At 40.4% G+C, this 113,245-nt stretch overlaps 2 protein-coding genes across 19 annotated transcripts in view; both read right to left on the minus strand.

Moving 5' to 3' along the window:
• The window catches only part of CFAP298 (cilia and flagella associated protein 298), a 16,064-nt gene extending 3,062 nt beyond the window's left edge, over positions 1-13,002 (minus strand). For 2 of the 5 annotated variants that reach the window (XM_049710670.1, XM_049710672.1), the window contains exons 1-4: positions 12,716-13,002; positions 10,272-10,439; positions 5,671-5,738; positions 237-395 (exon numbers count right to left, since the gene is read on the minus strand). In XM_049710670.1, the coding sequence (XP_049566627.1) occupies positions 237-395; positions 5,671-5,738; positions 10,272-10,439; positions 12,716-12,854 (534 nt within the window). In that variant the 5' untranslated portion in view covers positions 12,855-13,002. Of the gene's footprint in view, positions 1-236; positions 396-5,670; positions 5,739-10,271; positions 10,440-12,190; positions 12,525-12,715 lie in introns of those variants that run through there. The other 3 variants (XM_049710671.1, XM_033418205.2, XM_033418207.2) reach the window with 3 other exon arrangements.
• A 4,995-nt stretch (positions 13,003-17,997) lies between these two features.
• Positions 17,998-106,910, minus strand: SYNJ1 (synaptojanin 1). Of its 14 annotated transcripts, none has more exons than XM_049710667.1 (33): positions 106,764-106,910; positions 105,562-105,707; positions 83,285-83,371; positions 81,155-81,422; positions 77,927-78,152; positions 77,067-77,150; positions 72,207-72,268; positions 70,969-71,065; positions 69,432-69,601; positions 66,990-67,071; positions 64,398-64,550; positions 61,225-61,381; positions 58,941-58,964; positions 56,273-56,464; positions 54,282-54,366; positions 50,004-50,144; positions 48,328-48,520; positions 47,923-48,081; positions 46,674-46,830; positions 45,951-46,068; positions 45,636-45,851; positions 42,695-42,773; positions 38,255-38,417; positions 34,419-34,628; positions 32,992-33,099; positions 32,402-32,440; positions 30,638-30,685; positions 29,295-29,333; positions 29,094-29,164; positions 27,335-27,443; positions 26,882-27,075; positions 23,488-23,511; positions 20,895-21,031 (listed from the first exon to the last, which is right to left on the minus strand). In XM_049710667.1, exons 1-32 carry the CDS (start codon positions 106,871-106,873, stop codon positions 23,491-23,493), a joined length of 4,008 nt encoding a protein of 1,335 aa, XP_049566624.1. In that variant the 5' UTR covers positions 106,874-106,910; the 3' UTR covers positions 20,895-21,031; positions 23,488-23,490. The 14 variants fall into 14 exon arrangements, with proteins under 14 accessions (XP_004264562.1, XP_049566615.1, XP_049566618.1 ...); XM_049710666.1 differs by having other exon boundaries at positions 23,488-23,508; positions 61,225-61,390; XM_049710665.1 differs by having other exon boundaries at positions 61,225-61,390.
• Positions 106,911-113,245: the final 6,335 nt, after the last annotated feature.

A 113,245-nucleotide genomic window follows, 5' to 3' on the forward strand; every position in this document is an offset into this window, starting at 1 on the left:
CCCTTGTCTCTTGCCACCCCTATGTGTGGGGGCCAAGCCCTCAGGCAGGAGCACGTCCTCGGGGTCCTCCCCTGAATTCACAACTCTGCTCTGAAGCCTAGTCTAGCAAAATGGAAAGCTGTGTATGAAGCAACAAACTACATCAGCAGAGAAAGGTCAAATCGGAGGGGCTGCTGCTCTTTGGGGGCTGGGGGAGGGAAGGAACTCACCTGGAAGAAACCCCAAGAGCCACATACCTGACTCCCCGACAGATCTTCTTTATTTTCAAATTCCATCCGGATAGGATCGTATGGCGGCAACCCCATGGGATAAACAATCATCACTGCACCTCGAAGCTGGTCCAAGGCGTCTTTCACCATCTCCATGGTAACGCAGACATTGGCTTCCACGTGTTTCTGAAAGTGATTACAGGCATCGTTATCTATGATGCAGCTGATCAACTCAACAAACCTCAATCAAGTTCTTGTACAAGACCCGCGCCAGATGCTGCCAGAGCGACAGAAGAATCAGACGGCGCTCGCTACCAAAGGGACTACGGTCTATTTCTGGGGCTGAGCCATGGCCACCACGACCTAGGTTATAAGGCAGGATACGAGCGGCACCAAGAGGGGTTAAGTGCAGAGGACACTCTGAGGGGAGGAACCCCAGTCCAGCAGTACAGATGCGAGAGGGCATCAGGAAACAGGGCAGAGGGGACGGCATCTCAGGGAACAGAGTGCTTCAGGACAAGCAACAGCAAAGAAAAGCAGGTAACAGCTAGCAGCCCACGCAGCTCGGGGAAGGGAAGGCACTGCTGGCCGGCCACGCTGGAGCCTGTTTTGGGATGGCCGTGAACGCCAGGCTGAGGAGTTAGCATTGACAGTGAGGCGATGGGTAGCGAGTGGCTTCTCTGGGAAGAAGTGGTGACGCTGTGAGACTCATCTTGCAGTGGTTGTAGAATGGACCCGGGCGGGGGCAGACCACGTAGCAGGCTCTGAAGAGTGCAGAGAAAGGTGTGACGTAATCGAGAGTGTATCTGGTCTTTGCCCCCTGTTCCTGGCGCAGAGCTTCAAAAACCCTTGGCATTTCCTGAGTGATAGGGTTGTCATTATTCCTAACCAGCCCCCTCTGACCAGACCTGGGTTCATGCTGACGAGGTGATCCATGTGAACCCCTGGATAGTTTGGGGAGGGGTGGCCCCCCCAAGAAGCCCAAGCTGGGACTAGCAGGTTGGCGCTTTCAGAAACCCTCCCCGCACCCCCATCATCACCACCTCTGGAGAAGGGGATTGGAGAGGAGCTCAGTCATGTGGCCACTGATTTAACCAATCAGGTCCACACAATGGAACCCTGATAAAAATTCTGGACACTGAAGCTCAGTGGAGCTCCTGGATGGAGAGCACACTGAAGGTGTGCAGCCGGGGTCCACGGAGGAGGAGAGGCCACGGAGGTTCTGCACCCCCTGCCCCTGGCTCTAACTGTGCTCTATGGGTCTCTCCCATCCGGCGGTTTCTGAGTTGTATGCTTTATAACAAAACTTTACAACAAAATAGGAACTACAGCACTTGCAGCGTGTTCGGTGCGTCATTCCAGCAAATCACTGAACCTGAAGGAGGGTGGTGGGAACTCCAAACCTGCGGCCAAACCAGACAGAGTGCAGGTCACCTGGTGCCGGAAGTCGGGCGAGTCTGGCTGAGGAACTCACCCTTTAGCTTGTGGGGTCCGTGCCAGCCCTGGGTAGTTAGTGTCAGAGCTGAGTTACAGGCCCCCCAGCTGGTATCTGAACACAAAGGCTATCAGGGGAGCTTCCCTGGCGGCGCAGTGGTTGGGAGTCCGCCTGCTGATGCGGGGGATGCGGGTTCATGCCCCGGTCCGGGAGGATCCCACATGCTACGCAGCAGCTGGGCCCGTGAGCCATGGCCGCTGAGCCTGCGCGTCTGGAGCCTGTGCTCCGCAACGGGAGAGGCCACAGCAGTGAGAGGCCCACGTACCGGAAAAAAAAAAAAAAAAGGCTATCAGGGGAGCCTTAAATAAAGTGGTGACCGTGGAAATGAAACGAGGGGTTGGATTTAAGATGCATCTTAAATCCATGGGAGTGGACGGTACAGGACCAGACTTAAGGCATACGAGTGACAGAGAGGAAGTGACGAAGGTGACACTGAGCCTGGATAACCGAGACAGCAGTGGCTCTTAGTAGAAATGGAAAGTCTGCAGGAAGTGCTTCCTCTTGGGTAAAGAACACAGGGCAGAGGAATCAATGAGTTCAGGTCTAGAAAACTTGAGTTTGAAGTGCTGGTTGGACTTTCAGGTAGAACCTTCTAGAAACCAGCTGGAAACTCAGGTTGCAAGTAAAGGAAGATGCTGGGGTAGAGGACAGAGATTTGAGAGTTATTGTGGAGAGTGGAATCTGTATTTGGCAGAGAAGATAAAATGCCGAGGAAGAAAGAGCAGAAAGAAAAGAGAAGAGATTCAGGATAAAGTACTTTGAGAAACACCAAATTTAAGAGGCAAGAGCCAGAGAAAACAGCAACCAGGAAGCCGGGAGGGAACCAGGATAGAGGAGGCTCATGTATGTGGTCGAAAGACAGAGAGGGGTCCAGGAGTCAGACGGGAAAAGCCCCTGGATTTGCAGGAGGGGGGTCACTGTTGGCCCTGAGGCGGCCATTTCTGTGGCGGAAGAAAACAGAGGCCAGGTTCTGAGAAACCCGGGAGCATCTGGTCCGAGGATCTGGGGGCCTCTCCTTCGGGAAAGCTGCTGGGGGTGGGAAGATGGGGGAGGCGAGTGTTGGGGGGGCAGGTGGAAGGTTAAGCTGCAGAGGATTGATTTCAGGCTAAGGTAGGAGGCCCGAGTGTGCTTACAGGGTAGATGCTGCCATAGGACAGGAGAGCCTAAAGGCATTATTCCTCCTGGGTTTCTAGAAGGGCGGATGCAGACCAGCTGGAGTGGGGGCAGCAGCGGAAGTGGGAGGGCCCAGGGGCAGGAGACACTGGTCGGTTTCGAGGGAAGAACGAGAGAGATGCAGGAAGAGACGGTTTGCAGGGGGGACAGAAAACCGAGGGCTTATGCCAGACGGCCTCGACCTCACTGCCAAAGCAGGAGGCAGATATGCCACGGAGAAGGTGAGAGGGCAGGAGCCCAAGGAGAGGAAGGGTCTGAGACAGGCTGGGGGGAGGGCCAGCGGGCCCGCAGTCCCCATGAGGTCAGAGCTTGCTCAGCAAAGGAGGTCAGGCCAGGAGCACGGGCCACGCAGAGACCCGGAGCCAGGAAGAGGCCACCTGGGGCCCCGCTGGGCTGGGAGGCAAGGTAGGGGAGAGGGGTTATCGGGAACCCTCGGCACGCTGACAAGGGGCTGGGGAGCAAGGGCGGGGGCAGGGAAGGATGGAGGATCCTGCACTACGAGGGCGACATCAGGGCCCACATCTGAGACGGAACCGCTCTGAGTAACTGTGAGTTATAACCTGACCGAGCTGTAGGCAAGTGACACGGAAGGGAGATGAAAATCCTTGCTTCCGAGGAAATGCAGGAGTCCCGTGACCTGGTACAACACGGATCATCAGCGTGGATGCCCAAGTCCCGGGGGGACCGGGGACCAGGCAGCACCCGTGGCCTGAAGCTGATGCACCCCAGGGAAGGCAGAATGCCCTGGAGGCCCAGATTTAAACTCTCTAAACCTACGTTCTCATCTGTAAGACGGAGGTAATATTCCTGCCTTACCTACTCCCAGTGCGGCTTATGAAATTGTTTCCAAGTCATAAATCCTCATAAATCAGGCCTTCCCATGAGGGGCACATGCCGTAGCGACGGTGTGAAGATCTCCCGGATCCGGGGTCACCGGAGGGAAGCTGTCCCACTCAGAGGGCTCCACCCCCCACTACCAATATATGCAGAAAGGGGGCACCACGGGGTCATTTTCTACAAAAACTCCACCAATGTCAAGGGCGGTGATTCCCCACCAGATGCCATGGTTGGGTGACAGAGAAACTCACGGTGCAGCCTCAGGACGACAGAGATTCCCCGCTGTCCTGGTCTCCCACTCACAGCAGAGGGTGGGTCCCAGGACGAGAGGCGGCATGGACACCATCGTCCCACCCCAAGGAGCCCCAGTTTCGATATTCCACCGTCTTCCACTCTCCCCCTGAGGAACCTGAGCAATGGAGGTGGAGTCCCAGGCCCAGGGCCAAGGGACTGGTCACAGTGGGGCTGCTGGGACCTGAACTCTTCCTTCCCTGCTCGCCCAGTGCATTCTGACCCACAGGGCTAAGTGCCCCCCGCAGGGCAGGGTCTAGGGAGGCAAGAGCGACGCCGGCTGCATTTGGGAAGCAGCGTGGAAGCCCCGGGTGAGAAGTGAGGCCTGGCCACCCAGGAGCTCTGCAACTTTGGGAAAATCGCTGCAGCAAAGCGACCGGAGCCCCTGGGAAACCTCTCTCTCTCAACTATGACATGACTATGTAAAAAGACACACAGGCAAAGGGAAGAAGTGATACAAATGAATAGGAAGGATACCCACAGAAGCAAGAGTGGGGAGTGAAGGGGGCGGAGCAGGGTCCAGGCCACTGTTCTAACGTGCTCTGAGATGTGCCCATTTGACTAGATGTTACTAGCTATTATCCTTTTAAAAAAAGGTTCTGCAGTCAAATGCATTTTGCAAACATTGGATCGAACCGAAGCCTTCCTTGTCGGCTTTCCCAGAGTCTTTCCTATATTAACAGGCAGAAGGGCAGCCTTTCCTGAAGCACTTAAAGGATTAGTTAAGAGCTTGAAGAATTTGGGAAATGTTGGTTTAGAAATGACAGTTATGCCCAGTGCGTTGAGAGGAACAGAAGAAAAAGCAGTTATCAAGTGAGAAGGCCTGCAGTGGCGGGTGGGATCAACCAGTACCAGCAACACATAAACAAAAGCGACTGATAAAAACATTCAATTCTTGAAAAATCCTTAAATTATTCTCCTCCAGACTCACAGTATATGCACGTCAATGGTATGTTTCTCCTTCAATGAAACACTTTTTGTGTAAATACTTAAGACAATTACAAAAAGCTAATTCGTAATAAACACATGCTGTGCCACTCAGGTATCTGTAGATCCAGCCTGTGGTTACAACGTTCGCGTCTCCCCGTTCCACTTGCATTAGTTCTTAAGGGTTACAAACTACAACACATAAAACGGACAAGCAGTAAGGGTTTACTGTGTAGCACAGGAACTTACATTTAATATCTTGTAATAACCTAAAATAGAATATAATCAGGAAAAACCACAACTGAATCACCATGCGGTGCACCTGACACTGACACAATATTGTAAATCAACTATACTTCAACTAAAAAAAAAAAAAAGTTACGGAAACAAAATCATATATGCAGCAATTCATATGTGAACCACATTTACACAAGCCGATACCCATTTCTGTCAGACCTGAAAGAACTGGGAGGATTGAGGACAATTATGAAAAGGAAAAGCTAGGGCCCACCCCGAACATGCTTGTTTCCCTTGCCTCTGGAAGGAGGAAGGAGGGAAGGAGGGAGGGGGAGAGAAAGAGAGAGAGAGAAAGAAAGAGAGAGAAAGGAAGAAAAGAAAGAAAGAAAGAAAAAGGAAGAAAGAAGGAAAGAGAAAATGAAAGAGAGAGAGGGAGAGGGAGGGAAGGAGGGAGGGAGGGAGGAAAGGAAAGGAAAGAAAGGCTTCATTTAAAAAGCTAACCTTCGATATTATTGCTTTGGCTTCTTCTATAGTCTTCTTTAAAACTTGCTTCATCTTTTCATTTGGAGCTATGAAAATAAAAAAGGGAAGGGGGAGAGAGACAGCCATCTTTAAAACTCTTCTTAAACACCTTAATCCCTTCTGTCTGCGTCAGGGAGGAAGTGAGATGAGAGAAAGTACAAGAATGGAATTCAGATGAGGGATACAGGAAAGCTGGCTGTGAGAAATTAGGTAAAAATCTTTCAAACTTCATATGCTGAATAAATAACATAGCCATTGAAAATACTAGAAATATAAAACTGTATTAAAATAAAAGTGATTAAGACAATCTTGGTTAAAGATGAAGAATGAACTGGTAAAAATAAACCGTTAACTCTTCTTATGAGTACCATTAGTTTTTTCATTGATGCAATTCCTCCTAAAAAGCAAAAGATCTCTCCAAATTGAGAATGGGTTTAGGTATGAAAAGATGTGGAAGACAACCAACTATTTTCTAGGTTGAAGTTCAAAAGAAATAATACTAGAAATTTCTATTATCTTCAATACTAAAAAAAAAATTTCTGAGCATGCAAAGGCCTTATAGGGACACTTTATTTCTTTCGCTCCTAATAGTGTTTTAAGGGCATAGTAGATACTTAGGTGTTTGTTAACTGATCCATTATAGTCTTTTATTTTATTTTTTTTTAAAGAATCCATGATAAACTTTCTTCATTTATTTATTTGGCTGCATTGGGTCTTCGTTGCTGCGCGCAGGCTTTCTCTAGTTGCAGCGAGTTCGGCCTACTCTTCATTGTGGTGCGCGGGCTTCTCATTGCAGTGGCTTCTCTTGTTGCAGAGCACGGGCTCTAGGCACACGGGCTTCAGTAGTTGTGGCACATGGGCTCAGTAGTTGTGGCTCGCGGGCTGTAGAGCACAGGCTCAGTAGTTGTGGTGCACGGGCTTAGTTGCTCCGCGGCATGTGGGATCTTCCCGGACCAGGACTCGAACCTGTGTCCCCTGCATTGGCAGGCGGATTCTTAACCACTGCGTCACCAGGGAAGTCCCAATTATAGTCTTTTTTGTTGATGTTGTTGTTTTTGTGTTTTTTGCCGTACGCGGGCCTCTCACTGTTGTGGCCTCTCCCGTTGCGGAGCACAGGCTCCGGACGTGCAGGCTCAGCGGCCATGGCTCACGAACCTAGCCGCTCCGCGGCATGTGTGATCTTCCCGGACCGGGGCACGAACCCGTGTTCCCTGCATCGCAGGCGGACTCTCAACCACTGCGCCACCAGGGAAGCCCCTATAGTCTTTTAAATGGAGTTTTTTATGCAGGTTAAAAGGGATAAGAAGCTATCAAAATGGGTTATCCCTTTTTCCTTCCAATTCCACACAAACAACCATATACTAAAACAAGAGGCATTTCTTCAGTGTGCTGGTGTGTTCTCAGCTGCTTTGTACAAGAGAGAGACATGTCCTCAATTCGAGTGGAGACTGTTGGGCTGACATTTATTTCCTCCTTCCACACAGAATCTCTAAATAAACCCTGACCTAAAAACTGTAACAAAACACACCCTTCAATACATTATCAATGATTATCCCCTCAAACGATTAGGTCCAACCACATGAAAATGCCAATTTTCAATCACTTGTTGCCTACAAAAATGGTAATTTCTTTTTTTACATCTTTATTGTAGTATAATTGCTTTACAACGGTGTGTTAGTTTCTGCTTTATAACAAAGTGAATCAGTTATACATATACATATGTTCCCATATCTCTTCCCTCTTGCATCTCCCTCCCTCCCACCCTCCCTACCCCACCCCTCCAGGCAGTCACCAAGCACCGAGCTGATCTCCCTGTGCTATGCGGCTGCTTCCCACTAGCTATCTACCTTACATTTGGTAGTGTATATGTCCATGCCTCTCCCTCGCTTTGTCACAGCTTACCCTTCCCCCTCCCCATATCCTCAAGTCCATTCTCTAGTAGGTCTGTGTCTTTATTCCTGTCTTACCCCTAGGTTCTTCATGACATTTTTTTTTTCTTAAATTCCATATATATGTGTTAGCATATGGTATTTGTCTTTCTCTTTCTGACTTACTTCACTCTGTATGACAGACTCTAGGTCTATCCACCTCATTGCAAATAGCTCAATTTCGTTTCTTCTTATGGCTGAGTAATATTCCATTGTATATATGTGCCACATCTTCTTTATCCATTCATCCGATGATGGACACTTAGGTTGTTTCCATCTCTGGGCTATTGTAAATAGAGCTGCAATGAACATTTTGGTACATGACTCTTTTTGAACCATGGTTTTCCCAGGGTACATGCCCAGCAGTGGGATTGCTGGGTCATATGGTAGTTCTATTTGTAGTTTTTTAAGGAACCTCCATACTGTTCTCCATAGGGGCTGTACCAATTCACATTCCCACCAGCAGTGCAAGAGTGTTCCCTTTTCTCCACACCCTCTCCAGCATTTATTGTTTCTAGATTTTTTGATGATGGCCATTCTGACTAGTGTGAGATGATATCTCATTGTAGTTTTGATTTGCATGTCTCTGATGATTAATGATGTTGAGCATTCTTTCATGTGTTTGTTGGCAGTCTGTATATCTTCTTTGGAGAAATGTCTGTTTTAGGTCTTCTGCCCATTTTTGGACTGGGTTGTTTGTTTTTTTGTTACTGAGCTGCGTGAGCTGCTTGTAAACTTTGGAGATTAATCCTTTGTCAGTTGCTTCATTTGCAAATATTTTCTCCCATTCTGAGGGTTGTCTTTTGGTCTTGTTTATGGTTTCCTTTGCTGTGCAAAAGCTTTTAAGTTCATTAGGTCCCATTTGTTTATTTTTGTTTTTATTTCCATTTCTCTAGAAGGTGGGTCAAAAAGGATCTTGCTGTGATTTATGTCATAGAGTGTTCTCCCTATGTTTTCCTCTAAGAGTTTGATAGTTTCTGGCCTTACATTTAGGTCTTTAATCCATTTTGAGCTTATTTTTGTGTATGGTGTTAGGGAGTAATCTAATCTCATACTTTTACATGTACCTGTCCAGTTTTCCCAGCACCACTTATTGAAGAGGCTGACCTTTCTCCACTGTACATTCCTGTCTCCTTTATCAAAGATAAGGTGACCATATGTGCGTGGGTTTATCTCTGGGCTTTCTATCCTGTTCCATTGATCTAACTTTCTACTCTACCCAGCAAGGATCTCATTATTTGATGGAGAAATTAAAACCTTTACAGACAAGCAAAAGCTGAGAGAGTTCAGTACCACCAAACCAGCTTTACAACAAATGCTAAAGGAACTTCTCTAGGCAAGAAACACAAGACAAGGAAAAGACCTACAATAACAAACCCAAAACAATTAAGAAAATGGGAATAGGAACATACATATCAATAATTACCTTAAATGTAAATGGACTAAATGCTCCCACCAAAAGACACAGATTGGCTGAATGGATACAAAAACAAGACCCATATATATGCTGTCTACAAGAGACCCACTTCAGACCTAGAGACACATACAGACTGAAAGTAAGGGGAAGGAAAAAGATATTCCATGCAAATGGAAACCAAAAGAAAGCTGGAGTAGCAATTCTCATATCAGACAAAATAGACTTTAAAATAAAGACTATTAGAAGAGACAAAGAAGGACACTACGTAATGATCAAGGGATCGATCCAAGAAGAAGTTATAACAATTGTAAATATTTATGCACCCAACATAGGAGCACCTCAATACATAAGGCAAATACTAACAGCCATAAAAGGGGAAATCAACAGTAACACATTCATAGTAGGGGACTTTAACACCCCACTTTCACCAATGGACAGATCATCCAAAATGAAAATAAATAAGGAAACACAAGCTTTAAATGATACATTTAACAAGATGGACTTAATTGATATTTATAGGACATTCCATCCAAAAACAACAGAATATACTTTCTTCTCAAGTGCTCATGGAACATTCTCCAGGATAGATCATATCTTGGGCCACAAATCAAGCCTTGGTAAATTTAAGAAAACTGAAATTGTATCAGGTATCTTTTCCGACCACAACGCTATGAGACTAGATATCAATTACAGGAAAAGATCTGTAAAAAATACAAACACATGGAGGCTAAACAATACACTACTTAATAACTTAATAACCAAGTGGTCACTGAAGAAATCAAAGAGGAAATAAAAAAATACCTAGAAACAAATGACAATGGAGACACGATGACCCAAAATCTATGGGATGCAGCAAAAGCAGTTCTAAGAGGGAAGTTTATAGCAATACAATCCCACCTTAAGAAACAGGAAACATCTCAAATAAACAACCTAACCTTGCACCTAAAGCAATTAGAGAAAGAAGAACAAAAAATGGTAATTTCTTATGGTTCATCTATCACATTTAAAAGCTAGCTGCAACTTACAGCAAGAAGACAGATGCCTTCTTTTCCACCTAATTCATTCTGGATTAGTGTTTTACAAGTAGTTATATGGTGCAGTATTTTATAAGTTTGTATTTATAAGTATTTTATAAGTTTGTATTTATAAGTATTTTATAATTTTTAACTTAAAGAACTGCTTTCGTACTTATCGCTATACTCAGGCATGCAGAGAGAAGAAAAATGCTGAATTACCTTGTCCATTCCTTCGTCCAATATCATCCTTTTTAAATACTGAACCTGCACTGGGGACACACTTTTCACCCCATTCATCCTTTAATTTCAAATCTTCAATCTGGTCATCAGTCAGTCCTTGCATATTGGGAGGGAGAAATACGCCATGTTCTGCTAATTCTTCCATTTCTTAAAAACAAGAGAAAGTTAGACAATATGTATGGTAGTCATCATCATAAAACCTTACACCTCATTGGAATGTAAGCTCCCTAGTGGTCGGGGGTCTTGCCCATTGGCTATTTTATTTAACAAACACTCTGATGCCACTTGCTATGTGCCAGATCTGTCCTTGCCCTCTGACAAATGCTCACCAATTTGTCCTAGGTCAACCGATGCAGAGAGTCTGGGTGTTTACCCACCGTTCACAGGCTACAGGTTCTGTGCTCTAACCCACTGTGCTATGTTATACTTCCCGGCACTCAGGAAGCACAAATTCAAATTCATTGACAGTCTGAATACACATCCACATAGGGAGTTATGGTTTTCCAAGTGCGTTCACATAGCTTATCTCATTTAATTTAACCTTGAGAGGTAGGCCAGACCGTTATCAACATCCTCATCTTCCCTAATTGCAGCTGTATCACCTGAGGCTTGCTCTGGTCACACTTCAACTACTGTATATAAAACTTTATATAAATACTTTATAAAGGATTTATGTACATCTGATCATTGGGGAGGATATAAGGCAGCTCATGCCCTTCCACAGTGGCAGAGACAAGATCTTGATTTTCTAGTATCATGTTCACTATTCAGATGCATACTTTATATTTTTCCTGTTCCATATATATTCACCCCAAAACGAATCCACATTTCAACCTTGCAAAACTGTCTTTCTTTCTTTCTTCTCTTTCCTTCTCTCTCTCTCTCTCTCTCTCTCTCTCCCTTCTTTCTTTCACATGAAGGAAGTAGGTGGAGCTAAGTCTTCCCATAGCACTTTGTGAAGACACTAGATGGCCTGTAATAATACAGTACTATGGAACAAATGGTGGAACTTAATGGGCTATTTATGGGATACATATTATCTCTCTCCCCACCAGACTGTAAGTATCTGGGGGTCAAGGAGCTGGTCTCATTCATCCCTGTCTTCAGTGGGCATAGCACTGGGGCCTGCCTGAATCACGGCTGATAACAAGGACTGTAGACTAAATGAATGGGCTGGGTTTTTTTTTTGGTCACGTCGCATGGCATGTAGGATCTTAGTTCCCCCACCAGGGATCGAACCCGCGCCCCCTGCAGTGGAAGCGCAGAGTCTTAACCACTGGACCACCATGGAAGTCCCAAATGAATGGGTTTTAAGTTCACTAACATGCCTGAACAATCAGCACCACATTTCAATGGATAATTTCATAGAAAAAGAAGTTGGGGCCCTTTTCTCCCCAAATGCTCTCATTTTAAAATAACACTTAATCAAGCTTGTTTTGGAGTCAGTAAATTTTACTAAGAAACTATACATATGACCCATAAAGGTAGAAACCATGACGCTTAAGGAGTTCTCCATGGCACAAAAATCACGTGGTATAATTATAGACACAATCACACCCCAGAGCACACCTGGAGTAGCATCCTGTCAAGTACTGCGCTGCCTAATGTGGCAGTTACTAGCTGCACGTGGCTACTTGGATTTAAGTTGAAATGCAATGAAATAAAAAACGCAGTTTCTTGGTGGTGCTCAACGGCCCCCTGTGCTTAGTGGATACCTTACTGGACAGCACAACCTGGGAACATTTTCCATCGCGGTGGAAAGCTCCCTTGGACGGCACTGCTCCAGAGTGTCGAGAGGACAGTGACCAAAACACTGTACAGGAGAATCAGGCTTTGCTTCCTGGAGAAGGGGACACCAAGAGAGGCAAGAACACCGAGGCGCTCTCACTGTTTCTCACCTCTGAAGGCCATCCCAAAGGTGGGGGGCTCACCACCGGAAACTGCTCTACCTCCAAAGTCTCAAAATTAGAAATTCACTTGTAAAAAACGGCCCAGTGGTCGTGCCACCTCTCACACTTGTTGAAATCCACTACACCGGCTCTTGGGCCCAAGCTTCCGGCTCCCTCCTGTGCCTCTTGCCTCCTCTGTACAGGGTCTATTTCGGTTTGCTCACAGCGCCCCAATCCCGGCTCCCAGACCCTGGGGTGCGCCCTCCCCGCCGGCTCCGGGAGCCTCTCCTCGCGGTCCACCAGCTCTTGAAGCATCTCTGGCGAACCCCGCTGTCCCATTTCAAGCCCGGCTGCCGCATATCTTTGCAAATCTTCACAAACTTGACCCTCGGCCCCAGCCTGCCCGAAAAAGCCTCGCTGGTCCCGCCCAACTTCGTCCCAGATGGCCCAGTTTCTTCTTCCCTTCCGGGGCCCTCGCGGTGCGGGCCCCCACCCCAACCCAGCCGGCAAACTCGCCGCGCCGCCGGGCCGCACCTGAGCAGACGCGCTGCACCTTGAGCCGCCCGTTGTAGACCCGGGCCACCTGCACCGTGAGCTCCTCCAGCTCCGTGCTCCCCGGCGCCTGCAGCAGGAACTGGCTCTCGTCGCCCCGCTTCACGTGCAGCAGAACCATGGTGGCTCCGGAGGTCCCGCCAAGGAGGCGAGAAGGCCCAGGATGAGCCGCGAACAGCGACGACCGACCGACTAACTGCCGCTGGGAGGCGGGAACCCGGGGCTCCGGGGCTCGCGTTGCTGGGGGAACTGCACTCGCTCCCGGAAGTGGCTGTTGCCAGGAGCAACAAAGAAACAGTCTGAGGGCCGCCGCTCAAGGTCACACCCCGAGGCTGGGGCGGAGACCTCGCCCTCCACTCCCGGGAGCAGGTGCTGGCGAGCAACGATCCACACAGTCCGGGAAGGCCTCCGGGGCCCGCCCGCACCCGGCGAGCCGGATTCGCCGAGCCCTGCTCCCGGAAGTGGGTGTCGTCAGGGCAACCCTCAAACGGACCAGCCGGCTGAGTGGAGCGCTGGCCGCCCAGTCGGCTCGCCTGGGGCCCAAGATTCCACCCAGGGAGGTGGGTGGGTGGGAAAGAGGTTGCTAGGTCGGGGATGGGTGGGGTGGTGGGAACCCACAGGTGCCCAGCCCCGCAGCAGTCTCCCCACGGCAGCTCCGAGCCTCGGTAGCATTTCCGCCGCCCCCAGTCTCCACTTCCGGAATTGCCTCCCGCTGCTTCGGGTCTGGAACGCACAGAAGAGGCTGTCTCAGATCGCGGATCCCCGGTGTCTGCTGCCTCTGCTCCGGTTTTCAGCACTGAAGGGTCAGGGAAAGTGTCCGTACTCCTTCGTGGGGCTGATTCGAATTCGCATCTCTAGAGTGGCTCGAGCGGCTGCTGCCGTAGCGACCCTCCCCAAACTATCCAGCGACTCACTGCCCAACAAATTCTTATTAAAGGCAATCGGGTTCGGTGCTTCCTTCCGGGCGCCGGTGACAGGGAGGCAGATTCAGGGTCACTGCTTTCATGGAGCTTATATTCAGTGTAAGTGACAAAAAGAAAACAAAAATAAACGGATACGGCAAATTCAAACAGATATAAAAACAGAACAGGGTGACTGGCTTTTTAGATTGGATGGTCAGGGAATGCCTTAAGCCTTCAGGCATTCCTTGGGTGACATTTGTACTGAGGCCTTGATAACGAGGCGCTAGCAAAGCTAAAATAGTGCAAGGCCCCGATCCCTGGTTATCTCCTTGGAAGGGCCATTGCCAAATGCAAATTGAATATTACAAGCACCTGCCACTTTGTGTACCTGAAACTTTGCCTCCCTCCATTGAAACCCCAAAGTGGAGAAAGTGTGTGACTGTAGGCCTTGGAAATGCCCAAAGCCAATCCAGAGCCTCATGTGAAGACCGTTAGACTGATGCTGGATAGAAGCGGGATGGCGCCCAGGGAGAGATGTGTTTTCATCTCTAGTAGTGTTGCGGCAGGGTTCACCCAAACCCTGGAAAATGCAGTACTGGTCAGATTGGCAAATGTCTCTCTTCCCCAGAGGAAGAAAGTGGCCTACTGTGGTCACTTAGCTCCTGACTGCTGGCTGTAAGATCATCCCCCTATTTCTCCTGAATCCAACTGCATATCCATCAAGCCAACTCCTGCTTAAAAACTTGGTTTATAGTATAGCCTTCTAGGTAGAGAACCATTTATCCACACACTCATGTACTACAGGGTCTCTGGGTATAATTTTTAATAATATAAAATGAATGAAAAGTATAGAAAACCCATGTTTGTACTGGCCACTCAGTTTTATTTAAATACGTAGTTATCAACTACATATCTGGTGGAAAATCTGCCAGACTGTCACAGGTCGAGCCCTTGCACCATCTTTAACCTTTGTCAGCACTGATATTTGCCTTTGTAGTCCTCTTAACTTTACTCTTTCGTTGCATTCCTTTCAGTGTTCTCTTCAGGTCTTTTTCTTCTCATACAGGCCATGTCTTACAAATTCTGTGCGTAGCTTTTTCTCAGCGTGGTTATTTTGTTTTATAAATTTATTTACTTATTTTTGGCTGCGTTGGGTCTTCATTGCTGCGCGCGGGCTTTTCTCTAGTTGCGGTGAGCGGGGGCTACTCTTCATTGCGGGGCGTGGGTTTCTCATTGCAGTGGCTTCTCTTGCTGTGGAGCACGGGCTCTAGGTGCGTGGGCTTTGGTAGGTGTGGGACATGGGCTCAGTAGTTGTGGCTTGCGGGCTACAGAGCGCAGGCTCAGTAGTTTTGGTGCACGGGCTTTGTTGTTCCGCGGCATGTGAGATCTTCCCGGGTCAGGGCTTGAACCCGTGTCCCCTGCATTGGCAGGCGGATTCTTAACCACCGTGCCACCAGGGAAGCCCTCTCAGTGTGGTTTAAGTGATCATAAATCATGCCAAAGCCTGTTGTCTTGTCACCACCTGGGTTCTGAATCTGAAGACAAAGATGACATCTGGGTGGTCTTGTGTACTTTAGCTTATTGTCTCAATATTTTAGGTACTGTTGCCTTTCTAGGGTAAAGGGCATCTTATGACCATTTGTATCTACTGAAGCACTGCATTAGTGATGAACACTCTGGTACAAATAACTAATGGGCCATTCATGATGGCTGCTAGATATCAGGCAGCCAGGGAGGAAAAGAGCACATTTTTACTGTATTTAAAAAAAATTTTTTTTTAAAATACCATTGGGCTTCCCTGGTGGCGCAGTGGTTGAGAGTCTGCCTGCCGATGCAGGGGACACAGGTTCGTGCCCCGGTCCGGGAAGATCCCACGTGCCGCAGAGCGGCTGGGCCCATGAGCCATGGCCGCTGAGCCTGCGTGTCCGGAGCCTGTGCTCTGCAACGGGAGAGGCCACAACAGTAAGAGGCCCGCATACCGCTATATATATATATATATATATATATATATATATATATACTATTAACACACATATGTATCCATAAAGAATAGAGAATATTGTTTTGCATGTTTTAAATTTTATGTAACTAATGTCATACTGTATTATTTTGTACCTTGCTTTATGGCTCCATAATGAGATTTACTAATATTTCATTCACTTCACCGCTGTATAGTATTCCACTATGAATATGTCACTGTATTCCCCTCTTGATGGTTAGTTTCTTTCTAGTTTTCACCATTACAAACAATGCACATCCCGCTCCACATGTCCTAGAGTTTCTCTCCAAGTCTAATTGGTTGTGATAGAATGCAGGAACTTTACTGGATGTTGCTGAATTGCTCTCCAGAGCTGATGTGCCAGTTTGCCCTCTCGCCAACAGTGTATGAGTTCCCATATTTCCACATGTTCGCGAAATCTTCATGTGGTCAGACTTACTTTTCTAACATTAATAAATTGGCATTTTGATTTATACATGAGTTTATGAGTTTGGTTTTCCTGTGTCGGTCACCATGCTGTAAATGTGGACCTGCGGGGCTCAGGATCTTGGCTATAGATCATGTGGAGAGGCTGAAAAGATAAGCTACAGACAGAGAGATATCTGTGCAAACCACATATCCAACAGAGGTAGAGTATCTAGCATACAAAAAGGACCCTCAAAACACTATAGTAAAAAAGCAATTTAGAAAATGCACAAAAGACACAAATAGATATTTCACTAAAGAAGATGTTAGATAGCAAATATCACATGAAAATATGTTCACTACCATTAGGGAAGTGGTATTAGGGAAACACAAAGCCACAATGAAATATTTACTACCAAAATGGCTAAAGTAAAAAATAGTAACAACAGCAAATGCAGGCAAGGATGAGGAGAAACTGGATCACTCGTAAATTGCCGATGGGAATGTTAAATGGTACAGTCATTCTGGAAGACAATCTGGCAGTTCTAAAACATCCAAGCATGCAACCACCCTACGACCCAGCAATTGCACTCCTGGGCATTTATCCCAGAGAAAACTTATGTGCACATAAAAACCTGAGATGAATGTTCATAGCAGCTTCATTTATAATAGCCCCAAACTGGAACAACCCAGATGTCCTTCAATGGGTGGGCAAATGGTTAACCCAATTGTGGTACATCCATACCATGGAATACTACTGATATACACAGCAATAAAAAGGAACAAACTATTGGTACATGCAATCCAGATGAATCTCCAGGGAATTATGCTGAGTAAAAAAGGTCAATCCCGAACGGTTACACATGACTCCATTTACGGAACACTCTTGAAGTGGCAAAATTGTAGAAATGGAGAGTAGGTTAGTGGTTGCCAGACGTTAAGGACACAGGAGAGGGGCATGGGATGGGAGGGAAGCAGGAAAGGGGCAACATGAAGGATCTTTGTGGTGATGGGAAGGTCTTGTGTCAATGTGAATGTCCTGGTTGTAGTATTGTACTATAGTTTTGCAAAATGTTGCCACTGGAGGAAACTGGGTAAAAGGTAGTTTCCCAGTTTGGGGAAACTGGGATCTCTCTGTATTATTTCTTATAACTGCATACAAATTTACCTTAAAATAAAAAGGTTTTACAAAGCCTATTATTCTGTATCTGTAACTTCTTAATCAGAGGTTAATGAACATAACTGAACTATTTAAGAATCAAGGTTATTGTTTTAAATGGCAATCTGAAAAAAGGCAATACTCACAGGAACTACTGGCCTCGGTCTCTTACTTTGGGTCTTTTTTTTTTTTTTTTTGCGGTACGCGGGCCTCTCACTGTTGTGGCCTCTCCCGTTGCGGAGCACAGGCTCCGGACGCGCAGGCCCAGCGGCCATGGCTCACGGGCCCAGCCGCTCCGCGGCATGTGGGATCTTCCCGGACCGGGGCACGAACCCGTGTTTCCTGCATCGGCAGGCAGACTCTCAACCACTGCGTCACCAGGGAAGCCCCCGACTTTGGGTCTTTTAAGGCAGTCTCTTCTTTTGCCTGACTCCTCGTGCACCTGTCTCCCTTCTGCGCCTCCCCTTGACCCCCCAGGCTGTTTCTCTTGCTCCGGGTTAGAAAATCATCATTCATGCTTCACGTGTTATTTTCGAGCCAACAAGATTTTGCATCAGGGCCTCTCTTGCAGAATAAGTGCATGGCTTCTTAACGGTGATTAGTAATCTCAGAATAGCTTTCTTCTTACTTTTAGCCGAAATATTACATAGAGAAGTGAAATGGATGAAAATAAGACCTTGAATTAAAATACCCAATTATACAACAAGAATTAATCCCCAAATGTCACCAAACCCGTATATATAAACTTCAAGGAAAACGGCTGAGAAAAATTCCTCCCTTTTGAGCAAAGTAGTCAATATGGTAAAGACAGGTATATTTATTTCATATGAGAGCACATTTCACAGGATATGTACAGAGTGTTTACATACCACTGACTTTAATACTGTACTTCTATAAAGTATATAGTTATAAATACTGTATGCCACATAAGCAATAAAATTCTTACATATAAACAGCAATCTACTATAGAGAATGAAGAATTCACAAAGAGATCCTGTGTCTAGCTTCTGCTCTGCTTTTAACAGAACTGGTAAATATTTTAATAATACACAGAATAGTGGCTAGTTATTTGCAGCAGACCTTTAACTTTCATAACTTTGTGCACTTTTTCAGCAACTTGCCAAGTAGAATTTGCTGATAAAGGCTGAGCTGCTACATGATATGTATATTTTAGACAGTAGTTTATATTCAATAGGAAACATTGCTCACAGAACTGCAATCTGCACTAGTGAAGTTTATAATGAATTATTTTGCTAATAGAGAGCAAATATTGAATACCATATATACTAATCACATAGATTTGTTAAAGCCACAGTTTCAACAAGTTAATTCACATTTTGAAGCACACTGCCTATAGTAATACTGCTGTTTAAAATATACTACTGCTGAAATGATTAGAACCCCCCCAAAAAGCACAATATAAAACTCACGAGTTATTTCTAACAGCAAATCCTGGCTGTTAATAGAGAGAGGGTTACTTTTATAAACATAGTATTCTGATAACATTTGAGTATTTAGAAAAGTGCTTTTTCCCTAACAGATTTGCTTTATGCGGTGAAGTGCGATGCAGTTTGCTGTGCTTTTACATTTTACGTATTCTTAGCCAGGAACTCTTTTTTCTGATATTCCGCTAATGCACATCTTTAAAGGTTAAATGCAGACAACGGAATTTAGGTCGACATATACAACTCTTTGTTTAAAAGGAACGTTAATATAATGGGTAAAGGTAATCTTAAACTGACAACAAAACAACTATTGCTCAAGGAGTTTTCTGATTAGGATTACTCAATGGTATCAAAATACTACATTCTGTATACATTCTGTGTACGTCTTCATAAAATTAAAGCAGGATCAGCTGCATATTGGCAGTGCAGGAGACAAAATCCACAGCTAATTTGAGGTGTAGCCTCTACAAACGTAAAGCAGCATCACAGATGTGTAGTTCGTGAGAGGGAGAGAACACACAAGGAGTAGATCCCAGTTCCGCCCCGGGCGGCGCCTGTGGCCCGCTCACCACTTCCAGAGCGGAGGCGGCAAGAGAAGCGTGCAAGGGCCGTGGGCAGCGGACGCCTTCGCGTACGTTGAGCTCTAACGCTTTTCACTGAGCTTGGTGGCACGTGCTTTCCCGACTTTCTGGGCCAGCGTGCTTTTTTGAAAGGGCCGGGGTGTCGGTCCACGTGACCGACTGTAACCACACACTACGCCGCTTCCGGCTGCAAGAAGCTCCTCCCCCGGAAAAGCCGGCGCACGTGCTGCAGTGGCAGGTAACAAGGGTGTGCGCGGTGTGCGTGTCAGACGGGGGTGGGTGTGAAACGGTGGTCGATTCTGGTTCCCTAGTGAGATCATTCTAGTTTTAGAAAGAAAAGGAATGAAATATCCAAATTTCATTTTCAGCCATCCTTTAGATAATGAAATATTGAAAGAAGAACTATGTTCGAATTTTTAGGTAAAAATTTGGTGATTTAGAATTTAAATTATGTGTTTTACAAATATATAAGTGTGTATATATATATACATATTACTGTATATATATACACATACAATTACTGTATATATATATACACACAGTGTGTGTGTGTATATATATATATATCCTTTTAAATTCTGTTTCAGTATAAGTTTGACAGCTCTTTGGTAAATACTTATAAATACCAATTTTTAACAAGTAAGAAAGGGGCTGGCAGTAATGTCAGCTAGAAGTTGTTTGGGCTTTTTGAGATTCTGTAAAGGAGACTGACAAAGAATTTCTGAATAAGGACTATTTTCTAAAGTAGTTTCTAGCACTTTTTATGGCTTCTACTCTCTCGTATTTATCCAAACAGAAACACACCAAAATTCCAGTTAATAATGAGAAAGATTGTTCCTTATTTCCAATATACACATATTCCAACTTTGTACACATTAAATAGTGGTATTTCATGACGACATCAGTGCACTTAACAATTACTTATTGCACATAATGAATAACGAATGCCCAATTCTTTTGGCTCTACCCTGCCAAAACTATAAAAACAACTGCTTTCTACTGTATAACATTATCTTTCTGTAAAGTCCAGCGTGGGTGATGCCTTAGAGGCCAAGGCTGTGAAAGGGTCTGCTGGAGGGGTGGTGCCAGGTGGGAGCAGAGGGACAGGAGGCGGAGGTGGTCTTCTTGCTGGCAACACACAGAAAGAGACACTGGTACCTTTATTCCAGTCATCACTAAAGGTCACCTTGGAGCCAGAAGACGAACTCGGCTGATGACCCAGTAGGTCTGGACAAGCGGGCCTTGACTTTCCTGTCACACCGAAGTCCTCTTCTTCCTCGAAGGTTACCCATCCTTTTGGGTTGCTGCTTTTTAGTGTAGGTGGGCCCTGCGGACCAAAACTGTCCTCAAAGCCATCCAGTGAAGATGAAGGCTTGCTACTGTTCTGTCTGAGAGGCTGCAGAGAAGGGAAAGGACTCTGAGCAAGGGGCTCTTCTCTGGAGAACCACGAAGTGGCCTCTGATTCTTGAGATTCAGCTCTAAAGGGGTTTCTGGGAGCGGCAGTCCTGTCGGTGAAAGGATTTGTGCTGCTCGAGCTCTCAGTGAATGGGTTTGGAGAACATCGCGTGTTTTCCTGGGATTTACTCCGGGCTGGAATTGGAGGTATTGTCGGCATGCAGCTTACAGAACTCAAAGTATTCATGTTACTTGGGGTTGCAGAAGGCAATGGAATCAACCCCTTTGGGTTTGGGGTTTGAACAGATGGCTGAGCCTTTGATACAGCAAGCAGGTTCAAAGACAGGTCTTCAAATGGGTCGGTCTTTAATGGCGAGTCCAGTCTGATGGCGGAGACCCCATTTGTTTTCACCTGGAGAAGAGAGCGAGCACTGAATAATCAACCAAAAAGCAATATACTTACTTTGAATACCCCCTACTCTTCCTGTCTCAGTTATTCCTCATTTTCGGGGGTGGGGGTGGGGAAGTATACGAATTTAGAAAATAAAAAGCAGCTTTGCATGGCTTGTTACTCTGGTGGTTTAAGTAAGATAACAGCTGAAGTATTATTTTGTAAAAACTCCCTACTGAATAAATAAGTCCTTCTATTAAACTGAGCTTATTTTATCCATGCAAGTATTGAGACGGTAAAATGGGGAACTGCACAGAATTAGCAGACGAGTCTTGCTCATGCCCAGTACTATCAGATGTTCACACAAACTGAAGAAATCCATCTTTAGAACTTACGCGAAATCTCTATAAGTAAACTTCCAGCACCCATCTATGATGATGATGTGGTTTCACTGTTCTTTTAAATATATTTTCATTGAGATTTAAATATGGAAATTCAACTTTATGGATGAAAATTAATTTTATTAGTATATTTGTATTCACCAGCTGAAAACAATACATCTTTTCCTTTTCTACTTGGATAAATAAATTTCCAAAGCATTCTTTGCTTTCTAATGTAAGTTCTCCTTTGCAGGATAAACGCTGTGAGTAACGTAACGGTATTCCTTAATTGACCTTCCTTCATCTTGTAAAAATGTTCCAAAACGGATATGTTTGTTAACAATCAAATGCAATGACTGTTTAAAACGGGGTGGTGGGGGAAGTCCCATTTTCTATTTGGTATATTAATTCTTAAACCAAAATGAAGCTGTGCCCAGAGGGTGCACAGTCCTCTCTACGTGACAGAGTTGGCTGTGAACTGTTACTGGCAGGAGGAGGGGTCGGAATTACTTCACAGTCATGAAAAATCTGCCCTGTGTGCCTACTTCACAAAGAAGCTGGCTGGAGTGGAGCATGGCTGTGGGACTGAGCACGGCCAACTTTCCCTACGGGTAACAGAACTGGGGACCTGGCCTTATAAGAAAACTGGCTCATCAGGAACTTCATTTTAATAATTTTCAAAACCCTACATAATTATTAAAACTAGGTAGATGACTTGGATATTTATGCCAAATTAAAGGTAAGGAAACAAACCTTTGGGTTGAAAAGGACAGGGGAGGGAGAATTTTAGCTCAAGACTTGCAACGTAACAAAACAGAGCATGACCCAAAATGAATTTAGATCGTTGTTAAACAAATAACTAAACATTCATGAAATATGTTGAAAAAAAGAGCAGCAGTCCCAACAAAATGTAACTGCATCTTCTGAAACAGTAACTTGGTGCTTAAGAATAGGGAAGGCTGTTCATTTGCAAAAGGAAACAGTGTGGATAACTTCATAAGTGAATCACTCTCTGTATCTGTTTTATTCAACTGATCTAGAACATACTTTATAATTGAATAAACAAATATGTTTTTCTTTAAACTTTATGTGGCAATAAATTTGTACAAAATTGAAGAGTAAACATGTCACAGATTCTAAACTGTATTCTAAGTGTATTAAAGTACTTGAGAGACAAATTTATTACAGACGTCATAAAATTACAATTAGCTCTACGTTACCAATAATGTCTGGATTATTTATGGTTCATATAACAAAACAGAAGTACTTGATTGGGCCTGGGCCCCAATTCTCCCATGGTAGATACAATAGTCCACAACACAGACATTACAGGTAAGAGGTTTATGCTTGCACAGCTTAGAATAGTAGGCCCTTGCCAAATAAATGCTAGACATTTAAATATCTTTATTTTCATATATTAAAATATTTTCTTTCAAAATAATTTAAAGGGTAATTTGATAGGAACAGGATCATTTTGCCCAATCAGACTTGAAATTATAATGAGAGCCACACCATCATTCATTACATTAGAATTAATTTATATATATCTAAGCAGGATTTGTGATGACTTGACATTAATGACGATGGTATTTTTACAGAGAAGGGTGTTGGAAAGGCCCTTAAACAATCCTGCTACGTTAACTTTCATCTTTGTAAATCATCAATTCTTCCTTACGAAAAAGAATTGTGCTACTAAAATTATTTTTTTTAATTTCCCAAAAGAAATCTAAGAAAAAAAATTGAATTTTGTATTTATGTAATTATGCCATTGTTAAAACCAAGAACCTTTTTGGTTTTGCCAAATACACTTCTATATACCTAAAGCTTACCTTCTTGAAGTTAAACTTCTTAGTCTTGTTAATTTTTGTAAAAAACAAAGCAAAAAAAATGGGAAAGCATTAGCAAGAACTAAAATGGTTCCTAAAAATTCAAAATACTAAGAAAAAAAGGTTTTATGGTATGATAATAGAATTTATTAATGTGGACAGGTGGTTTTTAAAATGAGTGAAAATTTAGATGTATGAAGCGAAAGACTCATACATCTAATGTGCTAAGACAGATGAAAAGCACATATAAGATTGAGAAATAATCCAATACCTGTTACCCTGATGGTTGCTCCTGCTTTGAGAAAAGGAACACAGACATCAAAGGAAAGAGTTAGGAGGACAATCGGAGACCAACCAACAACCCTAACAATTCAGCCTTCAAAATACTTTTATTTCTGTATTATATACAAAATCCAAGAGCAGTGATATTTGCAGGTCATAGCATAAGACCAAGAGACAATTCCAATTTCTTCTGTCATTTTGAATGAAAAATGTATTGTTGAATTAGTGTTCAAACTTTAATTTTGTCTGAGGTTGATTACTAACTAGTTCAAAGTGATTATTCCAAAAATAATATTCCGAATAGGGTTTGGAAGCTCTAAAATATTTGAAGCAGCCTGTTATGGATGAAATGTTTGTGTCTCCCCCCACCCCAAATTCATATGTTGAAAGCCCTAACCCGCAAAGTGATGGTCTTTGGAGATGGGGCCTTTGGGAGGTAACTGGGGTTAGATGAGGTCATGGGAGTGGGGCCCTCATGATGGAATTAGCACCCTTAGGCGGAGACACACCAGAGGGCTTGCTCTTTTTCTCCTCGTGCAAGCACTGAGGAAAGGCCATGTGAGCACACAGCAAGAAGGCAGCTGTCTGCAAGCCAGGAAAACAGCCCAGAACCCAACCACGGTGGCATCTTGATCTCAGACTTCCAGCCTCCAGAACTGTGAGAAAACAAATTTCTACTGTTTGAGCCACCCAGTTTATGGTATTTTGTTATGGCAGCCCAAGAAGGACACAGCCTTAAGATAGTCTGTGGGTTTATCACCATTAGAGAAAATGTACAAAATGGCATCACTTTGCAAAAAAGTGAAAAATGGTATTTAACAAATGGTCAGGATCCAGGCTTGTTCTATATTACTCAGTTTTTCTGAAGGGTGATACTATCATTAATTCACTTCATAATTTATGAGCTGGAAGGTACAACAAGGTAAGAAACTGGATCCTCTTTTTGTTGTTTAAAAATGAAATCATAATCTTTTCATAATATAGCAGTACTTTTAAAACTTACAGTATTCTCAAGGAACAGTTTGAGCAAATCTTCCCCAATATTTAAAGCTCACCTTATTTTAAAATACCAAAACTCACTTCGACAATTTAGAGAGACACCACTCTAAAATATATTAAGTATTACTAGAGTTTCCTGCCTACGAAACATGAGACTCCTGAATTTAAGCTTTCCTGATGGTCCTGATGTATCAGCTTTGGCACAGGACAGGACACAGGAATGGGTCTATACTAAGATACACAGGGATGGAATTCAGTTGATCCGGAATGCTGAGGTGTTCCACTTGCCCTCTTCCCTCACTGGCAGCAATCACGCTGACAGTATAGCCACGATGCTAATATTTTACTTCTCATTGGATTCCTGACTTCTGCTTTTTAGCTGATAATCAGATGACTAAGATGTTGGAAGTCAGATAGGTGAGGCATTTTCACATTTTGTAAAGGATATATAACATGTGGTATAATCATATGAATTAGAAGAATCTTTTCTATATAGAATTATCGAATCAAAGGACACTTAAATAGTTATAAAAAGTAAAGCTAGGTCATGTGTGTTTTTATGTTTTAAATACCTTGTAGATTTTTGGCAGAGTTGATAAAGACTTGTAAAAATTACTAAGTGTTCAATTCTAAGACTATTTCATATTATTACCAAAATAACAAATGTCATATTTTACTATCCCATCCTTTTCAACTTATAGCCACTACAGAAGATTTTAAAAATTTTAAATGTCTATTATTTTTTGAATAGGTATTATTCTTATGGTTCAAAGTTCAAAAGGCACAAAAGGTAAAATACTTCCCTTTCCTTCTGGCCCCTCAGCGTTGTAAGCTCCAAGGAGGAAACTAACCACTTTGTGATCCTTCACAAAGACAGTCACAAAGACATGAACAAGATCCCACTCCCCCAAAAGAAAAGTCTGTGTATATAATGTGCAGAGGAATTTGGTATCGGTGACTGAGGCAAAAAGAAGGTTTAAAACAAACATCTTTCATAGTTTTGATGAACAGAATACAAGAGTCAAGAACACAATCTACTGAGCCACACACAAAGCATGGGCTTGCTGCCTGTCACCAGATTACCGCACCCACGCCAATGAAAATCAGAAAGCAAAACAAGCTGAAAAATGACCTAAGAAAATGACACATGGCAGTCATTGGAATACTCATCCTGTAGCACTTCTGTGTCATAGATGACTTTCTACTGAGAATTGCAACCTTACCTGAAGTGTGTCCTTTCTGAAGTTGTTCAGAGTACCATACCTACTTTCAATACTGAAAACATTTATAGAGTTTTAGGAATCAGGGTTCACATTTACTATGAAATTCATGATCACTTTCTGTCCTAAAACAGCAATACAAAGCTCTAAGATACAGCTACTTTGAAAGTTTCTTGCCCTCCAATTACATTAAAAAAAAAATACAATAGTACACCTCACAAGAAAATGAGAAGAAAAATTCATGATACACTAAAAGCCGATTGGCAGAGAGAAAATAATAGATATTTATTGTTGGAAGGATTTCTACAATTATTATACATCTTCAGCATCCTCAACAGTGCAATGGCACTGTTTTCTGTGTGACACTCATGAGATAACATTATTTTGATGGTTTTCACTTTGGTGAATAAGCCTGCTGCTGCACGCCCAAAACTTCTAAACTGATCCAATAGTGTCTGAAACTGCTAGAGATCCCTGAGGAAGCCCAGTGCTGGCTCCAACATGGAAAAGAGCTAGCTGTGTGGCATCAGGAGGAATAAGAGCGTTACTGGAAATTAACGTGACTGCCAGCGGTCGGGAGTGATCTGACTGCCTCTCTCTCCAGGATGTAAAAGCCAAAACTTATTAACTGTGAGCAATAAGAAAATAAATTATTATTGTCCATCCTAATTCATTAACTATCCAAAGTAAATTATGCATAAAAAACCCAGAAAGTCACCAAAACTTTAAACATTAACAAGATAAAACAGCCTGGGAGCTGCCTGGAATTCCTTAAAGATCCCTAATCTAGGGTCACTCTCTGAGAACCCTTGATCCAGGCCACAGGTTAGACAAACAGACAGAAACCCCAAACCTCAAACAGCCAAACCATGCATCTGTTGTGTGACTGGTTTGAGATGTCCAATGACATTCACCTGTTGAAGTCATATCTGAACATGCGATTAAATGTTTGTCTACCAAAAGACAAACATTTGTTAAAAGTGAATCTCATATTTGTTTATTTCTTAAGCTAATAATTAAAATAAGTATGTTCAAAGACTATACCAAAGGCATCAAATATACCTCAGTAAAAAAAGAAAAACAGAAAAACAAAACAAAACAAAAAATAAGCCCAAACCCTCACAGAAGCGTCCAGATGATCTTCTGCCGGCTGGCAGGACTTACCTGCGGCTGCACTGAAGGCTCAGAAGGCAAGCTGTGGGATGACCTGCTCCGAGGGGGCGGCTGCGGGGCAGACTGAGGCATAGGTGTGGCCACCGGGACAAGAGGCTCCCGCATCTGCTGAACCGGCGGGGCCAGAGAAGGCTGCACAGGAGGGGCGGCCTGAGGCTTCAGTGGTTCAGGAAGAAGAGCCGGCCCTAAAAAAAGTCATTTCCAGATGTTAGGTGTTCTCTAGAAAACCACTTTTTATCCTTCCTTTAGTGAAATGTAAGGGATTCTAGTCCCTGTCCCGCCCACCCCTGGCCCCAAGCAGCCTCATTTCTTGTGGCATAAAGAAAGACACAAGGCTATCCCAATTTGAGTAAGTTGTAAAAAGCGAGACACTGCAGAAAGGAAAAGAAAAAGAAAAAGGGAAAGAATACAGAACGGCACTGCTGTTTCTAATACAGGGCCTACCTTTCAGCACTTCTGATGGTTTGCTTTGGCTTTCAGGAGTCAGTCTTCCAGCAGACACCCGAGCATGGCTCTGGGGGGCGCTGATCACCCCGGCACGGGGTGGAATAATCTAAAAATGGAAAACGTAACCGTTGAGATATTTACTTATTTTCAACAGATAAGATTTGGTGAAAATATTTGCTTTTGCATCTCATCTCATTTCCTCAGCCTCTTGTCATTTTAATGGCTCTCTATTTATAGCCACATCGTCACAAGTTTTAAAAATCTTCCTTTTTATTTTCCACTGTTTACTATGTGCCAGGCACTGTGTTAATTAAGCACTGTGGAGGCATTTCCATTTCATTGTCCAAATGGCCCTCAGAGGTAGGTATTCTTTTATCATCTCTATTATAAATGAAGATGAAGAAACGTATACAACTTTCCCAAAGCCACAGAGCTAGAAAGTAGAGCCAGGAGCCAGACTCAGGTCTGACCCGCTGCAGGGCCGTGCTCTTCATCCTGTGCGATGCTGCCTTAATGGGCGACGGGGATGGTATTACAGGTCACGAGGACGTGGAGAGGGACATACGCTGTGTAACTAAGTGGCTTATGAAAAACCATGCCGAGGTCTTTTTTTTCAACACAGATGTAAAACCTCTTGAGTGCCTTACTCGATATGCTAAAATAAATACACTGGAAGACACACTGGTGAAAAACGTCTTTTCTATTTTCACACATTTGCTGAAGACTTTAAGCTCCCAATACTCCTTATTTTAAGCAAAAGTTATGAATGTTATCTCACAAAATTCTGACTTTCCTTCCCTATTCTTACAGTATTAAATAAAGAAAGTACTTTGTGGGAAGTGGTAGAATCGACGGATAGCAATTTCCCCTTCTTTGGAAAAAAGGAGAGTGGGTAATGGCTATCTTCAGGTATACTCCACAGACATTTTACTTTGGAGTGTGATGTTATATATAGAAAAAGGCCTTTAGGTTGGATGTTAAATAGAAAGCTACAAGAGAAAGAACGAAGTATTTCTATCTTATAAATCTTATGAGGATTCCTTAGAAATTAGAAGTAGTTTCATTAGCAGAAGTTTCTTAATTTCCAGTTACAGTCACAGTTCCCACTTCTTACCCTTCAGCTGGAGGCCTCCCAGCAGTCCCAGGACCCACTAGACTGATCCTGGTTTCTGTTTTCTTTCTTTCTTTTTTTCCCCTTAAGTTACTTGCTCTATCCCAGAGAAAATTTTCACTTGGGTGAATAAGAGGATAATTCTGTGTATAAGAGAACACTGATAAACACGCAGAAAACCACAGATTCACAACACAGGGAAAGGCACTGCAATGCCACCTGCTCTCCTGCTTTTAATACCTTTAGAACCAGCTTTAGTTGACCGACTATCATAAATGGGTTTTCTGAAATCTAGTTTTCAAATCCTTCTGATTGAAGAATTACTCAGATAATATAAAAAGTTGCCCCAAAACATCACTTCCTCATACAGAGATTCTAAGATATTTATGTAGCGACTGCAACTACTTAATTGCATCACTTTTATTCAAATAAGGAAGTATGTTTAGTTACTTTTGAAGAGGATGTTAAAATACTCTCAGTGTTGAAAGGTACCCTGGAGAGCGTCAAGTGCAATTCCCCATTTTAGAGTTGAGGAAACTGGGGCCTTAATGGGCCCCATGATTTCTTCAAGATAACACATTTCATTAGCAGCAAATTGGGACCTAGAACCTAGACCTCCTGGCTCCCAGGCGAGATGCTGCCTACCGGTCTGGCTGTACCGTATCCAGCAGGTCCTGGGCCTGTGAGTCCTGTTTGAGGTGAAGGCTGATTGCGTCCTGGAACAAAGACATCGCACCGTGTATTTCATTTTTTTTAAAAAAGAAAGAAACAAGAAACCATTACTTATATCCCAAGTGTCTATTCACGGTCCAGTTTTAAGGTTAAGCTGAATTCAAGTGTTTTTACCTATATTATCTTTCCGTGTCGTTCCAGGGCTTTTGGGTGCTTTGAAGCAGGAAGGAAAAAAAAATTAGTCATAAGTAAACAATCAAGCCATACTGCATAACACTGGCTGCTGTTGTTTCACTACCAGCAGAAATTGGGGGCGTGAGATGGAAACAAAAGTGCTTTGCTTTAGATAATGATGAAGGAAGCGTATTATCAGCTCTGACGGAAATATCCCCAAAAAGAGAAAAATCAGGATACTGAGAGTGACATTCATGGGAACCAGCTTAGCACTTGGTCTGATACCTCATTCAGAAGGTCACTTTTAAGGTGACTTTCCCAACAGAGCTCTCTCCTGTGAACCCTGAAAACACATGGTCAGCTTAGGGGGATGGTCACAAGATGCAGCCCCGCTGTTTCCCAGAGCTTGGTGGACAAACAGCTCCGGAGCAAACAGACAGCACTACATTTTCCGAGTCACACAAGAGGCACCTAATGGCACTGTTTCAGGGCTTCACGCTGTAGATGTCATTATGGATAAAGGAATCTCACGATGAGATCTTTGGGATTTCTATAGCAAAATCCTATGATGAAGGTAGAAGCCAGGCACATCTTATTACCAAATATCTGCCTTATGCAAGACAATGTTAAACTACGGTTCAAACTCATTAGAAAGGTAGTAAAAGGATGAAATGAAATAAACTACTTTTGGGGCCAAAAGGAGTTAGGGGACACTATTGAGGCCTGCATCTCATATTTATTCTTTTTGAAAGGAAATTCAAGTGTGATTGTTTTATGAAATCCATCAGCTTTTTAAGAACTATAATCTTAATGAATGGCTTCTAGTTTTTATAGCCTTTTAAGCAAATTTAGTTCAGCGTCATTAAAACATTTCTGTTATCTGAAATCATCCGAAAAACACTATATTCTTGGACCTGAATTAATAAGGTTTAATTACAATTAAATTAATAAGGTTTAGTTACAATTATTAATTTTTAAAACTCCAGAGTTAGTATAGTACATTTCTAAACATTTGACTTATTCTGAAAAGAATTTTGAAGGCATTCTTCTTAAAATAACATTGTACAATAATTTCACATCCGAAGGATATATGGAATATATACAACACAGAGTGCAAAACAACATGAGAACTGTGCGGAAATTAAATGGACATCCATTAGAAACTATATACAACACAGAATGGAAAGAGAAAAAAAATACCAAGTTACAAGGTATACATAAGGATGGGAGGGGGAGTTTACAGTTGGACCAAGAAAAGATTTGGTATGCCTTTAAACACTGGAGGGGCTGACATTTAGAAATAAAACGAGAGATCCATTTCTATGATGCAAAAGTCTTGTTACCTTCCATCTCTCGCCTAGCTACCCCAGGACTGGGAGGGGCTCCAATACCTTTTTAGAGAAAGAACAGAAGCTGTATATTGTTCAGGGCCCGTAGCACACAGAATGAAAGGCAGGCACACAAAACAATTTCTGAGTTAAGCTTACATTTGCAAAAAAGTTCTTTCACTGGTTTAAATTTCTTCAAAGATATCAGTACAAACCAAAGTGACTTTAGGTGCCTGGCCCAAACCTGAGTCTGGCCCTTTCCACAGTTAGAATGTAAGAGAAGGACAGTTTGCTTTTTATGTCTGACATTACTAGCAGTAAGGAATTGAAAAATATGTGTAATGAAAGCCTTTGCTTTAAGTTCATCTCATTCTTTATATTCAGAGTTAAATCACTAATAAAAGCTCCAATATTTGCCAGTCAAAAAGGAACAAAAATCTTAAAGTTCCAATTTCATATGAAATCTCTGAGACTATATTAGTCTCCTTAGAAGTTAGTTTTCGATACATAATTTAAAAAAAAAAACCTAAAAGTACTGTAATTACTTTCTCTCAGCTTATTGCCTTCAAGCAGTTATTGGTTTATAGGGTTAAAAAAAATACACTGCGAACATTGCCTACAAAAGAATTGTGAAGAGAAGTGGTTTTTAAAATTAAATCAGATTTCTAAGTAAGCCACTGAATTGCTATCATGTATAACTTTTCACAAATTTATTTAGCAACTTATTTCTATAGATTGTTTTCCTAATTAAAGGAGAAAATAAATAAAAGTCTATTATAACTATAAATAAAAGCACAAGTTTGAAACGGGAAAAATTAATGTTTTCTGTAAGTCAATGGAAAAGTTATACTCCAGCAGTATCTTGCAGAGGCCACAGTGCTGAAATAACTTTGCTACCTTTATTATACAAAGTCATTAAAATCTACACACAGCAAAGTCAATCTGTAACAACACACGAGCCGGTCCGCAATGTCCTTAGGCAGCTAGAGTAGAAAGACCAACTGCATGTGTATAGTGAGCCTTAATGATATTAAAACTGGATTTGTAAAAGCTCTTCTGAAATATCTTGCCTCAGCCTTTCCTGAGAATTAGATTAAATAAGCTTGTCAAATGTATACCTCCAACTACGCTCTGTGAAAGTTTTCATGTAAACCAAGTAAACTACACTTTTAACAAAAAGTGACCCATGTGCTAGTAAGAATTTCCTTATTGAAATATATAAAAGAAAATTGTTCTTACATTTTAAAAATGAGGCATGAATGCTATGACAAGTTATGATAGAGCCATGCAAAATGAAAGCTATATTTCAGATAATTATTTTAAATTGCATTTCTAGGACACTTTGCTAATCCACAGGCTCCTGGCAAGGGAATGTACTAGAGCTCTAATACAATCTAATATAATCAAATACTTGGGAAACATTCTATACTCATTGTGCCTGAATCACTTTTGAAAGTAGTATGATTTGGGGGAATTAAATCTTTGTAACCAAATTGACTGTATTTGTTAAGAAAAAGTATATCAGGCCTTGATGAGTAATTCACCTCTATCTGGGAAATGGAAGCTCTTGTTAATTCTATTCACTAATAAAACCAAGCTCTAATCTTTTACTTAACAGGAATATAATGGAAGTTTGGAGCTATTTTTAACTTGGCATATAAATGTCATTCATTTTGACTTTTATCAAACAAACCTAAAATGTCTTTCAGTTATAGGAATCAAACTCCAAAAAAATTAATGAACCAAGATCCATACATTACAACAAATATAAATGGTTACCTCCAAATTCTTTTCTAGCAGGTGCAGGACTCCTAGCCCCTTATGGTTCATAAGAGAATGTGCAGCAGAAAGGAAACGACATTAAATAAAGAACTGAAATGTCAAAGATTTACTATAGTATTCATGACGTCAAATATCATGTAGAAACCACATATTCATGTCTTGGTGCTATAAAAAAGCTATTATGTAATGCAAATGCTTCTAAATAGAAACATTATACTTATTTTAAAAGAACATTTAAACAAATATATAAACTTTATAGTAAATAAGTATATGTATGTTCTTCAGTTCTAATCATGCATTTTATAGAAATCAGTACAACCCCATTAGCAAAAACAAAACAAACACTTCTTTCACACTTGTAAAAGGTCAGCTCTGAAAACATGTTACAGGAATCTAGTTGAGAAACACTATTTTTCCCTGTTCTGTCACACCCACCACATTTTTTAGAGAAAAACTGAGGAAGTAGCACCAGTGATAGAAAAATAGTAAAATCTAGAAGCTAGAAGTTCGAAACATGCAAAACATTTTTAAACAGAGTGGAGGGAGATTTTAAATCGAGCAAAAGTGGAAATAAAATGGTTTGTTACCTGCAGGCGGAGGCGGTCTTTGTGGGGGGGCTGGACGCGCAGGAGGAGCAGCCGGGCGGGGAGGGGGGGGCCGCTTGGGCTCCAGGGGCTGAGTGTCAACAGGAGAACCTACCGAAAAAGTACCTGAGGTAAGAGGATCACGTTCCAAGTGGATGTGAGCACAAAGGTACTTTCTATACGCGTATGATAAATTATTTTGCTAATTTTCTAAACTTGTACTACAGTGTAATGTCACACATTTCTGGTATCAATAACATAAGCAGTTCTGCTACTACATTACCCTTTGGTACCATGAAAGCAATCAGGCTAGCTCTCTGTGGACTTCTTACCCAGGCCCCAGGTGCTGAAGGGGATTTATCGAGCGGCCCTATTAAGACAGCACGAAGGGGGCTTCCCTGGTGGTGCAGTGGTTAAGAATATGCATGCCAATGCAGCGGACACGGGTTCGGGCCCTGGTCCAGGAAGATCCCATGTGCCGCGGAGCAACTAAGCCCGTGCACCACAACTACTGAGCCTGCGCTCCAGAGCCCACAAGCTGCAACTACCGAGCCTGCATGCCACAACTACTGAAGCCCGCGTGTCTAGAGCTTGTGCTCCACAACAGAAGAAGCCACCGCAATGAGAAGCTCGCGCACCACAAAGAAGAATAGCCCCTGCTCGCTGCAACTAGAGAAAGCCCATGCACAACAACGAAGATCCAACGCACCCGGAAAAAAAAAAAAGAGACAGTGGTTATATTATTTAAAAAAAAAAGATGGCATGAAGTACTGTGTGAGTTAAGTCATTTGCAGTGTACTGGCCAATAGAGAGAAGAAAAAGAAAAGGGTGTCTCTTCTCTCTATACCCTGGCTTATCTTGAATTTATTGAATGAAGCCAGTCCTCTAAGAGTAGCATGGGCGAGCTAGAGAAGTTTATGAAATGGAAGGTATTTTCTGAAGACATTGGTTAGCATGGAACAGTGACTAAACCATGTAACGTAACAACCTCCAGAGATAAATCTTCCAACTTTGGAGAAGTCATGACTATCAAGTTGAATTCAAAAAATATATCTTGTCTCTTTCTGCTTCATATTATAATTTAGGTAACGTACAGATAGATAGTTAAGCCCGAATAGTTATGGGTCCTGACTATAACGATAGAAAATCATCAATGATAAGACATGGACAAGCCTGGCCACATAGAAAAAGAACTAAGAAAAATTCTCATCTAGTGGCAGTGATGAGTATCCTTTCCATTTAGGGCTTACCATCTGCAAAGTTTCCTCTTTCGTATACACAGAAAACATGCTACACTTCAGCCTATGGATATGAAAGTTAAAACAAAAATGGGTCTCCAAAGGAGAGGCAAAGGCATCAGAGGTTTAACCGTCTAAAATCAAATGCATTAGCCAGGGAAAGTCATACAAAACTTTCAGTAAAATACACACTTTGTGAAGCTGGGTGCCCGGGTGTTCTTGATGGAGCTCGACTTGGTCTCACGGGAAGGGAAGGCACAGGCCCCTCTGATATGGTAGGTGACTGGCAGGGACTGGTCCGGGGTGAAGAACTTGGGGAAGTGCCAAGGCCAGAACTGGAAGATGGCTGGAGATGCTGAGGAAGGATTTCCTCTACCTCAGCACTGTAGTCATCAACATCACCTGGGAAAGTGCAAGGTCAGCCAAGGTCAGCCAAGTTACCACCATGTTAACTTTCTCAGAGATTTTTTTCACCAATCTAGGCTTTAAGGGGTTATATACATAAGATAAACACATTTAACATTATGACACTGCAAACATATATAGGTTAAGCATGTGGGCATATATAAAAATTTTATACATATGAAAGTAGAATTAGTGCAAATGCTCTTATAGGAAATGTAATTGAAGATAGTCTTCTGTTTCAGAGCAACAGGAGGCCGGTGGTGACTAACAGCTGGAGCTGGGTTGGCTCCAGAGCTTTCAATATTCCACTGAGCAGCTGTCTCAGTGCTGGCTGACTTGGAAGCTTAATGCTCTCCCTCCAAACCTTCCTTCTCGCCAATGGAACTGCCCGCTCCCCAGTGCCCTCAACTCAGGTCCTGCCCTCGCAGTAGACAGGCTCTCACGCGGTCACACACCTTCCCCAGAAGTCTCCTCGCTACTCTGTCCCCCTGGACTCCCCCAACCTGACATATACACAACAGGGGGGAGTTGGTTCTCCCCTGAGGTCTCCTCACCTCCTCTTTCCTTAGGGTTGGAAAGTGGGGTCAGGGTGCCCCTTGCAACCCAATTCCAATTGCAGAACTCAATCTTCCAAGCCTGAACAAAAGGGCGTATTTCCTTGAGGCTGCGCCATCACGAATTTATGTAGCACCCTCAACCCCCGCTTGCCGCCATAATCTCCAACCTCCAGCCTTCTGGTCTCTTGCACCCATTCACTGAGGACTAAGGAGAGAGCAAGCTGGTAAGTTGGGTCCTGCCATCTTTCTGGGCGACACCGAAGTCCATGTGGTCAGCCCATCAACAACCTGATGTCTTTTCCCTCTGACGCTCTCCTCCACTCCTGGCACATATGCCCCTTGGAACTGCAGTACCTCTGAAACAGTGAACTCAGAACACCGCCCTCTGACCACCACTTCCCAGACTCCCACTCTCGCCCTCAGTTACTCTTTCCTCTTTTGACTTCACCAGGATCCAGGCCTTTGATTTTGCGTCTCTGCATCTGTCTTCACGTCCTCTGGTTCCTCACCTCGGCCGTTCCCCTCCTGCACTATTCTTCCATCGCGCCTGCATCAACTCCACTGTCTAACCTCTCCATAACTGCGCACCTGGGCTGCTGGGTGCTGCGGCCAGAGACAACCACGTGGCCCCGATGACTGAAGCCATGTTAACTCTGTGGTTTTCAGGCTCATCTGGGCTCCCAGGGCTGCCTGGTAATTCCACAATTTCCTGGCTGGCTCTCCCTCTGACCCCTTCTCAGGAGCTTTATCTTGAACCTTCTCAATTCTCCTGAAACCATGAGTTGCCCCACTCCTTAAACTTCACAGAGAAAAGGGTAGTCTTAAGATGGAACCCCCTCTCTTCAACAACCTGGCCCCCAACTGTAGCCTAACCACGTGGTTGGCACTCAGGTATTTGTGGATGGAAACAGTGGGGTTCTGCCCACCCCCGTTTTCCCAGGGACCGTGTTCTGCCACTCATTCTGCCCTGCCCCTCCCCAATGGCGTCAGCCCTTTCCATCAGCACTAAGCGTTCTCAAGCGTCCCCATTTCAAAATAACACTCCCTGGAGCAGCTGCCTTCCTCTCCCTTTCCCCCGCCTTAGCCAAACTTCTGTGAAGAGTTGCCTACAGACACTCTCTGCACGTCTTCGCCTTGCATCCACACCCCGATTTACCACCATCTGCCTTCTTCACTCCACTGAAATCACTCTCCTGAATGTCACCAACAGCCTCCTCCCCGGGACTAAACCCAAAGGGCAGGCTGCGGTGCTCACTTCTCCTTCTTGCCACGGACCACTCTCCCTTGTTATCTTTTCTTTCCTTGATTTTTAAGCTGCTATATTCTCCTGGCTCTTTGACATTTCTGGTTCTTTCTTCTCATTTTCCTTTTATGGGCAGCCTTCTTCTGCCTGTCCTTGAAGTCTGCATTTCTGTTTGATCCCAGGACCAGCCCTCTCCCATCTCTATCTCATCCTCCTGGCCATGCTAATAAAAACGCATGGCCTTAAACTGTCATCAGAGCTGCCTGGTGGGCCCAGAGCTCTCTGCTGAGTGCCAGGCCCACATACCACAGCCTACATCTGGGCCTGATGGACCCTACAGACACCTCAGACTCAACATATTCAAAACCAAATCCACCTCCCATCCACACCCACTCCTCCTGCACAAGCATACTTGCATCGTCTACTTAGATCCTTTTTGTCCCCTGAGGTCTCTGCACATTCCTTCTTCCTGGTTCATGCCTTTCTATCCTCTTTAATCTAATTCTCACTCAGTCTTCAGACTCTCAATTTCAGTTTCTCTGGTAGAACTCTCCCGACTTCCCAACTCTAGGTCAGGCAGCTGCCCCACGAACTACTGCAGCATCGTTCACCAGTGCATTGATGTCACATGATTACAATTGCCTGCTTACTTGTTTGTAACACCGACTGAGCTGTGAGCTTAGGGAGAGCAAGGATGACATCTGTTGAATTTACAGCACCTAGCATGGACCTGGCACATGAAAGGTACTACATAAATGTGTGGACCAAGTAAACAAATGAACAGTGAAATGTGAAAGCGAGATGATCTTCTGAGGTGTTCAACTCTTAAATGCATTATCTAGACATACAGGGTATCACAATATGATGCATTGTCATTTTATAAACTAAGGTATGCATCTTAATGGAAAATATGCTAAAATGATATAGCGCATATATAGCATTAAAAAGCAAATGCATTTCTTAATCACATTTAAGGAAATTACTATATCGAGATAATCTGTCCCGAACTCCAAACTTGAAATGATTACATTTATATGGCTGGGTTCAGTTTCAAATGCATGTGTTCCTAGCCACTTTGAGAATCTTTTAAAATTACTTTGAAATATATCCTCTTTTGAACAGACTTGTGGTTGCCAAGGGGGAGGGGGGTGGGGGAGGGATGGATTGGGAATTTGGGACTAGCAGATGCAAACTATTATATGTAGAATGGATAAACAACAAGGTCCTACTGTAAAGCACAGGGAACTATATTCAATATCGTGATAAACCATAATGGAAAAGAATATGAAAAAGAATGTATGTATGTATGTATGTATGTATGTATGTATGTATGTATGTATGTGTGTGTGTGTGTGTGTGTGTGTGTGTGTGTGTATAACTGAATCACTGCTGTACAGCAGAAATTAATACAACACTGTAAAGTCAACTATACTTCAATAAATTTTTTAAAAAAGAAAGCAATATATCTTCTTTTGTAGTAATTATTCTTTTGTAGTAATTATTTTGAACCCATTTCGGCACATTGAGCTTCTACTTTTCTACCTTAACTACAATTAGGGGGACAAAACCACACACCAAAAATACCACTTTGTGCTCTTACGACACAAGGACACAAACTAACATTTGGATTGCATGGCAGAATGGCAAATACATTTAAGTCTGGGTACAAGCAAAAGACACACAATACGATGCAAAACAAAATCTCGTTAATATTGCTCTCAGTGTTACAAGAAGGAAGAGAAGGATAAACGTGGAGATTGAGACATTACTGATGGGAAGGAAACATCTTGAAGGACAGCAGTAAATGTGTTCAACAAGCAGACCTTCCATATCGAAGTCGGCCGCAACCTCCGCGTCTTCACCCAGCAGGGTGGAGCTTGTTGAGGACGGCAAGGGGACGCTGATTTTCTCTAAACTCATTTCTTCTTCCAAAGTTTTGATCCAGTCTGGACTCTTTAAAGTAATAGTTATAGTCCGACCCAATAACTAGTTGAGTAAAAGAGATATAAAATAAAAATTCATTGCATGAAAATTCACTATCTTGGAATAAAGTGCCTGCCTCAGTCTTACTACGACAACAGTATAGGCTTCATTCAGCTAGACTCAATTCAACATAACCATTTCACATATACTGTATTTTTAACTAATTTTTTGTTTTGTTTTGGTTGGGTTTTGGTTTTGGGGTTTTTTTTTTTTTTTTTTGGCCACTCCACGCGGCTGGCAGAATCTTAGTTCCCCGACCAGGGATCGAACCCGGACCCACCCCCTGCAGTGGAAGCGCGTAGTCCTAACCTGGGAATTCCCTTAACTAGTTTCAAATGTCCCCAATCCTCCCTTTAAAAGCCTGTGTTGCTAAATCTCAAGTCTTCTTTCTTAGGATGCACACAGATTTAAGTTTCCTTTGCTGCAGTAAGTATCTTTCCCTGGCCAGATATAAATTCACTGACAACTCTACTACATAATTTTATACTTCCTATGATTTTGATTCACAGATTAAATAACTGTTCCTACATGAGACAACTAAAGAAAGGACAGTAGAAAATCCTTAAAATAATTTCCCTGTTCATTTGGGCCTTCCTAACTTGGTGTAATGGTCTTGAAAGGTGCTATACTGTCAAAGTAGTTTCAGCATTTCAAACGTCAGAAGAATATTGAGAGAATTTAAGACCATTTTAAATCTTCAACAAAAGTTAATCATTCTGAAAACAGAAAGACTGGTATCTGTGAAACTGGCACCCTGCCTTTCCTATAAATGTGAGAAGCTTTTAGACAAAAGTATAATCTAAAACAACCAACATATTATAATCAAGTTACACTGTCCTGTGGATGTATTAAAAAAAATACTTTCCTTACGTGCTATTGACATTAGAATTCTTTGAAGGCATAGGCTGGAGAGGTTGAAAGCTGCTGGCCTGAACAGCACAGCCGTGTTTAATAGGAATTTAGTGTCCATCCTGAGCTTTGAAGTCAGAGTCCTAAGAACTAATAATTCTTTACTCACTTATTAGACCAAATCAATTAAATTTCAGAACTTGGCAACAGGCTTCATATGCCATTTGTTACTTTTTAAAGTCAACAGCATTCTTTATATATTCACCAAAGAATACTAACAAGTATTCTTAAGCCTCAGTCACTAATAACGGGCTGACTAATAATAACTATAATAATGGCCATTTAAGAGGCACTTCATCAAGAATATCCACTTGGCAGAGATCAGAGCCTAATGAAAAGAAAGAAATTTAGACGACAGAAAAGAAAATGCTCAAGAAGGTCATCCTTCAGGTTTGTCCTGCTTACGTTATATACTTTTTCCAGACTCTCCCCTGGATTGGAAGTGTTCCTATTGGTCTTGCGTCTAGAAGATTTCGGGCTGAAACAGTGGTACTAACAAAGATAGACTAGAGGTTTGGAAATGTCTAACTTTCAAAAGGATAAATCAAACATTATTATGCACTTTCCCAAAACATTATTTTTTCAGAATTTTGAAAATCTTTTAAGGGAGCTAAGGGTGGGTCCTTTCTAAGAGCATAACATACATGACTAGACTTGAGGGTGAGGAACAGAGCTGAAAAGAAGGGAGGAAAAAACCAAACAAGGAAAATTATCAGGGGAAAGACAAAAGAAATATTCAGAAAGGGAATAAGAGCTGACAAAGAATGCCAAACTGAGAGCCGCTCTTAAATATTTACAGCACCATGGGAGAAGGAAGGGCTTTTTAAGATATCAAAGGTAGAACTAAATTTAAAGATCAGTTATTTCCATATGGTGAAGACACAACAAAGTCATAAGGCAAACTGGGAAGAATATCTGCAGCATGTTATGAAAAGGGATTAACATCAAGGGAGCTTCAAAAGATGAATAATACCCCAGGGGAAAAATGAGCTAAGGTCACAAACAGCTCATCAGAGAAGTACAAAATGACCAATAAATTAAAAGAGCTAGCAATCAAAATCTTAACACAGAAGTGACATACTACTTCTAGTTTTTCAGACGGTCAAAGTTAAAAAACATCCAATACTGATTAGAATGTTGGATGTTAGGTAATCCGAGGCATAATACAACTAGATACATTCCTCCCGAAGAGCAGTTAGCCAACAAATATCAACATTTAATATGTTAATATCTTTGTCGTAGCAAATTTACATTTAAGAATTTATCCTAAGGAATAATAGTTAAGCATGCAAAGTTAGAGCGTACACAGGGGTTCCCTGGAATGCTGGTTTTAGTAATTAAAAGTTGGAAACAGCCTCTTGCCTTCCAAGATGGCGCACACTCTGTCTATGGAGCGTGTATCTCCCTGAATAAACCTTCTTTCACTTTACTACGTCTTGCTCTTGAAATCTTGCCTGCACAAAGCCAAGAACCCACACTTGGCGGCCATCCCAGGGACTCGGACATGACTTGGGATGTGACCATCCTCTCGCACCCCACTCTCTTTCCTGCAACATCTTTCCTGGCACCCAATGCGGGGCCTCCAAGGCCATAATCTCGATCCGCCTACTGGGCTATGGCTCCCCTCTGAAGGGCGGCTGGGACTTACCCTGAGCCACGTAGATTCAAGTAGCCCGTTAAGTGGCAGCTGACGTCGCCTGCAGGATCTGGCAGAGACCAGTGCTCTGGCCGTGAAGAAGCGCACTGAGGCCAAGGCTTTTCCCCCTCAGTCTTTCTCATTCTCCTATTGCTCTATCTCTCTGGACTTGAAAAGATCCACCCAGACAACCACCAAACATCCAAATTAAGACTGCGCGGCAAGTAACTGACAAGTTGGTTGGGTCTAAAGAACTCCTGCCAGGGGGCTTCCCTGGTGGCGCAGTGGTTGAGAATCTGCCTGCCAATGCAGGGGACATGGGTTTGAGCCCTGGTCTGGGAGGATCCCACATGCCACGGAGCAACTAGGCCCGTGAGCCACAACTACTGAGCCTGCGCGTCTGGAGCCTGTGCTCCGCAACAGGAGAGGCCGCAATAGTGAGAGGCCCGCGCACCGCGATGAAGAGTGGCCCCCGCTTGCCGCAACTAGAGAAAGCCCTCGCAGAGAAACGAAGACCTGACACAGCCAAAAATTTAAAAATAAAATAAATTAAAAAAAAAGTTGGAAACAACCTAGATGTCTATTAATGAGTTTGGTTAAATAAATTTATATATTTATCCACATAATAAAATTAATTTTTAATTAATTTTTAATTAAAATGCAGTCATTAAAAATGACATATTTGTTCATATAGAAAGATGTCCATGATATATCTCATTTTTGTTAATATATATGTACATGTATATGTAATCCCATTTGTTTTAATATATATATATGTCTATATGAAGGTTTAGAAAAATTACTTTATAAAGGTAGGACCACAAGTGGTCTTTATTATTTCTTCATACTTTTCTGTGTTTCTTAATTTACTTTTGCATGAGCGTACTACTAACGCATTTGGGAAAAACAAGCAAAACCCTACAAAATCTATTTCAAAAGCAATATACACATGGAAATCTTTTTCTCCAGGGAAGTGGAAGTTATGTAACAGAAGAGGAAGCTCAGGTAAATCTTTACCGAGTTGCCTGCTGTTGGAGAAATTAGGCCTGGATTTTAGTCCATCCTATCTAGTGACCATATACTTAGATATATAGGATTTGTCTAAAAGTATTCAGAAAAAACTAATAGACATAGCACTTTACAGGAGTAAAACTATTCCAGGACGTTGACGTAAGTTTCCCACAATCAATGCCATTTCAAATCGTAGGTTAGGAATATCTCCACTAATTACAACTTTCTAAAATGCCTCAATGGGATGGATTTGTTATCTACGGGAATTATTTTACCTACGCTTGAAAAAGGGACCTGGGTACCACAATCCAAGCCAATAAAACAAGTTCCTTGGAATAATGAGCACACTCCTCCTTTGTTTTCTTGTGAGTGAAGCATTTTCTTCCATTTGCTAGAAATCTTTTCTACTATATAGATGAGCCAGAATATCTATTCCAATTAAACATTTTAAAGTTTTATATAAGAAAATATAATAAAATAAAATTTGGTAGTAAACATGTTTTCTTCTTAGTCTATATCAATGATTAACATCTCTAGGGCAGGACCAAAATAATCCTAAATTAGTCTGAAATCTAGTCTAAATAATAAATATTAAAGCACAACACTAGGTCTTTTATCCTCCTGAACTGGAAATACATTTAGATAATTTGCTGCATGTCTCTAAAAATACAATCTTCAGACACTTAATTACAGAATGGTTTAGACTCAACAAATGTTACCTTACCTCTTTACCATTCAGGCTCAGAACACTCAAGGCAGAGCTTCCCTCCAAAAATGTAACCCACATTTTATCTTCTACAAATCTTTAAGGAAGGGAAAAAGAAACATAAAAAAACCCATAATTAATACCTAAGGTATAACTAGCCCAATGACTAGTCCAATGATTATCGATTAACAAGGGCTTATAGAGGCCAGAAAGTAAGAGCGAGAGCAACAGGGCCAGCGGTGACCTGGAGAGGGCACTCTTTCCCTAAAAGCATTCAAATTCAAATTTCTTTCAAATACTTCGTTAATAAAACAGCCTGCCAGAAGAAATGGACCGGTGGACCTCCAATTGTGATCCCTGCTAATCCAATCCTTTATTTCATGGACAAGGAGAAAAAGGGCCAGAGGTAAAGTGGCTTGTTCAAAGTGACCCTATGAGAATAAAATACAGGGCTAGCACCCAATTCTCCTGACCCTGTAGTCCAGTATTATGTATTTTCACTGTCTCAGTGATTTTCCTGAAGCAAATTTCCTTTGACCAAGAAAGAAGACAGGGAGTTGTCACAAAAACAAAAAAACAAAAAAAACAATTGATATCAGTCAATCAGACTGGCCCCAAGGAGCCTTAGATTATGGTCTTTGTTTTTATTCAATGACAGGCATTTAAATGACTTCAAAGGCCTGTGCTATCATTCTAAGTTTATAGTTTTGAAATAAGAAATAAGAAACCCCCAAAAGGAAAAATAAAAAGGACACTGGAACAAGCTCTGAAGGAGATGGTCACTGATATATAATAATGTTATCATGAAAAAAGAAAACAAATTACAGCATTATCAGTCTTATTTACAGAAACAATTTTACCAGTTGAACTACTCCCAACTGTATAAATCAAGTTCAGAAATCCTTGCAGATTTTTCAGATGAGAGACAGTAAAACATGTACATGCGTACATACCCACACACACACAAAACACAGGTAAGAGACAATTTCTTTGGCATAAAGTTCCTAAATTGCAGGATGCTGCCATTTGAAAGACACAGGGACATCCTTCCTACCTAAAGACCATGAAGGGGATCTTTTTCAAATCGTTGGCAATGGACCAGATCCATCCTCCAAAGGTTATAATCACTATCAAAAGGCTGCATTTACGCTGCACCAGTCTCCCCCACGCCAAACCCTATTTGTTCTCTGATACTGGTACCAAAGCGTTTGTGGCCACGTGGCAGGGCTAATTTCTTGGTCCTATTCTTACGTGGCAATGTGCCCCCTATACATTTTGAACTTTAACAAGAGATTCTGGTTCTGATATCCATGGATTTATGTAGGACCTTTTAGAAGCTGTATTTTCTTCCTTTTTTTCACTCACGAGGATAAAAGCTTCTAGACTTTTCCCCCAATTAATACAAGTATCTAAATTTGCCCCATCTACATTTCCAGGGGATCTCTTACTTACATATAAAGACTTCACTCATTCCCTAATGGTTGCCTTATTCCAGAGCAAAAAGTGATGATCAGTTTAGCCTACCAGTGACAGTAGTCCTGTCCTTGTTTACTTTCATCGTCTGCTTTTTCTATTCTAACTTGGTTGTCTAAGGTGTAACAACCAGAATATTCCAGGTGAGGAGGCACAGCATGGTTTTATTATGCTAGGATAATGCCTTGTTTCGTTACCAATTCTTTTTCCAATGATAACAAGCATTTTGGGGAAAGTTTTCAGCTCCAATTTAACACCAAGTTCTTTAGCGCCTAGGATAAAGGCAGACAGGTCCTCTTCCTGCATCAGTCTTTCATCCGTTATGCACACTCTGGGTTCTCTCTGGCCCAGTGCAATATTTTAACTTGCTCAAAAGGGCATTTATCTGCTACTGTGCTGCCCACTCACACAGTCCATGTGATGCTCCCGGTGGTTTGGCATTTCTGTACTTGGCAAAGCTTACTGTCATCTGGAGATTTCACCATGTACTTGCTAGAGTCTTAAGATCTCTAGCCATTTTTTGTTTCATTTTAAACCTTTGGGGTAGACCTTTGTCAAATGATTTCAGGTTAAGTCTAAATATAATTTCCTCTCTATTTGCCCATGTACTCTCAGAAAGGAGAGTAAGGTTTCCCAGGCATGCTTCTCACTCCAGAAGAAACTACCCCATCTTCGTTCTGTGGAGTATTCTGTGTAGCATCCAGGAAAGCCATTACACACATGCTGATATTCCCTAGATTCCAAACAGGAATTGGGTCTTCCATTTGTCCTCTGCTCTGCCACAGCACCTAATATAGAGATCTGCCCACTAAATAGCTATAAAACATCCCTAAATAAACAGAGGAACAGCACAGAAAGGAATTGGATAGTACCTCTTCCCTATGGAATTCAATACATGTTATTCAGTCTCTCAAGATTGCTGGGCATTTGGAATAGGCCGTTTTTTTAAACCACACAAGAGGCATCTGGTTCTGCAAAAGGCAGATGGTTAAGTCAGTGATGGAAACCAAGACGGGAAAGAATGACTCCTGACTATTCACCTGGCAGGGCTGCTCCTCCATCAGATGGAAATTAAACGACTTAAAATTACAGAAAACATCAAATTTCTTAAACCGAGGGCAGAAAAGTCACTCCGTTTTACTCCTGTCACTCCTTAAAAAAATGAAATAGCAATCACATGTTCATTCTTCTGTAGGGCTTACATGTTATAGCGTATAGGAATCTTGAGAGAACACATCTAAATGTGCACCTATTCTTGTCATCAGTTGTTCATATCAAGTTTTACTACTCAACTTTAAACTTTCTAAGTAGCAAGTCCAGTTTCAAAACCTATAAGCTCTTTGAATATTTCTATAGTATGATTCGCCTTCAGTTCGGAAATACAAATACTCATATGCTATTCAAATACTAAATAAAGTGATTTCTAACACAGAAAATATTATTTACAAATCATGAGCTGCTTTTGGACAATACATATTTTACTTACCTTATGAGTATAACTTCACCAAAATTTGTAAACTGTTGCAGAAGTTCATCAATCAAAGCATCATCGAAAAAACTATTTTCTGGTAGAGAACTTTTGATGGAGACCAACACCGTACCATCTGGGGGACCCTGAACGGCAATTACTTCTTTATAAATGTTTTGCCTCTCTTCAGCTTCCACTTCAAATATATCGATGTCAATCAGGGCAACGACAGGCCTTAGGCATAAAGGAAGGAAGATGTGTTAGGAACATTTAAGGAAGGATGTATTTCAAATAAATTTCAAGCACAATTAGGAATACAGAGACTGTTTAAACCTATGGTCAGAAGTCTTCAGCTCGGCCCTTCCGTAGTGCAGCAAAGTGCCAGGAGTCCACGTGTAGAGGATTTTGCTTCCATCTTGAAAACTAGCATTTAGGAGATCTAAATCTTCAGCTGCAGTCAGAATAAAACAAAACATAGGAGAAGCCACCTGAGCATGACCAATCATGTGGAGCTCGTTCATTTCACTGGCTTCAGTTGTCTGAGGCTGGGAAGCCAGACACACTTGCTAACAGGCAAGAAGTCTAGACACCGTTAAGTTAAAAAGGTTTCTTGGTGAGGTTATCATGTTATGCTTTACTTAGTTAAAATTAAGATGAGCCTTTACTCTGAGGCTACTTAAAGACCTGTGACCAGAGAGTGTTTCAAAAATAACTGAACAGACAGGTAGCAGTTCAAAATATCTGCAAACCACTTGAGTTATTCAAATTAGAAATCTTAATTAGCATTCAGTTGACAATTCCGTAAAAATGTTTCCCTGCTTCTCTTTGTATGACACTACATCACTGAAAGAAAACAAATTGAAAAATTAAAGTATTACAAGCAGGTCTGAGAATTTTTTTTAAGTTTTATATTTAAATTGAATTTATTTTATTCTAGATAACCTGTGTTGAAAAAAAAAAGTAGTCCTCCTCGCCTTATTTGTATCATTCCCTTCTTCCTTGTAAAATTTGCACTAGTTCACTTAAATGAAGAAGTCCATTTCCAACTTTCCCAACCTGATCTATCAAAAGGCCATTTCCTTCTTCTCCAGAGGACACGGTCTGTCCATGCAGGGGTGCGGCACTTTTCACTGGTGTCGTAGTCATCAGAAAACAAATCATATTTATATGTTGGAGCAAAGGTTACTTTTCCTTCTAAAAATCCTCTAAAAATCTAAAATAAACATACATAAAGTAAGTTATTCGAAAAGGCAAAAACGTTCTGTTTTCATTCAGGCAGCCATGCATTAAATGTCTATTATGCACTGGAGACTCATGAAATTTATGTGCCTCTGATGAACACTTCTAACTGAATGGAACAGAGCTTAAGAAAAAATAACCCAAGACGTGGGCTTTATCATGCCACTTGTCTGACATTTGATTAAGCAAAGTACAAAAACGTGAACAATGGAATTCCACCAGACTTTTGAGCTACATGACACATTTAAAACTGTATGGGATTTTGGAAATCAAATAGTTTGATGTCTTATTCTCAAATGAGGAATTGGGGCCTGAGAAGGTTACATGGTATCCATCAGAATTTAAGTCTGATGACCAGAAAGATACCATATCAAGTGGCTTCAATCACCTCTTCTTAAAAAACTTCTGTTTTAAATAAATTCTTCCAACTTTTGTGGTCACAAGTTTTTAGAACTAAGTCTCAAAAAGGCAGATGATATGAGAAACAACAACATCAAAATAAAGCAAATTACCATAGGATCTTAAAGCCAAAAAGCTCTAGCCCTGACAAGTAAGATTCTAAATTCGCTCTTACTGAAAGAAAAAATGTATATTCTTCTACTTGAAAGTGAATCTTATGAAGACACAATATATCTTTCCTCCTGGAAATTATTATGAGTTTTCCTTTCCTTTTCTTTTTTTAAAAGAGAAGGCAGGGCTTCCCTGGTGGCACAGTGGTTGAGAGTCTGCCTGCCGATGCAGGGGACACGGGTTTGTGCCCCGGTCCGGGAAGATCCCACATGCCGCGGAGCAGCTGGGCCCGTGAGCCATGGCCGCTGAGCCTGCGCGTCCGGAGCCTGTGCTCCGCAACGGGAGAGGCCACAACAGTGAGAGGCCCGTGTACCGCCAAAAAAAAAAAAGAGAGAAGGCAATTTTCTACCTGTTAAACTATAGATATATATCTACTAAGTATAAAGAGACTCCAAGAGGTTAAAAAAAAAAAAAAAAGCAACACTTTAAGAAAAGTATGTTTTCATAATCAAAGGTCCCCTTCTTCCCAATGCAAGTATCTTAAGTATGTATCTACCTGTCCAGCATTTTTCTGGTTGATAAGCTGATCTCCTGCTATAAGAGAATCCCAATTTTGCTGTCTTATGAGCTCTTTCACTTCTTCATTAGGAAGATCGATTCGGTAGTTGAAATCACCACACCAAAATACGTAGTCATGGGAGAATAGCATCCTCCCCTGGAAGCAGAGAGAATTTTAAACAATCAATTAAAAAAATGTTTTACAACTTCTTCTTTGCCTCACCCCTGCCATGCCCGATTTATTTAACCCCACAGTAATTACACATGAAGTACCTAATATTTAGGTGAACAATGCTGACATTTCTAGGAACTACCTTAAATTTTCAAAAACTGATATAGAATTTGGGGTAAATTGAAACACATTTCAAAGCTTCCTCTTCAAAAACAAGCCACAAGAGTTTACCATTGGAAAACTCAACTTCCGCGCTATTTCCACAAAATCTTCATTTCGTTCTTTGACCTGCGATTGTCCTGCAGCAAAGTGGCTGCAGACGAAGCAGAGGCTTGTGGTGTGGAACAGCATTCGTATTGCGACTGCTCCCTTATTTCCAGTTGCGCCTCCCATTCCCGTCTTCACAGTATCAACTGCAACATCCCTTTAAAAGGAAGAATTCTAAATCAAAGATCAGAAATTCCAATAGTTCCGTGTGCATAAGAAAATAGGAATGTCTGTTACATAATTATAACATTACACATTGTGGGGCACTTTGAGGGCAAGCCTGAGTACAGTGAAACTATTAGTGATTCTTTACTCAAGAACACATTTAAATAGAGTTACCATATGATCCAGGGATCCCACTCCTGGGCATACATTGGGAGAAAACTATAATTCTAAAAGACACATGCACCCCAATGTTCATTGCAGCACTATTTACAATAGCCAAGATATGGAAGCAACCTAAATGTCCATCCACAGATGAATGGATAAAGAAGATGTGGTACAGGGACTTCCCTGGTGGTGCAGTGGTTAAGAATCCGCCTGCCAAAGTAGGGGACACGGGTTCAAGACCTGGTCTGGGAAGATCCCACATGCCGCAGAGCAACTAAGCCTGTACACCACAACTACTGAGCCCACGTGCCACAACTACTGAGGCTCACGCGCCTAGAGCCTGTGCTCTGCAACAAGAGAAGCCACCACAATGAGAAGCCCGTGCACCACAACAAAGACCCAACGCAGCCATAAATAAATAGATACATAAATAAATAATTTCTAAATAAATAAATTTAAATCTTCAGAAAAGTTTAAAAAAAGAGTAAGTACTACTTTATAAACAAAAAAAGAAAAGGAAAGAAAAGAAGATGTGGTATATATATATACAATGGAATACTACTCAGCCACAAAAAAGAATGAAATAATGCCGTTTGTGGCAACATGAATAGACCTGGAGATTGTCATACTAAGTGAAAGAAGTCAGAGGAAGACAAATACCGTATCACTTATAAGCAAATGAACGTATTTACAAAACAGAAGTAGACCCACAGACACAGAACACAAATTTATGGTTACCAAAGGAGAAGGGGGCTGGTGGGAGGGATAAATTAAGAGTTTGGGATTAACATATACACACTACTATATATAAAATAGATAACTAATAAGGGCCTAGTGTATAGCACAGGGAACTCTACTCAATACTCTGTAATGGCCTATATGGGAAAAGAAGCTAAAAAAGAGTGGATATATGTATATGTATAACTGATTCACTTTTCTGTACACCTGAAACTAACACAACATTGCAAATTATACCCCAATAAAATTTTTTTTAAATAATAAAATAAAATCAAACATAACCAACAAGGACCTACTGTATAGCACAGGAAACTATACTCAATATTTTGTAACAACCTATTAGGGAAAAGAATCTGTAAAAGAATAGATATATATACAAATGTATAACTGAATCACTTTGCTGTATTCCTGAAACTAACACAACATTGTAAGTCAACTGTATTTCAATTAAAAAAAAGCACATTTAAAAACAAGAACCATGAACAAGTGTTTCTCTGAAGCCACAAACATGACAGGCCTTTTTATTATCTGATGTTAGGAAGCAGCCTTAGGAGAGCGATCTGTTTACTGACCTGATGAACGGAGCATGCTGTGGTCTGATAAAAACAAACAGACAGACGCCCACCAACTGCTCGGAGGCTAGCAGCACATACTTGTTGTCTCTGGAGATGGTCTTCTGAAGTTCCACGGCCCAGAGCTTCTGATTTGTTGTGCTAACAGAAAATATTAAAAAGGAAATCTTCAAAAAGTAATATATCCTGTTTTATAAGACAGTTGTCAATTATACTTTTATATGCCCACAATTTAATAAAACTACTGACGTCACAAAATCCACACCAACAGTGAAGTCTTTAAGCGGGCTGGGCTTTTTTGTTTGTTTCCTTTAAAAAGGAAAACCCAAAATTTAGCCAAAAGAACACCCACACTTCAAAGTCTATCCTATTACTCCCTTACAAAGAAAATATGAGCTTACTGATTAAATGAGTGCTCACCATGTGAGTAATCTCAAGCTTGTATACTTTATTTTTTCTTTAGTATTCATTGGGATAACAGAGAAGAACATGCTTCCAGATACATTCCCCCACCTTTTCTTATTTTTATGGGTTATAATACCTTAAAAAAAACCTTATAATGGAAAAATTTAAACAGCCACAAAAAAGAGATACTCATAAAATAAACCACCATACACCCATTAGCCAGCTTCAACATTTATCAACATTTTGCCAATCATTCTTCTTCCATACCCCCTCCCCTTTTTTTAAACCTGAAATATTTTAACCCAAATCTGAGACATAGGCCATTTCACCCAGAAACACTTTGGTATGCACCTGTAAATGCAACAGGACATTTTCATTTTTGCGTAGTCACAATGCCATTATCACACTCAAATATTAACGATTCTTTAGTATCATCTAATACTCAGTTCGTATTTAAATTTCCCTGATTATCTAAAAAAACCTCTTCTTACAGTTGGTTTCTTTAAAACAGGGTCCAAGTAAGGTCCACACATTGCATTTGCTTGTCTCTTAATCTCTCTTAATCTTTAGCAGTCTCTCAGCTCACCCAACCCTCTTTTTAACGCTATTTATTTTTTAAGAAGCTGGGCTATTTGTCTGTAAAATGTTTTAACAGTCTGGATTTGTCTGATGTGTCTTCATGGTACCTTGTCCCTCTGTCAGGTTTGTTTTAAACTGGTTACTCTAGAAGCTTGATTAAGAAACATTCAATTTTATTGATTTGTTTTGGCAAAAATAACCTCACAGGTGGTATAGTCACCCTTGCATCATGGCGGGAACTAATCTCTGTGATATTACACCCGATAGGCTGTTAGGACCGTGACAATTGACTCGTTGTAATAAAAAGTTCCTCCACTGATCCTTCTTCTAAGGTTTTAACATCGACTGATGATCATTGCCTAGATCCATTATTTCATTAGGGGTTACAACCTGCTGACTTCATAATTTCAGCATTCCATGGGCATTTGTAATAAGTTGGAATTCTTCTATAAACAACTTCTCTCTTATCAACTACTCAGTTATTCTGAAACACAGTTCGTATAAAGAAGGTAGCAAAAATGCTTGAGTCTTTCTCCTTATACATTTTCAGAGTATTAAGTTTGTGCCCAAGAACCTCCAATGGCGAGCAAAAACAATCTTCTTGTAGTTCCAGGTCATACAAACGATAAACGGTAAGCCAGAATACGACCTCACATCCACCCATCTAATCCATCTAACACTATGCCACACTGCCTCCAAAATACAAATTCAGAGCACGGATTCCCTACCAACCCCACCACCAAGACTTGGATTCTGAAAACAGAACGACAGCTTTCATCCCTTTCTTCAGCTCTCTCAATGAACCCTGATCACTCCATTCCAAACCACACACACCTCCCCACCTCCACATGCCCAATCCCCTGACCTCTATCTATCTGCTTTCAGTTGCACCTACCGTCTTCTAACATGCTATATAACTTACTTATTCGAGTTGTTTATTGTCTGTCTCCTCCACTAGAAAAGAAGGTGCACACAGGTAGGGATACTTGTCTGTTTTATTCATTGATGTATCTTTAGCACTTAGGGTAGGTGCTCTGTAGATATTGGTTAAATATATGAATGAATAATCACCATTTTCATTAAAGAATAATTTGATTAATCTCTACTTAGACCAACAACTGAACAATGTGTTTGGTACTGGGAGCCCTCAGAATATGTTCTAAGACCTGAATCTGTACTTTCAGGAAAGAGTCAAACAGCAAAATGAATGAAGTCGGAATTCTTTTCTACTTCCCTGTATAAATTGTTATTCACTTTAGCTAAGAAGAAAGTTGTCATTTTCAAGACTGATGACTATAATACCATACTATTTCAGTCCATAATTTTATTCTGAAAATCTTTTTTAAAAAGTCACAAAAGAGGACTTCCCTGGTGGCACAGTGGTTAAGAATCTGCCTGCCAATGCAGGGGACACGGGTTCGAGCCCTGGTCTGGGAAGATCCCACATGCCGTGGAGCAACTAAGCCTGTGCACCACAACTACTGAGTCTGCGCTCTAGAGCCCGCGAGCCACAATTACTGAAGCCTGCACACCTAGAGCCCGTGCTCCGCAACAAGAGAAGCCACCGCAATGAGAAGTCCGTGTACCGCAACAAATAGTAGCCCCCGCTCGTCGCAACTAGAGAAAAGCCCGCGCTCAGCAACAAAGACCCAACACAGCCAAAAATAAATTAATTAATTAAATTAAAAAAAGAAAAAGATTCTTTAAAAAAAAAGTCACAAAAGATGGGCAACTACTCAACTTTTAAAGCAAGCATCATTTCTTAAAACACTTAAGCTTTCAATTTCACTAAAATAATCTGTATTTGTAATAACACTTCAGAACATCAGTTCTCTGCTGTGGTCGGGGAACATCCCTGGGGATCCCTAAAACCCATGAGGTCAAAACTGTCTCCCTAATATCACTAAGAGATTGCCTTTTTCACTGTGTTGACATTTGCATGATGGTGCAAAAACAATAAGTAAAAGTGCTGATGTCTTAGCAGGAATCCAGGCACCAAACTGTACTAGTTAGTATTCCTTATAATCTTTACCCCCATGCGCTCACAGTTTAAAAAAATGCCATTTCACCTAAGAAAATCCTGATGAAGCAGTAAACATTATTAATTCTGTCAAAGCTCAATCCTTGAGTCCCATCTTTATAGTATTCTGTGTGATGAATGGACAATACACATCAAGCACTTCTGCTGCGTACTGAATGCATACACCATGGTTGTTTCAGAGAAAAGCACCTGATACTTTGAGTTCAGAGCTGAAATGCCCCTTTTTTCATAGAATATAAGAAAGAACGAGTGACAGACTATGGTATTCAGATTTAGATTATTTGGCAAACAGCTTTTCAGCCAAGTCTGTGTTTTCAAGGGAAAAAAAAATAGCATCTATTTCCAAAGATAAAATTTATGTTTTCAAGCAAAATGAGAATCTTGATAAACCTGTATCTGCTACTCTGATCTTGACAGCTTCCACATACTTGAAGAATTTGCTGATGAGATGAGTGATGAAATTAACCAATATAATGTTTAATATTGTATAATGAAATGTGTCAAAATTTGGAAGATCTACATAACTCAATGAACTAATATGTTCCAAATGACCAACACATGATGTTTCAAAATCATGCAAGGGTAAAAGATAGACCAATGTTTTAATATAACTGAGCACAAAAAGGTCATCGCTATGGTTTCAGATTCCACACTGCAACTAACCTTTGGGAAACTATTTGTTAAGTGGTATCAGAGAAGAAATGGTCTGAAAAGGCTATTAAGATATTTCAGTTTCCAGCTACATATTTATGTGATTTTCTTCATATAATTCAACCAAAACAACATATTGCAACAGACTAATGCAGAAGTAGATGTGAGAATACAGCCGTCTTAAGCCAGATTCTAAAGACATTTGCAAAACTATCAAATCAATGCCATCCTTCTCAGTAAATTTTTGTTTTGGAAAACAGCTACTTTTCAGGAAGAAAATGTGTTATTTATGTTAACATGTATGAGTTTATTATCACTGTTATTTTTAAATGAATTAAATGTTTTAAATTTTTCATTTTTAATTTCTAATGTGATACATATCAAGAGATAAAACTCACATAAATAAAAGTTCTTTAAGATTTTCAATATGTTTAAGAGTTTAGAAAGACCTGAAACCAAAAAGTTTGAGAACTGCTATTTTATAGTTTAAAAAGCATCTTCACATATATGCTCTCAATCTATCCTTGTAACAAGTACTTAGTTATCTGCTCCCCATGCCCGTCAACTAGAAAGTTTCCCTGTGTGTTACCTGGCTGGCTTACCTTGCACTCACAATGTTTCCAGCATTCAACTCTACCATTTCCTCAAAACCAATGGCAAATATATCAGTTGGTTTACTTCTTTTATCTACAATGAAGCATCCAGGAGAGACTTTTAAGAGATGGCCTTAGTTAAATGGCAACCCCCCTACCCCCAACCCAACTAAGATCAACATCAGATCTCACGAAAGTCCACTTTTGCGTTTCAAGTTTAACCAAATTCAAATTAAAGGCAAAACCCCCTGAGGGGGACAAAATTACTTTCCATTTAGTTTCTATTTAGGTGACCTAAGTTTGCCTATCTAAGACTGTTATTCTTGAAGATCCTTAAGTCCTTTCAGAAATCATTTTGAAAGAATTCTTGCTAAAGTTTGTACCATGGACAGCAGAGAAACAAGCCACTGCTCAAAGGCTAAAGTGACTCAAAATGGAGAGGGAAAGAAATTTTTCAGAAAGGGTACAAATAATAAGTGGTTGAGTAACAGTCTCAAATTAGAGGAAACAGTTGAGAGGGATTTTTTACACTTAAATTTGAAGATTCCTAAGTGGAAGCAATCTAGGAAAATGAGAAGAGTCAGGGGCTCAGACTAACCCCTCTGTTCTAGCCATTAGCTCTCTCATAGCTGACAAGACCAAAAGAGAACAGAGCTGCTTTAGATAAGCAACCCCAGGGTACTTTGGGTGGCCCAAGCATTCAGAAATGAGGATAAATAGCTAGAGAAAGAACTTATAAATACTATGAACAAATACTGAGGAAAAAAAAATTTATTGACTGCTATTATGTGCAAGGCTTATATACAAATCTTCTCATTTACTACACAAACACCTTAGGAGACAGATTATATTTGCCTTTTATTTACAGACAGGAAACTGAGGCTTTGGAGAACCTAAGCAACTTGCCCGAGTTCACAAATAAAATGCAGTGGCCCAACTCTGGAAGGAAACTGCCTGAGTTCAAACCCTGGCTGTGTCACTACTAGCTGAATGACCTTGGGCAGGTCACTTCTCGTACTGTGTCTCAGTTTCTCATCTGTGAAATTGGAATAATAATAGTGATGGTATATTAGGTCTGTTATAAGGATTAAATGAATAGATGTAAAGTAGTTAGAATTGTAGTATTAGCTGTTATTTTATTATTGTTATTATTACTACTACAACAACAGTTTCAAGTTAGGTTCAGTGTAAATGAAAAAGGGCATTTTAATAAAAGTTTAGGGAAATTCCCAGGGTTTAAGGTGTGACTGATTAAAGACAACTAAAAAAGGAAAATCTGCATCTCACAGTATTTCCTATGTACATCACCTTCATAAATAACACTTGGTAAATGTGTACCATTTGAAAAAGGAATTAAAGTTGACTTAAACGACGAAGGCCTCAAATCCTGGACTCTAGTTAAAATCGGAATACAAGCATCCTCAGCTCAGTGTTCGGTTCTGGCTATTAAGAGCTTGGTGGCAGAGTGCCCAAACTGAATGACAAGTCCTTACAAGGATGAGTCAGTACCGTTTGCTATAAAGGGCCAACAAACGTCAAAACAAGTTTTGTAAAACTGCTCATGATCACCCTATTTCTTATCTTAGCAAATAAAGGACTGTATTTGAAAAATAGAACATATTAAATTTGAAAAATTATCAATCATAAAATAAGCTTCCTTTGTATCAGTCTAAAGAATAAAAACAGAACTAGTTTTTCTTATACGTGTAGTTACCTTAAAGATATCAATTTATGTACGGATCCAATTTCCTGAGAATCAAATAACAAAGAAAAGGATTTTTTATTTTACCATGTTTTCTTATGAAGTAGTAGATAAAGGTCTAGGAATACAAAAGACCTAAGATTTGAACAGATTTACCTATAAGAATGTTGGTCTTCAAATGTACAAATCCCAGTTTCTTTTATAAGGTAATGTATACTGTGAAGTGCCACATTTCTTTTCTAGATTAATAAATCACAGTCAGGGTTAATTAATTAAATCCGTATTATAAAAAGCCAACCTTGAAACTCCTGGATGCCAGCTAACTTGGGTGCATCGAGAAGCCAGTCAGTGAGGGTCTGATTCTTAAAAGCTATGCTGCGAAACTGCTTCCCGCCATTCACATTCCAGGTGCCCACACATACTCGAATTTTCTTGGGCTTTGAATACTTGTAGAAATTCTCACACAGGCTCTTTAGAACTTTAGAAGATGCTAATCGAGAACAAAACACAACAGAATTTTGGCTGCATTTAACCGTTTACAAAAATTGATTTTCATGACTGAGAAATGATGGCTGGAAATTACAATTACCACAAAGAAGCATCAGATACATGCATAAGCACAAAAAAGACAGCCTTGAACACAGAGCCCAGCACAATGCAATTAACCAACACAACTTTAAAAAAATCATACATTAAGTACAGTAGCCCAAGTAAAAAAACTATTACAAAATTAATGCAGCAACAAAAAAACATGCAGAACAAACAGTTCTGTTTCACTGAAATGGTACACTATTTTATGAAATACAAAAGCACAGACTGCACATTTTTAGGAATATAGCAACTGACTTTCATACAGCTTTCATTCGGAGGCTAGTAAAAATATGTTACTTCTCCCCAAACAAAAACATTCAAGAACCATTACATTTAGGATTCTAGCTACTGACAGGTGGTTTGATGAATAATGGCCCCCTGACAAAAACACAAATTATGGACAATAATGAGAGGATGGAGATGAAGCCATGACTAAATGCCTCCCAGCTCAGAGGAGACACCAAGTCCTTACAAACGTTCTGCAAGGCCCCAAACAACCTGCCCCACCTTTCTGCCCTCACCTGCCACCCCATCCCTGTTCTCTCACTGCTCAGCCACTGGACCCTCACAAGAATGGAAGCTCCATGAGGGCAGAAATGGTCTAATATCCCTAGTGACTAGAAGAGTGCCTGGTACATATAAGTGCTCAGCAAGTAATGGTTAAATGAATAAATGTTCAATACATTTTGAATCCTCAATCCTTTCCCCACCTATTTTTTTGACTTCCACCTAACCTTCTTCTTCCTAAACCATGCTTCATTTAGGTTAAGTCAAATCCTTGGCACTTAAATTAACAGAGCCTTAACAGGACTTCAATCTAAAGACAGAGAATATGCCCTTAACGGGCAGTTAACTGGCAAGAGGAAAGGGAAATCACAATGGTGCTCACCTTTCACCACAGGATCTTATTTTATTACGATATTAATTATTATTGTTGGATACCAAGGTACATACAGCAAGCAGTCTTGTGAGAGAACGAGTGAAAGAGGCAAATAACTTTTTCGGATTAGAGTGAAAATAGTTTGACCTGTGAATCCCATGAAAGGACTGCTGATTTACATGACAAGCACGTCCCCACTGTTCCCAGGGGCAAACGTGCACATTTCTACCCTCTTGCTATTTGATTTGATTACTCATATAGAGGTGTCCAGTGGTAATGAAAGCAGATTATTTGTTCTGGCCTGTTGGTATGGTTAACTGAAAGCCTGCTGAACCTGGATAAAGAATAATTCTCTATTACTACAGATTACCAGTGGTCTTTCTAATTGAAGTCATTGCCATTGTTACTGCTAGAAAACAGCTTCTACAATCTTTTCTACATCAAAACACAAGTTCCATAATGATTTAACAGCTTAAAATATCCAGCAAGACAAATAATGAATTGTGTGAACAAAAACATGTTGCCACGTTGGGTGAGCTACTAAAGTCTGTTTACAAATGGAATAAAAAGTTTACAAAAAATTCCTAGCTTATTCTTAACTGGTTGGCACCTTAATGTGCAGAAAGACATGAGTCTATGTTCAAACAGATGTCCATCCCTAAATACCATACCATTTCAGAAAATGGATTCCATGACGTAACTCAAAAATATATCCAAGGGCTCTCTTCCTCCATCCTTCTCAAAAAAATTGCCAATAGTTTCTCAAAACACTCAGAACAATAACTAAGTGAAACAAATCTTAAGGGATACCAAATCTTAAGTGAAAGTCTTTTTCAGCTACATTTCTGGCAAGAGTTTAGCTTTTGCTCATTTCACCACAGATTCAAGTTTAAAGACAAGATCATAAACCTTGTCCAGAGAATGAAGGCGTGAGATTCCTCAGAACAGGAAAGGCAAGAAAAATAATGACCTTTAGGTCTTACACACTTAACTCTTCTAAGTTTGTTAGCAATCTTAATGCTTTTTAAAAGATTTCAGATCATATTTTAGTACACTAAATGCCTTTTAAAATATTATGTGTGAGAAGCACCATTGAGTAGTCATAAATATCACAGTACTCGGGCATTAATCCGAAAGAGTCACACCTGGGTTTCTTCCAGTAGCCTATAAAGAGTAAGATATAACACTAATAATGTTTGTTCAATGAAATATGAAAGTAAAATGAAAACTAGATGACCTATACTTAATTGGAATTAAGCATTTGCTACAGGAATACAAAGAGCATTGCATATTTCCTTCTAAATGAAATACTTAGTTTTCTCAAACTCAAAATTTTTTTCTCAGATTAAAACAAGGTTATCAATTTATCATGTTAGATTCGGAGGGCAAAATAAAGTTTCCATTTATTTGCGGCTTTATTTATATACAACATCAACTTTTTAAAAAAATAGAGAAAAAGTTGCTTTTATTTACAGATTGATTTTCTATACTGTACCTGACTGTAATGTCTGTTCAGAAACTATGGATGCATCAAGAAGAAAACAAAGAATCATTAGTAAAACAGCAAGTTACAGCTGAAGTCTAGAATGTTATGACAAAACATTCTCAGACGGCCTCATTTTTTTCTTTTGATTTAGTTTGATGAGTTAATTTTTTTCTGATGGCTGTAGGACACCAAAGATAAAAATAAATGATGATGACTGATGCAAACCTTCTGCATCTAAGAAAAATCCTATGGGGACTCAGTGATGTCCAGAGTTTCACAATCAGAAGGTTCTAGGCCTGCTTTCCAGGCTACTCCCGTATGTAAGTCTGTGTGTGTGCACGTGCATATACTTGTGAGGGAGAATATGAACCTGAAAACCTAAGAGGCTAGAGGACTTTGAAATACTGAAGTTACTGCCCTTACACCTTGTAGCATTCTTTCTGGGACTCACCAGTTGATAAGTACTATCAGTTCAGTTATAACAAAACATACATTCCAGCAAAATCACCATGCTAGGCAAAATGGTGCCAATTCCCACAGGCACAGGGCTTATAGCAAAAATGGGGTTCGGGCACAACATTCAAACACTTCGGCAATGACGTGCCAAGAAAGATAGGAACCTAATATAAAAACAGTAGCAGAATTTTACACATGTTAGATGGTTAAGGAATGTACGAATACGTCTAAAATACGGCACTTCATTTTGACAAAGACCTAAGGTTTGCTCATAGAAATGGGCAGCAGGAGGCCTGTGCTTGTAAGTAATTGTGAATCCTGGGAGAAGAGGTCTCTGCAATTGGACGGTAAGTTGTAACACCAGTTATGGATGGATCTGGTGAGCAGAGGGAGAGCGATGTCTCAGGTGCACGCACATGTGTATGTGTGTTGTGTATATTTCCACCCAACGCAATTCTGCTGGGTGCAGCTTTCCGCATTTCCCCAGCATTATTACCAGTGAAATCACGCATAAACTACTGCAGAACTGGCATTATACTCAAAATGTTCCCTGATATAGCACCCATGTTGGAACAAAATTCCCATTCTCAGAATAAGCATTAGAGCAGAACTGACTGTACTTTTTTTAAGGGTATATTTTTCATATAGTAAAATGTGCAGGAAACCAAAAAAACTGATGATCAAGTCTGGGAATTACTCAGGTCCCTCACTTCTTCTCTTTCCTTCAATGGCTTACTTTCAGTTGTTGCTGATAAATGCCTCCATATCAAAGTAGGCACAGGTGGAAAGAGGTGATAAGATGCAAATCAGTCAGCGTCTACTGCTGGAAGCCAGGAAGAAAGCTTGATGTTAAAAGGAGTAGCTAAGATCAGATTCTGGTTTTCAGAGCTTTAGTAGACTTCAGTCCCCAGCCTACTCACAGACCCCTGAGGAGCTGACTGTAATTAACTACCTTCAGCACCATGCAGAATTCTGAAAGAATCCATGATAACGTATTTGACTAAGTAATGACCCAAGAGTACATAATTTGATGAAGAACAATTTCTCCTACTTCAACAGGGAAAATTGAAAGGTTTGGTTTGGGGGGGTAACAGAAGAAATGAAAATGTTCAGAGTGCTACAGTGTTAAAATAGAAAAAAATATGAAATTAAGGAAGTCTATTAAGTTTTACAATGTATATTGAGTTTTCCCACGATACTGCTTAATATACGCTCACTGATATGAGCTCAAATTCTTTTGATTTTAATGAAAGACACAGTGAAAGATAAACAGCCATTCTGAAAGCCATATATTTATGTCAAATATTAAAATTGGGAATGATGGTGTCCAATAATAAGCATTTTAAAATTATTAATATGATTTAGTGCTTATTCAAACAATAGCATTTAAAGGTAGGACCAAGTTATAGAAACTTTTGGGGTGGTGATTAGCTAAATAACCAACAAAGGTATTGTTTTTTTCAATAAAGCAATGTTTTCTACATAATTATTAAATACTCTACTGAAAGTACTAGCTGAATATTTTATGAATTCCTGCCTTATATAAAGTTAGCAATACTTAAACCATTTCCCTCCTCAATCATAATCTATAAAAGAAAACATGCATGGGCCTCAGTTTTAGCTTAATAATTCCACTAATGATATAGACGTTTTAGGAGAGATAAACTTCCTTTGGAGAATGCAATTTTAGAAAATTACATGGACAGAAATTCCTTCCAAAACTATTTCAATCAACTCAATCTAAAAAGTATTTACGTAAATAAGTTTACATTTACCTCTTGGACTTTTAGAAGGAATATAAACAATATAAAGTAAAATATAAAGTAAGGACGCATACCACGCAAACTTCCAGTAGTTAAAAGGGCTCGAGCTTTGTCAGCTAAATCACTATTTAAAGTATTTCCCAGTAGCAAAACATCAATGGCCTCTTGCTTGGAGCTGTCAAAGAAGTTATTCTGAATTGTTCTACTAACAGAACGAGCACCATCTTTTAACTTTCCAGCCTGTTGGGGAAAAAAGCATGGACTTTCATTCTAAATTGTTTTTATTCAATAGGTATTCTGAAACTTTAAATAAGTTTTATATGACTTTACTGTAATAAAAAGGACCTAATTATTCTATTTTGAATATCAAACCATCACATTAAAATGTCTCAAGATGTCACTGTTTCTTTTCCTCTTTTGGATAACAGCTCTGCACAGAGACAGAAGAAGCTCAGTGCCACAACTGCATCCACTAATGATATCTAGAGCCTTAAAAGTTTAAAATTGTTTACTATAAAGGAAATAAACTGAAATATACTTATTCAAGACAAGGAAATTACTTCTTACATAGTAACTTTTAGACTTGGGGATGGATGGGATAGGTGGGGAGAAGCAGGGGAGATAAAGGAGGATACACTGCACTTGCATGTTCTCAGGAAAACTTCAAAGTACTCTAATAGTAGAAAAATAAAATTGAAATTGCTCCCAATAACTTACATTAGTTAAAACTAAAATTGAATATGAGAATGAAGGTCTAGTCTGTAACATGTAAACTACACTTTGTATATTTTAGGTCATTTTGCCTATGTAAATATAAATAATAAAAATAAATATATGCCAATTCCTACAGTGAGAGAGCCGATTACAACTTCTAATGAACATATATTTTACTCAGGTGTGTTAGCTATCATAAAGATATTTTAATCTTACAGATTTTGATGATTGTTTTAAAAAAACAACAAACTCTTGCCTTTTAGAAAAAGAACTTTAGTTTGCAATATGTAATTTTTATTCCTTAAAGAAATAACAGGCATTTGAGGCTTAAAATGTTATTTCCTTCCATAAAACATATGCAAATGACATTATTTGAAAAGAGACTCACCATTCACATTATCAGGCAATTAATCAAAAGGAACCCAGAGAAAGGAAAAGAAAGAGCAGTTCAGATGTTAGATTTTAGTTCAATTCAGACTAGAATATTTAATACATAAAATTTCATATCTATTTTGTTAGAGATAAAAGACCACTGAAAATATATGTAACCTCTGTACATAGTCAACTGCAGAAACAAAAAGGCAGAACATAAAAGAATATTTTAAGCAATAGTTGTAGAGAATCAGGTTTAAAAGCAAGAATTATGTTCTTTATTCAAAAGGAATACATGAAAGTTTAACAATCTCGGGTTTTCAAAAATAGGGACCATTTAAGGGGGGCTTCCCTGGTGGCGCAGTGGTTGAGAGTCTGCCTGCCAATGCAGGGGACACGGGTTCGTGTCCCGGACAGGGAAGATCCCATATATCACGGAGCGGCTGGGCCCGTGAGCGATGGCCGCTGAGCCTGCGTGTCCAGAGCCTGTGCTCCGCAATGGGAGAGGCCAGCGTACCGCCAAAAAAAAAAAAAAAAAAAAAAGGGACCATTTGAGATGTAAATATTTGTAAATGTCAATACAAATTATTTCTGTGAGTTGAACAAAAGGAACTTTTGCAGGTAAGGCCAATGCCTCTGAACAGAGGCATGACACTTTATGAGACACAGAAGAGGAGGAAGATTTGGAAATTAAAAGAAGATTGTGATGATGAACTTCAGCTGCTATATTGAAGCGGCTAAATAAGAAACTATAAAAGTGGTAAATGTCCCTGTTTCTATTTCTGGGGATAGGGATTTAGAATATTAATAAATTCAATGGAGGCCAGGAGACATAAAAGGTCAATATTTAAGTATATAAAATAATGAAAAATACCTCAAGTGCACCCAAAGTCCCTCAGTAAGGGCCAAACACTAAAGGAGAAAGTAGTCTGTAGATAAAAGTAATGATGAGGCACAGACTTATAATTATGTCCATATTTCACACTTCCTTTGCACATTTTGATAGCTTCCTTTTCAAGGTAAGAAAAGAAAAAGAATAAAAACCTAAGCCCTGGGCTTCCCTGGTGGTGCAGTGGTTGAGAGTCCGCCTGCCGATGCAGGGGACACGGGTTCATGCCCTGGTCTGGGAAGATCCCACATGCCGCGGAGCGGCTGGGCCCATGAGCCATGGCCACTGAGCCTGCGCATCCGGAGCCTGTGCGCCGCAACGGGAGAGGCCAAAACAGTGAGAGGCCCGCGTACCGCAAAAAAAAACAAAAGCAAAAACAAAAACAAAAAACAAATTTAAGCCCTAATAGCATTCGGTTCACAGTGGGTGTGGCATAAATTGCCCATTGGTTTATTGGTCCATCCAGCATTTATCACACATGTATCCAACAGAATGCACTGCGTCAAGTGCTGGGGAAACAAAGTCAAATAAGACAAGACTCTTTATTGGGAAGACTATGATTTGGCGGGGAGGGGAGGTTTTGTTTTGTGGTTTTACTTTTTTAATTAAAAAAAAAAATTTTTTTGGCCATGCCACACAGCAAGCATGTGGAATCTTAGTTCCCCAACCAGGGATCAAACCCATGCCCCCTGCACTGGAAGTGTGGAATCTTAACCACTGGACCACCAGGGAAGTCTCTGATTTTTTTTTTTAAAGAAAAACATATTTGGGGGAATTCCCTAGCATTCCAGTGGTCAGGACTCTGTGCTTCTACTGCAGGGGGCCTGGGTTCGATCCCTAGACCAGGAAACCAAGATCCTGCATGTCGCGCTGTGCGGCCACACACACACACACACACACACACACAAAACCAAAGGTTTAAAAGAAACATATTTTTAATCAAAATAATATGAAAAGTAAAACAGATATTATGCAGGTGAAAAATCATTTTAAAAAATGTGAGGAACACATATCTAAGCCTAGTGGATTATCACTAAACAACTGAATATGTCATATATACATGTCCCTCACACCTAGGGAAATAACTATCTGTTCAATCATTAGTATCCACTATAGAAGGAAGTGTTAAAGAGGACATAAAAGCATGATAAAGCAGAATTCTAAAACAGATACCTTATAAAAACCAAACTATTAATTTAAAAGAGTCCATTTAAAGCTTTACTAAAGAAGGAAAAAGGATCTTTTATAATGTTATGATAGATCTAGATCTACCTTAGCCTTTCCTTCAAGAGCTCCAGTTCCTGCATAAATCTTACTGATTGAATCACCATTCACAGACCACATTGACCGAAAAACTTCTTGGAAGCGAGTCACCAGCTGAGGCTTTTCAGCTAAGCCGAGAGCTTCCAATTGTTTAGTTAGCATCTAAAATAGCAAAAGAGAAACTTTTGTAAGTATATGAATACATTCATTATGATGTGACTTTTTAAGAACTACCAGAATCAAACCAAGAATTTACAGTTACAGGACTTTGTGGGTCTGGATTCTGAAAACACAAGTTTACTATTTCCCACCATGTCAATTTCTGAAGTAAATATCACGTCAATGAAACCTACAAGTAACTCAGTATTCCCTTGCAGTAATAAGAACTTCTTTCTGGTTAAATGATATTAAGCTTATCAAAATGGCCCTATGGGGAATTCCCTGGCGGTCCAGTGGTTAGGACTCCCCTCTTTCACTGCCGAGGGCCCAGGTTCAATCCCTGGTTGGGGAACTAAGTTCCCACAAGCCGCGCAGCCAAAAAGAAGGAAAAAAATGTCCCTATAAATCAGACTAGTTTATCTTGTTCACCTAAAAGAACAATACACAACAGCACGCACTGGAGCAGAGAAATATATCAATATTTACCTAGTTTATTTAAATATATGTAGAAATAACTAAGTTTCTTTAATTTCTGGATTTGGTTCTACACATTTGGGTAATTAAGGTCAGGAGACTGTGAGAAAAGTAGAGTTGCTCTTGAATTGTTATCAAAATTTTAAAAGTAAGTCATATCTCTGAATAAAGTCACGACAGCTTCTAATGTATAAAATTCGTTATCAGTAAAGCATATAAGGGAGAACTGGGGGGACACAGCATGCAAGGAATGCAAGGATCTTTGGGCTCCCACAGTTCCTTCATCACAGTAGAAGTGTTCAGAAAAGTTATTGGTCTTTACTATGAATGACTCTTAGCCTTGAAGTCTGGCAAAGGCAAAGCAACGTATAATCCTTATCCAGTCTCTTTCTCTTATTTGGAATCTAGTCGATGCCTTGCATTTTTACTTAACTCCCTCCCATTTGTGTTTCCTTTTATCTTGTCTATAAGTGGACATTATCCATAATTATAGAGGGATCAAACATTAAAATAATATTAAAAACCCTATACTGGGTTTATCTGATTGCCTAGAGACCTACACCAGGGCTACTCTTTGCTGGCATGGAGTATTAACAAAATCAGCCTCCGGCATCTCCTTTATCATTTATACCTCCTTCTTCAAGGAACTGGGCAAAAGTGGCCTTCACTACAAGTAGTTTGGTTTTGCCTACACTAGCAGTATATTTTGTAACCAGTCAACCAACTGCTATACTAGGGAGTATTCTCACACCTAACAACAGACAGTGGGTAGTCAGCTAAGTCAGATTCTAACACTTGTTCTACTTTTAATGAAGATGTTCAAGTACTTCACTAAGCTTACTCTCAGAATCTAACTAAATGTTTTTAGCCACTTCAGAACAGAACTCAAAACAAACCTGAGCCGTGTGATAAACTCCATCCCTATGACCAAATTCCTGCTTTTACTTTTATTTCTGTTGTATTTTCTAAGTAAACCTCAAGGACAGATTTCAAAAAAGACAAAGCAGTAAAATTTACTTAGTTACATGAAAACTACATTTTTGTAGTAGACAATTCTACACATTGTACTTTCATTTCGAGAAAGAAAGACCCTCAGTTGCAGAGTAACTAATTAACCAATATTCTGGCCAAATTTAAGATCATCTGTTAGAGGAAATAAGAACCTGTTACTTCCTATTCCTGTTTTTCATAGTATTTGAGAACTATGCTAAGTTCCTATGGAACTAAATGAAGACCCACAATAGCCTTATGAACCTAACTGCTGCGTAATAGGCAAGACTTAGAAATCTCAGCATTGCTACACAGTTTGTTGAATAGTTGAGATTATGCCTAAATTAGACTGAATTTGATATATAAATAGTAAAGGAAAAAACTTTTAAACAGAGACTTCGTTACAGAAGTTGGCTCTCATTCACTCTCCTTCTAACAATGACATTTTCATCTGATCCTGTTTTTTGTAGCTACTGATTTGAAAATGCCATGTAAATGGCACTGGATCAGACTCTGTCGAAAATATAATCCTATAGGGTTGTACATGTGAAAACAGATCCTCCCCCATTCCAAAAAGACTTTTAAAAGACAACACAGAGAATGAAGGCCAAATATATACACGTTTGTTTGTTTTTTCTTCACACACACCATACATGTATTTCTTTTCTTTATCCAAAAGACAGGCAGAAAGAGGCAATTACTGGAATAGTATAAATAGCAGGGGTTTTTTTTAAGGGAAAGTTAAGGAACAATAGAGGGAAACAGATGCTATCTAAAGAAAGTATTTAGAACAGATAAAGGAAACATTTAAACGAAAAGGGATGTTGCCCCCTCCCCCAAAGAAAAAGACTAGAAGTAAAGAATGCCTTTAGCATAACTTCATTTTGTGAAAAGCCATTAATGAGAAACATAAATATTACAAAAGCACTGAAAAAGGCATTTGATACAAGTTGCACAGACATATTTTATTCTTTTTACCTCTAAGCCAAGGAATGCCTGCACACTATTTGTTCTATCAAGACAATCCAAGCAGTTTGTTCGAACTGTACCACTCTGGCATCTGTAACAAATTCAGTGAAATTAAACAGACAGTTTAAAACAAAAATAACAAACCTAAAACAAACTGAGAAAAATTAAGCTGATTAAAGTGTAGCATCTACTTTCTCCCCCCCCCAACTTTCTAGTCTAACAGTTCTCAAACACACAAAAAAGGTGAAAGAATTTTACAGTGAACACCCATATACCCACCATCCAGATTCTACAACTGTTAACATTCTGCCACCCATTTTTTTTTTAGATTTGCAAGATAGATTTTATTATCTCCATTCAATTTGTTGAAAACGCAAAAGACTTTAGAAAGTCACAAGGAATTACATTGAATTGTTTTCTTGTTACCTGACTTTTGGGAACATAGAGAAAGGGAAAAGTTGAGTACTCTATTCAGATGCCCCTAATTATTTGTAAAATCATTATCTTCAAGAGCTGTAGCATCAGCTTACATTTATTGAGTATTTTAGGCTTTCAAGTCCCTTCATACACATCATTGAACACCCTCAATAACCTATGAGGGGGAAAATGTCTATTATAGACTGTATCTTCTTCACTAATCCATGAGCTCCTTTAAGGCAGGAAATGCATCTTGTCTTCCTTGGACCTCTCCCTCCTAGCACAGCCTCTAGCTCCTAGCAGGCATTCATTAACTATTAATGGAATCTGGGTCATTTGTAGCATAAGAAATAGACTCCTAATAGCTAAGTGACTTATCCAGGCTCACAAAATCAGAAGGGGAACAAACTAGAATTTGAACTCAAGTCACCTAATTGTAAGTCCTCTATACTCACTCCCTCCATGGCATTGTTCAGGGGAGATTTGTGACCACATCCTAATTGAAATGTGCCATATATTCTTTATTACATATCTCTCTATTCAACCACATCCACTTATTTTTTTTTGTTTCCAAATAAATGATTTATGTAGATTATAATTAAACCATGGGTAATTATTAGTCAAATCCATTTTACCTGCCTTCACTAATCAAGGTCATTTTAAGACTTGCATATCCTCCAAGCAGCAGGCAGGCTAAGCAATAAGATGTTTGTCCAAGTTATTTTCCAGGGACTTGGAGTCAGCTGTGTATAGCTGGAGATGAGCTGGTTAAGACTGGATAGGACCAAGCTGAACTGGTTAACACTGGTTAGGACCACCAACCCTCCAACTGGGCATGTGTGAATGTTGAGTCAGTGACCTTTTGATGTCAGAGGGCCAAAAACTCCACCCTCAGACCATGCTAAGCACCTCCATTTTTGAATGTGCAGAGGCCTTCATAGAACGATGATGATTACCACTTATTTTTAATTAGGCCAGTAGTTAGGAGCCAAACACACATTCAGATTTATAACCCCATAGTTCTGTAACAGAGCAGACAATAACCAATGTCTTCTTTTTTTTTTTTGCATTTAATAATCCTTACTGGGGTCTTCCCTGGTGGCGCAGTGGCTAAGAATTCACCTGCCAATGCAGGGGACACGGGTTCAAGCCCTGGTCCAGGAGGCTCCCACATGCCACGGAGCAACTAAACCTGTGCGCCACAACTACTGAGCCTGCGCTCTAGAGCCCGTGAGCCACAACTACTAAGCCTGCTTGCATAACCACTGAAGCTCGTGTACCTAGAGCCCGTGCTCTGCAACAAGAGAAACCACCGCAGTGAGAAGCCCGCGCACCACAACGAACAGTAGCCTCCGCTCACCGCAACTAGAGACAGCCCGCATGCAGCAACAAAGACCCAACACAGCCAAATAATAATAATAATCCTTACTGAAGCCAAGAAATATTATTAATTTTTATTTTTTTTATTTTTTTTGGGCAGTACGTGGGCCTCTCACTGCTGTGGCCTCTCCCACTGCGAAGCACAGGCTCCGGAAGCACAGGCTCAGCGGCCATGGCTCACGGGCCCAGCCGCTCCGCGGCATGTGGGATCCTCCCGGACCGGGGCACGAACCCGCATCCCCTGCATCGGCAGGCGGACTCCCAACCACTGCGCCACCAGGGAAGCCCCTAAGACATTAATTTTAAGAGAGAAATGTAATAGCCTCAGAGATAGCAGCATGAGATCTGGAGCCAGATAAATCAAGCTCTACCGTTTCCTAGTTATATGACCTGGGGCAGATGATAGCTTTGTGCCTCCGCTTCCTCAAATGTGAATGGAGATAATAAAAGAACTGATCTCTACGATTGTTATTATACTTGTAAAGACTAAGTGTACTGCTTGACCCATGGTATGTACCCAGTAATGTAAGCTATTACTAGAAAGAAAGGAAAACAAGCTTAAAATCAAGTATAATAAAGGAAGGTATTTTATTTAATTAAATAAAATTATAGCAAAGTCCCAATTTAAAGAAAAGAGAAACAGAGCAGTCAAACCTTTGAACTTCACTTCCATTGAAATAAAAAAATCCATAATCCAGAAACTTCTGGACTTGAGGTTTAAGAACACTATGTAATTTTTCTGCCTTTCCTCCTTTAACCATTTGATGATAGTCAAAATTCACCATCTGGATGTCAGTTGCATGTTCAGAAGCTTTCAAATGACTCTGAAAATAAAAGGTAAATATTCATTTAAATGTTAACTAAATATGATCTTATCAATATACTGTTATAAATGGAACTTTACATTTTAAATGAAAATCTCAGCAGGTCCTTGAAATCTTACTAATCTCACAAAGCTTTCATCGCCACTGGCAGTAAAATGGAAAATTACTTGCTGATATCTTATGGCATCTTTTTCCTAAAACCTCATATACTATCCCGGAAAGATTGGGTATGGCATGATTAATATCAGGGAACTTAAATAACATTCCCATCTGGTTTAGAAAATGAAAAATGATTTCCAGCCACCAGCGTTTCATTTTTTACCATAAAAATATAATGACTTTATATCTATTACAGAATCTCAAAATAAAATAGCTTATTTTTTAAGACAAAGCCCATTGAAAAATTCATTTTTCTATACCTTCAATACATACAAACGTTTCAAAAGTTTACCATAAAAAGTTTACCACATTCTCTAAAGTATAAGTTGTTTATTAACAATATTAAAACAAAATAGCCAAATAATTAATTTTGGACTTCATTAGCTTAAACTTTAGAAAATGTTTTCTAACCATTTTGTTTAAGTTTATAATCTTATGTAACACTATAATTTATATCAATTCAGACTCAATAAACATTTATGAAAAATATTTTTCCTTAGAAGTCAGACATTTCTTTAGGTTCTTATTTAATGAAAATTCTCAAATTTTCTCTCATCAGTACAAGAAGTCTTGTGTGTATACAAATGCATTATTCAACATTTCATAGGTTTAAAACAGTGACTATGGTTTCTAGGAAATAGGCAAGACGATGAACAGATGAAGGAGGAAACTGCCTGGTATCTTTTTTTTTTTTTTTTTTTTTTGCAGTATGCAGGCCTCTCACTGTTGTGACCTCTCCCGTTGCGGAGCACAGGCTCCAGACGCACAGGCTCAGCGGCCATGGCTCACGGGCACAGCCGCTCCGCGGCATGTGGGATCTTCCCGGACCGGGGCACGAACCCGTGTCCCCTGCATCGGCAGGTGGACTCTCAACCACTGCGCCACCAGGGAAGCCCTGCCTGGTATCTTTATGCCAGTGACAGACGAGCATTTTTTAGGGGGAGGGTATCCTTCTGCTTCTCTACAACATAAATAAGCAGATTAGAAAACAGGGTCAATTGCCTTGAAAGCTTTCCATAATCCCAATTTCAGCAAGATTATCCTAAACTGTTACCTAATTGCCCCAAAGAATGAATGGTTCCAACAAGTACCCAATCTTTTTCTAGGAAGTAATTTACTTCCTGGAAGAATCTGATTATTGTATTATTTAAAAATACCATTCTAGGTGTCCATGGGCCAGAACAGAAGAAAAAAATGATCACACTTACCTGGAAAGCCTTACTTAGCATATGTTCCCCTTCCTTAGATCCGAGCAAATTTACTATTATTTGTTTACCATATAAATTCTTAAGTGTTCTAAAATGCCTATTAAAGAAAGAAAGGAAATAAACGTATGTCAAATGACAAGCCAAAAACCTTTTTCAATAAACAGGAACCCATTATTAAACAGGACCCACGTGGCAGTATTTTATTCTTTCTTTTTTTTTGGCTGTGCCTTGTGGCATGTGGGATCTTAGTTCCCCTACCAGGGATCGAATCCAAGCCCCCTGCAGTGGAAGTGCGGAGTCTTAACCACTGGACCACCAGGGAAGCCCCTCAACTCATACAATTGGCAAAACTGGATACAAATCCATTCCACACAGTCTCAAAACTCTGAATTTATAAAAACTCAATGCAATTTCCTCTCTGACAAACTCCCACCTATGCTCGAGCTGTTGGAATCATCTAGATCCCTCTCCACCCTGAGGCTGAAGCTAGACAGCCACGGAAAACACGAGCCACCCAGCTTTGGTGGGAAGGCAGCAAGGGCAGAGGGCGTAGGGCTGCACCTCACACATGAGGACATCACACACTCTGTGAGTACTCAGAGAGACCTCCTTAATAGCTCTAGCCTTAAGGAAAAGAGACCCCAAATAGAAGCCTTTATTTTCTCCAGCTTCTAACCATTCCAGAAGCTAGAGAGCAATGCTGTCCAAAGGAAATGTAATATGAGCCACAGACAAAATTTAAAATTTTCTAGAAGGCATAATAAAAAAGTAAACATCAAAGGAGGAAATTAATTTACATATATTTTATTTAACCCAATACAGCTAAAATATCATTTCTACATGTAATTGATATATAAAACAAATATCAATAAAGTATTTTGCATTTTTTTTGCACTAAGTCTCAAATCCAGTATATATTATATACCTACAGCACATCTCAATCCGGCCTAGTCAATTTCAAATGCTCAAGAGTTACAGGCGGCTAGTAACTACCGTACTGGACAGCGCACCGCTGAGAGGTAGTTTTAAGGCCCAGATGACAAGACCCACACACCTAGTGCTACCACCCTAGAATTCATAACAGTAAGTGTCACTGTCCTCCAGTTAAATTAGGAGTCAAGAAGAAATTTTCCTTAGAGCCAAAAAAGCTGAAATGAATCAGTAAATACAATTAGAACTAGTCTCACTGCTTAGCAATATCAAAACCTACAGCACTATGTAAAAATAATCAGTCTTACCTGTCAAAAGCAGGTGCATTGGCTTCAAACCCCCTTGACATACGAACACGATGAGATCCCACCTAAGATAAGAAAAATATGTGTAACCATACCAAAAGCCAACATGTAGACAAAAGAAATATTGTTTACAGTATGTAACAATGCATTTGCTAAACACCCAGTAGCGAGCTGAGTGATTGCCATTCATGATATTCTTTAAAAAACAAGTTCTAGGAGGTTCTCATCCCTTTTATTTTTTTAAAACACAACCTCACAAAAAAAGAACTAGAAGTTAGACCATTATGAAACACTTGTAAACTAACAAGGATTTTTATTTATGTAAGATATTTTTAAGAGTGCTTTCACATACATTACCTTGTTTTAAGCTCAAATTACGTGCCCTTCATATGTCAACCGATATTGCCATTTGGGCAATAAAAAACCAAATACAGCCAAGTGAATAAACTTGTCCTCTCAGGGCAACAGCATTCATTTCAAAAAAGATTCGCATGACAATTCAGGCCTCCTGACAAAAATTCCTACTCTTCCGGGCTGCCGACAAGTGCAATGTCTACATATTCTTTTTTTCTCTGTTATGCTGAATACTCTGTTCACTCCTCCCTCACCCAAAGATCCTACAAATTAAAAATATTGTTCCTGGAAAAACAGACTTTCCAAGTCAATCTCTCAGGCACACAACTACAGTTACAGCACATTTTGCAGAATCAGAAAATCTGGGTTAAGAGAATTAAACAAGATGGAAAATAACTAGCGATTGTGTTTTGTTACAGTTTTTCTTTTCTCCTATAGGAAAGCAACAGAGAGATGAGGCAGAATTGAGAAAGGTATAACAGATGCCAAGAAGATGTACAGCAGTGAGACCAGATTCCTTCCCTGAATTTCACTTTTAAACATTTCCCTGAGACTTTGGGATCAAAGTTCCCCAGAATTCGTTCTTGCTAATCTGTGAACAAAGTGACTTTAAAGGCAGCGTGGGAGGAGCGCTGCCAAATCAGTCATGCAGTTGGACAAATAAAACTAGAAAATAAGCACTAATATGCCCATCCAATTCAGTTCAAAACTGAATTAACAGTATTATCATCCACTCAGCATTACCCCTCCTGATCTGATGAGACAACTGAATGACTGTCCTGAGAAATCAGTGGATTCTCTCTTTAGTGCTTTTTATTCTTAGTAAGAAATTGATTAGCCAAATGTCACATCTATATTCCATTTCATTTTCTAGTGCTTAACAGACGGCATAAAATCTTAAATTTTGAAAGATGTGTGCTCCAGGACTTTAAGCATTTTAGGCGGCAGAAAACTTTCTCTTTGGAGTCCTCTCAGGTAATTGCCTATACTATAAAAGTTCAAGACTTAGCATTTTGTTTATTCATTAACATTTATCTTGCACAGTACTCTCAACTGTTAAGAAGGTGAAAAAAATACAAGTTTTCTCATGTTTTTTAGGTAACGGCTGTGCTGGTTCCCTACTGTCTGCTCCCCAACGCATATACACAATTAGCTACACATCATAACACTTACAGCAATCTGTTGGTTAGACTAGACTAGGTTTTATTACCCAATGTTAAAAAAAAATTCTATAATAAAAAAGTTATGTCAATGGTGATAAAAGTTTTAAGGCTTTAAATAACCATAAATTTACCCCATTAAAAAAAAAAGTTACATCAAAGGTATTTTTAGAAAACCATTTCATTGGGTGGTATGGAACATCATCTTCTGACAATAGTATTGCTTCGTGTTCACATACTTCTGAAACTTCAATTCAACCAAATATTCAATGTGCCACACCACGCCAGGCATAAATCTCATGATGCTTACCATTTTTAAGACTAATATAGGCTATAATATAATGTAATGATATAGTATCAGAGGAACACTACAAATTATAAATGCTAAATACCTTCAAAAAAAGGAAATCATAAGTAAAATGAGTGAGTTGCCAGCACTTGAAATATCACTCTTACCTGGGCAGCACCTTATGACAACTCTTATGATGCCTCAAACTAATTGATACTGATGTTTATCTTTTCCATAAAAGGCCTGTCTCCCCAAACAGATTGCAAGCTCTCTCTGAAGCATCACTACAGTCTTTGAATTTCTCATAGGATACAAGACTATATACACCTAATGTGTACAGAATAATACACGTTTAGAAGAACTTAAGGATTTCATGAAGAGATCAGTGTGGAGGAGTGACCGGAATCCATTCCACGAGATCTGAGTCGGCTACTGAAGGACAACAAACCTTCGTTTGGGGAGCAGAGGATTCTTGCTAGAAACAGCCAGGCATGAAGCCAGATAAGTAGAGGAAGCCAGAACACGAAGAAACGGGTGCACAGATCTGATGAGTGAAATAGATCAAAAGTGGTAAGAATGGCCAGAAAGCAGGGAGGAGACCAGTTAGAAAACTGTGAGAATCTTCCAGGCAAGAAGGAATTATGAAAACCTTAACTGAGATGACAGGAGTGGGGATGAAAAGAAAGAGAAAGTCCCAAGACCTAGGAGAAAGCTGGGGCTAAGCGTCACAGGGCCGCCTTGCTGGCTCAGGACTGGCCGCTGGAGCAGGCAGGGCTGGATACACCGCAAGGGCAGCAGGAAAGGATCCAGTACAGCACAAGTTCTCTAATTTGAGTGGTTAACTTAACCACTCAAATTAAAATGCAGATTCCTGGCCCCATTCCAAAAGATTCTTTTTTTGAATCTTTTCAAAAAGATTCAAGTTGATTCAAGTTGAATCTTTCAAAAAGATTCAAGTGAAGTTGAGGCCATGAATCTGCATTTTAAAATCACTTCCAAAGATTCCTTTAAAATATTTTAAGAACCTGAGAGGAATTATTCATGGACGAAAAGAGGTAGAACAAGGGACAACTGCCTGAGGATTCTCTGTCTGTGACTTGCGAAGTGCGACATCTCACTAGGCAACACTAACTTCAAGGATTCCCAATAATAAATTCCAGTCCCGAGAACACACAGGACACCTAACGACCATTTACAGCCACCCTAAGTCAAAAGTCCTTATTTGTCTTCTATGAGAAAATGAACTTGGGGTCTTGATATTTTTATTTTTTTTAAATCAATATCTATTATTTTCATTCCTCTATTCCTACGCTTTTAGAATGGTGGGGAAATGATAAAAAATACTCATGAAACGAATCCATCCCTGTTCAAAGAAAGGCTGGCTTTAAAAACTACTAAGCTAAATAACTGGGAACTACTGACCCAATCCTCAATCCAACCTGAGACAACAGGCCAGCTCAGTGATGATTTGGCAGAATTGCTGGACTGCCTTGATGTCTCAAAAATTACTATCTCTATCAAGAAAGGCACGATTTAAAAATCTGTAGTTTTCAGCCCATAATCAAATGACATTATCCAGCCAGACTACTTGTGTGGACAGGCCACAGAACACAGAAGGAAGTCGGAAGGAAGTCCCACCCAAGGAGGATCCCTCAGTGTAACTACTCAGGATCCAACCTTACTGAATAACCAAACACTGTAATTCTGAACTTCCTAATAACACAGAAAGCAGGTAAAACAGAGGGCTTATAAATAGGCTATTTCAATCTCTTATACTAGCCTGTCTCTTGAGCAAAAGCATTTACCTTGCATCAAAACAGGGTTTTAGAAATTTCTTAAAGCAAATATTCCAAACACCCTCCTCTGGTCACAAAAAGTTTGGAGAAGTGGGGTAGGGCGGGTATTCTTTCCCAAGAGAGACTTGGGGAGCAATGTATCTATTTAAGTTACGCCTATATGCCAAAGATAAAACCCACATGAGTTAAACTGGTCTTAACGAGAACTCAGGAATTTTAGCAAAGCAGCACAAGTATTAATCCTTGTTAATTCTTAGCCTGTCTTGAATAAACTGCCTTACTGAAAAGGTTCAAGTGGTCTGCAATTTTCCTCCACAATAACCATCCTAGAATAAGAGAGATACAACTGTGAACTAAATGGAGGCAAGATTTTTTTTTTTTTTCTGTTTTCTCAATACTGTAGACTGAGGCACAAAATTTACTACACATTATATACCAGAAGCCTAAAATGAATATAATTTAACACTTTCAGAACTAAACATGTTTGAGTAAAAATAAAATGCAAAATCACACTACTATGGGCAATCCAGTATTATGATCTTAGGTGAAAAAAAATCTTATATTTAATCAACAAAGGAAAGTTTAGGAAAAAAAGATCAGAAAGCAAAACAGAGAACATATTCAAGATGACAAGTCACTACAAATTACAAAGTAAAATTTCAGTAGCAGATATATTCTTATTAACAACAATAGCTAACCCTTACCTAGTGCTGACTGTGTGTGCCACTTACTATTCTAAGCACTTTCCATTTCATCCTCATAAGAACCCTAAGACCTAAGAAGTAGGAACTACTAATATTATTCCCATGTTACAGATAAGAAACCTGAGACACAAAGGGGTTAAATCACTTGTCCAAGATCACAAAACTAGTAGTGGTAAGTAAGGGCTCAAACTGAGAAGTCTGGTTTCAGAAGCTTTGTTTTAACTACTACATTTTTCTACCTACAGAGACTAAATTGTTATACACTAAGATACTGAGATAGTAAGCACAGAAACACTTAGAAAATCAGTGTGCCATGAAAACATCAAAATTTTAATATTAAATATGGGAGCTGAATTTCTATGGATATTTAAAAGAACATTAAAGGAAAAAATAACTAGAACAATTCCAGGACCTCTGTACTTGGATCCTCATTTATGGATCTAGCTAATATTATTAGACGGAGTAGTAGAACTATCAAATGAACTGATAAACTATCCTGAAACTTTAGAAAATATGGAAAGTTCTCAAGAGAAAAAAAACCTGAATGTCAAAACGCATACCTGCAACCCTGGTTGCTCCCAGAACAATGGGACAGACCCCCGGATTTGTATGAAGGAAGAAACACAGTCATCTAAGTACACAACCTACAGAGAAAAATAATGGGTAAAATGTTTCCACAGACGAAGCTGTTACCTCTACAGCAAACGACAAGTGTCCTAACTTCTAGTGCACGCCAGTTATATCTCATGACCAATCTCTCATATACAAACGATCCTAACAAAATATCCAATAGGCCACTAAATAAGTTGGATTCTTTTTTCAACTAGTGATAGTTCTTCTATATACATTAACCAAGAAAATCGTGACTATAGAAGCATAAGAATTACAACTTTTAAAAAGGAATTCCTTTTGAATTTCAATATTTTATACATACACCTTCAGAGTTCATTTTTTTTCTTTAGCTTTTTCTATTTTTCAAAAACTAATTTGAAGATCTGAAATGGACCGGGGGCATCGCCTGAATTTACAATTACATAGTTTCATAGTCAAAAATATTATAACTTTTCATTTTAATGGTACTACATACCTAGCTTTAAGAGTTGGGTTTGACTTAATTTCATCAAAACACACTTTTCTTAAGCTGTCTGGCTCTATAATTGAGGATTTTAAATTCAATACTAAAACGTATGACACTGGCAATGCCATGCTGATTAGCAAAAAGTTTTGTTACTTACTTGAAGAGCCATGGCTAAATAAGTTTGTTTTTGGGAATCCTCTCTTAAGGCTAATAAGTAGCCAAGAACAACCATAAAACGACATTACAGATGTCGAAATGAGTTCTGAATCAATAAAAATCTGTTATCGTACTATTCTCTGTGCCCCTCCCCTAATACATGAATTAAGCAATATAAACATATACCTGTTCTGTTTCTACAAAATTGGCGACGTGACCATCATCATTTGTTCCCCGGACATTGAACCTGGTCCCAGCTCGTTCACAGCTTAGCCTGGAAACGAGGCAAGCCTTTGCCTGTTTATGAGCAGCATAAATTGTTCTGACTTCTACTCCGCCACACATGAGGCGTAATAACCAGTCATCGCAATTCACACCATAGTGCTTGAGATGCAAGTGCAAAGACTGATTCCTAACAGAAAAAGAAGTAATTGCATTAGCGTAATGAGCACTGGACGACTCACAGCGTACATTTCAAAATGTTGCTCCTGGAACATGCACATTAAAAGGCACCAAAAATAAATCAATTCATTTACATTTACTATGGCAGGGACTGGAAGATAGGGCTATAAAATGAGATCCTTGGACATGTGATCTATGGTCCATAGAAAAGCAGCATACATTCTATGTTTTTAGAATCTGGGCCCCATTTCTGTTATGTCTTTATTCATAATGTATTTATCACTTGTTCCAAAAAAGGGTTTCATACACACATCCCCACCCTACGTTAGAAGGCTCTACTTAAGGCTTGACTTTTATAAGGCTCCATTTTAATTAATTTAAGTTTAAACAGCCAGAAGGGCTAGTGGTTACCGTATTAATGCATGTCTAGAGTTTTCCACTGCTCCAAATACTTTTACATTCTAGATAACGGATGGGGCCTGGTTGCCAAACTTTTTTGGGGCAAAGAGTTTTGTTCAAACGAACACGCAGAAGCCTGGTGATCAGGAAACATAAAAGCAGAGTTGCTACGGCTAAAGCAGGGCTGAGGGGCTGGGGTCCTGCCACGCCGGCCATCTTCTCATCCTGCTGACCGCCTCAGGGGCTCTGTCCAAACCTTATTCCTCCAACAGCAAACACGTGAAGCTCCTCACCAACCTACCACCAAAGCAAATATAGTGTTGTGAAGAAAAACTTTCTATCTGGTACTTTCAGATAAAAAGGTGCCTTACAAAAGTGAAGTTTCTAGAATACTGAAGCTTAGTTCTCTGAGTTTTAAAACTACCAATCTAAGCGGAAATCTTTCTTAAGTGCTTTGCACTATCTTGTTGTCTTAAGAGGTATAAAAACAATGTCACAGCATTTTCTTGACGCCTTAGGGCCATTAATACCAAGAATACACAGCAACGTGGCTGGAGCAGTTGTCCCCAACCCCCTCCTCAAGTGACAGCTGTAGGAGAGAGAAAACAGGTGGTGGCCACGTGCAGCCCTGGAAAACCAGCTACAACCCCAGCCCTTCTCACCCGCTCAGGAAAGCATACTGGAATGGCGATGAGTAGTAGGATTACTTGGAGGATAACATTAAATCCAATGACCTCCATTAATTTCAAAAGAGGACGTAAGCTTCCACGCTTATTATTATCTACATTGATCTGAGGCAAAGCTCCAACTGTGACCCAGTCTGTCCAGACACCACAGCTGAGGCCCCTGTCCTAGCAGAGGTCCCCCATTTAAATAGGAGCGGGATCCATACATTTGTTCAGGTAGAGTTTCTCCCTCTGCTGTCAGTCTTCATTTTTCTTTGCAGTCAATGCCTTGCTGTTTTGATTGTTTAAATTTACACCTGACTCTCGACTGGCAGCAGCCTCAAATCTCCAATGGAGGAAGTTGCTACTCTCTGGCTACAAAACTTACTTGGCTGTATGCTGGAAAATACTCCTACTAATAAGCTGCAAGGGTAGCACAATGAGTTCTAAGAGCTTTCGTTTTTCTATACTAAGTGAAGCTCCAGTATCCAATCCTTAGCAAAACTGTAGAAACTGTAAAACGAGCAAAACTCACCTTTGGCATTTCAGCGTCCCCTTCGCTCAGCCTGTCTCCTGCTGGATAAACCCTTCAATCTGTTATCTAAATTTGCCCCAACTCTAGCCATAATTGAATGAAAGGATACATGAATTATTCCCACTGATTAAACTTAGTGATGTTCTGGACTGCTGACCATCCAGCCAATGCATCTGCACCTGCCTGGACTTCTAATTATGGCAGGAAAACTTTTCTCTCTCAATCAAGGAAATTTTGGGTAAGAATGAGCAGGGGGGAAAAAGGTAAGGATAGCTGCCCTAAGTCCAGCTGCAACACCGTTACCTTTTGCAGAAATCTTCAATGTCTCTTCCATCAGAAAAGTGTAGGGCTGACACAAGCAGACAGGACTCCGTCCACTCATCTGTCCCACTGACCTCCCCACCACACCCCACCCCCTGACTACAGTGCTCCAAAGCCCTTTTCACTCTGCCCTCTCTGCTCCCCCATGCCACTCCTCTGGGCCAAGATACTTCCATGTGATCTACAAGGTGACCAAGCTATTGCTCTGAAGTTAGCTTCCTGTCCTAAGGTTGTTGACTTTAAGCCCTCTAACACCCAGGGCCTTCTCCAGGACCATAATGGCAGATAGCGAAAGTGGGAGGGAAAGTATACAGGAGGAAACACCCTGAATCTGAACTACTGAGGGAGACCGAGAGCAGAGAGGCCCGGACTTTGGCCTTATAACATAAGTAAACAAATGAAATAAAATTTGTCCGTTGTGTTAACGAAAAAAGTCAACATCGATGCTGACTGTGGACAAGAGAACAGCTATACTAGAAATCTGGTCTGCTCCAGTAAAGTGGTACTAATTACAGTCATGTGGGCCCTGCCCCCATTAGTGCTTACTTACAATACAGCACACTTACGCATAATCGTGAAACATGGCACAGTTACATATTTTATTATGGTAAGTTTTATTAAGTCTTATTTTATTACAGTACTAAACTTTATCCCAGCGTACTACTTCCTCGTAGTCGGTTGCTCTTGAATCAAGATCATCTACTTACAACCTTAAAATTAAAAATAATAAGGGAATGTGGGCTTAGAAAGGCAATGCTGCCAGAGACAAGACCTCAAAACTAAGAACAGTGGATGTGAGTAACGCAATTGTATTACAATTAATTCGTTCCTAATTTTAAAATAAATATTTTAAATATATGTCTGAAATGGAAGGTCAGTCTAGATCAGGGAGAGTAAATGGGTTTCACATCACATGACAACTTTTAAAAAATGACAGTGGATGCCTGCTATGCTCTGCTGAGGATACTGCAGCAGGAAAGAGCGGTGTGCTCAATGGGCAATGCCCACTGCTGCTATCTCTGGAAATAACTGTTCAACCTTCTATGTTGCACAGCATGTGATTACAAAGGGAAAAATGTAATATGAACTCACCAGAAAAATCTATTATCGGTTGTATGTTCTTGCATGCTACGATGGGCATTAAGACTCAGATCCAAACTGACTCCAGATGCAGACCATGCGAAATAGAAGTTTCCTGAATTCAACACTTTTCGCACTTCTGAAACGCGATCCTCATCTGAAGAATCGATTCGAAGTGATATAAATTCAGTGGAAGTAACTCGGAAAACTTCAGATTCTTGAATTTTTCCAACAGACATACATCCAGTGACAAGGACCAGATAATGTAACATAATATCACCTGCAAAAACCAAAGACTTTAATTGGATGAAAAGTCCCAATGTTTTTTAAGCTATTCAAAGTTTCTTCCGCCTTCCTTCTTGTGTCTCCATGTTTGAAAATCTGGCCTTGTGGTTATTTTAAGTTTATCATAGACATGTTTAAGTTCACAACTAGATTTTGGCAAAAGTTAGGGGAAAAAATCCTTGTTTAGATACATTCAGTATAATGAAGCATTTAAACATTAACAGAATAATCTCACATTTATGAAACTGTTCCTCTACTTAATTGAAGGGTATGCAAGATTTATCAAATTAAAAAAATATATATGCGTTATCTTCCCTACCTTTCCTTTAAGACTGTTAGGAAGTTCAGACAAGACAATGAATGTGAGAGTTCTGTGTAAATGGTAAGGTTGAAAAAATGGCACATAAATGTGAGCTGCTGCTGCTGCTATGTGGACAAAAAGTCCTTGGAAACAATTTATAAAGCAATTTGGCTTATAAAAAACTCAGGGATTTTTTCATCTAGTTTTGACAAAAATTCTGTGCAATGGGTATGAAGGTGGAATTCAGCAGTGGTGTACTTTGGTTTTTTTGTTTGTTTTAATTCATTAATTAATCTTATTTTTGGCTGTGTTGGGTCTTTGTTGCTCTGCACGGGCTTTCTCTAGCTGCGGTGAGCAGGGGCTACTCTTCATTGCAGCGTGCGGGCTTCTCACTGCGGTGCCTTCTCTTGTTGCGGAGCACAGGCTCTAGGCACGCAGGCTTCAGTAGTTGCGGCTTGCAGGCTCCAGAGCGCAGGCTCAGTAGTTGTGGCACACGGGCTTAGTTGCTCCGCGGCATGTGGGATATTCCCGGACCAGGGCTCAAACCCGTGTCCCCTGCATTGGCAGGCGGATTCTTAACCACCAGCAGTGGTGTACTTTGAACGTGGGCTTTAACGTAGGCAGAAGCACCCTGCGCCTTGGCTCCTCCACTACTTATTATCCAGACCAACTTCACTGTGTTAACATAACCAACCTGAGATATCCACCCTTAGAAAATAAGATTAAAACAAATCTCACTGGACTGCGAGGATGACCCAAGACAGTATTAGCTAAGAGCTAGGCACAGTACTTTACACGTGATAGATTCAAAACATATGGCAAATCTCCATTTGATAGACCAGAGCTCCTCAAAGTATGCCCCATGAACCAGTTCACAGGTACCAGTTCATGGTGAGAAAAGGTGCTTCTCCTAGAACAGAAAATGGTATCACTAAGTTTACCATTTGGTTTCGCTGACTTCTTTTTTTCTCCATAGTAAGACTTTATCAATGAAGGAAGCCATGTGTTGATTTGCACGATGGTGCTGGCTTCTCTTCTCATCCAGACCAATAACAAAACAGTTTATGGAACGTAACCAGTCCTTGGGCCACGCTCCGAGTCACACCGTTATAGAATCATAAAGGTTACTTTGCAGCCCATGGTGACACTAGGTAGCAGACACAGGCTCGACTGAGACCTTTTGAATACAAAGCAGATGTCTTTTCCACTATAAACCAGGGAAATCAGTGTGTGGTTCCCACTAAGACATCTTTTCCTAAATGCACTGAAACAAGGAAAAAGGGCAATGCCCTGATTTTCTCTTTTGACAACTGATACCAGTCTCTTAAAGTGTTCAAATAGGACGCTGTCTCTGGAACTTAAAATCACAAGAGCACCAGCATGTAGCATGCCTTTTCGGGCAAGAAGCATTATCTCAAGATTAGCTTAATTAAGGTTTAAAAGCTGTTACCACACTTATAGCTCAGATATAGAGTCTGAAATAGATGTCTCTCTCAAATCCTTAGAATTACAAAAACAGAAATGAAAAAAATAGATCAATTATATCGACTACTTACCAAGATTTAATCGTAAAACACCTAAAAGTCCATAGGCATCGAGAACTTTGGAGTATGTACTCTTGATTGCTTCTTTTTCTGCTGATGCTATAAAAATCAATCAATCAATAAATAAAAGTTTTAGGGTAAGAAAAAGGACCTGAAACATCAGATTCTATTTAGCTATAAAGCCAGAGTTTCAAGCAAAAATGTCCAAATCTAAACCTGATATTCTTAACATAAATGCATCGTATAAAAGATTTTTTCAAACCAGTAAATTAACAGTTTTTCCCAAAGAATTAACAAGTTACTCCAGCCCCATCTATTCCCTAATCCATCCTCTCCTAAAGATCTGAAGTACTACCTTTAACAATATTCGTATGTTTTGGAGGTTGCTTTTGAATTTTCTTCTCTGTTCCACTGATCTGTTCACCTACTCTAATACCAGGAACACTCTCTGTTATGATATCCCCTATAGGACAACACCCAACTCCTTAACAAAGAGTCTTCCAGAATCTGGCCTCAACATACCCTTTCTGCTTCATTCTTCATAACTCTCCTCTCCTTCCCACCCCCTGCATCTTAGGCTCCAATCATATTAAACTATCACTATGGCCCAAGCATGGTCTTTTACATTTCTGCACCTTTGCACAGCGATCTGGCTTTCTGCCTGAAAGACTCTATACCCAACCTTTGCCTCTTGGCAAAATTCTATTCACCCTATAAAAACACAGGCACAAAATCACTTTCTGGAAACCTTTCTTTACTCCTCCAGGCACAGGTCTTTCACAGAGCTCCCTCTTCACGCTGCCCAAACATTTAAAATATACTCATTGCTTGTCCTTCTCATTAGCCAGCCTGCTCCTTGAAGGCAGGAATTCTGTCCTATTCATCCTTTCATCCCTAACACTTAGAACAGTGCTTGACGCACAAAAGGCTACTAACGTTTAAATAATGAAAGCTAATGGCAATACTTGACCACAGAGTCTAGCAGGGGGGAAATCGTCATTCTGGCCTTTGTCTGGATTTATTTCTCCTGCTATGAAGTTAATGTTATCTGCTAATGAATATAACGCACAGAATAATTTCCCTAGAACAGGCTGTTGTGGTTATTCTATTCAGAAAAAACAAAACAAAACAAACAAAAAAACAAATCCTGAAGCTTTAAAGGAAAATGCCTAGTTCCTAGCAAATACACTTATTAAAAATTGAACACAGAACCAAAGAAACATAAACCACAGCTAGTAACTCAATGGACGAGTACAAATACTACATTCTAAGGTCTACAAATCTGGAAAGGTATGAGCCTCTTTCTCATTCTATCCTTTCCCTTCCAGTTCTTTTCTTCTTTACTGCCTTCCCTTATCCACTCCCTACCCACAACCCACCAACTCACCTCTTAGCTGACTGGTTTACTCCTCATTTACCTCTTATCTCTTGCACTTACCCCTTTTCCCTTTCCCCATTCCTCTATGATCTGTACATGAACGATAGTATGTTATAAATTCTAATAAATTACATTCTGATACAGAATTATAGTACATTTTTAAAATTTATTTATTTATTTATGGCTGCGTTGGGTCTTCGTTGCTGCGCGCGGGCTTTTCTCTAGTTGAGGCAAGCGGGGTCTACTCTTTTATTTTTTTTGCGGTACGCAGGCCTCTCACTGCTGTGGCCTCTCCCGTTGCAGAGCACAGTCTCCGGACACGCAGGCTCAGCTGCCATGGCTCACAGGCCCAGCCACTCCGCGGCATGTGGGATCTTCCCGGACCGGGGCACGAACCTGTGTCCCCTGCAACGGCAGGCGGACTCTCAACCACTGTGCCACCAGGGAAGCCCGCGGGGTCTACTCTTCATTGCAGTGCATGGGCTTCTCATTGCGGTGGCTTCTCTTGTTGCGAAGCATGGGCTCTAGGCACACGGGCTTCAGTAGTTGTGGTCTGCAGCCTCAGCAGTTGTGGCTCGCGGGCTCTAGAGTACAGGCTCAGTAGTTGTGGCACATGGGCTTAGTTGCTCTGCGGCATGTGGGATCTTCCCAGACCAGGACTTGAACCCGTGTGTCCTGCATTGGCAGGCAGATTCTTAACCACTGCACCACCAAGGAAGTCCCTCTCTGTCGACATTTATTGCCAACAAAATGGCTATCTTCTCAGTCTACTGCTTTCCTAATATCCCATAGTACTCTGCATTAGAGCTCTTTTCCTTTGTTTTGAAGCTCTTCTCCAGGGTTCTACAGACCAGCTCACTTTCTCTGCCTGCCTCACCTCTTTTCAGACCATCTACTCTTATGCTTCTTCCTAGTTATCCCATTTCTGCCTTCGAATGAGCTGTGCTCTGCTAGCTGGCAGCACAGGCCTTATAAGACTGAAGGACTCAGTCACTCAATTAGCTGATACTGTCACAATTTTCTAGTATGTTCATTATTAGGGGTAGGTCTTTATCTTTATCAAACCACCCAGTATGAAGTTAAGGAGTGAGGAAGATTTCACCAAGCCACTAAAGTTACGGGGATTTGAATTTCATTCTGCATTCCTAGAGTTCCTATGATTATTACTGCACTATATATTTAGGAACAGTTACTCCTAACATTCAGTGACAAGGAACACAGCTAGAAAACATCACAACATAAATTTTAATATTTTATAAAGAAAAACAGGAACTTCTTCCCCTAAATACTGCCTTGTTAAGAGTACCACATGTACAAAAGCAAACCTTAGAGAGGCTTGCTATCTCTGATGACAGAAGGCATGGCTTCCAGGGCAAATACTATTCCAGAGTTTTACAGGTTACATGTTACATGCATTTCAAATACTATCACTGGTAGAATAATATAGACATTACTAGATGTATCTATCAGTTTAGCAGCAACCAGTTGGGTTCCAATACCAGCAGCTAGTAAGGGTTAAAAAGAAAATATATTTTTAATATTAAGTCATCACCTTCCCTTAGAAAAGAGAAAGTCATTTTATAACAAATTATCCTGCAACAAAATGTTCTCTCTCTAATAATGCATAATAATTACCTTTTCATTAACTGTGCTCCAAACATATGAATCTACCATGTCTTTCAGGCCCAAAGAAGACCCATCTATTAGACTGTCACCTGATACAAACATGCAGACAAATGTCATGTTGCCTGGTTATTTGTGCTCTTGTATTATATTCTGAGGCTCAAGAAACAGGACACATTTAAACACACAATTTAAACTAAAGTGCATATTCTTAGATAAAAGTACGCTAAAAGAAAAAAAAAAAGATTCAAAGAATAGATGAGATTTCATCTTCCCTGCCAGGAATTTTTTTGGTTTCCCCTCAAAATATTAAATGAAAAATTTAAATGATTTTTTTAGAGTGACGAATATTATTTTAGCTGAGGTACTTGTATATTGTTTCTGTGATGATCACGACAGTAGCTAACTAGTTACTGGGCTAGGTATTTTTCATGTGTTATTCAATTTCCACAAGCACCCCATGAGCAGAATTGTGACTACTTCCACTTGACATGAGGAAACAGGCTTAGAGAGATTACTAAGTTGCTACTAACCTGTTTAAGCTTAAACAGAGTCAGAGAATGCAGGGAAGGGGCTGCATGAGGGAAGGGGCTTTGTCTAGCTCGCCGTCCTATCCCCGGTGACCTAGCTCAGTGCCTGGCACCCAGGAGGGGTTCAGTAATTTATGTTCAATGAACTGGTGAATGCAATTTCAGAGCCATATGAACGTTTATCTCTAGACACTTCCAATTTCATAAAAGAAAACCAAGGGTTTTCTTCTTAAATATTTTTATTTAAGGACTGCAGATGATTACCTATTTTTCCATTTACGCTTCAAAGGTTTGGGGTGGATGGAAGGAGGTCCTTTGCAGGCTGTGAGAGTCTAGGTAGAGTAAGAAGGGTGGCCCTGTTCATGGAGTTGAAGCCAGAGGTGGGGAAAGAAAGCATCCACTTGGGGGGAGGAGCAGCCGGGCAGGAGATGAAGTCTGAGTGAGGAGGGTGGTGTCCATCCAGAGACAGTAGGAGTGGCCTGGCACGGGATGAGAAGGCAGGGTGCACTGGAGGGAGCCCCAGGCAGGGTGCTGGAGCCCCACTGGGGTGAAGAAGGCAGCCACACGGTGGAGGAGGCTGCAGCGGCAACAGGAGAGTGGTTATGCACAGGGGAATGATCAAAGACCACAGGAGTAGGCTTCTCACTTTCAGAGAAGGGAATTGCAAACATGGAAAGAGAGAAAACTAGAAAGGACACTGCAGTGCTGATCAGAATTGGAGTTACCAGTATGAACTCACAGTTTTCTAGTGAGACAGACTGACACAGATATAAATGGGTGGGTATAACTATGTATGCATATCATATACACTCACATGTTCTCCTTAGCTCTAGCCATTGACAGGACCACAACCAGCAATACTCCAATAACAAACAGCACACCTAGCACCCAGACCTTGCCTTGTAATACCATTCTCCACTAAAAGGAACTAGGACTCCTCGGACAGCTAATTCCAGGGGAAGGGCAGGGACAAGATGAGCCTATAACATGTTTTTGCACCAGAAAGTAAGGGAGTGTTCAAAGAATGATGGTGGCATGTTACAAAAATGCGGAAGCTGGCTTAAAGGGGCTTCTTTTACTGGTGAAATCTGGGACAATTTGAGCATCAAAATAAATTATAAGAGTAACAGATTACAACCCACTGAATAAACCCATAAACTGAAAGTTTGAAGAGCAATGGGACCATACATAACCTCAAAGTACCTCACCTCCAAACACTTATTAATTATAAAGGAAAAAAGAGCCAGCCAGAGACACCTGGCAGACACCACCTTAACCCAAGTAATCCAAGTGAACACCAACAGTAATGGGACAAGTCAAGATTGTGTCAACTGACAGGATACAATGAAAAGAACGCAGCAGCACTTCTGTAATATTCCTGCCAAGACAACCTCAATCTGAGCACGAGGAACCATAAGACAAACCCAGAGTGAGGGACATTCTACAAAACAATGAAGATGGCCTTCATCTTCAAAAGTTTTATGGTCATAAAGGTCAAAGACTGAGAAACTTTTCCGCATTTAAGGAGACTAAAGAGACATGATAACTAAATAAAATGCACAAAATTCAACTGGATCTTTTTTGCTACGAAAGACATTGTTGGGACAATTGATGAACTTAAATGGAGTCTGAGGATTAGACAGCAGTAAGGTACCAATGTTAATTTTTTGATGATTATATTGTAGTTATGTAGGTGAATACCTTTCTAGGAAATATGTAATAAAGTATTTGGGGGTGACAGGGTAACTTGTTGGCAACTTAGTAGTCTTAAATAGTTCAGAAAAAAAAAGTTCTTTTGTACTGAACTTCAACTTTTCCATATATTTGAAATTATTTAAAAATTAAAAAAATTTTTCTTAATGTAGCCAGCAAAAATAACTTTGAAAATACATGTGCATATGCCTAAGTTATGAAGCTTTTTTCTCTAAATGGCATGAAGATAAACTCTTATAATACCATTTTATTCCCTCCCCATATGTATTTTTTTAATTGGGGGAAAAAGATTCCCTTCTTTTATGAAACTCCATGAAATCCAGAGAAATATATGATTAGGAGGGATCTAATTAAATTATTATCCCATTTCTCTGGTAACTTAATTCTAGAAAATAATTTGAGATTCCTCCACTGTAAAAAGATTACTTAAAATAAGAAAGCCATGGGGGGAAAAAAAAAAAAAAAAAAAGAAAGCCATGGGACTTCCCTGGTGGCACAGTGGTTAAGAATCCACCTGCCAATGCAGGGACACAGGTTCGAGTCCTGGTCTGGGATGATCCCACATGCCGTGGAGCAACTAAGCCCGTGCGCCACGACTGAGCCTGCGCTCTAGAGCCCGCGAGCCACAACTACTGAAGCCCAGGCGCCTAGAGCCTGTGCTCCACAACAAAGACAAGCCACCACAATGAGAAGCCAAGGCACCGCAATGAAGAGAAGCCCCGCCCCCCCGGCTCACCGCAACTAGAGAAAGCCTGCGTGCAGTAACCAAGACCCAAGGCAGCCAAAAATAAATAAATTAATTTAAAAAAAGAAAGAAAGCCGTAACACTTTAAAATAATGTGTATAACCTTTAGATAAAACACAGCATTTGTAACGACTTTACTCAATCCATCCCCATCTTTCTTCTTCCCTTAATACTCTCCCCTTGCATCCCAGGCCTTAGCCAAAATGAGTGACGTGTGCCCCTCCTACAGGCTCCATGTTCTTTCCCCTCCCTCCCCTCTTTCGCTGTTCACCACGTTCTTTCCATCCCGAACACTTGTTAGCCATCTTTGTGTTTCCAAATATTACCCATCTTTCAATACCTAACAAAAAATGCCGCTTTCTTCCTGAAGTTTCCTCTGATTACTCTGGCTGGAAGGAAATCTTTCTTCTCTTTACTTTATGCCACAGACACTCGTCTACTAGTAGCAACAGAAACTAAGTCTTATTTCTTTATATCTCAACACGATGCCCACCTAACACAGTGACTCTAAACACTGCAGCTATTGATTAAGTATTCATCTAACAGACAAAAATAAATTGAGAGATTTTGGCACAAAAGGGAATGTTTCGTAAGTTTTAAAATAATACATAAGGGGAATTCCCTGGCAATCCAGTGGTTAAGACTCTGTGCTTTCACTGCAGGGGGCCTGGGTTCAATCCCTGGTTCAGGAACTAAGATCTCACAAGCCGCGCAGCACAGCCAAAAATAGTAGTAGTAATAATTTTTTTTTTAAATAAAAAAAATTTGGGCTTCCCTGGTGGCGCAGTGGTTGGGAGTCCGCCTGCCGATGCAGGGGACGCGGGTGCATGCCCCGGTCCGGGAGGATCCCACGTGCCGCGGAGTGGCTGGGCCCGTGAGCCATGGCCGCTGGGCCTGCGTGTCCGGAGCCTGTGCTCCGCAACGGAAGAGGCCACAACAGTGAGAGGCCCGCGTACCGAAAAATAAATAAATAAAAAATTTTTTAAAAAATTAAAAATTTAAAAAAACCTTAAAAATAAATAAATAAATAATGCATAAAAAGATAAATATTTTATCTTACTATTGACAGCATTTGAATGCCTTCATTATTGAAGTTTAACAGCTCCTCACAGTGACGTCATGTCTGTCCTGGGGTGTGAAGGTGAGGATGGGAAAATGGGCACTGTTAAATGACTGCTAACGAGGGTGTAAGCTGTGGAGTGTATAAAATGGCAGGGGGTGTGGAGAGCTCAGAGGAAACAACGAGCAGAAATGAAAGTTCAGGAAACGTGGTGATACGGAAGTTCAGGCTACTCACTCTCTTGTTAGTGCTGTCTTTCAATGTTATCTACTACGCTTTCCATGAGGGCAACAGACTGCTTTTTGAAAGAGAAGTGGGTTTTTTTCCTCCTTTTCATGTTGTTATTAAACAAACGAAACGCTAGGAAAAACAAACCTTTCTTTTTACAAGTGACTGATTTCTAACCACGGGTAGGTAGGAATAGCCAAGAAGCCCATTGTTTTAGGAGTCATTCTGAGCCGATCAAGATCTTGTGCAGTTCAGCTGAGGTAAGGAGGGCCACATGTCTTCAGCTCATTTGTTAAGCCCGGAAGGTAAGACAGAGCCTGGCTTCTGAAGTTACTGCTGTGACACCTCAGGCAACAACAGTAACTAACCTCCTCCTTATTTTCCTTATTTTAACTGGAAAAACTTTTCTTCTCATGTCACATTCAACACTATCTTTCATTCGTGCTTTAAATCTTAGTCATCAATCTAGTGCAAATGTGCATTTCCTGAGAACACAGAGCTATCTTAAGCATAAATTTATAATTATAGCTATATTTTTAACATATTCTCACATCATTAGAACTGATCATCTGAAGGGCTTCTGAATCTACTCCTAGTGAATATATGAATATGAATCAGGTCACAGAAAAGAATTTAAAGCAAAATAAAATATGTGCCATAAACATTTATTCTCAAAAAATATTTATGGATGAAATTAAATGATGTCCAGGGTTTACTTCAAAATAAACAGTGGTGGCGGGGGTGGGGGGGCAATAGCAGATAAGGGATATAGATAAACACAAGCGTCTGTGATTGGACTTCCCTGGTGGCGCAGTGGTTAAGAATCCGCCTGTCAATGCAGGGGACACGGGTTCGAGCCCTGGTCCAGGAAGATCCCACAGGCCGAGGAGCAACTAAGCCCGTGTGCCACAACTACTGAGTCTGCGCTCTAGAGCCTGCAAGCCACAACTACTGAGCCCGCACGCCACAACTACTGAAGCCTGCGCACCTAGAGCCCGTGCTCTTCAGCAAGAGAAGCCACCGCAATGAGAAGCCCACGCACCGCAACGAAGGGTAGCCCCTGCTCACCGCAACTAGAGAAAGCCTGTGCGCAGCAATGAAGACCCAACACAGACATAAATAAATAAATATATTTTTAAAAGTGTCTGTGATAATCGCTGAGGTTGGCTGGCAGATACATGGGAATCAATGACACTATTCTCTCTTTTTTGATGTCTGTTTGATATTTCCCCAGATAAAATTTATTCTGACAACATCCTTTGGTATCCTGGATAAATTCAGAGAGGAGAGAATACAAGATAACCTGGCGAGTCAGTGGAAGAGGACAGGCTACTGGGATTCTAAGTGATCCGAGAGGTATTTTGCTCCAAGTAGGCAAAAGTTCAATGGGCACTAGGACTTTTATAAACTTGAAAGGGAGCAATAAGTTCTACAGCCTTGAGAATGGCCCCATGGCCTGCTCTTCCCAAGTCTATCATATATTCATCAAATAACAGATATATAACAAATTGGGAAAGAAGCAGACTCGGCAATTATAGAATGGGGAGCCCAGGAAGGGTAAATATTGCTAATACTCTGTCACAAATGTTTTCCTTACATTCATCCTAAATAAATTAGCTTTCATATCCTCCTGTCAAACTTGTAGCTGGAAAATCATAAGCTTACCTTTACCCGTCATCACAGAAGTAGTTAAGAAGTCTTTAAAACTACGTAAAGCCACAAGCTAGTGATATCCCACAACTTAATACAGATAACTTATTCATTATTTTAGCTCTGTGCCTGTTTCAGAGTTGTTTAACTGAACAAATTCATGACTGAAGGCAGGCCTAATCTACGTCTCCTATTTAAACTACAGGAAAGTAATGAAAATAGAAGGTATAGAGATTATCTGTTTATAGACTACAGAAAACACTCAGAGTATAAATATATCAATTGTTCTCTATCAAAATTTAACATACCTATTGTTCTCTATCACATTACTCAACACCTTTTTTTGCTGGACTGGCTTATTTTATAGCACTCTGTCATATGACACAGCTGGCATTACTCAGCATTGTTGGTGTTACACCCGCCCTTCTCAAATGAGAAGTTAAGGCAATTAAGAAACATAAGATCAGGCTACAGAAATTCAGATGAAAACATAATCATATACCTATGTCTTGATTTTCATGAGTTGTGTCTCTAAAATACAGGCTTATTAAACATAGGATAATTGCAACACGATGGTCACATCTGCCTTGCTAACTCTACCATCTGAATGGAAAGAAATAAAATTAACTTATTATCTAAGACATTCAGATAAATAAAAAGTCATTTCTCTAAAAACCTAAATGGTATTTTGAAGATTAAATTTAAATGTAGATTTCTCTAACTTCTGATGAATTAACAATATTTCAAACTAAATAATTACGCTACCCACTGAAGGTCCTGCCATCCAAGGTCAACATTCTGCTGTGGCTCAAACCTTCCAGGTGGGAACAGACTGTCTTTGCTTAGCTGATGATACAGAAGACCAAGCTGAGGAAAGCCAGTAAGAATATGAAAACAAGTTAGCTGAAGAAAGCCAGTAAGAATATGATTACAAGTTAGCACAACCTTCCTAGAAACACAATTTGCCTGTGGTTGCATGCACCGCAGTTTGTGGCTGACTTATTTGCATGCAGGTACCGCTCTGGTGTAGAAGCAGAGAGCCTCTAGTCAGAGGATCCTTGAGATCGTGCAGTCCAAGCTACTCATTTTCAGAAGAAAAAGACTAGAGGTTAGGTGATTCGTCCAAGATCATATAACCAGCTGGTGGTAAAGACTCTTTCCATTTCATCACACATAAAGAGAAAATTATTTTAAAGGAAAAAGGTTTTCTTTGTATCAGTAAATAACTAAAATTCCAGCTGAAAGATACTCAGCTATCCAAATTAGTGTTCTATATAAACTGCACATCCCAATCTTGGCAACATTTCAAAATAAAAATAACCTTTCACTCATTTGTGCAACAAGTATTTACTGAATGCCTACCATATACCAGGATCCTGGCAAAGTTCTAGGAATAAAAAAAAGTCGGTGCCCCAATACCTTCCACTGGGAAGACAGGCATTATATAATCATACACCTGCAAAATTATGAATTATACTAAGTACAGTGATGGAGTTCCAACAGACTGCAACAGGAGGACCTAATCTAAAATTGTTTGTGGGGGACTGTGGTGGTTAGAATAGGCCTGCCTGCCTGCAGAAGTGACCTTTAAGTTGAAACCTGAAGAATAAACAGGAAGTTAGCCAAATTAAGAGTGCAGGTAAAAGTGTTCCAGATAACATCCACATGCCCTACGACCAGAAATTCCATTCCTAAGAAAATATCCAACAGAAATATGTATGTGTGTGCACCAAAAGACATGTAAAAGGATGTTCATACTAGTGTCATTTATAATAGGAAAAATTGTAAAGAAAGCAAATGTCAACAGAATAGTGGAATATTCATACAGTGGAATACTACATAGCAATGAAAATGAATAAACTACTGCTATACGCTACAACATGCATGATCTCCCATATTTAACACTGAATGAAAGAAGCTGGGCACAACAGGATACATATTGAATGATTCCATTTATGTTAAGTTGAAAACCAGATAAAACTAATCTATGAGGTAAGAAGTCAGGACAGTGATTATCTTTGCAGATCATGATGGAGATAACTGGAAAGGAACATGAGAGAATCTTCTGGAGAGCCAGCAATAATGTTCTATTCTCGACCTGGTAGTGGTAACATGAATATGTTCACTCTGTAATAAGTCATCAAGTCGAACATTTATCGTTTATATACTTTTCCACGTGTGCAAACAAGTTTATCTTTAAAAATAAAATCCTGAGCAGAAGGAACAGTTTTTGTGAAGATCCTGAGACCAGAAAGAATTTGATACATTCAGAACTAAAAAAAAAGGGCCAATGTGGCTGGAACACAGAAACCAACAGACAGTACAGTGTAAGACTGAAGAGGGAGATGGACTCAATTTTACTGCAGGTCATTTTAAAGAGTCTGGATTTTAAGTTCAGTGACCAACCCCTGAAGGGTATTAAGCAGGGGAATAATAAGATCTAAACTGTGTATTTAAGAACACTGGAGAGTGGGTAGGGGGAGTGGAAGCAGCGAGACCATTTAAGGAGGCTATTATAATGGTCCATGAAAGAGACTGCAGTGGCTTGACTGGTGTAGAACCAGCTGAAATGGTGAACTGCGTGGATTCTCAATGAAATTTGGAGGTTGAGTTGACTGTACTTGGTAATGGAGTGAATGTGTGAAATGAGAGAGAAGGAGGTGTAGAGGGTGATTCTTAAGTTCTGGTTTAAGCAGCTAGGTGGATGGAAAGCAATCCCCTGAGATAAGGAAGACTGAAGGCGAGCAGATTTGAAGGAATGCAGTGGTCAAGGTGACCATCGACCCAGTACCTGTGCCCACCCTCCCTTACTATGTAGCCATGGTACAGGTGGGGTTTTATGGGAACTCAAACAATCATAGAAATTTCTACCTTCTTTCGCCAATCATCTGCCCAACCCAAGTAGCACCTGATATCCCTGTAGCCACAGTAGTTGGTTCAGGAATGGACACAAAACTCAAACAAGGGGGAGGGCATTTTCATTTTGTAGGTTCTAATCCATTTTCTCAGTTTGAAAAAAAATTGGATCTCAGCTGTGCCATCCAAAATAAATAATTATTCTACCCAGCTCTGTATCAGTCCCACACAGCTTTGCAACATCTACAAATCTGATAGCGACCTTTCTACCCCATTCTCCAAGAAAACCATCAAACTGTGACAAGACAGGCCGAAGTCACACCCCCACGCTGACCAAGACAGACCACTAACGGGCACTAATGTACAACCAGCTAGGAATTTACTTAATAATAAGATTCAGGACTTCCCTGATGGTCCAGGGGTTAAGACTCCGTGCTCCCAATGCAGGGGTCCTGGGTTCAATCCCTGGTCAGGGAACTAGATCCCACATGCATGCCACAACTGAAAGAGCCGCATGCCGCAACGAAGAGCCCGTGTGCCGCAACTAAGGCCCAGCACAGCCAAATAAATGAATAAAATATATTTTTTTAATTTAAAAAATAAAATAAATAACAAATAATAAGATTCATCCTGCCTATACTTCGAACATGGTCCACAGGATATTAAAAGGCTGTTTATCTACCTTTCAGTAAGGTATTCAACAGACAACAGCAATCCTACGGTCGACTAGTGAACAAAATGAAACATAACCCATAATAAATATTTATTGCGAAGACCTAGTTTATATAAGCAAAACAACTTTATAAAGTTATGTAAGAAGACTATAATAAAAGGGAAGAAGAGAGTATTTTAATAACATTCAATATGTTTTAGTTAATAATTTAATAAGAAGTATTTTGTTTTTTTTCTTTTAACTGACTAAGTTATCTTAAAATCATCCAGGAGTATAAAGAGCGCATAAATTCTTTCAGCCTGAACTGAGGGAGTAATTAAATAGGTGTCCAGTTGACCACGAAGAGTTAATGCATATCTCCAAATGCCAAATGTACTCACAGTAATTTGATTAGTTCATTAGCTATGAAATGCACTCCAATGTGAATGCATTGCTTATATTGTGTAACATTACAGAGGAATAACAATGGCTTTCACTTGCAAAATCTATTTTAGTGGAAAAAGATAAACACAAATTCTTATTAACAACCATTAAAAAACTCAAGCAAATTTAAACTGTCACCAGTAAAAACATGATATGCAATTTTTAAATATATACCTCCTTTTGGCACTCTGCTTACAAGACTAACCCCAACTGCACTAATCTATTCCACTCTTTCTACCTCTTTCAAGCTTAGAGTTAAAACATAACTAAGTAACAAAATGTCACTGATTCAGACTTTACAACCTCCAAATTTCTGAATGTACTGGCGCTAGATGCAAAGAAAAGCAATACTATTTAAATTGCTACTCATATAACTGGCTCATTTTTTTTAGCTTCTGAACATCTGAAAGTCTTTACATCATCTTTGTTTGTGACTGGGTACAGAATTCTAGGTGGACAGTTTCAGGGCTGTTTTTTTTGTTTGTTTGTTTGTTTTTCCATTTCAGTACATTAAAGATCTAGCTCTATGTAAAATAAAAATAAAAAAATAAAGATCTAGCTCTTTCTCATCTGGCTTGGACTGTTTCTGAAGAAGTCCATCATGATTTGTATCTTCCTTCTTCTACATGTATATCTTTTTTTTTTTTTTTTCTTTCCTGGGCTGTTTTTAGGATTTTTATCTGCGTCACCGTTTTAAGCAATTTGATCACATATTTGGGTGTAGTTCTTTCTCTTCATGGTTCTTCTGCTTGGGGTTCATTTAGCTTCTTGGAACCATGGATTTATAGTTTTCATCAATTCTGGAAACTTGTCAGCCATTATTTCTTCAAATATTTTCCTGCTCCACCCCCTTCCTTCTAGGATTCCAACTGCACATACATATGGGGCCACTTGAAGTTGTCCCACAGCCCTCTGATGCTCTGTTTATCTATTTTAGTCTGCTTTTCTGTGCTTCATTTTGGGTTGTTTCTATTATTTTGTCTTCAAATTTGCCACTCATTTATCCTGCAGAGTCTAATCTATTAATCCCCATCAGTGTATTTTTTTCATTTCAGACATTGTTTTTTTTCAATTCTGGAAGTTTGATTTGGGCCTTTACATTTTTCATGTCTCTCCTTAACATGCTCATTCTTTCCTGTGTTCCTGAACATATGGACTATATTTATAATAGCTGTTTTAATGTTCTTATTAATTTGAGCATCTGTTTCTACAGATTGACTTTTCTCCTCATTACAGGGTATATCTTCCTGCTTCTTTTCATGCACGGTAATTTTTAATTGAATGCCAGACATTGTGAAATTGACAGGGTTGAATGCTGGATACATGTATATACATTTTGTATTCCTATAAACAGTCTTAATCTTTATTCTGGGATACAGTTGAGTTATTTGGAAATTATCTGGAAACAGTTTGACCCCTTTGGGTCTTGCTTTGAAGCTCTGTCAGGCAGGACCAGAGCAGCATGTGGTCTAGAGCTACTTGGCTCCACTACTGAAGTAATATACCCTTCTCTGAGTGTTCAACCCAATCCCCCAAGTATTACCAGTTTTCTCCATTCTGGCTGTTTGGAGCATGAACTATTCCCAGCCCTGAGCTCCAGGAATTTTTCTGCCTGCTCCTCTTCGGTGGTTCTTTTCCGCCTTGATAGCTTCCTCATACACTGGCACCAATCAGAACTCAGCTGATGTCTCAAGTGGAATCCGCTACACATCTCAGGAGCTCTTTGCAGTTATACCTTTTCTGGTACTTAGTCCTGAGAATTCTAGATGCTCGCGTTTCGCCAGAGCCCCTACTCTATCTCCTCAACTCAGGGAGACTGCCAGGCTTTGTCTGGGTTCACCCTGCTGCTGCTGTAGCCTGGAAGCTCTCAAGGCAGCGACTGCAAGGCTCCCCTCATTTGTTTCCCTTCTCTTAGGGATCAGTGTCTTGTGCTGCCTATTGTTCAAGAGCTGAAAATTGTTTCACATTTTTTTGTTCTTTTTTTGTTGTTGTTATTTAAGGTGGGAGGGCAAATACAGATCCTGTTACACCATCATGCTCAGAAGCAAATATCCTGCTACATTCCTGGCCTAGTTATATTTTAAGGACATTTTAGAACATCTGAGAGACCTGAAATCATATAATAAGAAGTCACATAACAAGGCTTTACTGTTCAGTGAGAGAGAAATTTTTTGCCTTCACTTTTATTTCCTCATAGCACACTTAAGTGGTAAAGAAATGAAGGCACTTAGGAACGACTACTGGCCCTATGTTAGCAGGCTAATCCTGCTGCCCAGGATAGAGAAGTAAGGTTGATTTTTTTTAAGTGTTGATATTTAAGTTGCTATTTATTTTCTTTTCTATTAAATATGAACATTCCAAAAATTATTTACAAAAAGAAAATGAATTTTTGCAACCCTAACATAAAGTGATATATAACAAGTCTAAATTTCATTTTTCTGCACAGAAAAAGTCAACTATAAAAAAGGCACTTCTGGGCTTCCCTGGTGGCGCAGTGGTTGAGAGTCCGCCTGCCGATGCAGGGGACACGGGTTCGTGCCCCGGTCCGGGAAGATCCCACGTGCCGCGCAGCGGCTGGGCCCGTGAGCCATGGCCGCTGAGCCTGCGCGTCCGGAGCCTGTGCTCCGCAACAGGAGAGGCCACAACAGTGAGAGGCCCACGTACCGCCAAAAAAAAAAAAAAAATTCTTAAAAAAATAAAAGGCACTTCCTTCCTCAACTTGAAATTTTTTCTTAAAAAGACATAAGATACTGCAACTTCTGTAAAGGGCAATCGTGCTGACTAGTAGCATTTGGCAATTAAAAAAAACAAACAAAAAACTATGCACACTGCTTGTCATCACCACCTACTACACTCATCCAAAATTCTAAAACCTGACATTTAACTTGGCCTGGCAAAGTTAAAACATAAAGTTTCTAATTACCTAACGCTAAATCAAACCATGTTTCCCTCTTAGATATTAACAGTTTGTAGGTAAAAACACAGCAAGTTTAACACTTCCCTCATTAGAAAATGCTTACCATTTCACTCTAAAGTCTACTGGCATTCTTTTCTTTTTGCTCTGCATTCCTCAACCCCCCCAAATAATAACCACCACCCTAACAAAAGTATAAATAATAATTACAGCGAAAGAGCAAATGGTAAGACTATGTCATTAGAGAAGTTATTTAATCTCTCCAAGCCTCAGTTTCCACATCTGCGAAGTGTGGATAAAAGTACAACCTACAGGATTAAATGAAATAAAGCATGTCTAATGCCAGTCTAAACTGTATGCTGAGATGCTCTGGGACACTTCAGCAAACTCTCAGGAGAGACGAGGGATATTTTAAATGGAAAGAAACACGGAGATATTCAACACATGCTGGACACTGCCCAAACTATTAGCTTGGGGTAGTTCAGAGTTTTAACATTTGATAGCAGTATGTTCCTTTATGACATCAGACATCAGATCTTAGCGAAGCTGGGTTTTCAGTGGTTGCTGCGATTAAAAAAAAACAAGTACTGCTCCAAAATCAACGCGGAACAGGCAATGAGGGTGGTGCTTTTCAATCTGGTGCCAAGGTCTGAAAAGCTGTTCAGTGCTCAACAGGCATTCCCATACCGTAAATAAGGAACTGTGGCTATTTATGAAGGAAGGAAATTATTTTCAATTTCTTTGCAATATTTTTTCCAAACAGCTACTAAAGGTTGTTAGGACATAAATATTTATTGTTTGGACCTAACTATTTAATGAATAGAACGGTGGCTTACGGGTGCTGTTAAAAACTTAATAAGACCCCAAGGATGCCATAAAACGAGAAAGCTTAGGCCCCTCTGGCTTAATGCTGTGACTAGCAGAGTAACTTCCAGTGAATAGCAAGTATGACTCCTTTACCGTGTGCAGTTTCATAGAAAAGGCAAGACACTTCACATTCTGTGACAAAGAGCTCCAGAATTTTATCCCTCTGTTTTACAGCTCAGGTTTCCATGATAAAAGAAAACAAATTAGGTAGACAAAGACACTTAGACGGACAATGTGGGGTAAAACCAGGTCCAGAGTTAAAGCCTGAAGATAATCTTACCACTAGACAGATAAACTCAATTAATCCTTTCTACCGTACCAGTATGTGACACCCAAAAGAACGAAAGCTCTCATTTTAAGAGTTAGGAGTTTACATCAACACCGTACATCCCCGTCTTTTAAACAGGTGATCCATAACTTCACAATATTTAATTTACACACTACGGTAACTCTATGCAACTTCTGAAGACAGGTTAAGGGGTACAAGAAACTGTTTAGAGCAAGTAAGTCATTTGGTCCAACATTACATTTTAATGTAATGGTTATTTGCTCCCTCCCTTTTATGTGACGACATACTATGACATACAACACATGCACAATCATTCACTTATGAACAAATGAGTAAGACGCCACTCAGACTAACATTTGTATACCCAGAGGGTCAACCAACCACACACAACTAGTAAGGCTATGATACAGCCATGCAGCATAAATGGGCAACACTGCGGATCCTAAAAGTGAGCACCATATATACATTTGACTATTAAAAAACCATTGAAAATCAAACACATATGGGTTAGTTAAAAGGCGCCATTCCAAGGCTATACATAATCACAGGAAAAAGTATTTACATTACTTGGAAAACAGCTGCAACAAAGAGTTTATTGCCAATGCCCTTTATAAACTTCTCTCTTACGTTTAATACAGATGTTACGCTCACTATCTATGTGACCCGCACATCATCCTCCATTTCCGATGTGCTGACCTTCCCTTTACTCCATCTTCTATTTAGAATACAATTATAAAGCAAATTATTTACCTTTACTAAAGCATGAGATGGGTTGTAAAATAATGAGATAGCCTGTGAATTTAAAGCATGTATCTGTCTGACTGGCTACTTGTCCGTCCCTTGTGATGGTCTTTTCATGTGTCTAACTGTACAAAGTGGAGGAAAACTGAACTCAACACAAAACTGACAGATGTCTTCCTTTATCTCTTAAAAAATTAGTTTCGGGCTTCCCTGGTGGCGCAGTGGTTGAGAATCCGCCTGCCAATGCAGGGGACACGGGTTCGAGCCCTCGTCTGGGAAGATCCCACATGCTGCGGAGCAACTAGGCCCGTGAGCCACAACTACTGAGCCTGCGCGTCTGGAGCCTGTGCTCCGCAACAAGAGAGGCCACGATAGTGAGAGGCCCGTGCACCGCGATGAAGAGTGGCCCCTGCTTGCCACAACTGGAGAAAGCCCTCGCGCAGAAACGAAGACCCAACGCAGCCAAAAATAAATAAATTTTTTAAAAAAATTAGTTTCCAAGAAGAAGGGTGTAGTGTTACAACTTGCTGACCATCACTCTTGTGCTTATGCTGGTTCAGACGCAGTATACCAGTCACAGAGAGTCCACTTGCTACACTGAGTCACTGCTCCACAGACATCAAATTTTTGGTTCAACTGAACATTTTTCTGGACTAGTAATTTTCAAAAATGAGTAACACTGAAAATGGGCATGTGACTAAAAATAATATTAACTATTATCTAAGAACGTTTCAGAAGGTTTTTTTAATTTTTATCTTGTTATTATTATTTTTTTCACTTTTGGCCGTGCCTTGAGGCATGTGGGATCTTAGTTCCCCAACCAGGGATCAAACCCGTGCCCCATGCAGTGGAAGTGTGGAGTCTTAACCACTGGACTGCCAGGGAAGTCCAAAGGTTTCTTTAAATAAATAAATGCAATGAAAGAAATCAATAAAATTATTTTCCATCTCAAGATAAGTAATTTTAAAACAAACTGTTAACAGTACTTATGGTAGTTATGAAGAACATTCATCACACACATTTTATTGGCATTTCAGAAAAACCTTAATGATGTGGTTAATAGTTATTTCCAAGAGAATTTTTCAGTAACAAATCCAAACAATGTGTAACATATGTGTTTCACATCAGCAGTTCGGTCAAACAGCAATTCTTTAAAAGACAGAAAATAAATTTTATATGAAAAGGTACCACACTTTCAAACACAGAATACTGCACTACAAACATAGAATACTATAATCTACATTAGGTTAGTCTTCCCCCCATGCCATTTATTTAATAATCATTTATTCTGCAATATGAGTAAGACACTGAACTAAGCACTAGGGATACAAAGATTACTGAGACCCGGGCCTTTTCCTCAAGGAGTGAAGCATCCAGATGCAGAAACCTGAACACAGTTCCAGATTCTGTGAAAAGCACTAGACTAAAAGCGCTATGGGAACATCAGCACTTGGTTCAGGCTGAGGGTTTCAAGGAAACTCATTACGGACCCCACAGTAGACAGTAACAGCACTGAAATTCTGGAAACATGGTTATTTTGGATAGCGTCTGCGAGCCAAAAAAGTTATGCCATAATCTATCATAGAAAGGCCTATATAAACCATGCTCAGAAATGGTCATCCCAATCTAATTATATCAGAATCTCTGGGGGGCTGGAGCCCAGGCATCAGTATTTGTAAAAACCTTCCCAGGGAATTATAATGTGCACACAGGGCTGAAAATCACTGATTCATTGATTGATTAAGTCATAGCATCATGACTGATTTAACATCTTTATCAACATTAAGACAGAATTCTAAGGCTTGATTAATTAGTGGATACTTGGGTCCTAAGAGGACCCATGAGCTGAGTTTATTTTCACTCGCACCCTATTTTTTAATATGTGCTAATAGGAAAAATGACATTTCATATTGGTTATCTCATGACACTTCTGGCCTAAGCCAAGAAAATTAAGTGACTGTCAGTCCTTAACGATATGTATTGCCTAAGCTGTCTAATTGTTTAAACGTTAAACCCAGGCAACTGAAGCCTGTAGAAGTCACAAACTTTGGGTACGTGAAACTGAGTCCTGCTAGGGTCACTCTCACCATGTACGTTCAAGAAAAACACCTGCATACAAGCATGTAGAGAACAACAAAAGCAGCATATAAAAAGCATTCATCTTGTGATACAGACTAAGTTCCACAAAATGAAGGGAAGGAAGAGACAAGAGTGAGCTGGAGGGGCAGATTCTCATTAAGGAAGAAGACTCAAGCTGGAACTGACAGGCTTCGACTGGAAAGGCAGAAAAAAGCATTCTAGCAGTCTTGGAGGAAGAGGGACAGCGTGATGATGGTTGGAAAAAGCACGCTACTTTGGGAGAGCACTGAGGAAACACCAGTCTCCCTTAAAGGAGATGAACACTGAACCAACAGGGTGGCACCAAATGATGGCAGGCCTTGATTGACAGGCTGAGGAGTCTGAACTTAATCTTATTGAAAAATAGGGTTACATTTGGGTTTAATATCAAAAATGATTTTATGAGATTCTTCTGGTAGATTAATATGCAAGATGCATCGAAATTCAAAGGTCTGAGATTGGTGAAGATAAACAGAACATCTCAGTATTTTACAAGCACAGCCCCCTGAATACAACAGGCACTGACAAAATGTGAAGGTTTTAAAAATGAACATTCTACAGCACAATACACACCTTGGTATCATTCTGACCTGAATGTCAAATTAATTTTACACGTCAAATAAGTTATAAAAAGGTCTGTTAGCTCTTAAATATTAATGTTTTAAATATGAAAGTTTACAGTAGAAAAGCTACTGACATAGAAAAGCTAATTAGTAGAAAAGCTAATGACATACCCAAGAGATTATATATCCATTTATGCTAGCTTTACGGAGAGAGGCAACATTCACAGTTTTTTATAAGAATTACTTATATAGTCTAAATCTAATGAAAATAAAAAGAGTTAATAAATAGTTAAGACAATGTTTTTAAGATTCTTTTCCTTAAAATGAATGTTAATGCCAAAAGAATGGTTTGGGAAGTTGTTTTGTTTTGTTTTGTTTTTTTAAACCATTATTTGGCATAAAAGAGAGGACTGCTGGAGGTTTGGAAGTAGGATTATCCTTAAGCTTCCTGACCTTGGAGTAAAGTATAGCAATAACCCTAATAACTATAGGTAATACAAACTTTGTAGCTGAAAATTTGACTTCCCATTATTACCAGTAATCACAATTAGAGAAACATTTAGAATTTAGACAAATTAGGAAATCACCAAAACACACAAGCAGCTGAAAAGGGTTTCACATGCTGAAACAAACCTTTTTCCCCCACAGATAGTTTTATCTAGATGGAATTCATCAGTATAAGAATAATATTTGTAGTATGAAGAAACATGCTTTGCAAAATTAATATTGTAGCAAGTAATATTTTAGTTGATTTAAGCATAAATAACAATGTATCAGTAAATGAATTAAGTCTGACTGAATATAACCCATATTACTAACACTTGTTTCTTAGAACACATATAGTCTCTTCCTGTTCACTCAAACCATGTTACCACATGTACCAAAAAATACATATTTCTTACACATTGTTCTCTGCTTAAGACTTTTCATTATGTCACTATCCTTTTCCCCAATCAGCATAAAATTTTGCTATTTCAGAGAATTAAGATCAATCAGGTTTAACTGATATTAATATTCTGTACGTTAGTATTCTGTATGCAGAGATTAGGGTCTCCTGCCCTTCACTACTGAATATGGAGAAAGTTTAACAGTTCAAAATATTTAGGGGCTTACAGTTGTAAGTATGCCTTTCAAATGGTATTTTTAATTTTTAAAAATATGACCAATAACTAAACTGATCCTACATAGCAAAAGCATAATATAGAACAAGTCGTTACCACTAGAGAGCCTCTGACAACACAGTCACATTTGAAATAATCCTAAATTGAGGTTACCAGACGAAATCTTATATTACCAAGTGTAATGTTCAAATTAATCTTTTTCGTTTTAATTTCATCCATCGGCCCACAAAATAACCCAAGCCTTACTAATCTACTATTTTTCTTGTGGTGCAGTAGTCCTTTTCTTTAAAATAAACTATCAAAGTAGTTTCTTAAACAATATGAAATCAATCACCTACCTTACATGAAATTTTGAAGGTTGTTTACAATCCTCTTAATGAAAATGTAAGCACCTCACCATAAAATCCTCCAACAATATTAAATAAATACTTATAGTCCATTACTACAACTGACATATAAGAAATGCTGTTCATTACAGCCAAAATGTCAAGCAAGCCATCTTACAGGTTTATGTGATATGCTATACACTGCAACGATAATTTTTTGGAAAGAAAGATTTACTTTGAGAAGCAGCAGAAGAACCCAAGAAAGCAAAAATCTGTACCAAAACCTGCATCTTCCCCAGCCCCAACAAAAACCTGCAGTGGGGGAAGAAAAGAAAATAAAAGTTTTAAAGAAAATAAGGTCTGGTTAAAAGGAAATAAAAGCATATCAGAGTCTTCTTTAAAAAATGGTTGAAGCTGAATTATTTCAAGCAAAACAGACCCTGATCAGCTGGGCTGTGAGAGATGACTTACAGAGCACAGCTACAGCCCCAGACTCGAACATGAGACATTCTTCCTTATGCCTAGTTTCCACTATGAGGCTGAAAGGTGGAGGATCCAATTTGTGATAGATCCGAAATCCTTTGCTGAACGCCATTCTCCTTTCTTCCGAGGCAGCCCTGTGAAAACCAAGCAAAGCAAAGCAAATGAAGCTAATGTTTCCTTCTGCAGCAAAGGACTGCAAGGCATCCAGAAGTCCCTCCCTGCCAGGTTCTGATGGGGGGGTGGGGTGGTTAAAAAAAAAAAGGGGGGAGCTTGGGGAGAGAATGGTTGATTCCAAAAGATAAGTCGTCACTTAATTTTACCGAAAAGCAAGAGGAAAAGCTGCCAATTCTCACAGCAAGGCAAGGCAGGGTTTTATCACTCCAAGTCCATGAACGGTTTGGTGAAGATGAGTTTCCCCTTTACTTAATGTTTACCAAAAGGAAACATTTTGAGCGTATTTCGCTCGGAGTTGTTTATCAGCTTCCTGCTTCAGAATTTGTCAACTACGTTGAAAGGGAAACGATTTGGAAACTTCAAGCCGATCCTCTGCGGGGCAAGAAGAGGTAGGTGCGAAGGAAGGTTAACAAGGCTGATTCAAAGCGCCTTAGGGGGCGAGATAAGAGGAAAGGATTATCCGACACAACGGGCTCTCCCGGGGGCGGCGGTGAAGGGCAAGAGCAGCGGTACAGGCTACCGCCGCCTCCAGCCCAGCGCCAGGGCACCGCCGGCTGAGGGGTCCGCAGGCAGCAGCCAGTGGATATGAATGGCCACCCGGGAAGAGTCACGAGTCGGGACACGGACCGGACCGAGGCTCCTCGGGGTTTCCCGACAGTCGACCGCCCGGAGAGCGGCTCCTTCCCAGGGGGACATAAGTGCGGAGCAGCCCGATCCCTCCATTATACGCCAGAAGAGATGACCAGGCGCCCAAACTGACTCGGTGCCTTCCCCGCGGGCAGGCTGACAGCCGCTGTCACCTCTGCTCCCCGCCCGACGCGGCGCCCCGCACAACCGGTGGTCTCCCAACCACCCCGCCTGCCCTCCAGTACCTGGCTGCCCGCGGTCGCCGCTCACCGCTCCCGCCCAGGCTGCGGAGGTGGAGACTGCTTCAGGAAGCGCCGGCCCGCGCGCCCCGCAGCCGGTGCGCCTGGCCGCTGCCGCTCCCCGCCCCCCCCACCAGCCGGCCGGCTCACCTCTTCCTCCGGCTCCTCCTCCTCCTTCTTCCGCAGCCGCCGCCGCCGCCGCCGCCGCCACAGCCGCCCGAAGCGTCACTTCCGCTCCAGCAGGCCCATCTCTTCCGCATGGCGCAGCGGCCGGGGGAGGAAGGCCCGCCCCTCGCGGGGAAGGGCGGGACGTCGGGGGGAGGTCCCGCCCCCTCTGGGCTGCCCTGCTGGCCAGGTAACCGTGAGCTGCCCGCCGCCTCCACGCGCAGCGACCTTCTCCTCGGGCGGCATGTTCCCCAAGCTGCAGCTGCAGGTCCCACCGCTGAGGATGCTGGGAGAGGGAGGATGCGGCCTCCCCGGGCCCCTCGCGTGGGCTTTTCAGAGCTTACCAACCACGGGGAGGGACTCAGGGGAAAAGCTTTGGGGGCTGGGTATTGATAGGTGCCCAAGAAGGGTATCAGGACCACCCCCTGCCTCCCCCGCCTAACTGGCTGGGGGGAGGCTTCGGGACAGCACGCTGGGCAGCAGGGCAGCGCCTGAAGAGCTGTCCATGGTGTCTCACTGCGAACAGCGCAGAGTTCTTATTCTGAGCGTCTGGGTAGGTAGCAGGAAGAAAAACTAATGGCTGCTTTGGAACAACTCTGTTCGCTGCCTTTTCTTCTGGTGTGCTCTGGAGCCCTCAGGAGCACTATTAAAAAAGAGTGCTCGTAAAATGTATATCTCAGAAATAACTAAATTTCCTTGTCAATTGCATTATTATGAACTTTCATCAAATCTTTAACCGTGGTCATTTTTAAGTCTTTTGTCATTTACAGACAGTTCTGGGTTTACTCTGATGCTTTTGCAAATATGTTCCTATAAAAGGGTTTCATCTTCAAGGAATTCATGGAAAAGACTCTGACAAGTACAGGTTTCTGGTAACTGACTATACTGCTGAACTGAATGAATAAGCATTTTCAGAACTCTAATGGAAAACTGATGAATTCATAAAAGTTTTAACAAAAGATCAAGATGAAAAAATAATTAATTACATGGGACTGAATGAACTGATGAGGATGATTATAATTCTCGTGACTTTCTGTTTGAATTAAAAAAAAAAATCCCACAAGGACTCAGAGGCAAAAAATATACAAATCAATTTTCACTGCAAAGTAAAGGAGCTGTTACAGTGGAGGATTCCTGGACTGAATGTCAATATTATGACATAGTATGAGTGTGTTTCGTGTTTGGTAATTGCAACATTGTTGCTTTTGTTGTGGTCATCCATTTACAATGCTTGGTGTCAGTTTATTTATCTCTTGTAAAAATAAAATACAGTGTGTGTGTGTGTGTGTGTGTGTGTGTGTGAAAAAAAAAATAAGAGTGCTCAGCTGTATGTACAGTGGAGTGGAAAGTTCCAAGTCAGGATCTCCAGACTCCAACACGGCTGTACGCAGGCCGAGGCAGCTATGGTCAGCACTGAATGGTGAGTAGCTCCTGCCATCCGTGTTATCTCGTAACTAAAGACATCTTATCCTTTCATCCTACCCTCATTTTTCAACAAATCATTTTTCCTGGTTAATATCAGTGTGTCCCACGGACTTCTCATTCCATTTCCACTTAATACACGTAAATGTGGGAATGAAGTCAAAACCCGGAGGGTCAAAAGGAATTGAAAACCTGAAGAATTCAGCACCCCGGGAAACTGTTTCCTCTTGCCTTTGCTCTTTCTTTGCTTCTTCCCCTTCTTGCTTTTATTAACAGCAAAAGCAGAATTTAAATCTAGCGTGTTGCATAAGATCATTTCCCCCTCCAGGCCCTGTCATCTGGCTTGATTTAACATTTCTTCATCCATTTTAGAGAAGCTGGACCCACCCTGGTTTCAGGATACTAAAGTAGCTATAGTTCATTAGAAAAGAAACCACTTCCTTTATAGAAGGAGATATGCAGAAACACAGGTTTAGTTCTGAGAACTGGAGGGGATTTCTCTCATTTAATATGTACTATCTCCTTAGAAAAACTGTTTTGCTCTTGGTAGTGGTTACTAACAGCAGCCTCAGAATTAAACTCATTAAGATACTCTACTGGTCCTTGCTTGCTCCCCCCCACCCCCCGCCAGAAGAACCCACTTCAATTGGAGGTTGCACTGGACAGAGAAAAATGAAATGGGAGTGGGTGAGAATGGATTTTTTCTTATTTGCCTTTTCAGGTATAATACTTGTATAGCCCCGAAGGAATACCAGACGGATATGCACCAGAAAAACACATGTAAGGTTATGGCTCCAGAAGATGTATTGATGTTATTGAGTATGTTGCTTGGAAGTTGCTTCTTATGACAACTGAGACACAGAAAAGTTAACTTGTTAAAAATTACTCAGTTTGAAGTGAAGTTGGGACCACAAACAAACTTGCCCACAGCAAAACTTCCAGTGCAACTGTGTCTGCGTGCGGCTGCTCTAGGAACCTCTCCTTTCTCAGAGTGGGAAATATCTGTGCTAGGCCCTTTTAGAAGTAGATGTTCTGCCTACTCCTGGTTTCTTTCGATTTTGAACTAAGGCAATTTAGGTCAATGTTTCTTGGTTCTTGGTCTGAATTGCTGCTTTTCTTTAAGTTAAACTGGACTCATTAGTAGAGCTGTCAGTAGAAGGCCACAGCTTTACCAAACCCTTTCTTTTTGTTTTTGTTTTTTTTTGGTAATGGTTGGATTTTATTTTATTTTATACAGCAGGTTCTTATTAGTTATCTATTTTATACATATTAGTGTGTATGTATCAATCCTAATCTCCCAATTCATACCACCACCATCACCCACCCCCGCTTTCCCTCCTTGGTGTCCATACGTTTGTTCTCTACATCTGTGTCTCTATTTCTGCCTTGCAGACCGGTTCATCTGTACCATTTTTCAAGATTACACATATATGCGTTAATATACGATGTTTGTTTTTCTCTTTCTGACTTACTTCTGTATGACAGTCTCTAGGTCCATCCACATTTCTGCAAATGATCCAATTTCATTCCTTTTTATGGCTGAGTAATATTCCGTTGTATATATGTACATCTTCTTTATCCATTCATCTGTCAATGGACACTTAGGCTGCTTCCATTACCTGGCTATTGTAAATAGTGCTGCAATGAACATTGGGGTGCATGTGTCTTTTTGAATTATGGTTTTCTCTGGCCAAACCCTTTCAAAATAGATCACTGTAGTCATGAAATAAGCACATGATCAGGATTTAAAAACATAAGGGCCATTTTATTAGTGACTTTTAAAAACTTTATTTCTTCTTTTTCTTGTCTCTCTTTCTTATTTATACTTCTTTATTACAGCACATGAAAATAGCTGGACAAATTGTCACCAAATTTGAAGAGTGTCTTTGGGCTTGGCTGACTTAAAATACAAGTTAGGTGGTATACACAAACTTCTTAGTGAGGTCCTAAGGGCCTACAGAGATGGGCTGACACCATCTTGAACCTTGAAAATGAGCATGAGGGGCTTCCCTGGTGGCGCAGTGGTTGGGAGTCCGCCTGCCGATGAAGGGGACGCGGGTTCGTGCCCCGGTCCAGGAAGATCCCACGTGCCGCGGAGCAGCTGGGCCCGTGCGCCGTGGCCGCTGGGCCTGCGCGTCCGGAGCCTGTGCTCAGCAACGGGAGAGGCCACAGCAGTGAGAGGCCCGCGTACCGCAAAAAAAAAAAAAAAAAAAAAAAAAAAAAAAAAATGAGCAATGAGGCCTGTGGTGGGATGAAAAATACCACCTCCAAAAGATATCCACATCCTAATCCCTAGAACATGTGAATATTAATTTACAGGGAAAACAAGTCTATAGATACGATTGAGTTAAGAATTTTGAAATCATTTTGGATTATCTGGGTAGGCCCTAAATGCAATCACAAATGTACTTATGAGACAGCAGAGGGAGATTACACACACACACACACACACACAGAGGCAGTGTGAAGACAGAGGTAGAGACTGCAGCAACGTGGCCACTAGCCAAGTGATGTCAGCAGCTACCAAAAGCTGGAAGAGGGCAGGAAGGATTTTTCCCTAGAGCCTTAGAAGGGAGCATAGCACTGCCAATAACTTCATTTCGAATCTCTGGACTCCAGAACTGTGAGGAATGAATTTCTGCTGTTTTAAACTACCCAGTTTGTGGTAATTTGTTACAGCATCCACAGACAATCAGTAAAACAGCCCAATAGGTGTTTCAGATAACAGCTCCAATAGCTTCGATGAATTGAAGGCAAACATGATTTTTCGGGACTTCCCTGGTGGCCCAGTGGTTAAGACTCTGTGCTTCCACTGCACGGGGCATGGGTTTGATCACTAGTGGGGAAACTGAGAACCCGCATGCTGCAAAAAAACAAAGAAACAAAAACATGATTTTTAAATGTTGGGTTTTGACCAAATTATTTCTCCTACGGACAATTCCCTGTATCAGGTTGAAACATGTATTTGCCGTTTCTTTAGGTCAAAAACACTTATGTCACCGGTAAATGATGGGATTTATTAATTTAGAAATGAATATCCCAATGACAAAAAATATACCATATGTTACAAGGCTATGAATTTTGACAGATTCACCATGTAAATTAGTAATAGGGCCTACTTTTCCTGGATTTCCTTATCAAAAATACTAGAAAGCATTTGGCAAATTTGGGGAATGTTTACAGCCTGATTCAGTTATCTTTAATAGCTTTTTTTCAGGTTACACAGACTAGAGCTAACCTTCATATCAGGATCTGCAGAGACCTATTATACAGGCAGGGATGACTCCTTGTTAAAGAGAAAATGGTGGTCTTGAGAGGAAACACAACAGTAGGTTACAAATAGCGTTAGCTGTTTGCTTTGAATAAGTTCATAGTAAAGGACAAGATTTTAAACTGGAAAAATAGAAATTTTGTCAGTCAAAAATATAGTACGTTTGAGAGCAGAATCGTTGTGAGAATAAAACAAACAAAAACTTCAAAGACTGAAAAATTGCTCACACATACCAGAGTTAAGAAAACTGCAACTGGAGCAAACAAGGAACTTGTATGTGACAAAAATGGTTTTCATTTGGAAAAAGAAACCAAGTCAAGAGAGCTAGGTTGGTTTTAGTGACACACAAGGATTCTTGTGGAAATCAAAGGACCAGAGCCATAACAGGGCTTGGCCTTCCTGAGATCAGGGCTGCAGGATGTTCACTCTTCAACATGGCTCTTGGTCCCTAAGCAGCAGGCACCTCTGGAATTTCAACATCTAAAGGTACATGTAAAAGGTAAGCTTTCATGGTCAAAGTGCTTTTGTAAAGGAGCTTAAAATGGTTTCTACAGGATTTGTCAAACTCTTTATCATTTACCATGTATTTTGAATCATCAAGCATGGGGTATAAGGTACATTTTCCTAAAGATCTTTCTTTTTAAAATTTATTTTATTGAAGTATAGTTTATTTACAATGTTGTGTTAATTTCTGCTGTACAGCAAAGTGATTCAGTTATACACATATATACATTCTTTTTCATATTTTTTCCATTATGGTTTATCACAGGATATTGGGTATAGTTCCCTGTGCTATATAGTAGGACCTTGTTGTTTATCCTTTCTATATAAATAATGGTTTACATCTGCTAAACCCTAACTTCCAATCCACCCCATCCCCCCGAACTTGGCAACTACAAGTCTATGTTCTCCATGTCTGTGAGTCTGTTTCTGTTTCATAGGTAAGTTCATTTGTGTTGTATTTTAGACTCCACCTATGTGAAATCATACGGCATTTGTCTTTCTCTTTCTGACTTACTTCACTGCTATGAACATTGGGGTGCATGTATCTTTTTCAATTAGAGTTTTGTCCAGATCTATGCCCAGGAGTGGGATTGCTGGATCACATGGCAACTCTATTTTTAGTTTTTTGAGGAACCTCCATACTGTTTTCCATAATGGCTGCACCAATTTACATTCCCACCAACAGTGTAGATGGGTTCCCTTCCCTCTACACTTTCTCCAGCACTTGTTATGTGTCGATTTTTTTTAATGATGGCCATTCTGACCAGTTTAAGGTAGCACCTCATTGTAGTTTTGATTTGCATTTCTCTAATAATTAGCGATGTTTAGCATCTATTCATGTGCCTGTTGGCCATTTGCATGTCTTCTTTGGAGAAATGTCTATTTAGGCCTTCTGCCCATTTTTCAATTGGGTTATTTTTGTTGAGTTGTATGAGCTGTTTGTATATTTTGGAAATTAAGCCCTTGTCAGTCGCATCATTTGCAAATATTTTCTCCCAGTTCGTAGGTTGTCTTTTCATTTTATGGCTTCCTTTGCTGTACAAAAACTTGTTTGATTAGGTTTCATTTGTTTATTTTTGCTTTTATTTCTATTGCCTTGGGAGATGAACCTAAGAAAACATTGGTATGATTTATGTCAGAGAATGTTTTGTCTATGTTCTCTTTTAGGAGTTTGATGGTGTCATGTCTTATATCTAAGTCTCATTTTCCTAAAGATCTTTTAAAGTAAGAGCCCGTGAACTGGTGGACCACAATATACATTCTGAGACTC

This window comes from Orcinus orca, chromosome 5 (assembly GCF_937001465.1).
Source record: "Orcinus orca chromosome 5, mOrcOrc1.1, whole genome shotgun sequence".
NCBI classification, from domain to species: Eukaryota; Metazoa; Chordata; class Mammalia; order Artiodactyla; family Delphinidae; genus Orcinus; species Orcinus orca.

What these genes read in the sequence shown, in the direction of transcription:
- SYNJ1 (XM_049710658.1), bottom strand. Translation starts at nt 106,873, where the DNA reads ATGCGGAAGAGATGGGCCTGCTGGAGCGGAAGTGACGCTTCGGGCGGC. An exon ending in GGGAGCAACCAGGGTTGCAG is followed by an intron (nt 72,269 to 77,066) that starts GTATGCGTTTTG and finishes TTCTTATCTTAG; the next exon opens with GTGGGATCTCATCGTGTTCG. An exon ending in TGAACAGACATTACAGTCAG is followed by an intron (nt 56,465 to 58,940) that starts GTACAGTATAGA and finishes GTTCTCGATTAG; the next exon opens with CATCTTCTAAAGTTCTAAAG.